The sequence below is a fragment of the Ursus americanus genome, chromosome 3 (assembly GCF_024610735.1).
Source record: "Ursus americanus isolate L20-20 chromosome 3, mUrsAme1.1.p, whole genome shotgun sequence".
Taxonomy (NCBI): Eukaryota; Metazoa; Chordata; class Mammalia; order Carnivora; family Ursidae; genus Ursus; species Ursus americanus.
Genome location: NC_142129.1, coordinates 87,018,202 through 87,162,380, shown reverse-complemented (window position 1 = coordinate 87,162,380; position 144,179 = coordinate 87,018,202). Strand labels below are relative to the sequence as shown.

The 144,179-nt window shown below is 44.5% G+C and overlaps 2 protein-coding genes, 1 long non-coding RNA gene and 1 pseudogene across 3 annotated transcripts in view; 2 read left to right on the top strand and 2 right to left on the bottom strand.

Annotated features, from left to right (window-relative positions):
- Nucleotides 1-60,232, top strand: part of LAMB1 (laminin subunit beta 1) — a 66,423-nt gene extending 6,191 nt beyond the window's left edge. The window contains 30 exon segments of the mRNA XM_045793474.2: nt 777-850; nt 6,855-7,043; nt 7,132-7,195; nt 10,757-10,959; nt 13,238-13,358; nt 14,856-15,044; nt 15,218-15,397; nt 15,532-15,644; nt 17,117-17,196; nt 24,381-24,516; nt 25,459-25,617; nt 26,443-26,570; nt 26,830-26,953; nt 27,398-27,602; nt 30,164-30,307; nt 30,518-30,749; nt 33,894-34,057; nt 34,693-34,917; nt 36,197-36,411; nt 37,068-37,164; nt 45,308-45,677; nt 48,160-48,344; nt 49,210-49,451; nt 52,081-52,284; nt 52,904-53,048; nt 54,879-55,086; nt 55,309-55,450; nt 58,119-58,295; nt 59,601-59,760; nt 59,924-60,232. Of these exon segments, the coding sequence (XP_045649430.2) occupies nt 777-850; nt 6,855-7,043; nt 7,132-7,195; nt 10,757-10,959; nt 13,238-13,358; nt 14,856-15,044; nt 15,218-15,397; nt 15,532-15,644; nt 17,117-17,196; nt 24,381-24,516; nt 25,459-25,617; nt 26,443-26,570; nt 26,830-26,953; nt 27,398-27,602; nt 30,164-30,307; nt 30,518-30,749; nt 33,894-34,057; nt 34,693-34,917; nt 36,197-36,411; nt 37,068-37,164; nt 45,308-45,677; nt 48,160-48,344; nt 49,210-49,451; nt 52,081-52,284; nt 52,904-53,048; nt 54,879-55,086; nt 55,309-55,450; nt 58,119-58,295; nt 59,601-59,760; nt 59,924-60,060 (5,012 nt within the window). The 3' untranslated portion in view covers nt 60,061-60,232.
- Nucleotides 60,233-62,733: 2,501 nt separating this feature from the next.
- On the bottom strand, nt 62,734-93,051 carry DLD (dihydrolipoamide dehydrogenase). The gene is made up of 14 exons (XM_045793475.2): nt 92,895-93,051; nt 91,132-91,210; nt 82,479-82,558; nt 81,905-81,973; nt 81,094-81,163; nt 78,743-78,843; nt 78,258-78,401; nt 77,759-77,860; nt 66,346-66,536; nt 65,605-65,775; nt 65,126-65,315; nt 64,574-64,711; nt 63,583-63,672; nt 62,734-63,495 (listed from the first exon to the last, which is right to left on the bottom strand). The coding sequence occupies exons 1-14, from the start codon at nt 92,931-92,933 to the stop codon at nt 63,430-63,432; spliced, it is 1,530 nt and encodes a 509-aa protein (XP_045649431.1). The 5' UTR covers nt 92,934-93,051; the 3' UTR covers nt 62,734-63,429.
- LOC123789728 (U6 spliceosomal RNA) lies at nt 83,966-84,065 on the top strand (annotated as a pseudogene).
- Nucleotides 93,052-103,015: 9,964 nt separating the features above from the next.
- On the bottom strand, nt 103,016-143,363 carry LOC123789408 (uncharacterized). Its single transcript, XR_006778812.2, has 14 exons — nt 142,782-143,363; nt 141,881-142,058; nt 141,498-141,599; nt 135,877-135,967; nt 130,103-130,226; nt 126,787-129,054; nt 124,035-124,168; nt 123,789-123,950; nt 120,612-120,696; nt 119,617-119,829; nt 117,242-117,447; nt 116,204-116,472; nt 110,613-110,818; nt 103,016-103,805 (listed from the first exon to the last, which is right to left on the bottom strand). It is a non-coding gene; the product is annotated as an uncharacterized LOC123789408 (long non-coding RNA).
- Nucleotides 143,364-144,179: the final 816 nt, after the last annotated feature.

Sequence of the window (144,179 nt, the reverse complement as noted above, 5' to 3'; positions counted from 1 at the left end):
CAGGCTGGAGGGCCCGAGGTAATGGAGAGGAGGAGTACTTCCATCTCTGGAATTCCGGTGGCCTTTTTAGTGTACTAACGTGGGACTGACCGACCCTCGGGGCATGCTGCAAAGGCTCGTTTGTTTGCTCAGGCTTCCCCCTGAAAGGGAAGATGTTAGTGTTTGTTCTGGGCCCGTTTATTTATTTGACCGATTCTTTCTCTGGCATTGTTTATGGGTTGTGGCAATGCGTCCAAAGGCTTCCCCATCAGGGATAGGTCTTTCTAAATGGGAGCGTAACTAACATGCGTGGTTATGTTATTTATTTTCTTTGCTGCTGCATTAAAAAAAGGAATATTTGTGTTTGGCCTGGAGGAGGATTAGGTCCCTTGCTTTAGGCAGCAGGCTGAACCCCTCCTGTGCACAGGAAGTGACCCCCTCCTTTTCCTCGGAGAGCTTCTTGGCTTAGAGGATTGGAAGATGTTTTACTTTTTCCTAAGCAAAAGCTGCTTTCTTGACAGCAACTAGAGGCATTCTGCCAGACGTCTTGTTCCGGTGAGCGGATTCAATATGGTGAACTCCGGAATGATTTGTGGAAACCTGGAGAATCCTCCTGATTTGTGCCTCACCTCCTACCCCAAGACAGGTTTCTTGACTTTAGCTTCACTTCCTGATGGAATGCAAGGAGGATTTCTATGAGGGGCATAAAGAGAATTTAAGACAACCATCCCAACTGTTCACAGAGGTCCCTGTTTACCTTACTGTTTCCTTTTTTATTTCTAAAAAATCTCCTATAGGCGTGGAAAATGTAACGATCCAACTGGATTTGGAAGCAGAATTCCATTTTACTCATCTCATAATGACTTTCAAGGTAAGGAATTCGTCACTTTCTCACAAATGACATGTTGAGAGCTCTGTGTAATTCCCTTTTCAGTATGGATGTCTGTTGTGAGTTGGCCTAAATGGGAACTTAAATATTATTGTTGCCATAAATTGGGATCATCGAGCAGCTTTTTAAGATGGGCATGAATAACTATGTTTAACAAATACTCTATCTTCATGGCAAGCAGGAGAGAGCGAGCCTCTATTCTAAGGTAATTCAACTGTAAACTTTTAATTAGATCTTTTTATTTCCCCATGGAGAGAGGCAGCTTTGACTCTCTCCCAAACCACAATAAAACATCTGGAGAGTAAATCCCTGATCCCTTGTGTTGATGTTTTAATGCTGAGCTTGGTAACTGAAAAGGAAGTGTATTATCGTTAGTTTTCAAGGGTTTGCAAATTTGTGGGAACAGTTTTGCAGTTTCCTTAAGAAATGCATATGCCTTCTTAAATGCGGATTTTCTCATCCTTTTTCTTTTAGAGATGTAAAATGACTCCAGGGCTAGGGAATTTCTCTGGACAAAGTCCCTTTGTTTCTTCATAAGCAGCTGTCTGGAAATGACAGCGTTCGCATGGCTTAAAGTACACGTCGATGCACGTAAAACCCATAATTTACCTCTTGCTTCTCAGATTAAAATCACTTTGGGTAGTTCTTGGTTGGAGTCGGGGGCCTTAGCTGCACCGTCTCAGGTTAGGAAGAGGTGTCAGGGAGAGATTGACCATGTGCGTGGGTAGCCCTGAAAGTCTCCCCGTGCCCCGAACCGAAGCCTGGGAGGCCAAGGAGCGTGGATGGGCATTGAAGCAGAACGTGACTAGGACGCATGGTAGACTGCTGGTTCCCAGTCCTGAGCCCCTGTCCCCTGCCAGTCCTCCCCATCCCCCACCCAAGAGGTGCTGTTGCTTCTGCCTCCGAGGAACGTTTCCTCTGTGACACCTGATATGGGGGGGGGGGGCGGGGGAGGCAGGGGCTCTCATTAAGCAACTCAACACTGTGCCTCCTCCCTTCATCAACTGTGGCCAAGCTCAGCTCGGCTGTTAGAAGAACTCAGCCATGCATGAGGGTGTGGCCAGCATGTTTTGGGACGCCTAAAAATATACAAATTATCATTCATGTCGATGGCCCTGTCTTTTATTTCGGAAAGGGCAGCTGTGTGCCTACATGGGTCGTTCTGAGTCTGCGTGCCCCCAGAGGCCCTCTGGGTACGTGTTCTGTAGTTACGTACTCACGCACGTGAGTGCCGCGGACCACAGAGGAAACTGCACGCAAGTGCGGAAGGGCACAGAGGCGGTGACCGAACAGAGACCTGAAGAACGGCCACAAGCGGTCGGACTGTAGTCGGTGAAAGAGAAGTCCTCCTTCCTGCGGGTTCTAGCTCCCGTGTGCACAGCGACATGCATGCGGTTGGACAGGCTTGGGTATAAGTCCCCACTCTGCCCCTTCCTGGCACGTGTGGCCAGAGCCTCGGCTTCCTCTTCGGAGGGAAGAATGGGGAGAATGAGAACACCTACGTGCTAGGGTTGGGTGACCGAGCCCTCTGCTCCGGAATAGGCGTAATCTTGCCGCCTGGCATCTGATGGGAATGCGAGCGTTTTTATATATGCTGATGCTTGCCGGTAGTGATTGCTCTATAGATATTTACTGACTGAGTAAGGGGATCCAGGAATTCAGCCATCTGTTTGTAAGAAAATGCCTTGGGACCCGAGCTGGAGATCTTAAAGATATCCTGGTTGCTTGTCTGCGGGGGGCCTTCCCATCTTGGGGGGGAGGGGGACATAGACTTGCAAATAACTTACATCCCAGAGGGTGCTAAGTGCCCCGGCAGGAGTTCGGACAGCACACACTCTGGGCGTGGAGGGCGAGATTAATCGTAGCCTGGGCTAAAGGAGAGAGCTTCACGAAGAGCGGTCTGCGTTTGACCCGGGCTGGGAAGGGTGAGCGGGATCTCAGTGGGAGGAGGGGGAAGAAAAGCCATTCTTGGCAGAGGACACCATCTGAGAGCAAAGCCTTGGTGGTGGACAGATCAGGCCGGGTTGGTTGGGCGTAGATTTGCCTTGAGCTCAGGGCCGTGAGGGGGAGAGGGAAGGAAGAGGACAGTCAGAAGGACCGGGACTCCTGGCTGAGAGGTGTGAACTGTATAGGAAATGGGGAGCCATGGACAAGAAAACAAGACTATTTCAGGAAGGTAGCCGAGAGGAGGGCCTGGGACCTTGAGAACCGAGGCCTCATGGGGAGGCCCTCGCTGAGGTCTGTGTTAATGGGGGGCTCACCTAGGAGGCTACTGGGGTTCATGCAGAGACAGGGCTGACTCTCACGTGGGAGGGAGCCGCCCCTGCCATCCCGGGAGTTGTGGAAGTATTATCAGAAAAGCTTTTTCAAGTCACACTTGCTGCCATACTCTTACCCTCCGTTACTACTGCCGCTGAGAATCATTGCCCACTTTTACGGGAGTCCTCAGTTGGCACCTTTGGAATCAAAGGTTCAGCCGTGAATCGGAGAAGGATGAGAAGAAGAGCAACAGAACGGAGGGCAGGAGCGGGATGAAGCCAAGACCTCTTGGGTGTCCAAGCTGAGTAAGCAGGAGTGTGGCAACGGGGCGACAGGAGCGAGGACGGGGGCAGGTGGCAGTGAGGAACACATGTTTGCCGTGGAGACAGCTGCGTGCTAAGTGGACCGGGTTTTTGTGGGCCAGCAACACTCCTGTGACGTATACCCGGTGTGCTTTGGTCGATAGCCAGATGTTTCCAAAATCGTAGCTCTGGTATGTAGTGGAAATTCAGAGGTAGCCGTGCTGCGGCGTGAGGCTCGAGCAGGCAGATGAGTAAGCGAAGAGTGTGGAAGGGCCTCCTTTCCGATCGCACCAGTGTGGTCCTGGGTTCCGCAGCCTCCTACCTCCACGGAAAATTGGATAACTCTGTCAGTGGTCCTTTGGGACCCAGAAGCTTCCAGGAGAGAGGGAGAAAGAAGCTCAGCCAGCACTGGCTATAAGGCGTTTCCTTTCTGGTCCCTTGTGACATGGAGACATCAGGCTGGTCTGTCCCCGGATGTCACCACCCAGGAGGCAGGTCTCATGGGGAACTTGTCTGGGCTGAGATTGTTATTAGGGTTTTCCCCCCTTACTTTAAACGTCTTTATCACGTACTCTTGAGTTGAATAAAGTACCATTTTCTTATATTCCTGAAGAGGTAAAAAAGTAAAAACCCAAGCAACTAGTAAGTGAGTAAGTCTGAGAATCTGTCAAAATGTGACCTTCCGTTTTCTTACCCTTGTCTCTGGATCCATGCAAAGCCATCAGGATTATTAAGGAAGGCAGAAGGTCGTCTGGGAATGGACTAATCTCACCATTAGTGGTCACCCAAATTTCTCCCAAGCATTGGTTTTAATTCAGAAGGGAGGGTCTCTCCAGGTTCTCTTTGCTGGGCTGGCTCAACTGTCCTCTTTTTCTCCCTGCAGTGGAATATGCCTCCCATTTCCCAAACGTCTGTACCCGCTCTTCGGGCACTGAGACCTGAGCCCCTGGCAGAGCTTGTTCTGCTTCGTCTCTTCAGTGCACCCTGCCTACCACACCCTCCCAAATCTCCGTCCTGCCTCAGTTTCCAGGAGTCTGGCCTTTGTACTCCATCCTCTGTAACATCCGTTTGTCGGTCTGCTGTGACGCCATCAGCCAGGGAGGCAGAAAGATGGGTTTGGGCCTCATTCAGCCTGGATTTGAATCTAGCTAGCAAGTCAGTGAATGTGTCTGAGCCTCAAGTTCTGATGTGTCAGAAGACTGTTGAGAGGCTGTGTTAGTTTCCTGGGGCCTCCATAACAAAGAGCCCACTGGGGGGGGGGGGCTGTGCTGTCTCACAGCTCTGGAGGCTTGACGTGCAAGATTGAAGCGTGGCCAGAGTTGGCTTCTCCTGTGGCCTCTTTATTTCCTTGGCTTGGAGGTGGTGGTCTTTCTTCTCTCTCCCCTTGGTCTTCCCTTGGACATGTCCCCTGTATCCTCATTGCTGCTTATAAAGAGCGACAGTCACACAGGATTAGGGCCCCCACTGTGAGACCTCATTCTACTTTAATTACCCATTTAAAGACCCGATCTCCAAATACAGTCACATTCCGAGGGAAGAGGGGTTAGGTCTTCAACAAGAGGGGTTAGGTCTTCAACGTAAGAATTTGGGAGGATACCATTCTGCCCTAAAAGATTAAGAAATGAGTTAAGTCAAGGGCCTGGCACCACTCTCTTCTTTGCTCGCCCTGGAGGATGCATTTTCTGGAGCAATGACTTTGGCTCTTTTATCTTGCCCTTTGCTTTTCGGGAGGATATCTACCTTTGGAGGTTTCAGATATCGTATGCCGACAGTGATTCCCAAATCCACGGTCAAGCTCCGTTGCTTTTGCCTTCTTTTCTGTGGCTTTGCTCTCAGCACAGTCGCCCCCCACTATCCAAGCTCTGGTGCTCGTGTTCCCTTCCTTCCCTCCCTTTCCACTGAAACCTGATGGATCGCCAAGTGCGATTCAGTGTATTTTACTAAATTCACTAAGTTTTCAGAGCAACTGCATCCTTTCTCTCTGACCATACTGTAAGGCTTGATTTAAGACCTTCCTCTTTTTTTTTCTCTCCGTTGGTTTCCGTCTCTTGGGGTTTTTTTTGTTTCTTGTTTTTCTGTGTCCAATAATTGTGCCCCAGGATTATTTTTCTGAAGTGTGATCTGATCATTCTGTCTGCTTAAGTCTTTCGGTGTTCCCCTTTTGTGGCATAAAAAGAAAGGAAACCCCTTTGCGTGGCCAGCAAATTCCTGCCTCCCCCGCCCTGGTCAGCCTCTTCTGCCTCCTCCAGCCACCTCCACCTGCTGCCTGGAAGACCCCTACCCTTTCAGGATCCAGTTTGAGGCCATCTTCTCTCTGAAGCATTCCCTAGCTAGTGTGTGTGTGTTGCGGGGGCGGGGGGGGGGGGGTAAAATATACGGTACACAAAATTTGCCATTTTAACCCTTTTTAAATATACAATTCAGTAGCATTGGGTCTTTACAACGTTGTGCAACCATCACTATTTCCAGAACTTTTTCATCCCCCCAAATACAAACTCAACCCATGAAGCAATAACTCCCCATTGCCCTCTCCCCCAGCCCCTGGAAACCTCTAATGTCCTTTCTGTCTCTGCGTACTTGCCTGTTCAAGACCTTTCCTATCAGTGGAATCCCACAATACCTGCCCTTTTGTGTCTGTCTTCTTTCACGGAGTAGAATGTCTTCAGGGTTTATCCATGATGTAGAAGTATCCACATTTCTTTTCTACGGCTGGGTAAGAGTCTCTCGCGTGTCTGACGTGTTGGGATTATCCATTCGTCTTTGTTGGATTCTCGAGGGGTTTCTGCCTTTTGGCCATTGTGAACTATGCCGCTGTGAACGTTAGCACCTATGAGTATCTGTCTGAGTCCCTGTTTTCGGTTCTTTGGGGAGCAGGAGAGCTAGGAGCGGAATCGTAGGATTCTGCAGCTTCTTGAGTCAGTCATTCCTTCCTCTCATTTTCCCAGAGCACACTGCAGGAGACTCTCCTGTGGTCATAAATGATTTAGAGCCATGCTTCCTGGGGCCACGTGCCACCTGCAGACCACTGTCTACCGAGCAGCAATCAGGCACACAGCTGTTGAACGACGACACGAATGAATGATAAGCAGGCAACCTAACCAGTCCTATTATGGGTGGTGACGGTCTCTACCAAAGAGTGTTTGCTATTAAGTCCCGCTTGTAATCAGCTGCCAAAGAGAAACAGCTTACTCATCTCTGTTAGGGTGGGAGAAAGGGCAGCATTTCGAGGCTAGGAGCTTGCCTGCAAGGGAGGCTCTGTGCGACAGCCTGAAGTATTTGAAATCCAGCCACAGTCCGAAGTACCAACCACATGCCGGCAGGGTTTGTGGCACGCAGTTGAGTGATATGTTCGTCTGAGATGTTTTTTAAAAGAAAATACAGATCACCAATAAACATCAAACAAGCCTTTTCTACCCCACCTTTAGACATTCCGTCCTGCCGCTATGCTGATAGAACGATCGTCTGACTTCGGGAAAACCTGGGGCGTGTACAGATACTTTGCCTATGACTGCGAGAGCTCATTTCCAGGCATTTCCACCGGCCCCATGAAGAAAGTGGACGATATAATCTGTGATTCCCGCTATTCCGACATCGAACCCTCAACGGAAGGAGAGGTTTGCTTGCTTTTCTTATTTTACATTCTACTTGCAAATCCTTTTTGATCATTGCAAAAATACCCATTATTCTTATATCTATTTTTAGGTGATATTTCGTGCTTTAGATCCTGCTTTCAGAATAGAAGATCCTTACAGTCCCAGGATACAGAGTAAGCTTGTTTTCGAATAAAAGTTTTGATGGAAAAGAGCAATCATGGAAGAACTCTTACCCAGAGCACTGCTACCTCGAATGTAAACATTCAGTGCTGAATCCACCTTCTCTTTCCTTTTATCTCCACAATACCCAATCAGAGATCCTTGAAATTGGCAGGAATCAAAGTGCTTGCTGATGGGGAACATGTTTTGATTAGAGTAAAATATTTATGTCATAAGTACTCAAACAATTATGCTGGTCGTAATACCTTATTTTAATGCTCAGTATAATATATATGTATATAAATATGTTATATAATGTATAAAATATATACTATATAATTTGGATATATTATGTAACATATGTATATATAAATTAGGGTACAGATTAAGCTGTTGTAGCAAAGTGTCCCAAAAAATACCGTGGTTCAAATAAAATAGAAGTTTCTCTTACGAAATCATCCAGAGGGCTTTCCCGAGAAGAAAGGTAGCTCAGTTGCTGCAAGTAGGCTTACCAGGTCAAATAAAGGATGAGGCCCAGTTAAATCTGCATTGGAGATAAATAGCAAGTTATTTTTTTTAGAATAACTAGATCCCACGGAGTACTTGTGACTAGTACAAGGATATCCCGTGCAACCTTTGTGGGTGGTGTGACTATGTCCCATGTAATATTTGAGACAGACTTTACTGAAAAAAATATTGTTTATCTGAAATTCAAATTTAACCGAGCAACTTGTATTTTTGTTGCTACATCTGGCAACCCTAGCTGTTAGGCCACCCAGTCCCTTCTGTCTTGTAGTCTTTATCTGCATGGTTGGAGCTGGACCAGCACTACCATGTTGTCCCAGCCTGTGGATTGGGAGGAAGAGAAGGGCAGACGACATGGAAGTTGTATGTCACTTCTGTTCACATCCCATCGACCAAACTTTGTCACGTGGCCAACCTCAAGTCACATGGGGAAACTTCTAGCTATTTGGCCATGTGCCCGCTCAAGCTCTTGCCTGGGGCTGTTCTTGTCAAAGGAAGAAACGAAAAAAGTACGGGGTGTGGGGGGGTGGGACTCAGAAGTGTCAGCCACGCTCAATATGCTCCGTCAGATGAGGGTGGTATTTCCATTTAACAGATGCGTAAACTGAGGCCCAGAGTTGGAATAATGTGCATAAGGGGACAATTAGATCCTGAACTCATATGTAATGATTCTAAATTTAGGGCTCTTTCCAGCATGTAACAACCATGCTTCTGTTATTACAGAATTACAGTTTGATCATCTTAGGAGGCAAAATATGCACTAATTAGAAGAACAGGGTTTGGTGTCCAACAGACTTGGGTTTAAATCCCACTTCCAGCAGATCGTGGCTCTGTGATCTTGGGCAAGTAATCTGCTTAAACCTGTTTTTTTTTTAGGCTCTGTTTTTTCATCTGTACGTAGAGATAGTAATATTGACCTGGGCATCATTATGGAGGGAAAATGAGTTCTAGCAACGACCTTCTGACTTGCCTGACCCACACACAGAAAGTGTTCAGTGAATTGAAGCAGCTGTTGTTCTTAATGCTGCCACGAGCCGTGGCCTGGGTCTTGCGTGGCCCTGGTCCCCGTACCTCAGTGAGGGGGTGAGACTCCCTCTCCTGCCGCGAAGGGGTAGTCAGCAGAGCAGAGGCAGGGCCGATTCATGCTGGTCGTTCCCCGCTGAGGAGGGCCCCATTTGACGCTAAGGCCCCCTAGACCCTCCCAGCGTGACGCGTGGAAGAGTAAAATGGAAGACGTCCAGGACCTATTGCCAGAAAAGTGCCGTTTCCCCACTTAAATTCATTTTACACGCGGCCCAGACTATCTCTGGTCTGCAGTTTACGCATTCATCCTGTTATAGGACAAATATTTATGGCACATCCAGGCCTGTGCTATCTCTGTGAGGCCCGCCCTCCCTGCTCTCGAAACCCAGTTGTGAGAAGCGTCCACACGGGCTCCGCGACGGACGCCCCTTGGGGGCCTGAAAGGACTCACGGTCTGCTCCTTCTTGGGTGACATTTGTGGGACTCGGGGAACGTGTCGCTATTATAATTCTCTTGTCTTTTGTTGTGAAATGGCCTCCGAAGATCTTGTGTGTGTTCGAGAGGCATCCATTTTAACTGACGATGCTTTGGTTGGACTCCGTAGTCCAGGGAACGACTAAAGTCTCTTCCGTTGTCCCTCTGTTGAGAGCTCGGGGCCGGACTTCGAGAGCGGTGCTGGCCTCACGCCCGCCGTCCGCGTGCGGGCTTGGCCGTCGTCGGCCGTGCCAGGCGGGAGGGGAAGGGGCGCGTTTGCTCTTCGGCGGGCTCCCACAAAGATCAGGCCAGGGGTCCTCGGCGCTCCGGCAGGCCGGCCGCTCGTCGGTGGGCGCTTGTGCTCGCTCTGTGCGGGAGGAAAGGTTGGCGTTCGCAGATTCCATCGGCTAAGCAGGACCACGCTTCCTCTGCTCAGTTGTGGTTTTACAAAGAGCCTCCGTTCAGTGCATGCACTCATGGACGGTCCCTTCCAACCCACAGCTGTGTCTGTAGTCTTCATTGTCCCCTGTGCATATAGTCGAAGTCGTTAAAATTGTATCTGGGCTTGGAAAGTCTCCGATGCCCTGGGCCAGCGCCCTGTTGTCCTGTGTGGTACTGATGAGAGTAAAGCTTAGGGGCCATTCCAGACTACACAGGACATGGGGGCACTGATGGACTCGTGAGACTTTCAAGGTCCACTTGAGTGAGAACAACTTAGCCATTGAGGGAAACGCTGGTGGAGCAGGATGAACGGCTCTTGGTTTATCAAGTTACCACAGAATATAAGTGGCAGCCCAACATCTGCAATAAGCATAGAACTATAGAGCCGGGAGAGGAGAAAGAGTAAGAGAAACTGATCCACAAGCAAACTTGAGGTTTAGGAAAAAACCACTTGCCCCAAGCCCTAATACTGAGCTCCTTTATGCTTATGGTTGACAAACGAGGGCGAAAAAGTGGGAGACTGTGATGTTGTGTCAAATGTGGTGGAGATCTTCTGTCCCTCAAGAGCGGTTATTCCATAGCGTTGAATCTGTTTTAGCAACTTGGATGTCATCTATGCGGTGGGAAATTTCAGACAGTGTTTTTTTTTTCCTCCAAAAATAAACACAAAAATGTTTCGTCCTAACTGTCTTGTAACAAGAGAATTGGAGTGTGTCGATAAACCCTTTCCCACCTGCATGGAATCCTCTGGTTTTGAGACCGACGCTCGTTGCTGTGGGCGTCAGATGATACCACAGTGGTTGAGATCCCTGTGTGCCAGTGGGTTCTGGCAGCCGTGCAGCTGTGTTCTTAAATTTCTCTGCTTTTGCACTTTTTCCTGAAACAGTCTGATGTTCTTTCTAAACTGCTGAGGAGGGAGCAGCCCTTCTTTCTTCCAGAGGCTGTCCCGTTAGGTCAAGCTTTACTGGTCTGGCCATCTAGACCACACAAAGGCGTAGCCTCTGGTTAAGCCATTTTTGTTTGTCATACCTTCTATAAAGAGATGTCATATAATTGCAAAAGAGGTATTGCTTGTTTGATCAGACTTCCCGTCTTCTTGGTGACCTTCACAGATCTCTTAAAAATCACCAACTTGCGAATCAAGTTTGTGAAGCTACACACTCTGGGTGATAACCTTTTGGATTCCAGAATGGAAATCAGAGAGAAGTATTACTATGCGGTGTATGACATGGTGGTTCGAGGGAATTGCTTCTGCTACGGCCATGCCAGCGAATGCGCCCCCGTGGATGGAGTCAATGAAGAAGTAGAAGGAATGGTAAGCAGGCAGTCTCGGGGGCTTGCTCCTTTATTTATTTTTTTAATATTTTATTTATTTATTTGAGAGAGAGAAACGGAGAGTACAGAGCGAGAGTGAGAAGTAGACTCTTTGCTGAGTAGGGAGCTCGATGTGGGGCTCGATCCCAGGACCCTAAGTTCATGACCCAAGCCAAAGGCAGACACTTAACCGACTGAGCCACCCAGGTGCCCCAGGCTTTCTCCTTTAGACAGATGATCCCCAAAAGCAATTTGAAGCTAGTTTTACCTTAAACCTTTTACCATTTCTTGGGGTTTTATTTTTCCAGACGGACTTTTAGCTCTTTCCACCACACTGGTGGTTGATGGCTGGTTTTCTCTTTGCTAACTTTCTGGGGCTATGAGAATCTAAGGGCTATTCATGTCAGAGACAAAGAATTAATTTTTGGAAATTGTTGCAGGAAGCTGCTGCTACGGTAGATGTTTTTTGAGTCAATAAGGATGAAGAGGTTTTCTAAATAGCCATCACATCTTCCTTCCCTTTAGGGAAGATTAGACACCACAAGCATTCCTGTCTCTATGCAACAAGGCATGAAGTGGCCCCGGCCCAGAGAACTGGGGCATTTGAACCTGGAACCGCAGGATATGATTGAGGAATCCAGTGGGCTTTGTTTCTTTACATGTTTCTTCTCGTTTTATTCTTTTTCCACTTTTATGCTGTGTTGTCAATTCATGTACTTCTAAAAATTGGGGATTTGGGTGTTTCGCCAAATGGATAAACTTAGGGTATTTTGGCCATTTCTCAGTGAACTGGTAATTCTTACAGACCCGTAGGATTTTAGAGCTAAACGGGATTTACTCCACGGGCTATCCTTATTAGAAGGGAGTGGGGATTAAATAGCTCCCCGGGGGGCCCTAAGTCAGGGGCAGATGGAAATTCATGTCTAGCTCTCCTGAGTCTGCCCCAGGGTTCCTTCCGTTATGGGACTCTGGGCCTCCCTTGATGAAGAGTGTGCCTGCCTGCCTTGGAAAGGAAAAAGCTGTTTGCTTTTCCAAGATGCTTAGTCCTCATCTGAGAAGGTCCAGGAGCGCGTGCATTCAGCCGGCTGAACTTCTCCCCATTTGCTCCACTTAGAACACTTGCCCCGTAGATAAAGTTGCATTTTTAGCAGAGCCTAAAGGGAGGACATGTCCTTGTAATCTCGTTGCTGTATCTTTCAGAGAATGCTAGGTACGTAGTGTTTACTTTTCAGCATAACAAATCTGGCGTGTAGCTCATGTCCCGTAGTCTTGTCACTATCCGCGGTCTCCGTGCAATGTGCTGTTGGCTCAGACATTGTGTAGAGTCCTGTGCTGTGTGCTTTGGAACCTTTTTTTTTTTTAATTCTGTGTAAAACTAGCTTGGAAAGGGACGATTTTACTCTTTTGCTCACTTGCACTCCTGTCAGTTTGGGCCCAGGGCGGACCTGTCCTGTTCCTGAATTCCATTCTGTAGAAACTAGTGTGTTACGGTGAGGTGCCCATGCACACATGTATTTGGTAGATGGAAAAAATTCATCTTTTATGTGCCTCGGGGGGCTTCAGCATAGCTTGCTGGAGACATCCTGGGCCCTTCATCAAGCAAAATAACTTGTATTCTTTTTCCTCTGAGGTTTTCTATTTCCTTTCTTAAAAAAAAAAAAAAAAAAGGTGAATGTGGTAAATGATTAATATTTTTGAATCTTGTTTTGGTTTGGAAAAACAATGGAGTTCTGTGCCTGAAGTCAAAAACAAAACCAAAGAAGAAAAAACCCATTCTTTTATGTGGCATAGTGGTGAAGCTTGCAGTAATGTGAGTCGGTTTCCAGGTGGTGTATGTACATTTAATTCTGCGTTATAACTTTTGTTGATTTCTCTTAAAATAGGTTTCTTTGGGGCATAGATTTTTGTCTTTTTTTTTTTTTTTTTTTACTCTTAAGTAACCAGTTGTGTGTGTGTGTGTGTGTGTGTGTGTGTGTGTGTGTGTGTTTTAATTCTTAAGTGACTGATGTTACGCATCTGGGTTCTTTTCATCGATACTTCGAGAAAACAGTACTTGAGTATCTGTTAGAGTAGGAACTGTTCCTAGAGGTGGGAGTCGGAGCCATCAGAAAGACGGAACTCACTATGGAGAGGGACAAAATAAAAACAGATCCTCATTGTGGGGAGCTGGAGATGAGGATTAGAATGAAAAGGGGTTTATATCTTCCATTGGCCGTGGAGAAAGTCTGGCCATCGGTTGCTCTCTTACTTTGCTCTTTGCTGTTTTTCTGACTTGCAAGGTTCACGGGCACTGCATGTGCAGGCACAACACCAAGGGCCTGAACTGCGAACAGTGCATGGATTTCTACCACGATTTACCTTGGAGACCCGCTGAAGGTCGAAACAGCAATGCTTGTAAAAGTAAGTCTCCAGCAGAGGGGCATTTGGAATCCCCTCAGGCTCGTATCCATTTTCTGATTAGAGCCGCTATAATGGTACCTTAGTTTGCAAAAGGAAGAAACGTTATTACCCTTTGGCCAGTTTCGCCCGGAAATTCTTAGGAGACCAATATCCACTCAGTTCAGTGAATGCACGAGCATGCCGAACAGCAGCCCGTGTGTTTGGCAGATTTCATAGAAGGTGGAGATGGTGTCCCTGACATTGTACCTGTCTTGAAGGTAAGATGACCATGAGAGAAAAACGAAAGAAAAATATGGCATGGTAGATCACTAAGGCCTAAGAGATACGGAGTAGAGTTTTTGGCCTTGTTTCTATGCCAGCCCGGCTGCAGCCCATGGCACATGGCCAGCCAGCCCACCCAGGGGTATTCTCTGGGAAGACATGTGGTTTGAAACCCTCCCCCAGCATCCCCCACAGTGGTTCTGCTATACTTTCCCCTCAAGGAGGAGCAGTGTGCCTGCCCCTTCCCCCACTGAGGACTGTTCTAGAAGTTCAGAAACCAGGGAGGGCTGGAGTGAGCGAGGTTTGTTAGTAAGTACAAGCCAGCAACCTTTGATGAGAGCCAAGATTGTCTTGGTAAGAAGAAGAAAGAGGGGTGGGGGGAAAGTAGGGAAAGAGGGTGGGGAAGGGGGAAAGAGTCCAGATAAGGAGAACACAGAGCACAAGGCCCCAAGGACATTCCTGTGACCAACACAGAGTCTACGCTGGGGAAATGATTCCAAGGTTTAATTCAACCGGTGCATGGCGGGTGCTTGTCTGCTAGGCACTGAGGACGTGTCACTGGGTATAACACAGCCCCTCCCTGCGGGAGGTTGTGTTGCAGGGGGAGACCAAGGAGGCCAGAGTGTAGAGCCCAGGGAGGACCAAGCCGAGCTAAGCTTCATTTCCAGAAGACCGGAGTCCATGTGGGTCACTGAGCAGAGAGTGAGAGGATATGAAAGCTGGGTTGGACAAGGGGACTGCCCGGTGGGCCCGCAGAGGGTCAGCGTGCGTGGAAGGCCGGCCAGATGGCTCTTCTGATGAAGAGCCTAGTCGGGTGTGCTTCTGGGAATGGGGAAGAAGGGAACCCCCTTCCTCAAAGCCGGCAGCCCAAGCGGGCTTTTCCAGAAAGTATGGCCTAGGAGATCCTCTGGGGTGAGGCGCTCCCCGGTCCGAGCCCGTCCTCCACCTGGTGGCAGCCTCCTCTTAATAAGCCACCAAGGGGACTTTCCCCAGAGGTTTTTACTTTTTAGCCCACTGTCTTCCTATGCGAGCAGATTCATATTTCAGAAAGCTCACCCTTGGAAAGCTTCCAGCATGTCAGTTGGACGTGTCCTTTGTCACGGGTGCCTCATTGTTAATTGCCATGTTGCCCGAACTTCATCCCTGGTTTCCAGAATGAGCCTCTTCCCAGCAACCCCATCCTCCATCGGTAAGTTGACTCCAAGGGCTTTTCTTGACGCGGGTCTTGTCGCGCAGAGTGTCACTGCAATGAACATTCGAGCTCCTGCCACTTTGACATGGCGGTGTACTTGGCCACTGGAAACGTCACCGGAGGGGTGTGTGATGACTGTCAGCACAACACGATGGGACGCAGCTGTGAGCAGTGCAGGCTGTTTTACTTCCAGCACCCGGGGAGAGACGTCCGGGACCCGAACGTCTGCGAACGTATGTGGGGAAACAGCTTGACGTAGGGCCTCTCAACTGGAATAGCCAGGGGGTCACCATCCTTCTCTCGGGAACCCTGGTGTGAGCAGCGGACTTGCTTTATTTTAACCGTAGTGTAGGATGCTGAAGCAGTCTTGCCGTCTTGCCTTCATTGTGTTCTTTGTTCTTCTTAGGCTGCACCTGTGACCCAGCTGGGTCTCAGAACGGGGGGATCTGTGACAGTTACACGGACTTTTCCACCGGCCTCATTGCTGGTCAGTGCCGGTGTAAGTTACACGTGGAAGGGGAGCACTGTGAAATTTGCAAAGAAGGCTTCTACGGTTTAAGTGCTGAAGATCCGTTCGGTTGCAAATGTAAGTACGTTTGTGAAAAAGGCTGGGAGTTCTCGTGTATACGGTTCCCGTTCTGCTTTGCAGTTCTAAATCCAGACTACCCCTTGGCGCTCACTGGGTGTGTGTTTCTGTACTTCGTTTTATCTCTAATAAAGCTTGTGCTTGCAATCCTCTGGGAACGATTCCTGGCGGGAGTCCTTGTGATTCTGAGACCGGTTACTGCTACTGTAAGCGTCTGGTGACAGGACAGCATTGTGACCAGTGTCTGGTAGGTGAATCCTAATTACGTGGGACGGGTGGTTTTGCATGTGACATGGTTCGCTCTTGTAGGGTCTACCGTCAGCCTTCTTTGTAAATATGAGAAGACGCAAACAATTCACAGAAGAATTACTCATGAATAATTTTGACAAGATAGTCACCATTGCTGTTAGAACTGTGAAATAAAACCCCAGTGAAATACCATTTTTATAGACAAAATTAACAAGTTTTTTAAAAATGGGGTTGCTAACTATTAGGACATAATGAGGGTCTGGTTCTCTAAGCTGTTGATGGAGATGCACATTGGTTCATAGTTGGCAAGAAAAGCATTTTGGAAGTACGTTATCAGTAGCCTCTAGAAATGCGCATACCCTTTGACCCGGTAATCCCACTTCTGGGAATCTTTCCTAATGAAATAAGCAGAAAATTGGACAGAGACGTAGTCACCAGAAAACTCATTTCGTCTCGTACTAATCATAGCCAAAAAACTTGGAAGCAACGATGGGGAAAATAGTTAAGTAAATTTGGGGGATTCTGTGCAGTGTGGTATTTGGTTGCCTTTGAAAATGACAATAACATGACGAAATGCTCTTGCTGGTATATTAAAAAAAAAAAAAAAAACCCACAGGATGTGAGTAGTATCTTGATTGTGCAGGAAAAAATTGCATCAAGAAAAACAAAATCTGGAAGGAAATCCACCAAAAAGTTCACTGTAGTGATTCTGGGTAAAGTGACTACAAGAGTAATTTTTTAAATCGCCCTGTATCTTTTATAACATTCTGGCAATTTCATTTATAATTTGTGCGAGGGGGTCCACTGACCCCAAATTATGTCCATGACCTGTAAATATGTATATTTGCGTATATCCAGATAGATTCTTAACATAAATTTCTGGAAGTCTGGTTTAAATGAGTGCGCCTGGCTTTTATCTGCTCATTAGGAAATGCCTATTTGTCGAGGTACAGAGAGATCTTCTCCTCTGGGTAGATTCTGTCTTATTTCTTTTTATTTCCATCTCCAGTGCACTCAGGATTCAGTGATCTCACCTTTTACTTGTGAAAATACTTGCTTTATGCTGTTTGGACATAGATAAGTCCTTTGAAGAGCTTTGCTTGTGGAGTTTCTGACAGGCTGAACTCAGGGAAAATGCCAAATATTTGCCAAAACTCTCTTAGTGCCAGAGCACTTGTAATGAAGAAAATTGGCAACTTAGCTGCTCGCTCTTGTTTACTCTCAGACAAAGGCTATTTGCTCAGGAGAGAAACTCCTCAGATCTGGCGTTGGGTGGTTATGACCCCAGCGACCTGTGGCCTGGGGTTTAGTTGAGAACGCTCATGCTCGTTGCCCTTAAAGGCTTTCTGCTTGCACGGCAGGAAAGAACATTTGGAGGAACAAGCAGGACACGCCATAACTTGTTTCTTGTTGAGTCTATTGTGTAATGACAGGAACCCACCTTTAGACGTTAAATCTTTTGTTGTGCAGCCAGAGCACTGGGGCTTAAGCAATGATTTGGATGGATGTCGACCTTGTGATTGTGACCTTGGAGGGGCCTTGAACAACAGGTGAGTGAAGCCACACATACACTCTTGTTTGTGCTCGGTCCCCTCAGAGAGCCCTTACGGTCTCCAGGAGCAGCATGACAGTATCTCTGAAGAAGGGGCACAAAGTATAGGCACCTTTAGTTTACCTGGGGTCTTAATGCTTTCAAAGATTTAGTCATTCTGAGGGTTAGCTTTGAAGACTCCAAGTATGTTTAGGTTTCTTAGTTTTTAATAGTGTTGTTGTACTTTATGGAAACGATGTGTGCCCATTAAAAAAAAAAAATTCCCAGGTGCCTGGGTGGCTCAGTTGGTTCGGCCTCTGCCTTTGGCTGAGGTTATGATGCTGGGGTCCTGGGATCGAGTCCTGCATTGGGCTCCTTGCTCAATGGGGAGCCTGCTTCTCCTCTTCTCGTCCCCCCCAACTCGTGCTCTCTCTTTCTCTCAAATAAGTAAATCTTAAAAAAAAAAGAAAAAATTAAAACAATGGAAAATGAACTCCCATTTGGATTTGTGTTAAGGATCTTTTCATTTTCTTCTTTCTGGTTTTATTTTTTTCTTTCCAACTTCCAAGTCTATTGGTGAAAATTGCATGTAATTGTTTTTAGTTATCGAAACACGTTGGTGTCCCTTGAAGAGGTGAGACGTGAGGCTCTGCCAGAGATGAGTCCCAGTCCGCATTTGGCAAAGATGTTAGATTCGTGGGAGTGAAATTAACCACCTCTGACTCAAAGAGAATTTCGGTCTCTGTTTGTAACTGGGTCAGATTGAGAACATCTGGCAGAGAGTGTAAGTGACTGCTGAGGGGTAGGCAGATGTTTCCTTGTGGCCTGACTCTCCCCTGAGACAGCAAGCTGAACTCATCAAGCGAGCTCCATACTAAAAACCCCCGACTCTCCCAAGATTATTTCCCAACACCATAGTAGTCTGCTGGGAGGGAATGGGATTTTAGGCAGCAAGAACATCTTCTCTTTGGCCTCCGTATCTGGGGTTATTCTGTTCCAGGTACTGCAGTAACTCGGTACAGCATGTAGCCTCTGGAACTCCAGGGTGAATTTCTGTTCTTAGAAAACCTCCAGAGGGGAGGAAGCAAGGACAATTCCATAAAAGCAGGGAAGACAAACTTCTGGAATCACTTCTCCAGCTTTCCTTTGTGACTCCCCGAATACCTGCTGCTTCCTTTAGTCATTGCTTGCTCAACGCAAAGGTGTCATCATTCCAAAAATTCTTGATTAGATGAAAGGGGCGTACACGGTTCTCCACATGTCATAAACTCAGGAATGTCCTATGTGCCTTTACCCTAAGTGGTTTCTGTTCCTCACTCCTTTCCTGTTTCTCTATTCCACATGTTTCCTGTCTTTAAATCCGCCCACACAGAGCCCCTGGCCTGTCCCTTGTTCCTCCTGTGAGAATTTCTAGAAATCTTGTGCTGATCAAGAGAGTTTGCAAAGTAAAAAAATTTAGTGAAGATCTTAAAGCAGGGAATTTGACATTCCTCGCGTGATTGATGGGGTGCCCTATCTTTTAGCATCACTGGTGGGGAAAAGAAGGAACGTTAACAGATTTCTCTCCTCGTGTGACTCTGCGGTGTTTGGTACTGGTCCTCTTCAGTTTTCCCCCCACAAGGACCTTCTCTAGGAGTCCCGTAGGGTAATAGAGGCTCTAACGAAGTCTTCCGAAGCACCGATTCTCCAAGGAGCATGCGTGGTGTGTAGCGGGCACTTAGGAGAGACTCGCTGAATGATTTGTTGCATCCATGCGTAAATATCTGATGATATTCCTTTGCTCTGCCTTGGGTACACAGTAGGTATGGAATAAATGTTGATCAAGTAAAAGAGTTCAAGAAACAAGATATTTACGATGTAAAAACAAAACATGCATTCTGTATCGCACTGGCAATTCTTAGATGTGATCGCAGACCTTCCCTAGGTACTTTGGCCAGGGACAGAATTGAGCGTAAAAACCATGTGAAGCGGAAGAGGTTTAAAAATGTTTTGTGTGATGAGCCGTGGATTTTTTTGTAGAGCAAGAGTTTATGAATCCATGTCTATTATGTTGACAGGTAATCTGGATTTTGGAATATTTTAATGAAGTAAGCCCTAATTTAAATAATATGACTTAAGGCCAGGCTAATGGTGCTTTGCCTAGTAGGTAACCTACTTTAATAAATAAATCAGAATGGTTGCTAGGTAAACGTTCCTCGTAAATGTTTGAAAACTATATACAACTTTATAGCATGCCTCAAAATTATTGCATCAATGCAGTTTAGAACTTTGGGGTCTGACTTGAAGCTCAGCACTCTGTTGAAGATTCCTGCTTTCTGGACTGAGGTCCGCAGGCCGCCCTTGGGGTTTCAACACCACATTCCTTCTGCATCTCTTTTAGGACTTACTTCATCCTGCTCTGTATTGTCGCTGCTAGTATCTTAAAAGGTCTCTGGACAGAGATTGTGTCTTACTTGTTTTTGCATCTGTCTCCATACTCAACGTTGTGGGCCTTGCAGGGGCTCAATAAATGAAATTTATTATACTTTAGAACAAGAGCAGAAGTTAATCCTAATAAAGAGATGACAGAACACATTTAAGAAAGTATCCTAATTGGTTGCATGTTGGGAGGGAAGCTACCCTGGCAGAATGGATGGCGTTGAGTGCTGATCAATGTGGAACCATTTTTATCTATAATCAGAATTATGGGAGGGATACCTGTGTTGAACAGTGTGTGGTTCTCATGAGTGATTATTTTCCTTTTTTGTGCTAATTTCTTAGTGATAGAGAAAAGTTGAAACTATACAGTATTTTCTCTGCTTATCACTATTTAAAGTTTTTATAAGTAAGTGGCTAATTTCTACATGTATGAGAAAACAGTTCTTAGTATGATCTTGGCCTTCACCCATTGAGGGAAAAATCGGGCTTGTATCAGTTTTCTGTTGCTGGCATAGTGAATTACTGCAATTCCGTGGCCTGGAACAACATAAGGTAATTATCTTACAGTTCTGAATGTCAGACATGGCCAGTCTCACTGGAATAAAATCAGTGTTGGTAGGGCTGTGTTTCTCTCTGAAGGCCCTCGGGGAGAAACTCTTTCCTGCTCATCGGAGTCGTTGGCAGAATGGGCAGAATTCCGTTTCTTTCGGTGGTAGGATGAGGTTCCTGACATCCCCCCGGCTGCCCGCTAGGGGCCATTCTCAGCTTCTAGAGGCTGCCCACATCCCTGAACTCATAGCTTCCATGTTCAAAACCAACCACAGGGGGTCAAACCCTCAAGTCACATCTCCCTGACCCACTTCTCTGCCTGCCTTTTCTACTTGTAAGAAATCATGCAATTAGACTGAGCAACCCTGGATAATCTCCCCATGTCGAGGTCCCCTCCCTCCCATCAGCAGCCACCCCCCGCTGCCAGGCGAAGTAACATAGCCACAGATCTGGGGGGTGAGGATGTGCACATCTTTGGGGGCCATTATACTGCCTGCCCCGGGGCCTGACTTATTTTGTCTTATATCATTATTCTACCTTACTGATCCCCCAAATGGAATCTGTATCTAGTCACAGAGAAATTTGGTGGGGTGTATGGGGCTGGGGAGGGGGGGACGTATAAACTTATCGAAGGTACCATTTCTATGTGACGGGATTTTTACTTGAACACAGGAAGGGTAATTCCATGTCATCTTCTGTCTCACTATGCAGGAGGTAGGATTCGAGCTTCGTCTTTGGAAGCTGAGAGAGGTTTGGGAGGTGTGATGGGGGGCAGGAGGGCCTTCTAGTGGGGATGAGGGAGACGGGTGAAGGCACAGAGATGGGGTGCGTGTGGCACGTGATCAAGACCTGGTCTGACCATGACGGGCTCCGCTCACGTTCCTCCATAACCCTTCTTTGCACCTGTCATTCCTGCCCTCTCTCTGTGTGTCATGGTTCTTGGCCACCTTCGGAGCATGGCCTCCGCGACCCCTCCCCAGTCCCCCAACCAGGTGAACGGTGGTTCCTCTGCAGCCTGAAAGCTTCGCTTGTGGCTGTTGGGGCACTTGCTGCATTTTGCTCTGTTGTTGTGGTCGCTTGCTCGACTATTTATCTCCCCAGTTAGACGGTAAGCTCTTTAGGGCAGGGACTATTCTCCCTCCATTTGTCTTCTTCCGTATCCTTTCAAAATAATGGAGTTACCAAAGAAGTAAGGATTGATTCCGAAGACAATTGACAATGGACTAAAATGTGAGCGTACTGACAGCAGGAAGCACGGCTCCCAGGGCCAGTGTTTGCTTGGTCAATATTTGCGAAAGACAGTGAGCGGTGTGGCTCATCGGAAAGCAAAGGGCAGGCTCTAGAAAGCGCAGCCGCGGTTTTCGGAGGCTGGGTCGTCGAGGCTGCTGGCCACCAGACAGAGGCATCACGACTTGAGAAAAGCAGAGAAAAAACAGTTGTGGGTTTTGATGAAGGCAGTGCTGGGGGAAGATTGGGTTGGCGGTGGCTGGTGGGATGGTATGGTGACATGCTGGACCATGGGAGTGACAGGTGTGGCTTGATGGCATGCTGGACCGTGGCAGTGGCAATGAGAGGACCCTGCTGAGTGGAGAGACACTGTGAAATAAGACTTGGGTATCGAGGATGGAGGACAGGGAAGGTCATGTCTCAGCCCAAATCAGAAGAATTTTAAATCTGACAGAAATAGCAGAGCTGAAGGAATGTCCACGTGAGAGGTGACAAGCAGTTGGGGACGAAGCAGAGGCAGAGAGGACAAGCGGGCCAGCGAGGGGAGTGTCCCCTTCGTGGCTGGAAACGCACAGGCAGGGCCCAGCAGAGTCAGGGCCAGAGGAAGCCGCAAGAACGCGTTCATTAAAGGACTGGGTGTCCAAGTGGAGCCGGGCCTGTGGGAGACAACCCTTGGCCACCGTGGACACAGAGGCGCGTGATCGCAGGGCAGGTGTACGGGACCTCCTTTCACGTGTTGGGTTCTCGTGAGTTGTTCCATGTTCAGAAGTAGGAGTAGGGTGTCTGCTTGTCGTCTGTACCCTCCCCTTCATTTGCTTGCTCTCCAGTGATGGTACGTGAAAAATCTAGTCATTTTCTTTGGGGGTTCGTGTTTTTACACACGTGTTCCCTCAGGAAGTGTCTGTCTGCTGGGGAGGAAAGAAGGATTTTCTCTTGTCCATGGGACGTGATGTCTGATGCCTGCATTTTTGCAGATGGCTGTTGTGCGTGGACTGTGCCAGAAGAGGCCTAGGTCCCACTCGCAACGAGGGTTCCTCCTCTGGGAATCGGCTGCGGGATGTTAGCGCTTGTATTCCCGTGTGGCAGGAGCCATTCACATGATCTGCGGGAAGAAGACTTGGGTGGGACCGGGGGAGGGCTGTGGGGACACTGGTGACAAACCTCGGAGCGTTCCATCTTCCTGGGAGTTGTGACTTGCCTTGGATACTTGGTTCAAACTGAACTTTGGGATTTGAACTTTGGGAATGGGTTTCAAGTAACGATTCCAAACCCCATCTTGACTTGAACGAAGTAAGAATGGGTGCCTATAATTTGGCTTTACCTTGTACCCAAGGAAAGAGAGACATAGCCTGAGAACAAAATGAGTACATGACAGTCTATCCAGAGGCCTTTATTACCTGAAACCGTATGTTTAATTAAAAAAAAAAGTTTTATCTTTTACACGAAATCCCCTATTTTTCTTTTTTTAACATTTTTTATTCAGAATGCGTGTCCTTCACGCATCTATTTGTCCCCCCGTGTTGGAGCGTGCTGTGTGTGCAGGGCGCGGGGCCCGGCCCCGTGACGGGGAAACGGGCATGACTGAGGTGACGGCGGCACAGGCCGAGCTTTTAAGCAGTTGCCCGTCTAGCAGGGGGTCCGATGGGTCTGTCAGTAGATGCGCTACGAGAGAGGAAGCGATACACGTCTGAACCACACAGAGAACAGCAGGGACCTCCGAAGGCAGCACTCGAGAACAGCAGGAACCAAAGACGACGCCACGAGAGGGACGAATGTTGGGCTGGGCTTTCAGAGACCAGGAGGTTTGAAAACACAGCGCCTCCGCTTTCACGAGCAGCTACTACGTGACAAGCTGTGTCGTACGTGTTGTGACCGCGTGGTTTCTCCTGCAGGGACGTGGTGGCAGGAGAGAGAAGGTGGTTCGTTCTGTGGGGTGGAGAGTGTTAGGTGATGCCACAGTAAGAGTCCTTTGTGAGCTGAATCGCGAAAGCACCGGTGGCTCTTTGCTGGGTGACTAGGGGACGAGGGTATTCAAGGCTGCAGGAGCGACGTAAGCCAAGGGAAGGGGTCTGCATCACCCTGCGCATGGGAGAAACTGTAACGGCTCCATACGGTTGGAGAAGTGAGGGGAGAGGTAGAGAAGGGCCAGACTGTGGAAGCCTGGTGCACCTGCTTAAGGCCCGGAAGTGATACGGTCGATGCGTCTCAGGAAGGTCATTTGGGCAGCGAGCTGTGTGGGCGGTGGTAGTCTAGGCTGGGAGGCTGGAAGATTGGCCACAAGGACACCGATGAGAAGGCTGGAACCGACTTTACTGCGAGTGAGGGAGTGAAGAAAGGCATGGCACAGCCAGTGGAAAGAGGGAGGAGACGTGCCAGAGGCTAGGCTGTGAAGTCACAGAATTGGGTTCCTGATTAGATGTGAAAGACTTAAGAGAGTAACTTGTAGGTTTCTGACTCGGTCGACTTAGCGGCTGGCAGTGTCCTCTGCCCAGCAGAGAACAGGGGAGGGGTGGAGTGTTGCTCTTTGGGATCTGTCCTTAACCTTGGGGACTGCCGAGTCCGAGCCGACCTTCTAGAAGTTGCATCTTCAGGTCTGAGGTGCAGGAAAGAGATTGCAGTTGGAAATCAGGCACAGAAGATATAAAAGATCGAAGCAGGAACGTGGTGGTACCCACAGAAGAACGTGGTGGTACCCCCAGAAGAACGTGGTGGTATCCACAGAAAACCTCAGCATGGTGTGGGTGGGGCGGGCTGAAGAAAGACAAGCAAGATGGAACCGGAAAGACCAGGTCATGGGGAGCTTTCAGCTCCAGAGTTTGCGATTAATTCATAGGCAGGATTTTTCCCCCCACATACTTATTTTCTGAAAGAAATAAGAAAACCCTACCTGAATATTTCAGCCATTTGATGTTTAGTAGAAAATGTAGAAGTGTGTCAGGTGGGTTCATTTACAAGCGCAGTGACCCAGCTGACTTGGCTTTGCCGCCGCCCCCCCCCCCCCCCCCCCAGCTGCTCGGCGGAGTCAGGCCAGTGCGGGTGCCGCCCCCACGTGATCGGGCGTCAGTGCAACGAGGTGGAATCCGGGTACTACTTTACCACCTTGGATCACTACATCTACGAAGCAGAAGATGCCAACTTTGGGCCTGTAAGTAGGGGGTACTGGGCAAATGGGAAAAGCCGGGTTTGGGGGGCAGTAATGGCATTTTTACAGCTCTTGTCGGTGATGGGATGGGGACCGTGCCTTCTTGAGAGCAGTCCTATTTAAAGCTAAGTAGATCTGTAACTCACAAAGAGACTTTGGAAGGTTCACTAATGAGGCTTTTAGTGGGTTTTTTGGGGGTGTTTGTTTTCGTTCTCCCACTCCTCTACTCAGGCTCCAAAGTTACTGTTGATCTAACACGGTAAATAGGACCTTGTTTCAGCATCCGTTCCCAAAACGCAGTGGCTTCAAAGGTACATCTGCATTGTCAGCTGGAGGCTGCTGGGCGTTCTTCTCCGCCCCCCCCCCCCCCCCCCCCCCAGCAGCTGCCCTGAACTTCCTCACAGCGCAGTGGAGTCAGGACAGTGAGACTTCTCCACGGCGCGGCGTCTGGCTTCCAAGAAGCAGGAGAGAGAAACTGCCGGGTCCCTTAGAGCCGGGTCTCAGAAGGTTCAGAAGGTCCTTTTCTCACGTTCTGTTGGTCAGAAGTCTCAGGGCCAGACCAGATCTGAGGGCAGGTAATGCAGGTTCCACCTCCGTACGTATAGAGAAGGAAGGACTTGGTCTTCGGAGGTGACCAATCACGGTGGTTATCTGTGATCCTGTGAACAAACTCACACGCGGGCTTGAGTGAACTGAAATTGATCGCTCTTCGGTCTCCCTGACAACCAGAATCAGCTCCTCAGCAGTGAGCACTCGTGACTGTAGGACGTTTCTTCACTTGTACTTGGAGTTTGAAACGCATGCCAGTGAGAAAGGCACGTCCCCTACGTCCTGGACAAGCCTTGTAGAAAATCTGGGCAATAGCTCGTGATTCCTAGGCTTGCTGTTACATTTCCTTGAAATCCATTTTGAGTAAAGCCTAGCTACTGTCCCCCTTGTTCTCAGGGGGTCAGCATAGCGGAGCGGCAGTATATCCAGGACCGGATTCCTTCCTGGACCGGAGCGGGCTTCGTCCGAGTGCCCGAAGGGGCTTACTTGGAGTTTTTCATTGACAACATACCGTATTCCATGGAGTATGACATCTTGATTCGCTACGAACCACAGGTAAACCTTCCATGGACTACCGGGGGCGGTAGAAGTATCTTCTAACAATGGATACAGTTTTTGTGAAATTTGGAGGTTGCATTAGAATAGGGGAGCCTCTCTGACTTTCTATCCCCTGTGGAATCGACAATGAACATTTTTCTTGAATTTAGTTTTGCAAGACTTTAGTGATCCCTCATGAGGCTCTTGGCCTTGCTGAGGCCTGAGGTGGTGGTAGGCTTGACCTCACAGCCTGCACGGCCCAGGCTCGGACGCACACCCCACCTTTAATACAAGGCCGAAGGTGGAAAGGGCAAGGGCAGACGTACAGACTGTCCTGCATCTTACACCAGCCCAGCTGCACCAGCCAAAATGTCCCATAAAGAGTGAGTTCTAGGCCTTACAACAGAGATGGAATTTTGACACGAAGGGAAGTGAGGAACGGTGTGAGCAGAGGGAGAGTGTTTTGAGAGAGCTTCCTCGTAGCTAGATAAGGGCATCGTTGGAGATGCTGTTGGCAAGAATGCTGGGATCAGCCCATGAGCCTGGACGTTGTATTTCAGGGTTTTGGGCAGGGGATGGTCCTGATTGGAGCTGTGTGGCCCGATAGCCAGAGAGGGCACTGGGAGAGGCAAGGAGAGCAGGGAGGCTATTCCGTGTCTAGGTGCGATGAGATTAGGGCTGGAGTTGGGGCCAGAGCAGAGAGAATGGGAAAGAGGGAAGGGAAATGCAAGTGAGTGTTTTTTTCATTTAAACTTGGCAAATGACCGATTGGGAGAGGTCTCTGTAAACAGGCAGCAGTGGGCCAGTACGGATGCTGCTTTGATGGTTTGTTTCTTACCGTAGCTCCCTGACCGCTGGGAAAAAGCTGTCATCACAGTGCAGCGACCTGGAAAGATCCCAACCAGCAGCCGATGTGGTAACACTATTCCCGATGATGACAACCAGGTGGTGTCCTTATCGCCTGGCTCGAGGTCAGTGTGACACTGGTTTGCTGCTCATAGAACGGATAGGCAGATTATTATATTTTTTCTGGTACCTTGCCTCGCAAGTCGTCCAGTTACCATTTCAGAGCCGGAGCCAATCATAGACCATTGCCTTTCTTCCTTCGCCGTGATTTATGTAGAGCTTGGATGGATGGAAGGATGGATGGATGGATGGATGGATGGAAGGACTGACTGGATATGTCACGCTGACTTTGTGTTGGTATTTTCCCCTCTCATCTGGGGGCAGGTATGTCGTCCTTCCACGCCCCGTGTGCTTTGAGAAGGGTGTGAACTACACAGTGAGGCTGGAGCTGCCCCAGTACACGTCCTCCGATAGCGACGTGGAGAGTCCCTACACGCTCATCGATTCTGTAAGTGGAAGGTCATTTCCAGAGTGAAGGTTACGGGAGAAAAGCTGGGCGGAGAGTGTCCCTCTGCTTCCCCAGAGGGTTTTATGGAGGGGGTAGCGTGGAGAGGTTAGGCACAATCATTTTCTCTTGCTTCCAAAGCCATTTGGCTTATGGATTTTAATAAAAACTCTACCCTGGGAAAAGGATTTACTCAAGTGGATTGTTTGTGAAAATAAAAAGCATCTTAAAAACGGCATTCCAAAAGCCATCAGACGATGTAAGGTGTATCTGAACTTTTTCTGGCAAGAATATTTAAGAATGGGAAGGTTTTCACTGTGTCGAGTGAGTCTGATTTTTCCTTTGCTGGAGTCAGAGTAGCATCTGGGGCTTTGATGTGTTGACTTGCTTTGGTAGATGACACAGACCCCACCGTAAGAGCTCTTCACTGTTCTTGATTCTTCCCAGCTTGTTCTCATGCCGTTCTGTAAATCACTGGACATCTTCACCGTGGGAGGGTCAGGGGATGGATTGGTCACCAACAGCGCCTGGGAAACCTTTCAGAGATACAGATGTCTGGAGAACAGCAGGAGCGTTGTGAAAACACCAATGACCGACGTATGCAGAAACATAATCTTCAGTATTTCTGCCTTGTTACACCAGACAGGCCTGGGTAGGTATCCCGGCCCTTCTTGCTTGGGGCCAAGCGTGCGTGGCTTCACGAGCGACATGGGACATGGGAAGGCATGCCCTATAAGTTCGGTGTGAGGCAGGCAGTGACCACAGTTTGTCTTTTTTGTTTTTAAGGAGTATTTTAGTGATAGAGCACCATTAAAAATGCAATCCCATAGGGGAAGGGGAGGAAAAATAAGATGGAACCAGAGAGGGAGACGAACCAGAAGAGACTCTTCACTGTAGGAAACAAACTGAGGGCTGCTGGAGGGGTGGGGGGGGGGGGGGATGGGGCAACTGGGTGATGGGCATGAAGGAGGGCACTTGTGATGAGCACTGGGTGTTACATGCAACTGACGAATCACTAAATTCTACCTCTGAAACTAATAATACAGTATTATGTTAACTAACTTGAATTTAAATTAAAAAAAAACGCAATCACGACTGGGACTGGGGCAAAGCCGTAAGGATGCAGCATTTCTGTAGGCAGGTGGGGAGTTGGGATGGAATCAGGGAGCATCCTATACAATCGAAATGTGCTTTTCTCCTTGAAAGGTCAGACCACTTCCAAAGGTCACTGGGCTTTAGTCTAAAGTCTGTGCTAGTTGAGCTTTGAAGGCAAGGGTAGAAAACCTTAATGACCCCCCTTCGGAGAAAACTGCTTTACTCTGCCAACCCCATCTCCTCTTGCTTCCCTCCCATCCATCATAGGGGTGACATTGTTTTTTTTATTTTTTTTAATTTCAGTTAATTAATATATAATGTATTATTAGTTTCAGGGGTACAGGTCTGTGGTTCATCAGTGCTCATTACATCACACGCCCTCCTTAATGTCCATCACCCGGTTACCCCATCCCCCCACTCCCCTCTCCTGCAGCACCCCTCAGTTTGTTTCCTATGGTTAAGAGTCTCTTATGATTTATCTCCCTCTCTGGTTTTGTCTTATTTTTTTCCTCTCTTTCTCTAGGATCCTGTTTTGTTTCTTAAATTCCACATATCAGTGAGATCATATGATAATTGTCTTTCTTTGATTGACTTATTTCGCTTAGCATAATATCCCCTAGTTCTATCCACATCATTGCAAATGGCAATATTTCATTTTTTTGATGGCTGTGTAATATTTCATTGCGTATATACACCACATCGTCTTTATCCATTCATCTGTCGATGGACATCTGGGCTCTTTCCGTAGTTTGGCTATTGTGGACGTTGCTGCTGTAAACATTGGGGTGCACGTGCCCCTTCGAATCACTACATTTGTATTTTGGGAGTAAATACCCAGGAGTGCAATTGCTGGTTGTAGGGTAGCTCCATTTTCTAATTTTTGAGGAGCCTCCATACTGTTTCCCAGAGTGGCTGTACCAGTTTGCATTCCCACCAACAGTGTAGGAGGGCTCCCCTTTCTCTGCATCCTCGCCAACATCTGTCGTTTCCAGACTTGTTAATTTTAGCCCTTCTGACTGGTGTGAGGTGGTATCTCATTGTGGTTCTGATTTGTATTTCCCTGATGCCGAGTGATGTGGAGCAGTTTTTCATGTGTCTGTTGGACATTTGGATGTCGTCTTTGCAGAAGTGTCTGTTCATGTCTTCTGCGCATTTCTTGATGGGATTATTCTTTGGGTGTTGAGTTTGATAAGTTCTTTATAGATTTTGGGATACTAGCCCTTTGATATGTCATTTGCAAATATCTTCTCCCATTCTGTCGGTTGTCTTCTGGTTTTGTCATCTGTTTCCTTTGCCATGCAAAAGCTTTTTATCTCGACGAAGTCTCAAAACTTCATTTGTGCCTTTGTTTCCCTTGCCTTTGGAGATGTGTCTAGCAGCCAAGGTCACAGAGGTTGCCGTCTGTGTTCTCCTCTAGGATCTGTCTCACTTGCATCCATTTTGAGTCTATTTTTGTGTGTGGTGTAAGGAAATGGTCCAGTTTCGTTCTTCTGCATGCGGCTGTCCAGTTTTCCCAACACCATTTCTTGAAGAGACTGTCCTTTTTTCCATTGGATATTCTTTCCTGCCTTGTTAAAGATTAGTTGACCATAGAGTTAAGGGTCCATTTTTGGGCTCTCTGTTCTGTTCCATAGATCTGTGCGTCTGTTTTTGTGTCAGGACCATCCTGTCTTGATGATTACAGCTTTGTCATAGAGCTTGAAGTCCTGAATTATGATGCCACCAGTTCTGGTTTTCTTTTTCAACCTTCCTTTGGCTATATGGGGTCTTTTCTGGTTCCATACGAATTTTAGGATTGTTTGTTCCAGCTCTGTGAAAAATGTCAATGGTATTTTGATAGGGATTGCATTGAATGTGTCGATTGCTCTGGCAGCATAGACATTATAACAATACTTGTTCTTCTAATCCATGAGCATGGAACATTTTTTCCATTTCTTTGTGGGGATGACGTTTGAAATGGGAATTCTGAATGAGCCAAGGTAGTAAAGAGGAAGGATCAGAGCGACCCGGAGGAAAGGGGTGGTCCGGTTCAGAGCCCGTGTGACTTGCTGTGTTCCTTTCTCTCCTGGGATTGTCTGCTCCGCGTCACCGGGTTCTGACCTTTCTCTCTCCCTGCAGCTTGTGAATGCGACCCCCAGGGCTCACTAAGTTCCGTCTGCGACCCCAACGGAGGCCAGTGCCAGTGCCGGCCGAACGTGGTTGGAAGAACCTGCGACAGATGTGCCCCTGGCACCTTCGGCTTTGGCCCCAGCGGATGCAGACGTAGGTTAATCAGAACCGTACCCTGTTCATTGAGATGAATCTGAGACATAGCGGTGTGGGTTCCCTGCCTCCGGAAGGCGGGGCATTGCTCTGCAAACCGATCACTGAGCCCTGAGCCTTCTGAACCGGGTGCCGGGGTGCTTCTCTTTGGGGGCGTGTTTGCATTGAAGGAGTTTCTTAAGGCAGTCCCACCGTTGCCTCTTTCTTCAGCTTGTGAGTGCCACCTGCAAGGATCCGTCAATGCCTTCTGCCACCCCGTCACCGGCCAGTGCCAGTGTTTCCAGGGCGTGTACGCTCGGCAGTGTGACCGGTGCTTACCCGGGTACTGGGGCTTCCCAAGCTGCCAGCCCTGCCAGTGTAACGGCCACGCCGAGGACTGCGACTCAGGGACGGGGGCGTGCCTGGGCTGCCAGGACTACACCACGGGGCACAACTGTGAAAGGTACGTGCTCACGGCCTCTCGAAAGTTATGAGGAGGAGATGGTTTTGGGCTGAGTGGACAGCGTCTTAGACAAGCACGAGGCACAATCTCGACCGGATTCCAGAAGGCTCGTTCATTTCTGACCACCTCCGTATTTCCTAGGGACTCGTTCCTTTATCCAATGCGCCTGTAGTGGATGCCTTCTGTGTGCTGGGTGCCGTGTTGGTGCTGGGGTACGGCAGAGAACACACATGAGCTGCCCCCCTTGGAGCGCTTTTTTTTTTTTTTTTTAAGATTTTTATTTATTTATTTGACAGAATGACAGCAGGCGAGAGAGGGAACACAAGCAGGGGGAGTGGGAGGGGAAGAAGCAGGCTCCCAACAGGGAGCCTGATGTGGGGCTCGATGCCAGGACCCTGGGATCACACCCTGAGCTGAAGGCAGATGCGTAACGACTGAGCCACCCAGCTCATCCTGAAGGTCAGCCTAGATCTGGACGGAAATCCTCGGTCTCAGCGGATTCTCGCCCAGGACGAGCCTTCTGAAATGTGAACGGCTCCTCTGGGTCAAAGCAGAAACCAGATCCAAATAGAATTAGGCATTTCAGACAGCTTTGGGTTTTGAAACACTTCCATGCAGTTCCAGCTTCCAGGAGGCCACATAAAATGTGCAAAAGTAGACCTGTTTTCCAGTTAGCAAATTAATTGAATAATTATTAAGGATGTAAAGCACACTGCACTGGATACAGCAAAAGAGGACCTAGAATGTGCCCCTAATAACATTACGGCCAAGCTCAGTAGATAATAACCCACACGATGAAATTACATGCTGACTTACACTGTTCATTACTGATGACAGGCAGATCTGCAACCAGAACTGCCTTTTTTTTGGAGTAACGGTCTTATCTTTCACCTCAATTAACATCCATCCACTCTATCTGGGACTTTTGTTTTTAAAATGTCAGCAAATGCCTCAGTGCAAAAAATGTTCATCAGATGAACGAGAAATTGAATATATGATTAACTTATGTTGGGAAGATATGCGTGGAAGCAAATATGGGGTTTTCGGCTCTGTGCTAGACTGCTGTTCAAGAATTTGGAGGCTCCAGGGGCGCCTGGGTGGCTCAGTCGGTTAGGCATCTGCCTTTGGCTCAGGTCATGGTCTCAGGGTCCTGGGAGCGTTGGGCTCCCAGATCAGCGGGGAGTCTGCTTCTCCCTCTTCGTCTCCCTTTGTGGGCTTTCTCTCTCTCTCTCTCTCTTTCTCAAGTAAATAAATAAATCTTAAAAGAAAATTTGGCAGTTCCAGTAACTATTGAATAAAAGTTATTCCTTCCAACTACAAAATTGCCTTGTAAGAAAGTAATAAGGAAATAGTTATACAAGACTTGAAGAAATTAATAATGTCATCTCTTGTTTTCTGCATTAAGATTTTCATTATTGTTCTTTGGGAGACAGAATAAGCTCGAAAGAGACAGACAGATGAGAAAATCAGATTAAAAAGAACAAGAGGGTGAGAGGGGGAACATAGGTGGTCGTGGATCAGGCAGGTATGAAATCCAGCACGGGGCTGTGGGGAGGCGGGGGGCAATGTGGTGGGACCAGCATCCCGTGAGAAGAACTGGCTCGATATTTGTGACTGTGTTTGGATTTTATTTGTAAAGCATTTTGTTTCTTGTAGGAAAATGTGAAGGGGTGTGGGAGGGACAAAAATGTTTAGCCCTACATTTGGATGACAAAGCTTTCTTAAAGTCTCTGGGATTCTGTGAGCCAACTTCTCATCCTTCCCTTCTTCGTTCCAAGACGAGCAGAGTTTCAGTCCTGTGAATTTAAACAGCAGCTCTAGGCTCGGCTCATTCCCAAGGGGGGAAGTGGAGGGAGAGGCAGGAAATGAACACTCAGTTTCTATCATGAGGTATTTGGATTTATTTCACCTAGAAAAGCCGCCTAGAAAACTTTCTCAGAACCCGTTGAACAAAACTGCTTCATCTCCACTGACTTTCCGGCACAGAATTGGAGAACACGTGCTTGTATCCTGTGTCTAATTAAATAGAAGGTTAATTTCCTCCGAACAGCTTTCCCTTCTATTTCTTCATTTCCCTTCCCCCGCCTCATTTAAAAAAATATTACCTCTGCTTCAAAAGAAAAAAAGCAAAAATGACCCAAAAAACACACAAAAACAAAACAACAGAAACCATGAAAAGCAAAATGAACTGGAAGTCCTCAGACCTCAGGTTCAGTTCTGCGTCTGGCCTGTTCCGTAGCCCTGGGTGAGTTAGCTCACCTCTGAGTGTCCAGCCGTCTGCTGATGGAAGAACTAGGTTGGATTAGAGGATCTCCAAAGTCTCGTCCCCCTTTTATGTTACAGGAAGTAAAATAACCGAAGCAATCCCTCATGTTGAAAAGCAGCATCACAGAGTAAAAGAATTCCTTGCTACAAGTCAGGAGGCTGCATTCAAATCCTGCCTCATTACTAACTGGCTGTGTAAGCCTTGCAAGTCAGGAACCCACCGTGGATCCCTGATCTGTAAGGAGAGGAGGTGGGAGTGGATATATGACATTTGTCATGCCCGTCCTAGTTTGAAACCACCTGACAGACACAGGAGTCCTGCAGCTGGAAAGGGTCCTTATCAGCTGGATTACTGGTAAAGGCTGGAATGCACAACGGGCCACCTGTGGGCTCGCTAACTCCTCACCCCTCCCGGGCACAGGCAGACAGACAGACAACCACACGCTGGCTTCCCACACCCCCCGCCACACCCACCTCCTTCCCTGGATTCTTTAATGCAAGACAGAACGCTCAGGGCAGGCAGCTGATAGGACAGCAGGGTGCACGTGAGCTGTACCTCTTCTGGGGAGGAGTGAGTGGGTCCCCATGCGGCGCCCTGGCCCGTGTGATCCCCAGACGAGCGGCATCAGCATCACACGGGACCGAGTAAGTCGGGGATGAAGGGATGAGCCTGGCAACCTGTTTTAACAAGCCCTCCAAGGGTCTCTGATTGGAGCTAACATGGGAGAACCGCTGCCCCAGTGGAAAACCTTCCAAGGGGGAATCTTGAGGAATGGGGACTGAATGTTCCCAAGCAGAGAACATGGTTTCTAAGATTCTTTCTTGTGACGGGTTTCTTACCATGGTGGTTTATGGCTCTCTCTCCGGGGACTGGTGCAGGTGCCTGGCCGGTTACTATGGCGATCCCATCATCGGGTCAGGAGATCACTGCCGCCCTTGTCCTTGCCCAGACGGTCCCGACAGCGGCCGCCAGTTCGCCAGTAGCTGCTATCAGGACCCCGTGACTTTACAGCTGGCTTGTGTCTGTCACCCGGGATACATTGGTAAGTAAGGTCCAGACTTCGGAGGAAAGGACGTGTCTTTCTGAGTTGTTCACGAAGGAAAAAGATCAAGAGTGAGAAAGTGTGGTGTCCTGTTCACAAGCCTTAATTAAAACTGACGGGAACGTGACATACCAAAGATGCTCTTTTCCCGGTTTGGCATGTGGCGTTGAGTAAGTTCTTGGGTCTCCGCAACGACACTCTAAGACCGAGCCGGAGAGCAAGGGCATTTGAACCATGAGTAAATCCCCTCACCTGCTCCTGGCGGAAGAGGCGCCACGTGGTGAAGTGGCCGCGTCACGGGCAGAGGGAAGACCGGAACCTCATGCCCAGACAGCTGAATTGGCCAAACTCGATACGTTCTCTGTTGTCGGTTATACTCCCGTGACCCGTCCACACTCCAGGAGCGCCCTTACTTGTCAACACCCTTTAACTCCCCCCTTGATGCCACGGTTTCAGATATCCGTGGCGCTCACCGCGGTTCAGAGATCCTGGCACTGATTGCAAGCTCTCTTTCCCTGCTAGTGACGCGGTCACCCCGGCTCGGCCAGGGGCCCAGCACCGCCCGGGCCGGTGCTAATGTCGGGGGGCCCGGACGTGTCGGGCTGCGAGCTGAACGGGTTGTGCTTGGTCCCTAGGCTCCAGGTGTGACGACTGCGCCCCCGGCTTCTTTGGCAATCCCTCGGATGTGGGGGGCTCCTGTCAGCCTTGCCGCTGTCACCACAACATCGACACGACAGACCCGGAAGCCTGCGACAAGGAGACGGGGCGGTGCCTCAGGTGCCTCTACCACACGGAGGGGGAGCACTGCCAGCTGTGCCGGGCCGGGTACTACGGGGACGCCCTGCGGCAGGACTGTCGAAGTAAGCCGCGGCTTCCCGTTGCCCGCGTTTCGAGCGATTTCCACCGCCTTCTCCTCTATCGGGGGGATGTTGTTCTTCGGGGGTCTGCTTTATCTGGGCAAACACCTGTCACGTGTACTCTTTGACAAAAGAAAGATGAGATTGACCCCCCCACACTTTTTTTTGGTTACATCCTTACTTTCTGGCAGGACTGTAGTCTCGAGATGTGGTTCGGGGCCTGAGGGAGGCAACCGGAAGGGAAGCTGTGTAGCCGTGTCAGAGTGATCAGTGCCACCCAACAGAGTATGGACTGTAGGTCCTGTCCGTGCACTTGCCGCCGGGCCGGGACGTAGAGTCCAAGTACCCGCTCCGGTCGGCGCCTGTCCTCCTGCCGTTGGTGGATAGAGCCTTCCCGCCCGAGGGGAGGAAGGAAGGAACGTCTCTCCAGTGTCTCTCTCAGCACTCCTACTTTCTGTCCTACCGAGAGATCAGCCGGAGCTCCTCCTGCACCCCCTGCACCCCCTGCACCCCCAGGCCCCGCTGTTTATACAGCACGTGTGGAATGTGGAGGACCAGCCGGACTGGATTCCCTCACCCGCTCACAGGGCCTCTACCTGCCCGGTCTGATATATTCGTGACTGCTGCTCCCTGCCGAGTGTTGGAAGTCATGATGTCTCAAGTCCCACAGCATCTAATTTTTGTTGTTGTTGTTATTTCCAGTTAAATCCTCGATTTTAACATGATTTGCCGGCAGCTGATTAACTCTGAGTATGTCAGAAATGCTGGTCGGCAAAATGTGTCCTGGTGCCCACCAGCCTGGGAAATGTCAGAACTGTCTATGTCGTAAGAATTTCTGAAAAACAGCAGTTTTAGTGGGGGTGTTTTTTTTTGTTTGTTTTGTTGTTTTTTTGTGTGTTTTGGGGTTTTTTTTTAATCACCTCCATTCCTTTCCCTCTTTTTTTAAGATTTTATTTATTTATTTGACAGAAAGAGGGAGAGCACAAGCAGGGGAGCAGCAGAGGGAGAGGGAGAAGCAGGCTCCCCGCCGAGCAGGGACTGTGACACGGGGCTCAATCCCAAGACCCCGCGATCATGACCTGAGCCGAAGGCAGATACTTAACCAACTGAGCCACCCAGGCGCCCCCATTCCTTTTCCTCTTGTTTGTGTTTCCAGGCCAAAACCTGGGGGGGGATGATCTAAGCCATTAGAACGAAGCTAACTTTTGTATCGTCTGTGTATTTCACGGATTTTGTGAACTTGTTGAGTGTAAGTAATTCGGATCGCACCGTTCCTTTTCAGAGTGTGTCTGCAATTACCTGGGCACGGTGCCAGAGCACTGCAACGGCTCCGACTGCCAGTGCGACAAAACCACGGGCCAGTGCTCGTGTCTTCCCAACGTGGTCGGGCAGAACTGTGACCGCTGCGCGCCCGACACCTGGCAGCTGGCCAGCGGGACCGGCTGTGACCCGTGCAGCTGCGATCCTGCTCATTCCTTCGGGCCGTCCTGCAACGAGGTGAGGCACTGCGGCTGGGGGCGAGGCCATCGCGCATAAGGAGAGGACGCCCCTTTAGGAGTCCAGGGGGTGGCTAGCCCATTCGGTGGCTTTGCCCCGCTTAGGAAAGGGCCCCCCCACCTCCTTGTGGTCAGAGCCTTGCTGTCAGGGTGCGCAGCTCAGCAAACAGCACAGACTGGCGACCGTTTCTCCCGTTGGGGGCTCATCCGGGCTGCCCCCACTGTTGTGGGTCCCCCCCACCCCATCAGGATGGACAGGCTGTCACTACCTGGCTGCCGAACCAGACTCTGCTTAGCGATACAGCTTGAAATGAGGCACGGGGCCACAACGGGCACTGTAAGCCGTACTGTTGTTCCCTGACACACCCTGAGCGACCTGCTCCCCACAGCAGGTGGGTCGCAGGTGGCCTAGGCTCACTAGCAGCGTGTAAAGAAACCCGTAAATAAAGCGTAATGTGCTCTGGGCCTTTCCAACCCTCGTTGCCACAGAACAGTCAGGAGAGGCCGGCAGGCCCCTGGGCACCCAGGGGGGGATGCCAGAGTCGGGGAAGGGGGCAGACGGCTGCATCCCACCTGTCCTAGCCAGCCCCTGGGACTGCAAACGCGGACTGCCCTGCGCCCGCCGGCCCGCCTGACGCGCTGTGTTTTCGGCCGCAGTTCACGGGGCAGTGTCAGTGCATGCCCGGTTTCGGGGGCCGCACCTGCAGCGAGTGCCAGGAGCTCTTCTGGGGAGACCCCAACGTGGAGTGCCGAGGTGAGGCCGCGGGTGTTCTCGGGGGGCGCTGATCGCACCGGGGGCAATAGACGTGTGCTGCCGCTTTTCGTAAACTCAAGGACGGTACCGGGGAATTGATTTGTAGGTTTCGTGACGGAAGCAATTCGTGCTCATTAAACGGTCTAACAAATCCCACCCCATGGAAGGGCAGGTAGTAAAGGGGGAGCTGCTGACTTCCAGCTCCATCCCTGGGGGGGATCTGTGCCTCTGCACCAAGGCGTGTACTACCGTGAGGACTCACAGAAGGGCTTTTTTACACGCTTTTAACCAACACGGGCTCATCTTCACGACCTAGTTCTGCGAACTGATCCTTTTCCGCCCCTGCGAATGGTATCTTGTGGCCGCTTCCTTGTCAGCACACGGGGGTTAAACGGTGGTTCTGGTCGCTCGTTTGGTTCCAGTGTGTCCGTAGATTCTGCTGACAGTTCAGGCCCTCGGCGCATTAGCGTGCTGTCCCCACCGATGGCAACCGAAGGGCCATATCCGAGCATCGCGCTGCCCAGCAAAGGAGTGGGTGACCGGAGCTCCAAGTCTGTTAAGTGTGAACAAAAGCCAGATTTCCACTCAGGCTTATGATGAAACAGGAGTATGAGGGGAAAACTTGACGTCGTCTTCAGAACAAAAACTTGTTAAAATCATGTGAATCATAAGGATTGCTTAATTTTTACGCTGTTGCAATTTTGGTTTTGACCTGCCAGATAACTTTTTCAAATCTTAAAGCAAAAGCATTTGTGGGAAGGATTGATAGACTGCTTCCGTTCCGGTTTCCTAGTCTTTGTTTCCTGCTTGGCTTTTCTTCCCTACGTTTCAAGCTTATAAGTACGGATAACCATCTTTGTAGTTTTTAAACTGTTCTTCGATATCGTTTCCTTGTGGCACATCTGAAACTCTAGGTCCCTGTCGGACTCTAAATAAAAAGTGACCTTTTTCTTGTTTGGATACAGCTGTGGCAAGAGATAATACAGATCTTCAAGTTAGTGGCTCACTGAGTATCTCCCATCAAAGATGAGAAACAGCGATACCGTGTATTCCTTTAAGTCCACCCGTCTGTTCCTTAACAGTGGGGAAACCTCAGTGGACAAGACCCGAATACACAGCACAGGATCTCTTGTTTCAGTGGAGGCTTAGCCAGAAGGGTCTGTACCCACATCTCAGGTTCAGGTTTGTTCCACAGAAGTGATGACTGCAGTGTGTGTGGGTGCTTCTCCCTTCATCGGTCATCAGTCCAGGTGTTGGTTCTTCACGGGATCTGATTTTCTCATTTCCACAAGATCTGTGACATTCAGTGGGACGCCTGCTCCAGATTGGCTCCCACTAGTCACATCCTGTTGAAAACAGGGTTTCTCCAGGGTCTAATCACTCTTCTCGCAGATCCCGCCATCTTATAATGCCCCAAGGGCTTGCCTTGCTTCAGATAAAGGTTCTATCATCCTTTACAGCCCGGTTCCACCAGCATGTGTCATTGGCAAAATAGCTTTGGCCTCCAAGACTTGCTGACCTTTTGCCCCATCTCAGCTTTGTGTGCATGAAAAGCCTGTTCGCCGGAGTTAGTCAATCAGAGACTTGTTCATTGAATGCTCAGAACTTTACCCCTCCCCTTTCATCTTCCAGCTTTCAGCTGTGAGTCTGTCAGAGCAACTGTGGCTTATAGGAACAGTATCAACTTGTTCTGCTGAAAAGTTAGGTCATGTTTTAGAAACTGCAAAGAGGGAAATCCATGGCATCCATGTCTACCAAATACTTTGTTGTATCCAGAAGAAAGGTCATCTTGTTATGTAAGAAACTGTTGGGACCCAAATGTTTTTGACAACCTGGTGGACTGGAGAAAGTTCCTAACCTGCAAAGTTTCCAGAGAGAGAGAGAGAGAGTTGGGACTTAACCATGGGGAGGTCACTGCCGCCACTGGGCCTTGGTGTGAACGGGATGACAGCGGGACCGGACTAGTATGACTGGATGAGACGGGCCAAAATGAAGCAGCACATGGAGATCAGGGCTCTGGATGGGCTGGAATGTGGTCACAAATGGAAATGGGGGGACAGGGTCCGACAATGAGCAGGGACGAGAATAGGTGTTATCCGAAATGAGATGCAACCCTGAGGAGAGAATGGGACTACTTTTCTCAAAATAGGTAATCAATTGCCAAGTGGTCTTCAGCGTCAAATCTTCCAGGGCACAGATTGAGACTTTCTGGTGCCGCATCGTAAACAGCATGCTTCTAGGAGGACTTAAGGTCATAGTGAAGTTTTCTCCTTATGGAAAAAAATGTAGTTGTGTGAGAGACAAATGAGTGGAGCCTCAAACTTATAACTTGTTGAATGTTCCTATTGTCCAGGCGGGTTGGGGCTCTTGGCCAGTCATCCAAGTCTGAACAAGCCCACCACTGTGCCGGGGGTGGAGAGAATCCCATCCACCCACCAGCGAACGTGCTGGAGAAAACCTCAGCTCCGAGCTCTGCATTGTGCCCCTCAGGAGTCAAAGGGTCACATGGGGAATCTTTCTGTTGATTCATAGATAGCAAAGGGAGGGCCTCCGGCTGTTGGAAAAGGCCAGTGTCTCTTAAACCAGCGCAAATGGGAAATGTGGGGCATAGGTGAGAAGCCTTTCGTGCTTGTTTCTCATTTCAGATTGTTTCTAATAGAAAAATGAAGTGCGTTCCTTTGCTTAGACATGAATTTTTAGGACGTTTGTGTTCTTTTCTCAGGCCGGGTTTAACAACCACCCGCCTTAGTCTTTATTTGCAGCGTGACTTGGGAAATCAGCTTTAATTTCTCCAGAGGGCCACAGCTACTCTGTTAGTAGAGGGAAGGCTTATCTCGTATGATCCTAATCACAGCATGTGTGTCCCCTGCAGGGCGGGCCAGGCCACGGGCAGGCAAACTACAGCCACTGGGGCAGATCCAGCCCACCGCCTGTCCCCGTGCGTTTGTGTCTCATCTGTGGCTGCCTTCACACTACGCCGCCAGAGTTGGGTGGTCGTGACCGAGACCTGTGGCCTGCAAAACCTAACTATTTCCTATCCAGGCCCTTATAGACAAAGCTTGATGAGCCAGGTGGCTCATTTCTGCAAGTGAAATCACTACTTCCCACCTTTCGTCCCCAAACCTTTTTAGCAAGGCCAAAAAAATTGGTGGGGCTGAGGAGGTAGAGAATTTAAAGCAAAATCATTAAAGATTTTATTTATTTGAGAGAGAGGGAGCACGAGCAGGGGGAGGTACAGAGGGTGAAGCAGGCTCCCCTCTGAGTGGGGAGCCTGATGCAGGACTCGATCCCAGGACCCTGGATCATGACCTGAGCCAAAGGCAGATGCTTAACCAGCTGAGCCACCCAGGCGCCCCAGATGACAGGTTTTTAGAGAGGAATTCTTGTCCTGGCTAGAGGACAACAAGGACAATATGCAGCAGCAAGGCTGTGGGGGGCGGGGCGCCCCCAGGAAACCACATCCTGGGGACCCACTGGGGGGAGATTCGGTTTCACCAGACTGTGAAAGCCTTGACTGCCAGGCCATGGAGGATGGACTTTCCTCAGTTGCTGGAGGGGCCTGGAGTTGGAGAGGGATGGATGTAAAGGAAGGAGGAAGTTAAACCTACTGAATAAGAGGCACACAGGCTAACGTTTCCTCTTCTGGGGTTGACTTGCTAGTGTTTTTTTTTTTTTTTAAGATTTTATTTATTTATTCGACAGAGATAGAGACAGCCAGCGAGAGAGGGAACACAAGCAGGGGGAGTGGGAGAGGAAGAAGCAGGCTCCCAGCAGAGGAGCCCGATGTGGGGCTCGATCCCATAACGCCAGGATCATGCCCCGAGCCGAAGGCAGATGCCCAACGACTGAGCCACCCAGGCGCCCCGACTTGCTAGTGTTTTTTTCTAGGCCTCAATATCTGTAAACTGGGTGCATTCTTCATGTACCTAGCTCTTAGAGATCACCTTTTTAAATGATGAGAAAATTTAGTAGAAACAAAGGAAACTGACCACATAACTGAGAATGTATTTATAGATGAAAGTGGAATTCTTAATGGCTCGTTCCAATGATTACGGGCTCATTTTTCAAACGCTAGCCTTCATCTTCCTGACTTGTTCATCTTAAAGATCAGGCCACAACTTTTGCTAAATACTTTCTTTTTTCCAAGAGAAAGTTTTCCATCCTCTGCCAGAGAATCCATTTCTTAAAGCAGGACTGAGCTGCTGGTCCACTTAGACCCCTAGCCCTTCCTTTGAAGAGAGAACAACCATCGGCCTTGTCAGAGACCGTGGGCATAGTTTGTGTCTGAGTTTTAGATCCCAGCGAATGTGAGTTAGGATTGGAGGGTCTCCTTCGTAATTCCAGTGACCGTGAAGTTTTCAGTTGTCAGGTGAAAACCAACCTTTCTGCTTCAGTGGGAAGTACTGTTGGGGGGGGGGGGGATCCTTGTATGAGGTGGTGCACGTGGGCCTTCCCGTGCTCGCCTCCCAGGTGTCCCCAGGAGAGGAGCAGTTCTGAAAGCGCAGCAGAGACGGAAGCGCATGTCCACGGGAGCTTAGCGGTCTCCCCAGTGCAGTTTGAAAGCCTGATACAGTGTAGTCCTTTGGTGACCTTCCAGAGAAAGTTCGGGCTGGAAGTGTTCAGTGACAAAAGTGCAGTCCGGCTATCTGTGAAATGTGACTCTTTATTTTTCAGTTAGAGGAAAGGGATGTTGGTCAGTTTAGCTAACGTGGTCCTGGTTTTTGGACAGAGCCGGAGTCCTGCCTGCCCTTGTGCGGCCTGGACTGCAGCCCTATCCCCAGAGAAGGACAAAGCCTTCACGGGAGTGCACCTGCCTTTTAAATCCTACAGTTTGGGGCCCATGTTCGCCCCCCTCGAAGATGCCTATGGCAAAAATGAGAGCAAGAAAATGAAAAATTATTAGAGAAATTAAAAAATATATGCACCCATCCCTTGACCCAAGTATGAATTCAGTAAGAACCTCTTTAGGGCTGAATTAACGTGTGCCTTTGCATTATCCATGGGGAAAATTTTTTCTAAACTAAAAGCACGTGCACCATCTGCCTCCGTTGTCCCAAGCCTCAGAGAGAGGGTAAAGTAGGCACAGGTCTCCTGGGCCACTTAGGCCCGCATGGCTCCGCTCACTGGGACCAGCGGGGGTCGAAGCATTTCTTTACAAATGGCGTCACGCATTCCTCTTCTTACAAAGGTCATTAGGGTTGTGCACCAGCCGGCGTTGGTCAGCTTCCAAAGTCCTGCCTCTGCTCCGGCTCCACCCTTTGAAGGATGAATACACACACGTTCTCTCACCTCTACCTGCCTGCCCCCTCCTTCCCTCTCCCGTTCTCACTGTCCTCTCCCCTACTTTCCCCCCCTACAAGCATGCATTAACATACAAGAGGAAGGCTAGGACAGGTGTGTCCGCAGCACCTGGCAACCATTAGAAATACAAACTCTCAGGTCCCACCCCAGACCTAGGGATTCGAATCTGGGGGAGAGGATCGGGGGGGAGCAGCCTGTGTTTCATGAACCCTCCAGGTGATTCTCCTGTACGCCCAAGTTTGACAGGCTCTAGGACCTGGATGGCCCGTGTAAATTCTGGCTGTCTGAAAGATGTCTGAATTTACCAAACGTTTGGTAAAATGTTCAAATCGTCTAAATTTAAACAATGTTAATTCTTCATTATCAAATTTCTTCCTGTTCTTCTGATCCTCAGAAACTGATGAAGGCAGTGGTATTTCTCGGGGGGGGGGTCTCCCACTCTTCCACTAGGAAAAGATTCTGTGGTCAGATGAGTTTGGGATACAGCTGGGTAAAAACGACCTGAAACGAGGTTTCTCCTGCAGAACTCCTGAGCCTTCAGTGTGCTGAGGTTTGTTTGAGGTTGGTTTGTATGGATTTCCTGAACTTACTGATCATGGAACCCTTCTCTCCGGGAACATCTCCTAGAAATAAGGGTGCAGGGAACACCCTTGACGCTACTCACAGCTCGCTCAAGCTGCTCCCTGACTCGTAAGAGTGTCCCTCCAAAATACAGGAAAAATAAAATGCCAGCAGTGCCTGGAAAGAAACAATATGCTTAAGGGGAAAAAAAGTTTAGTTTTGAAAACCGAAGGCACTAAGGGAATGCTATGTTTTCAACCCAAAGGTTGGATACTGGACTATTCTGTAGTTTAAATCTTTGAAAAAAATCATGATGTTATTGGCAAGTATACAAAGATAAACATGAGGCCGTGACAGCTTTTTTTTTCCCCAATGGAAATGTGGTCAAGCAACACTCTGATCAGGAAGCTACCAGACATTTGCATGACAGAAAGTGAGGATAATAAAAATGTTCACTGAGTGCTCACAGTGAGTTGGACATTCCTCTAAGCACTTTGGAATTAAGCTCTTCCATATCTTGAAAGCGAGCCTGTGGGGTCGGTATCATTATTACCCCATTTTACAGATGTGAGGTCGGTGACTCAGTTTCCTCAGTTGCATAGCTGGGGTGTGGGGAAGGCAGGATTCGCAGCCGCCGGACAGCTGGAGCCTTCTAGCCCCACTGCGGCACTCCTCAGACTTGCTCAGTGGCGTTGGCCAACAAAGGCAGTGAGAGAGAAACTAGTAATAAGAGGCAGGACGTGGCGAGGGTCCCATGAATGGGCGACCAACGCATCTCTCTGGGTTTAGAGGGTAGAGACTAGTGAGCAAATCTCAGGACCCTCTGGGAAACTGCTTCTGGAAGATGTTTCATTAGTGAGTCTTTCAGGGACCAAGAGTGGCTGTTGACCCAGGAAGATTTTCCAACACTGAGACTATGAATGTGTTGTTTTGCCACAGTCGAACTTGCGTTTTTAGGAGGAGGACTTTGTTTTATAGGGGTGTGTAAATGTCCCTTGCGTGCCTGTACCGAAAATGAAGTTAGAACCTCAGTTGGCAAAGACCGTTGAACGCTAGTTGGAGGTTACCCAGTGCTCGGTACAGAGAATGGGAGCGATGGTGTCAGATGGACTCCTGCCCTTGGAGTCCTCAGGGAAATAATATATTTGTTTTGGGGAGGTGGGTTTTTTGTATATTTTTGTATCCACCACCTTTTCCCAGAAAGGATTTAAGGCCAGAGATGTTCGTATGGGCCTTTTGTTTTTCAGACACTGTACAAATACTGTGAAATACCAAGTTAATCCCGGGGCGCCTGGGTGGCTCAGTGGGTTAAGCGTCCGACTCTTGACTTTGGCCCAGATCAGGATCTCAAGGTCATGAGATTCACCCCCGTGACTTGAGATTCTCCCTTTCCCTCTGCCCCTCCCCTCTAAAATAAATCTTTAAAAAAAAAAAGTTAGTCTCTTGAGATTTGGGGCTCTAAGGCAAGATTCAATGGCACAGGCATTGTGATAAGTAACGTGAGCCGAGGTCCATTGGCCAAGGACGCTGATTTTACCCTCTACTGGTTGGTTGTGGCTAAGGTGCCGGCCCTGTCAGACCAGTGAGAAGTGGGGGCCGATTGGCTCCCGGTCCCTTCTCTCGCTTCTGACATCCCGTGCGCCCGTGCTCTTAGCGCTGGGCCTGGCTATCACGGTGGTGGATATCCACACACCCTACCTAATTGAAAGCCTTTAAACTAGATACTTAGAATGCCTGCGACTTCTTTCTCATAGAGTGTTCTCTTTGTCACGGTCATCGCAGTTCATCAGGTAGTCACCATTCTGTCTGGTGACCAGGTCGGGCGGGGGGTGTCAGGAGTGGTCCGTGAGTGTGGTCAGGATGTCACCTGAGTTGTCTGCCCTGATAGCGTCTGTGGGGAAGACCAAAGCAAAGGGAGGCAGAGGTGGGCGGGAGCTTAAGAGGACAGACTGGACGCTGCAGCAGGCTGAACATTCTTGAATCCTGGCCTGGCCATTTCCTGGCTGTAAGACTTGGGGCAAGTCACCTGTCCTGTAGGGTTCAGTGACACGGCGCGTGTAAACCATTTCCACAATGCCAGGCATGCTACGTGTTACCTTAAAGAAATTATTACTGTTAGTAAGTGGTTAGCACGTGTCTAGGTAATGCTTGTGCTGGGGAACGACGCTGCTCCAGTCTCTCCCGAAGCCTTTGGGGAAAACAGGACTGCGGCTTCTGAATGCCGGTCTTTGTCGCGGAAGTTTGTGATCTAGTGGATTATCCAGTGCTGTTTCCCTTCCAGCCTGTGACTGTGACCCCAGGGGCATTGAGACACCGCAGTGTGACCAGTCCACTGGCCAGTGCGTCTGCGTCGAGGGGGTCGAGGGTCCACGCTGCGACAAGTGCACGCGCGGGTACTCAGGGGTCTTCCCCGACTGCGCTCCCTGCCACCAGTGCTTCGCTCTCTGGGATGTGATCATCGCCGAGTTGACCAATCGGACCCAGAAGTTCCTGGAGAAAGCCAAGGCCTTGAAGATCAGTGGTGTGATCGGGCCATACCGGGACACAGTGGACTCGGTGGAGAAAAAAGTCCACGAGATCAGAGACATCCTGGCCCAGAGCCCCGCCGCGGAGCCGCTGAAAAACATTGGGGATCTCTTTGAGGAAGCAGAGTGAGTAGTCCCTGGGCCAGGGAGCGCGCTCAGTCTCGTTTCCACCTGATGAGAGACGCCAGGCTCGGTGCCTCCATCAGAAAGCGTGGCTTGCGCTGTGCGCGAACACAGATGCCGGGTCAGTGGCTCTCCAGCAGCCTTTACTCCAGGCATTTGGGCGAGTGAACTTTGACCAAATTCCGGAGGCTGCACCGTGGAATGTGCGCGGGTTCCATTCAGCGCGCCTCTTTGCAGACGGTGCTCCGAGCTGGCAGCGTGGCAAGGACGGCGGCTTCCGAGCGCGAGGATCCGTAAACGCATTGTGGCTTGGGTAGTGGCTAGGCCAGAGAATCTGAATGACTCAGGCTGCGTCTCTCTTCCCTCCTACGGAGGGGAAGGCAGGATTTACGTTTACCTTACAGAGCAGCAGAAGGGTTGATCTAGGAGACGATAGTGTAATTGCCAAGAACACGATGAATGCAAGTCGTTGTTACTGTGTGTTGCTCCTAGCCAGGAACTCATACCCACAGCAAGACCCCTATTTCCAAGTTCTTTCTGCGGCTCTGCCGCTGGCTCGCTAGAGCAGTGCTCCATTCTCTGATTATATCAAATTCACCACAGTGGAAAATTCCCCTCATAGCCCTTCTCTGGGTAATCCTCTCTGCATAGGGTCTGTTTTGCCAGTGAAAGCAGAGAGAACTGAGCTCTGAGTGATGCTCAACTTCCCGGGGATCATTTTTCGACCATTTCTCCTGCTCCTGGAAATTCCCTTTCCACATTTTCCATGTGATGGGACCAGAATCAGCCTCTCTAGGAAGCCAGATGGACTCTTCATTTCAGCACTGTAAGCCGCAGCAAGGGAATAGCTGACGTGCGCTTAGGCACCTCGTGGGAGATCCTTCCTGGACCTTCTAGATTTCAAGTAGCTGGTCCCTTGGTTCCAAGCCGGACGTTTTGTGTCCAAGAGCATGTGGTCGACCAGAGCGTTAGGAAACATCTGATACAGGGTGATAATGCATTTAATGAGGAAGTTTAGCTCATTAAAAAGACGGTGCACAGCTCAGTCTCCTAACACAGCAATAACAAGTTCTGGAAGGCTGTGTTCGAGCACAAGCCTATTTAAGACCTGATTTTTGGCCTTGGTCTCATGCACCCAAGGGAGAACAAAACAAGCTGGGTGTCCTTTGAGAGCCTGCCAGAGGAGAGATTACATTCCTGAAATGGCACTGTTACTACCCTCGCTAGTCATCTCATCGCAGGGACAGTAATCATCTCAGGGAAACTGGTTTTATTAATCTTTATTCAACACAACATCCAAAGATGGGTGTCTTAGGCTCCAAAGTGGCATTGTTAAAAAATACAGTGTTAGATTTGATTTCTTTAAAAATCGTAGCATTGTAGGAGAGCTGAGAAGAAAGGAAAGCCTTCTGTGAATCAGCAGGTGAACAGAAGGCACTGAAAAAAGAAACTATCTTATGATTGCCTCAGGAAAAAGTGGCTGGGTTTATAAAATGTAATTTAACATGCAAATCCTTTTAAGTACTTTTTGAGTTGGGTTGTGATTTTACCTCGGCCTGACATGGCATTTTTCAAATGGTCCCCAGCCTTTCAGCCCCCCCTACATTTTCCCAGTGTTTTATACTGACTAGTATTTCCCTGAGGAGACATTGAATTAGGTGACCCAGTAAAGCCCAGAACTGAGGTCTTCTTAAATATTACTTTCGCTGTGATTACACACACACACACACACACACACACACACACACACAGTATTTATAAGTAATATACAAATAGATGCTTAAAATACAGCTTTGGAGATGTGAAATACAGAAGAAAATGCAGTTGGGTTTAGATTACAAATGAAATATTGTGAAAGCTGAATGTGTATCAAAGTCCATCCTGGTAGATACTAACTTCTTTCTTTTGAGAAATAAAAGGGTTGCTTGTTGGTAGAAGTAGGAGGGTCCTTTGATGGGACCTCACCACCGGGGAAGTATATGAAAAACTCCTGTTGGTGACTCCCGTGGTTCCTGGTGGCTGTGAGACTTCCTTTCTGCATGTCCCATCTTGAAGGTGATCCCTGAGATTCAGATAAGAGCATTTTTTTGGCAGGTGGCTGGGAGGCATGATTCTACACTGGAGTCACTTATGTCTTTTGAGTTTGTGGGACTGTATGGGCTTAACACTGTTACATTCAAAACCGGAGCTCCATGCCCTGGACCTTTGCTCAGGTGCTCAGAATCCCTTCAGGATTCTTCCACCACCACACAGCTGATGGGCACGTCTGTGTTTTTCTTCAAAGTCTTTGAAGAAAGAAAAATTGTTAGATTTGATACAGTCTCTTAATGATCAAGAGAATAAAACCCAGGACTTGGAAATAGAAAGTTTGGAATGGGTTTAAAATTAGAGTAAGGGGCACGGTATTTGTAGCAAATATAAAAACAAGACTTCAAAACTCCCCTTTGGTTTATTTTACTTGGCAAATGTCTCCTCCTCTTTACAGGAAATTAACCAAAGATGTTTCAGAAAAGATGGCTCAAGTAGAAGTGAAATTGTCCGACACAGCTTCACAAAGCAACAGCACAGCCAGAGAACTAGATTCTCTGCAGACAGAAGCAGAAAACCTGGACAACACAGTGAAAGAGCTTGCTGAGCAATTGGAATTCATCAAAAACTCAGATATTCGGGGTGAGCATTTTTTGTGCAAATACGCAGTCCCGGACAATGGATGTAACCCACTGTCTGCCCCCCTAGTACGGCACTTTCAGAATAAAACGCAGTGCTTTCTAATAATCGTAGAGCTTTTTCTCCCCGCGTCTCTGGCACAAATAAGGATTATAGTCCACGCCTACAAACGTGGGACCTGGGACTCGGAGAGCTTAAGACACGGCAGAGGTTCCCCGGAGCGAGCGGCAGAATGGGATCTGGTTCCTGATTTGTTTTCAGTGGATGGTTTAACCACCTTGGCGTTTCTTGGAAATGGGCTCTTTCAAATAGTTCAGAAATCACGATATTTCAGCAAATTCTTTTATATTCAAGAATGTTGCCTGATGAGGAAAGAATTTTTGCAGCGTCAGATCCCACTAACCATCCTATTCTATGCACGATCCTTTATCTTTCTGGCTAGGTCCTCAAAGCCAAAATATGCCATGCTGTTTTATATATGTCATACTAGCCATTTGAGTGCATCTAAATAGTTAAATGACTAGGAAAAGAGAAAAAAATATCTGGATATGTAATCTGCAGGCTGCCTGGCTCTGTTGGCTATTGAGAAAGAACTGGAAGATTGCCTGTATGTAGAAACATCTGCATGACTGAGTTAATTCTGCGGCCAGATGTTTGGCATCCCCCAGAGCCAGGATAGCTGCTAATGGGACAAAGGATAGCCATTGCTCAAGGGGGGAAAGTTCTGTTTCTTCACAAAGATTTTAGTCCCTGAATTTTAGAGCAGAACCATACAGTAAATTGAGGGCAGCAGACACCAGATCCGGGCGTCATTCCTGAGACCGAGCACAAGAGGTTTCACTGCGGGAAATTTCATTTCGTGCCCTAGGTGCCTTGGATAGCATTACCAAGTACTTCCAGATGTCTCTAGAGGCAGAGGAGAGGGTGAACGCCTCCACCACAGATCCCAACAGCACCGTGGAGCAGTCGGCGCTCACCCGGGACAGAGTAGAAGACTTGATGATGGATCGAGAAGCCCAGTTCAGGGAGAAACAAGAGGAACAGGCCAGGCTTCTGGATGAACTGGCAGGCAAACTACAAAGTCTAGACCTTTCAGCGGCTGCCGAAATGGTAAGGTTTTTGAGGGTTTGGCCCCAAGGCTATGATGCAATAGGAAGAAAAACCACCCTGTTGTGTCTGTAATCCTGTTCACTTTGCAAATGAACCCACAGAAGTGAAACTGGCCTCCGTTCTGGACCACCTATGGGTGTCCACCACCAAGCCAGATCAGAACAGCATCCGCCTTCCCGACCCCCGCACCTGCCCCACACACCAGCTTCCAGAGGTTTCTCTGTGATACAAAGAATCAGGACTACTTTCCCAGACTGTTACATTGAATTGCTGACTTCTTATTCAAATGCGAACCCTTCCAAGGGTGCACGTCTCTTTTTTCACGTAGTTCTGATTCGAAGTGCGACCTCCCTTCTCTGTGGAGCAATTCGGGAACCATTCTGGGAGAGACTGTTAAAAATTAAAGGAGCACAAGAATTTTTTCCCTGGGTGTAAATCAAAATGTTCCTTTGTTCCAGTAACTTTACCTGGTGAAGATTAACCCTGAGACCAACCGCGAAACTAGATTCATTTCCCAGAAGCTTTTAGAGAGTAACTCCATTCATTTCCCAGAAGCTTTTAGAGAGTAACTCCAGAGCCCATGAAATGGAGACCCGGCAGAAGGCCAGCAAATGCCACACTCTGCCTGTTTCGTCCTCGTTTCCTTATTGTTTTTCAGGGAAGGACACCTACTGAGAGAATCTGGAGGGTACTGTTCACAGACTAGGGCTTGTGTTCTTACGTTAGGAACACAGAGGACAACAGAAGCAGGAGGCAGATGGATGCAGAGAAGCTGGGGGACAGTTGAGGCTTCCTTAGGATGTTGTCTTGAGTGAAGAGCCCCCTCCCTCCCTGCCTCCTTACCTGCCCCACCTGTTCGCTTTCTCTGCAGTTGGCAAACACTACTGACCGCCACTACTGTACGGTGCCAAATGTCATCGATGCCTACAGGGTTATGTGTTATCACACTTTATAGCATGTAGTGGGAATCGAAGTCAGGTAGATCTCCTGTCATGGTTGAGTAGAAACATGGAGGCCCAGAGCAGTGTGTCCACTGTGCTTCCTAGGGGACAAATTCAGTATATACAGCGTGAGGTGACAGTTCTCTCAATCTTCTTTCCTTCCAGGATTGATTCCTTCCTTAGAAATTCTAATAAAAACCAGTAATCACAAATAAAATGCACACACTGAAGTGAAAGCAGCTGGGCGTGCTGAAGGACGTTTGCTTTGGATCAGAGGGTAGCGAGGGAGTGGGGCCCGTAAGAACGGGTGCCCTTTTCCCGTGATTGCTTTTCCATTGGGTGAGCTAACCTAGGGTTTGGCCAGCTTCTGGTTGCTCATTGGATGTATGGAGTTTTCCTGACCTCTCCCTTTACAGGTTGCATACTGACGTTTCTTGGGTAGAGAGGTTTTTGTCCCTTTGTGTTTTTCAAGGACCTTCCGTTCTTTGTGTGTACTCAGCTAGACCCATGTTGGTTTTTTTCATGCCTGTCAGCTGATACAAAACAGATCTCCTCGTGTGTTGTCAGATTGTTTTTAGAAAGCGTCCCTGAGGCCTTGTGCTTTTCTTAAGGTCCATGTTCTTCTAGAGCACAAAGAATAAACTTTCTTTTCTGAAGCTTTTTATGTGCTATAAACCAGATACACGAGAGACTATTAGAGATATAATGGGATTATAATCATCATAAAATTAGGCTAAGGAGTTGAGTATTGAAAAACTTTTTTCTTTCTTAAAAAGAGTACCTTCCTTGCGGGGAAGCACTATCTGCTTTTCACTGCCTCTGTTCAGTGTGAGGGGACAGCTGCACAGTTCTCCCCCTGCTCAGCCTTTTCCATCATGTAGCAAACTTATCATTTATCCATTTGCGTGTGTATGCCATGGTCAGGCTCTGATCTTTGGAAGTTTCTGGTAGGTAAGGAAGAGGAATCTGGGGAAGGAGAACTGTGGGGGGGGGGGCGGGGGTTGCTTATTTGTAAAAGTTAAATCTACCTTTGTTCCTACTGTTTTCTGTTTCCCTCTCATATCTGGAATGTTCTCCCACTTCCCCTGCTCAAATTTCACCAGTCAGCTCATCCTTCCCCGATGACTACAACCCTCCATGGTCTCCCCTTGTCTGCTTTCCTTTCCACTTACAGCATCTGACCTCCTCTTGGCTGTTTTATGGAGAGTGAGCCTGTCTTCCTCACTAGATCTGAAGGTCTAAAAAAAGGCCAGATAAGGAGCCTTCTAGGTCACTCTATGGACCAGAACAGTTGACCATGGTGCTAGGTCTAAAAAAGTTTCTCAGTACCTATTTTTTTTTTTTTTAATCCAATGCTTTAGGATAAAGGGGAAGCATTCTTTGGCTCTCCTCTTGGCAGATTTCAGCCTCGCAGCAGATAATGTTTGCACCCCACACAGCGCCCAGATGGCATTCCAGTTCATCGGGGCAGAAGGCACTGGTGAAGCGTTGTAAACTGTTTCCTTGGCAGTGAGTAGGTCAGCTTATTCCTAAGCTCCGGGCTCCTCTCTCCCCCTTGAACACTGTGTTCCCAAGCGCCCCTGCTGAGGACCACCTACACGCTCTCTGGGGCCACCCAGGCCCTGCACAGCTGTGCTGAGCGGCAGACTCCCTCTCTGAAGGCCAGGGCCTGCTCCCCCTCGTTGCAGACCTGCGGGACGCCCCCAGGGGCCTCGTGTTCCGAGACGGAGTGCGGCGGCCCTGGCTGCAGAACGGATGAAGGCGAGAAGAAGTGTGGGGGACCTGGCTGCGGGGGCCTGGTCACGGTGGCACACGGAGCCTGGCAGAAAGCCATGGACTTCGACCGAGACGTCCTGAGCGCGCTGGCCGAGGTGGAGCAGCTCTCCAAGATGGTAATTCAGTGCACAGCCTCGCTCTGTGGTGTTGGCTCTCACTGACAGGCTGGAGGATCTGGAAGGGAGAGATCGGTTCTCCAGGGTGAAATGAAAGGGGCAGGGCAAGGACATGTCAAGTCTGAAAGTTCCGGCTTTTGTGAGGTCAGGGAAAGAAAGTACACGGGGAGGTTTTCTTCATAGAACATTTAAGAATTTGCTCTCTTCTCATGACAATGATTTGAGATCATTATATTACTTATCATGCGTCCAGGGTTATGAATAACAGATTGAGCTGTACTATAAAAAAATTCATGTTGAGCAATGCAGTGTTTTTCTAAAGCGACCATGTTAACATCGTATTTCATAGGCCACCAAATGTTCTGGAGGAGTTAGAAACAACTGGAGAAAATGTTTATGCCCCAGCCTGATCTGTATGAGAACACTGTGTGGCCAGCTGTAGACGGAGGACTTCCGTCTACAGAGGAACACAGGACAGCTGAGCGAGAGACATTTGTTTCTAAAACCCATGGTTCCAAATGCATAGCTTTTCAGCATCATTTTGTAGGCCATTTAGAGTATTCTGGTCTGCCGTAGAAAGAGTGAGTCGTTCCCTGGGTCATTTATTCCTCATATTTAGGTCTCTGAAGCAAAACTGAGGGCAGATGAGGCAAAATTGAACGCTCAGAACGTCCTGCTGAAAACCAACGCTACCAAAGAAAAAGTGGACAAGAGCAACGAGGACCTGAGGAATCTGATCAAGCAAATCAGAAACTTTCTGACCCGTAAGGAGTTGGTTTTTGACTTTCAGACATTTCTTCCTCTCATTGAATATAAAAAACGTTTAAAAGTCTGTTTGAGAGACCAGAATTCAAGGCTACACTTTAGAGAAAATCAATTCTGGCTGGGAATAAAGTCACATTTCAAAAAAAAAAAAAAAAAAATCCATGTTAAGAAATGTTGGCATTTCTTAAGCTTGTGTGTGTGTAAGTCGTCTCCTCTGATGCTACGCAGACACAGATGGGATACCCACCCAAGTAGGAAATCAAGTCAAGCACACGTGGAGAGAACTGAATTCGGAATCTGTTTGAGGATCTAATGACATTCTGTGTAATCTCATTAGATCCTCAAAGTAGTGGCTTATTTTGATGTTGCCTGCAGAGCTTTGCAATCCTATTATTTGCAGGACATCATACTTCTGGTTAGCTCTATTGCTTCGTGTTCTATAGAGAAAAAGAAAATCTCTAGTTTGTGGTCGAGCTCTTAAGTGTTTCTGGTCACAGTCCGAGTGTTACCAGTAAAGGATGGTTTTGGCCTCAGGTTACACAAAACTTTTAACTGAAGTAGACTTAGTCAAAAAAGATGCACACTGTATCACATAGCATGAAGTTCTGGGGCTCACGTAGAAGGATATCTGCTTTGTTCTCATGCCACTTCCTCCTGGTTACAAGGTGGCTGCCCAAAGTTTCAAATTTGCCACAAAGCCTCAATAATACCTAATGGAAGAAGAGACCACCTGTTGTATATCTTTTAAAGGAAGGAAATCTTCCCCAGAAGCCTAGAGCAGTCATCTCCATAAATCTCACCAGCCAGAAAAGCATCCCATCCCACGCATAATGTCAAATGGAATGGGATTGCCATCATTGGCAGACTAATCAGCATTTAACTCTAAGTTTACCTTCCCTTAGAGGTGGGTGCCTGAACAAAATAGTATTCTGTTAGCAAGGAAAATGGGCAATAAGAAAGGAGCCAATGGTACTCCTTTGGATAGCTTACAAAATATCCTGTGGCAGCCACATGTGATCAAATATTTTCCTGTGCTTAAACCCTGAGGGGTGCATTTTTACGTTTTTTAATAGTTAGAAAAAAAAAACCCTTAAATCAATGGCATGTTCGTAGCTTAACCTCTTGGGCATTTTTCTGACCACTTTTCACAGTAGACATTTGAAATTCCTTGGCTTCTGTGATAATATGCTATCAGATTCTCTTCTCTGACTGGATCTTCTCCCTTCCTGTAACTAGCAGAATCCAGTTAATTTATATAAGGAATATCAGCTCTTTACCTCTGCATTTACAGTACTCTCCTAGCTGTTCTTCCAACCTCACTTCAAAGTTGGTGCTACTCGGGGCGCCTGGGTGGCTGTCAGTTAAGCCTCCGAGTCCTGGTTTGGGCTCAGGTCATGATCTCAGGGTCGTGGGACTGAGCCCCGTGTCAGGCTCTGCGCACAACGCAGAGTCTGCTGGAGATTCTCTCCCCTTCCCCCATCTGCATGTGAGTGCTCGCTCTAAAATTTTACTCTTCTGTAATCTGAACCATTTGCTCTGCTTGACTTTCACAGGACATGCGTGGCCCATACAGTCTCTCCTTCCAGAGATGTCCATCTTCTTTCAAATCCTATTATCCTTCAAAACCTGATCAGTTCCTCGACCTTCCCAGTCTACAGCAAATTCCAGTAGTTACTTTTTCCACATGTAACTACTCAGACTATAAATAGTTACACAGGAAGTGCCTACATCTTGGCGTCACCCCGGAATGTGGGTCACCTGGTGTGCCCCGAAGTGAGTTACGCATCCGTGACTGTGACACTTCATGCGGACCTCTTTGCTTTCCACAGAGGACAGTGCGGATCTGGACAGCATTGAAGCAGTGGCTAACGAAGTGCTGAAGATGGAAATGCCCAGCACCCCGCAGCAGTTACAGAACCTGACCGAAGATATTCGGGAACGAGTTGAAAGCCTGTCTCAGGTCGAGCTTATTCTACAGCAAAGCGCTGCGGACGTGGCCAGAGCGGAGATGCTGCTGCAAGAAGCTAAAAGAGCCAGGTATGTGAAGACGGTGGGGCATTTAGGGGGCTTATGCTGTGTGTCCAGCAGGGAGTAAAAAAATCTTTCTTTAACCACAGAAATTTCTAAGAATGACCTCCGTGAGTCTCTCTGGGTCATTCCAAGAAGGCTGTTCTTTAAAAGAAATGCTTCCTCTCAGAACTTTAAAAAAAAAAAAAAAATTTTTCATGTTTACATAGATCATCTCCTTCTTTCACTCAGCAAAAACGCAACCGATGTCAAAGTCACAGCTGACACGGTGAAGGAGGCGCTGGAGGAGGCAGAGAAGGCCCAGATCGCCGCCGAGAAAGCCATTAAGCTAGCGGTTGAAGACATCCAAGGAACCCAGAACCTGCTAACTTCGGTAAGAGTATAATCCTTCCTGTGGGGGCAGAACACTCACAGACTCTACCTGGAGAGTAAGCGTGTTTGATGGTGATGTGGAAACTCCTACAGCAGTGCATGAAAGGACGGCTCTGATTTCACTAAAGCCGAATGACTCTCTTAGCACGGGGGCTAAAAGCATTATGTTTTCAGGGAAAAAAGGACCCTGAAGGCACTGGAACATTCAGCCCCCTTCACTTTCATAGTGTGTATGTTTTTATCTCCTGTTCCTTCAAGGACTCACATAGACTACTGAATAGTATCGGAGGATAGTATTAATTTCAAAATTTAGTTTTAGGAAACTCCTGCTGTTATAAAGCAGCCCAAAAGCAACCCACGTCGTGAAGACCAGTATCTCAAAATTTATGAGGTGAGCATTCACAAAATTTTACTGTTTTTAAAACTGCTGGAAAGCCATGAAGGTCAAAATGCTTTTAGTCCCCAGTTCTAGATGAACCTAATAGGGATCTTATAGTTGAACCATCTGTTTTGTTCAGAATGCATGGAAGATTTAAAGTAAACTCTAAGCCCAGTGTGGGGCTTGAATTCATAGCCCCGAGATCAAGGGCCACATGCTCTACTGACTGAGCCAGCCAGGTGTCCCAGAAACTTATCATATGCAGAATTCTCTTGACTAGTAAAAGCATACACGAAGAATTTTTCACATGCACTTAATGCTTTATTCTAAAAATCCTATCACTTAAAAGAAATGAAAATATAATTTTCATTTTTCAAAAAGCAGTCCTACAAGCAAATCTTTCCATCCAATTTTAGGAAGTTCATTTGTTTTATAAAAATGGACTCCTCTGATCCCTACCCACCTTCTCAGGATATGCTCTGAAATTAGATGCCATTAGTCTGCATTGTCACACTTACCAGACCAACAACCCCTAATGTTTAAAACCTGGGAGGTGGTCTTTCAACCTGCTTTTCCTACCATTGGTTGTTACAAACCTGTCCTCCCCAGTTCTATCGTCATTGGCCACTTTCCCTTCTTAAATTTTGAGTATACATAAGGCCCCTTCTTGTTCAAGTGTAGAAAAATTACATGTTTCCACCAGACTATGTTCTAAGCCCTTTGATTATTCTGTTTTTTCTATCTCTAGGGTTTTGCAAATTTCTTTGTGTGCTGTTAACATTTTAATGAACTTTAGGTGACTTTATAAATTTTGGGGCACCTGGGTGATGCAGTTGGTTAAGCCTCCAACTCTTGGGTTTTGGGTCAGGTCCTGTTCTCAGTGTTGAGACTGAGCTCTGAGCCGGGCTCCATGCTCTGCTTGACATTCTCTCTCCCTCCCCCCTCTTTGCAGGCACACACGCTCTCTAAAATAAATAAATCTTTTTAAGTTCCGACTCTGAGAAACAAACTGAGGGCTTCAGAGGGGAGGGGGGTGGGGGAATGGGATAGACTGGTGATGGGTAGTAAGGAGGGCACGTATTGCATGGTGCACTGAGTGTTATATGCAACTAATGAATCATCGAACTTTGCATCAGAAAGCAGGGATGTACTGTATGTTGACTAACATAATAAAGAAACATTAAAAAAAAATTAAGTTCCGAAAAGCAAAATGGAAAATACAGGGTTTAATCAAATTATAGGTGGGATATTTGGCTTAACAATGCAAGTGAATAATGATAGTTTTCAGGGACCCTGGGGGACAGGAAGTGTTTTAGGTTAAGAAGCAAAAAGAATCTCTAAACTAGACTATGCTATTAATGAAAGCTTGTCGAAACCGATTCACTCATTTATAAATAAAACTATAAAGCTTATCTTCTAAGAATTATAACAACTACTCCCTAAGAATATTTTTCTATGTTAAATTAATGGGTAAACTTTTAGGTTAACAAATTTTGCCATGTCTATATTGATTAGTTTCAGACTTAATTCTATGGACTAGACCCATCCTTGAAGGTAATTAGAAAAAAAAAAAACACAACAAAAAACTAGGTGCTCAGTGAAACTGGTTCTTCTGTCTTGGGTCAGACTGCTTACCTGAGCTAGCTTTTAAAAATCAACTGTTGACTGATTATTCTTTGAAAAGAGATATGTGGATCCTCTCCAATTACCCAGCTATTTTTTCCCTAAAAGACTATTTATGGATTCCAGATGACATGCCATCTCACGGTCCTAGAGTGACTTTTCAAGAACGTTCCTGGTCTGCCTGTAGTAACACTCAACTTTCCAGGTAGTTTCTGAAGACCCATAGCCTCCCCTCGAGTTTAACATTTAGAGTTGACAAGAAAAATGAAAGGTGACTTGGGAGGTATTATTTTCCCCCCCACATGAATTTGGAAATTTCTGTGGAAATCCTTCCATCTGCTTATTTGTGACCATTGTTTAGCCAAAGCTTGCAGGTGTCCTTAACATGCTTTCTCAACATATCAAGCTGTCTAAGGGCTGGTTCAGTAAGAAGCTTACATGAACTACCAGCCTAGACAGATCATCAGAATTATGAAAAGAATAAAGTTGCTTACTTTATAGAAGATTTCCTGAAATTTTATTTTCCTTTTAGTGATTTTTTTTCTTTGGGTCCAGAGTAAACCAGCATAGCCGTCTTTTACTCTTCCTCTGAACTTGTATTCCTAGCACGCCCTACCACTTGTTGTGAAATTAAGGGCTTGCTGGGTGACTGACCTTATCCTCGTAGATTGAGTCTGAAGCCACTGCTTCTGAGGAGACCTTGCTCAACGCCTCCCAGCGCATCAGCGAGCTCGAGAGGAACATGGAAGAACTGAAGCGGAAGGCGGCCCAGAACTCTGGGGAGGCAGAGTATATCGAGAAAGTGGTGTACACTGTGAAGCAGAGCGCAGATGATGTTAAAGAGGTAGGTTCAGCTTTGTAATTTCACAGCTGTGTTCGTACAGGAGCCACACATCTCCTGGTTGCCTTCCTTGGAACCAGGAAGGGACGCAGACCCAACAGTTACTCATCAGAAATCTCCCCAGTGACCTGTTTTGAAATAGCAGTCGTTAGAGACCCAGATGGAGAAGAGTGGGAGTGGATATGAAGGTGGCCAAGAAGCCTGACCTAAACCCTCATATCCGAACTTGGATAAGGAGACAGAAAAATAAAATTAACTTAGGGGCGGAAGTCTTAAAACAAGCACCCAGAGCTTATTACTTCGGTAATTCGATCAGGAAGGCCTTTATGGCATATGGTAATTACTGGGCCCCTGGAGCAATCTTGAAAAGCAGGGTAGAAAAAGCTGAAGGAGTCCGTCAGAACCACTAGCAGGGAGCTAAATCTCATGTCTTCTACACTCATTCTGACTTAACCACCCCTTGCTTCTTACTGAAAGGTGCTACACTTTGCAGAGAAAATCTCATACAACCCAAATTTTTCATTGGAAGCCAAGTAATGATTAAAACACATGTTCAGTGGGCAAATGTTTATCTCCAAAGAAACCTTTTTACACTTTTAAGGGGAATGTGCCAACTGTTAAATGAATAGTAGGGAGTTATAAACTGAAATTTACAGTAACCTCAAGGAAAAATCTTGACTAAAGTTTTTAGGCATTACAGAAGGGTGACCACCTTCCACCTCTGAAGAGAACCAAACAGTAAGAAAAGTGTACTACCCTGTCCGTTTTTTCTATCATGGTTTGTACTTTCTCACAGTTCTGAGAGTATACGTCTCCCTAGTAGTCTTTTTACAGAGCATTTTTCCAAAAATGGCAAAGACCTCCTGACACTGAAATCCCTCCGTCAATGGCTATTGTTTGAACAGCGTTTCTCAAAAGAAGCACCTGCAACCACCTTGTCAAACCCTCACCAATTTCTCATCTCCCCCTTCCTTACTTCCCTTAAATCTCTACACACCCTACACCAGTCACGATCCAGATGGTCCTATCAGCTCTTCAAATGGATTTTCTGATATCACAGCAAACCACCTTCTTTACCGCCACGTAATTGTCTTGCAACGTCTCTAGAGAAAAATATTAACTGACAGGAGGCTTAGCCCTGGAGACCTGCCACCACTCCAAAATGTCTTTCATTTTAAACACAGTTTCAGAATATTTAATTATTTACACCCATAGCTTAAAGCCTGAGTCCCTTCCGAGCTTGCCACAAGGATACTCAATGTCAAGTGATTACATGTATCCCCTCTGTGTGTCTAAATGGAACTGCAGGATCTGGACAGTGAAGTTGATGAAAAGTATAAGAAGGTAGAGAAATTAATTGCTCAAAAAACCGAAGAATCTGCAGATGCCAGAAGGAAAGCTGAAATGCTACAAAATGAAGCGAAAGCACTTCTGGCTCAAGCCAACAGCAAGCTGCAGCTCCTGAAAGGTGGGTCTCAGGCTCGCGCTGTCACCACGTATTGTAAAATCAAGACCTGCACAGCATTTATTTAAAAGGTTGCAAATCTGTTGTCTTAGGCCTTACGGGCTGAAAGGGTAAGCTGATCATCTGAATATAATTTGCTCAGACCTTTTCTTTTTATGTCCCACAGATTTAGAAAGAAAATATGAGGACAATCAAAAATATTTAGAAGATAAGGCTCAAGAATTAGTAAGACTGGAAGGAGAAGTCCGTTCGCTCCTAAAGGATATAAGCCAGAAAGTTGCTGTTTATAGCACCTGCTTGTAAAGGAGGAGGAGGAAGGGCTCAAAGGGGGCCGAGGTGACCAGAGGAAAAGAGCTTCATTTAAAAAACTGACTTCATGATCTTTAAAATACAACTCATTACCTATACCTATTTAATGTTTTTAATCACATTTTGTACGGAGTTAAATAAAGTACAGTGCTTTTGTATAAATATATATTTGGGATAATTCTTAAATTTTACTGACTTCGTGTTAGTGAATCCCTTGAAGCAAGGATATTTTCAATGTAAGGTGGTTTTATAAACAGACTGCCTCCACGGGACCCTAATTTGTCTATAAACAAGCTATTACCTGTTTGCTATCCTCCCCACATCTGTCTCTCAAACATCACCTCCCGGGGGGGGGGGGTGCCCAGGCGGAGGGGAAGGCTACAGCCTGAGCCCCCATCACCATTTCAGTGGCTGCTCAGTCGCTCCAATCTCCAGAACTCCTCTAAATACTCCTTGCTCTGGGAAAGAGAACAAAAAGCATTTTTTAGAAAATCAGGAAAGTGTGGCTTTTAAGTGTCAGCAATCCTGGCCTTATTCTAGGTGGTGAGGGGAAGGCTGAAATGAAGTCCAGCCGGAGCTGATGAACGTTGGCCCTGCTCCGTTGGCAGAAGCAATCGAAGTGATGCTACAACTTTACTAGATTTCACAAACTAAAGACTCTGCTACAGTCTGTGTGAGGCCAAACCAATCACGAAACACTGATTCCACAGGACAAAGAAAACAGTTGTATTCCAACTGCCAAACCCATGTCAACTTCAGCGCTGAGCTGGCTGGAGGAGGGGCCAAGCCCTAAGTGGTCCTTTTTCCAAATTCTTATTAGAGCAAGACGGTTTCTGTGTACCCCTGACCACCCCCCCACATGCAACACAGCTGCAGCTGGGCCTCAACAAGAGTTACGGAAACAGATGTAATTTAAACAATAAGGCGACCTTCGCTCTCCTTCAAGGTAATTATTTGTCCCTTCATTTTAGGTACAGATCCTACCACCTGGCAACGTGCTTCTACCCCACCCACTACAGCCACTGATTTTTTCCCCTTAATTTTACATATTTTACTTAAAATAGAGATCTTTACTACTACCCCTTCCTTTTCAGCTAAACTAAAGATGTCACTTTGAAGTCACTCATTTGAATCAGCTCAGGGAACTGCACAACTAATTCCCACCTTCACAAGCCAAGAAAATAGTAAATAATGGTAAATGAGTATTTAAAACCTGTTTTATACCCACAACTTCATTCCTGCCTAGATATAACTATTTTGTGTGTTTCTATAGCTAGGACTTAATATTAAATTCTATTCCCCACCACCCCAGAGTAGACATGTTTGAAGTTTGAATGAACTAGCACTTCACATAATATTGTGAATTCAGATTTTAAAAGAGGTCATTTCCAATAATGGCAAAGTAGCACGTATCAAGCCAGCCCTCCTATAATAACTACAGCAAACTCTGAACAAAATATGTATTTTTTAAACTAAAGGTCCTGGAGACCAACCAGAAGCAGGCAGAAGGTAGAGAGAAGTTTTGACAGAGACCAGGACTGGGTGAAACTCCCCAATTTTAATGGCTTTTCAACTGAAGGTAGGTCCTAGCAAGTATCACACTGGGCAGAAGCCAAGTTTTACCGGTTAAGGAATTGGAGGACTGAGTCAGGAGCAACTAGAATAACTACTATATGGGGGGGGGGGGGGGGAGGGAGCCCCAGAAGAGTGTGGCATGGTGGGGAGGGCCTCCGAACTCTACACATCATTTGCCCAGTGTCTCACTGACCTATGAACTACACAAGCATGGGATAGACGTAATGTAGCCGAGGTAAAGCTGAAACAACAGAGCAGACATTTCAGCTGCCGCCCCCAGCGAAGATGATGGAACTGGGGTTCAGCCAAGTTAACTGCCTCCTGAAACAGAAATTCCCTATTTTTCAGAGGTAGGTAAGAGCATCCAGAGTCTTTACAATGGATCATTCATAATGACCGTAATACAATCCAAGACTACTGGACATAGAAGAAAAAGGCAAATGTGACCCATTGATGATGCAATTAAAACCTGAAGACGACTCAACATTTTCCTTCTAACTGAGCTACTGACAGTATCGTACCCCACATAGCTTTCTGCTGACACAGGGACATTCTCTAAACTTTTTCTTAGGCTGTGATCTTTAAGTTGCAATCAAGTGAGTACCTAGTTTGCATATTTCTACTACTTTAAGATAGCTTTTCAAGAATATGCTATCCTAAATTTGAGAACTACTTAATCTGATTCTTAAATTTAAAATATGCAAAAGCCTATTTTAACATTTAATACTTTGTTACTGAAGTGTTTCAAGAGCTGGCCATTTTAAACATTAATCAGCAAATACGATTTTATAGCACTCTTTTAAAGAAACAGTCATTTACCCAGCCATGGATACACTGGAAATCCACAGAAGACAGCAGGTTAAATTTTCCTGTATGCTGTGTCTCCAAAAAGTGTATGCTCCACAGTTAGTCGGTATCACTAAAACAGATGAAAGGTAAGGACCTTTGAAATGCCTTAACGTTGTCCCCCAGTGTGGTAAAAAGATACATCCAGGCCTAGAAGAGGAATAATAAACAGAAATAAGAATATATACTACAGGTAGTTATAAAGAACTAGGACCATCTTGACATTCACTCAAAACAACCAGTAAGTGAATATTTAAGACTGTTTATTTCTGTATTTTCATTCCCTGCTGTAATACATTTACGTCTTCATTTAATATTTGAATCCCACGGACCTCCTAATTTTGGTTAACTGGGTAACTACAGACTACAGACCTCAACGGGTCCTTAAAAATTTAAACATAAAGTCTACCTCTAAACTGCAAGAATTTGGGGATTAAATAAAACAAGTGAGAGATCATCTCACTTTATTTACATCAGTTTGGCTTATACATATCTTAATATTATTCTAATGACTGTTTCCAATATGAAAACCAAGTTTAAAATAACTTGATCACCTTGCTTCAAACACAGCTGGTTCACATACCCTACGCCAGCTCCATCCATGTAAGTAAATCCAATTTTACAACAGCAGAGATAAAAGCTATGTAACATAAATTGAGTGAAGTCGAATCTTTCAGAAACTGCGTGAAAATATGGGTTGAAGAAAAATTTCCAGGATGCTACTATAAGTAGCTTTTTTTCTGCAATATTAATGCACTGAAACAAAATATTAAATTTATTTAAAATAGATGAGATTATTCCATTCTGTCCGAACCTATTAAAACCATCCAAAAGTTTCATAATTCAGTCCTAAAAATTCTTGGAGCTGTGAGCATTTCCTGTTCAAAAATGTGACCTCCACAAAAGCTCCCAGGAAATTTCAGAAAAATATAATCTTCTAGTTTAAAAGTTGATTGATTTGCCGAATGATGCAGCCAGGTTTGCTTCTCTAAAAGCTTCTGATAAAGTCTGCAAGGGAAAAAATTTAGAATTAGAAACCAAATATTTGTGGTGGAGAAGAAACCTGAGGTACCACTAACTCTGTACGATAATTACCGGATGCGCATGGCAGACTCTGGCTATATCTTCACAGGAGGCTCCGTACTCCAGCGCGAGGGCGGCTTCATTCACCATTTCACCAGCACCCTTTAAAATCACAGACCAAGAAGTCATTTTCTTCCCATGGGAAAAACTACAAGCTAACAGGATTCGCTGTTAGAGCATAACTATCTGCCTCCGGTCAAGAAAAGCTTAACAGAAAAGGTGGCACAGAAATGAAGAGCTTGGACTCCGGAGCCAGCTGGCCTGGATTTGAATCCTACCACTGAGCCCCTTCAAGCACTCACTGTGTGTGCTTCATTCCATTTATTTCCTTCAAAAATGGGCAGAGCGACTCCTGCCCCCCAGAATTGTGAATATTAAAGTTACTGCATGTATACAGAAAAATGTATTCCAGACTAAGGACTCCACTGCTTTATCATCACGATTACAGCAGATCCCAAGGGGAAGTGCCTACTTCAGGGTCAGTGCTAGGAAGGGCTTCTTTTAGGAGGTAACATCTGAGCTGAGACCTCCTAGAAGCCAGTCATGCCAAGACCTGGGGTACAGCAATCCAAGCCATGGTTGCACAAGCACAAAGCCTCTAAAATGGGAACATACTGGCCTGTTAGGAAACTGAGGGAAGGCCCATGAGGCAGGGAAATAATGAGTGAAAGGGAAGAGCGGAAAGGCAAGAGGTCAGGAAGGCAGACAGGACAGATGGAGTGGGGCCTCGTATGCAACAGCCCGAAGCGGGAAAAGGGCCACTGGAGAGTTTTCGGCAGGCAAGGGGCCCGGTGTAGTAAGTTTTAAGAGGATAACGTCAGTTGCAGTATGGAAAGCAGACGATGTGATGGCCCAGCCTGTAAGAGTGCTACCGGTCGCCTTGTCAGAAACAACACACGACTTCTGGTATATAACCTCAGGATGTAAACAGCAGCTGGCTTTAAATCTAAACAGCAACAGTTTCCAGAAATCATAATGGGATCTGGGGTCTTAGGATACTCACTGGTCCTAGAATATGTGCTCCCAACACCCGGTCCGTTGACTTCTGTCCCAGAATCTTCACCATGCCATCTGTGTCGGCATTTGTCTTAGCTCTGCTGTTAGCAGCAAAGGGGAATTTCCCAACCTTGTACTCAATACCCTGTGAGAGACAGAAAGTAAGAACCTACATAAACTCTGAAAAAATGCACTCCTGTTGGTGCAATCATCTACTATTTGTTCAGAAAATAAATCCCAAGAAGGCAATTCTTCTGAGTATACTGAGGGCAAGACCAGAACTGCCTGCTAATGAAATACATTTTGGGTATGAACACCAGCAAATGCACATGTCAGTCTATCTGGGTAGATTTCAAAGGAAACTGTAAGCACTCTGAAATTATTAGTTTGAAGGCAGGCAAGTGAATGGTTTCCTCTATGCTACCAACAAAGGAAAAAACACAGAAACTATAATGCTCTACATAATTTCAAAATGTATTAATAATAAAATGAGTCTCAGCCACCTGTCATTAACTCAATTCATAGGATGGCATTAAAACTACCCCGCATTCAGAATTACCTCTTCTTTCAACTGCTCTTCCGATTTGCCGACCCAAGCAACTTCAGGGTGTGTGTAAATCACGGACGGTACACAGTTGTAGTCGATGTGCACAGCGCCTCCAGCCATTCCTTCCACACAGATAATGCCTTCATCCTCTGCTTTGTGAGCCAGCATTGGCCCGGCAACCACATCGCCGATAGCGTAGATGCTGCCACAGAGATGGAAAGAAACGCAGTCAACTTCTGCCATCACAGCCACTCATCTGCATTATGCCATGGTAACAGAAGTTTCTAGTTACCACGTAACCAAAAAATATGTAAGATACACATCTGTGAGTGCAGGTTCTCATCTTTGGGTAACGAAAACATTCAATTATTTTTGTTTCCACATAGAAGTTTACTGTTCTTCCCCAAAGCCAGAGCTTAAGTCTTATTTTCAAAATAGTATTTAAAATTAATTTTTAAATTTTTGAAAATGCAAATAATTATCCAACTTACTTTGGAATTTTAGTTTGGAATCTGGTATTGACTGGAATTCTACCTCTAGGATCTAGTTCAATTCCAAGCTCTTCCAGTCCCAGGTTCTGAGTAAAGGGTCGTCGGCCAATGCAAACCAAGAGAACGTCACACGTGATAACTTCGGCTTTCCCACCAGAAGCACCTTCGATACTAGACGACAAATAATGTGACTGTTAAACACGCATCGACAGAAACCACTGACAGACTGAGAAAGGTAGCCAGACGTTTCTCAAGCGCTGCTGACACTTCTAGCAAACAGGAGTCAGGCAATGAAAACATGTACAAATCTTCTAGAAGTCATCCAAACCTCTCAAAAAAGGTAGTAGAACATAGGTCTTAGAGTCAGAAAGATGAAGTAATGGCTCTGTCCCTCACTTGCTGCGTGACCTTAGGCAAGTACTTTCATTATGTTATAGAAGTATTCGATAAGAGCGCCAGGCACACAGTATACCTAAAAATACTGAGTTTTACTGAACGTTGAGAGTTTAAATATTTCTGAATGTATACGATGAGAAAGTACATTACAGTGAGAACACTGGATCAAGTTTTCTAGCATCAACTTCTTCATGAATTTCAATGGACTGATTTAATATGCAATATGGAGTTATATATTAAGCAATAAAATGGTCCTAAGTCATAAAAAATCTGATTCTGAAGAAAGGAGTGTTTTCCTTAAGCACACAGATAAAGATATATCAAAACCAAATGGAGCATACTTACGAAACATCAATTTTTCCATCTGACTTCTTGGTAGCACCAGTAACTTTTGTATTCAATTTAAATTTAAATCCTTGTTTTTGAAGGATGCGTTGGAAGTTCTTCGATATCTCCATATCAATTCCAACTCCACCAACATGACCTAAAAACTCAACTGCTGTCACATCTGCACCAAGTCTTTGCCAAACCGAACCCTGTAGACAGTAATTTTTAAAAATCACAAAAATAAAAATAAAGGTTTCTAGAGCAAATATTTACTGAAGCACCATAAATAATCTGTTGTCGGATATTCTCTTTTGTTGACATGTCCCTATCAGAAGCTCTGAAGTTCAAAACGAACACCGTGGCAAATAAATAAATTTCATCTATTTCATGTATTAGTTTGTTCATGCCTTCAACATTTATTGAGCACCTACTGTATGCCAGGCACACATCAGTAAACAAAATGCTGCCGCAGGGAACTTATATTCTGGAAAGGGAGGCAGATTAAGTAAAATTCACACAGAGGATAGTAAAGTGCTCTGAGCAATCAGGAAGCGGAACCAGAACTGCTGGAAGGAGTAAGGCTGCAATTTTAAAGAGCACTGTCATGGGGAAAGCTTCACTGGGACTGACATGTGCACAAAGAGAGGGAATGAGCTACACAGGGAACTGGTCCAGGCAGAGGGAAACAAGTGGGAAAGAAGATTCTCTACTAGTTCCTGGTATTTGTAAAATATCAAACTGGATTCATATTTTATTTTCTCAACAGAAACATGTTTTTCATTCAAATTATAATTTAAACTGAATGCTGGTTTTTGACAACATTTTAACAAAACATCTGGATGCCTACTTACAAAATACGCAAGATGAATGTAATTTTACAGCCTTATATAAAATACGAAGAACAATGAACATATCCTTTTCAAGAATTTGTATTAAAACCGTCTGGTAATTTAAAATAAGAGGTTTACCTTTTCAGTTAGGTTTATGTATTCGTTTAAAACATTTCCCAAGGTTTTGGAAAGAGCGCTAACTAAAGGCAGTACCGTGACACTAAAAACCCACAGCATATACAAAACTCAGAATGGATCATGGACCTTAGTGTAAAACCCAAGACTATAAAACTTACAGACAAAAACATAGAAAAGAATCTTTGTGACCCTTAGTTAGGGTCATACGACACTATAAACACAACCACAAAAGGAAAAAAAAAAAAAAGAGAGACTACATCAAAATTAAAAACATCTTTTTTTTTTTTTTTTTTTAAAGATTTTATTTATCTATTTGACAGAGATAGAGACAGCCAGCGAGAGAGGGAACACAAGCAGGAGGAGTGGGAGAGGAAGAAGCAGGCTCATAGCGGAGGAGCCTGATGTGGGGCTCGATCCCAGAACGCCGGGATCACGCCCTGAGCCGAAGGCAGACGCTTAAGGACTGAGCCACCCAGGCGCCCCAAAACATCTCCTCTTCTAAAGCTAATATCAAGAACAGAGACATACAAGCCACAGACGGAGAAAAAAATATTTGCAAAACATCTTTATGATAAAGAATTTAGATCCTTTGCACAACGATCTCTCAAAATTAAATAGCAAATCCAAAAAAACCCAGACAAAATCGTTAAAGAGGTAGGTCACAAAAGACAACGCAGAGATGGAAAATAAGCACATAAAAAGATGCTTCACATTACAAGCCACTAGAGAAACGCAATTAAACCGCCCAGGAGCTACCACTACACGCCTACGAGAATGGTTCAAATCGAAAAAAGCACCACTGCTACTCCTGGGAGGACGTGGAACCACCAAACTCACTCCGCTGGTGGATGATCGTGCAGCGCTCTGCAAACAGAGCCCCTTGAAAGGCCAAACGCAGAACTATCATTTGACCCAACAATTCCACTCCCAGGTTTACACACAAGAGAAATGAAAACAGATGTCCAGACAGAAACCTGTACACCGTTCACTGCAGTATTATTCGTAATAGTCCCAAAGTGGGAAGCAGCCAAGTGTCCATCAAGGGATGAATGGATAAACAAAATGTCTTGAGACACAGAACAGAGGATTTGGCTCTGAAGAGTTACGGAGAACCCTGAGCACGTGATGCCTAGTGAAGAAGCCACAGACATAGGGCCACATACTGCATGAATTCCATTTACATGAAAAGTCCAAAATAGGCAGTTCCACAATCCCAGAAAGTAGGTTAGTGGTTTCCAGGGCCCCGGAGAAGGAAGGAATGTGGAGTCGCTGCCAGTGGACGTGGGGTTTCTGAGGTGACGAAAATGCTCTGGAATTAACATTGTGCTGACTACTGCACAACTGTGTGAACGTACTTAAAAAACCCCAAAAAACCACTGAACTGTACACTTTAAATGGGTGAAAGATATAGACCTGTATCTCAAAGACGGTGTTAAAAATACACTCCTCTGAACCTAAATTAGAAAGTAAGAACTAGTAAGAGTACATCAAGTCAATATTGTACACCTGAAACTAATAATACGTTCAATTATACTTCAACAAAAAAATAAAAATAAAAAAGAACATGTGGTATACATACATAGGAGTATTATTCAGCCATAAAAAAGAACAAAATCATGACATTTTCAACAACAACAAAAAGAAACAGTAAAGTAGGAAACAGTAAGAAGCATCATTTTGAATTCAAAGTAAGGAATAATGAACACAGAGAGCTGGACAAATGCCTTACTTTTCAGGAAAACAGATTTCAAAATCCTAAGAAATAGGAAAACTCTAATAGTATCTACCAGATATTAGACATCAGGCACTATGGTAGAGCTTATTAGCTGCCAGACACTGGGTTAAGTGTTTTATACAAATGACCTTACTAAATCCCAACAATAATCCTACAAGGCAGTTACTCTTATTAAAGTGGGGATTTTTGTGATGAATCAACTAGTTCAGAGAAGCTCATTTAACAAGGACTTAGTCACGGAGAAGCAGAGCTGAAATTCAAATTTAAATCTGATTCTAAAACATTCTTAAGCACTATATTAAAATGGAACGGAAAAAAGTAACCTATGAAAAAATAAAAAGACAGTCACATGAATAATCTTTATAAGAAATTAAAGAGAGAAGTATGACTACACAGTGAATTATCTCTAATAAGTTTAAATTTTTAAAAAGACATTTGTAAAAACATTCAATATAGGAAGAGACACCTAAAATATTGAGATGTTTAAAATAACCCAACACTTATAAAAATACCCTAAGGCCAAAGTGCTGAAATGAAAGAAAGAGAATTACTGCTTCAGGGTATTATTATACTTACCAACAAAAGAAAGTCAATCTATGTTATTCCTTTTTCTTGCTCATTTTATTCACCCATGAGAACAATTTTCAAAGTGGAATGAATAGAGGAAATATTAAGATAAGAAAACTAGTCATTTTTGATAAGTTAACTCTCCAATCAAATCCGATCATGATCTGAGGACAGGGACACTGTCAGTGAACTCTGGGAACTTAATCGGCATAAAGGAACCGTCAAATGAAGCCAGACAGGCAACATATGGCCTAAAATTTTCAAAAGTGAAAAGAAGATTCTGGGAAATAGATTTTGAAATGTGGAACATCTCTGTTAAATACGAGAAGACATGTTTAAACAGCTGGTTTGATAATCACTAGATACCACGACGAGTGTTCCAAAGAGGTCATGTAAACTATCTTCCGAAGGCTTTTCTGAACTGGATAATAAATAACGTAGGATGTTTTTATTACCAGCAAAGTCTTCCAAAAGAAAAGACAAGACAAGACAAGACAAGACAAGAAAAGAAAGAAAGAAAAAGAAAACTTCACATCCCTTAGATATGACGATCAGTGGAGATTCAAATACATTTATAAACAGGCTAAAGACGGCAGAGTCAGGTGGCTTTCAGTACTTCCTCCTGATGTGAAGGACACCAGAGACAGTTTCACTCATCAATTTAGATGATCAGATGACAGGCCACATGCCTTAGTTCACATGCTTCCCAGACTGATGAATTACACAAGGCAAGATAAAGCAGAGTATCACACTTAGTTCTGAACACTATTTCCAAGTGATCCTGACAGAAGAGATGGGATCAGAAAGATGACAAAATAACCGATCTGGGATCTACAGGCCCTGGGTAAGCAGCATCAAGGAAAGCAACAGAGATTCAAATATGAGTGACACTCAGTCCTTGCCTTCAAGGAGCTTATGGTCCTGTAGGAAAGGCAGACATAAACAAACAAATGCAATATACTGTCACCTAGCAGGCGATACAAAGATGCAGACGTACCATACTCAAGACTCAAAGACAGAAAGACTTGCACACTTTCTTAGAAAAAAGGAAGTCTGGGCTAAAAAAGTAACTTCTAAGCTGACTTCTGAAAGGTATTTATTAACAAATGTGTACTCGGCAACAATAATAATAATAAAAGCTAACCCGAGACTAACAGCCACTGTGCCCCGCACTAAAGATGCATGGTTGGTGAAACAGCCATGACCTCTGCCCCCAGGCAGTGGACGAGTTACTGAGAGACAAGTGAGCAAGTAGGATCAGTAAAGTGATAAATACTGTAGCAAGGACAGGTGCAATGCAACACTCAGCAAGAGCACCTAAGGGCATGGGGGGGATAGTCGGGGAGGCGCTGAGAGCAGAGACCTGTAGAGGGAGGCACGTTCCAAACAGAAGGCCTACAGAACAAAGAAAAAGCGCAGCTTGTTCAGAAACTGGTATTTCGCTGTACGTGGAACATAGTTTGAGAGGGAAAGGCACTAGAAATGAGGCTGGAGATTTGAGCCAGGGCCACATCATGCTGGCCTTTCCACATTAAAGATTTCTGGGTTTATCCTAATGACTCTCACTAGTTACTGAAGGATTTTTAGCAGGGAAGGGACAGGAATACATTCGTGTTACAGGAGAAGCCTTCAGCCACTCTGAGGAAATTAGGTTAGAAAAAGATGAAAGAAGTCAGAGACTTAGGGTAAGAAAGACATTGGCCTGACCTGGGATCTAAGTAGATGCGTGTAAAAAGGAGGCTCTATTCGTGAGGTATATGTCCATAGCATCATGTTAGGACCCACTGACTGACTCAGCAGGAGACACGACGGCATGACAGAAGTCACGTATAATTCCCAAACCTCTGCTTCAGCTTCCAGATATAAGGTGGTACGACTCATTGAGATGAGAAATATTAAGAAAGAAACGGGTTTGGTTTTGTTTATTCAAGGGTGAAAGAGGGAGGAGGGAGAGGGAAAGGTTATGTCATAAATGCACCGAGTTCAGCGTCTGTGAGATCTATAAGTAGAGATGCTGAAAGGCACTTAGATACAAAAGTCCAGACGTGTCCAAGAGGGCAGCACGGAAGACCGTGAATTCCCCTCCCACGGCGAGCCGGAAGCTGCACTCGGCGGTGCGCCAGCTCCCCCTGAAGAACCGAGGAGCGACTGAACGGCTTCCGTATGTCACACGACGGAGGGAGCACGCAGAGAACAGGAGGAGAGCCTGAGACATGGTAATGATGGGAACCCGACCCCAACATTACTGACTGCAGGACGGAGGGACAGCTCTGAGGAGCCACATTCAGATTTGCCCACCCTGGGGTACAGCAAAAAAGCACGATCCTTTAAAGAGCCAAAAGACTATATAAGTGAAGAAAACTCATTTACTAACCCTATAGCACGGGCCAAATGGAGGGGAAACTGCTAGAATTCTCTCCAGAGCTGGAGAGGCTGACAAGTGCCATTGTTTACGTTCCCCCTCCACCCTGACAGCACATACAGGAACGGGGTCCAGGGGCCCCAAATGGCCTACTGCCTCAGTGAGCCCTGGGCCCCTAGCCCACACCGGCTCCAGCCATCCCCCTCCAGGCCAAGGCACCCCCAGCTCCAGCCCACTTCAATGAGTACAATTATAAATTTAAAAAAAAAATTAGTTAAGGGGACTCAAAAAATGTAAAATATAGTAACATACATAAAACATGGAAGGCGGGGGAATAAAAATGAAATCCTTTTAGAAGATGTTCAAACTTAAGTGACCATCAACTTAATGCAGACTGCTATGTATTTAAGATGTTATATATGAACCACATGGTAACCACAAACCAAAAACCTGTAACAGATACACAAAAAATAAAGAGAAAAAGCCAAGCACAACACTAAAGCCATCAATCACAAAGAAAAAGAACAGAGAAAAACTACAAAAACAATGAGGAAACAGTGAACAAAATGGCAATAAATACAAACTTACCAATAATTTCTTTAAATGTAAATAGTCTAAATACTCCAACAAAAGATATAGGCTGACGGCATGGATAAAAAAACAAGATCCATCTATATGCTGCCTACAAGAGACTCATTTCAGACCTAAAGAAACTTACAGAATGAAAGGGAAGGGATGGAAAAAGACATTCCATGAGATTAGAAGCAAAAAAAAAAAAAAAAAGAGAAAAGAAAAGAAAAAAGGAAAGCCAGGGTATCAATACATACATTAAACAAAACAGACTTTGAAATAAAGACTGTAACAAGAGACAATAGCACTGCATTATGATAAAAGGATCAATCCAACAAAAGGACATAACAATTGTAAATATCTATGCACCCAATATTGGAGCACCTAAATGCATAAAATAAATATGCATAAAATGCATAAAGGGAGAAAGTAACAGTAACAGGAGGGGACAGCCAGCTTGCATCAATGGAGAAGATCAGTAAGGAAAGTGTCTTTGAACAAGACATAAGACTAGATGAGCCTAACAGATATATATAGAACATATGATCCAAAAACAACAAAATACATTCAAGTGCACATGGAACATTCTCCAAGACAGATCACATGGTAGGCCACAAAACAGGTTTCACCAAATTTAAAATTAAAAGCATTTCGGGGTGCCGGGGTGGCTCAGTCAGTGAAGTGTCTGCCTTTGGCTCAGGTCATAATCAGAGGGTCCCGGGATCAAGCCCAACGTTGGACTCCCTGCTCAGAGGGGAATCTGCTTCTTGGTCTCTTTCTGCCCCAAACCCCTGCTCATGCTCTTTCTCTCAAATAAATCTTAAAAAAAAAAAACAACCAACCAACCAATGGGTCAACAAAGACAGCATAAAGAAAAAAAAAATACATGGAGACAAGTGAACACTAAAACACAACGGTCCAAAATTTTTGGCACACAGAGAAAGCAGTTCTAAGATGGAAACTGATAGCGATACAGCCATGAAACAAGAAAAATCTCAAACAATCCAACCTTACAAAAGAAACTAGAAAAAAAAAAAGAGCAAAGCCCAAAGTTAGTAAAAGGAAGGAAAAAATCAGCAGAAATAAATGAAAGAGACTAAAAAATAATAAAAATCAATGAAACTGAGAGCTCTTTCTTTGAAAAGATAAATGAAACTGATAGACCTTTAGCCAGACTCATGAAAAAAAAGAAAGGGCCCAAATAAAGGAAATAAAAAAATTAAAGAGGAGAAATAAAAACCAACAGCACAGAATTACAAAGGATTATAAGAGACTACAACAAAAAATTACATGCCAACAAATTGGACAACACAGAAGAAACCATTAAATTCCCAGAAACATACAATCTTCCAAAACTAAATCAGAAAGAAACAACACTTGAGCAGACCAATTATTAGTAACAAAATTGAATCCGTAACCAAAAAGAAGCTTCAGAAGCTAGGCATTATACTCTCAAGTTGAGGTATGAAAAAAAGTGTTCTTCCTCCCAAAAACAAAAACAAAACCCTTCCAACAAACAAAAGCCCAGGACCAGATGGAGTTACAGGTAAATTCTACCAAACGTTTAAAAAGGAGTTAAAACCTATCTTCCTTAAACAGTTCCAAAAAAGCGAATAGGAGGAAGGCTTCCAAATACATTCTACAAGACCAGCATTACTCTGATAACCAAAACCAAAGACACTTAAAAAAAAAAAAAAAAAAACACTACAGGACAACATCCCCATGAACACAGATGCAAAAATCCAAAACAAATGCTTGGCAACCAGATTCAACAATACATTAGAAGGATGATTCACCACGATGAGATCAGATTTATTCTGGGGATGGTTCGATATCCTCAAATCAATGTGACATACCATATTAACAAAATGAAGGATAAAAATCATATGATCATCTCAATAGATGCAGAAAAAACATCTGACAAAATTCAACATCTGTTCATGATAAAAAAAAAAACTCAATAAAGTAAGTTTAGAGGGAACATACCTAATAAAGGGCATATATGACAAACCCACAGATAACATCATACTCAAGGGTAAAAACTGAGAGCTTTTCCACTAAGACTGGAACAAGACAAGTATGTCTAATCTCACCACCTTCATTCAACATAGCACTGGAAATCCTAGCCACAGAAATCATACAAGAAATAAAAGGCATCCAAATTGGTAAGAAAGAAGTAAAACTGTCACTATTTGCAGATGACATGACGCTATTAAAAAAAACTCTAGACTCCACAAAAAAAATATCAGAATATATGGATTCAGTGAAGTTGCAGCATACAAAAATCAATATATACAAACTGGTTGCATTTCTATACACTAATAACATAGTGGCAGAAGAGAAATTAAGAAAATTTCATTTACAATTGCACCAAAAAGAATAAAATACCTAGGAATAAATTTAACCAAGGAGGTAAAAGACCTATACTCTGAAAATTTTAAAACACTGATGAAGATATACCATGCTCATGGACCAGAAGAATCAATATTGTTAAAATGTCCATACTCTCCAAAGCAATCCACACTGAATGCAATCCCTAACAAAATACCAACAGTAGTTTTCACAGAACTAAAACAAATAATCCTAAAATTTGTGTGGAACCACAAAAGACCTATAATAGCCAAAACAATCTTGAGAAATAGAAACAAAACTTGAGTTAACGTAATTCTCAATATATACTTCAGATTTCAAGACATACTACAAAACTATTAATCAAAAAAGTTTATTAATGGCACAAAAGAGACAGATCAATGGGACAAACTAGAAAGCCCAGAAATAAACCTATGTTTATATGCTTAATTAATCTATGATAAAGGAAGCAAGAATATGTAATGGGGAAAAGGGAGTCTCCTCAAGAAATGGTGGGGGAAAAACTGGACAGGCACACACCAAAGAATGAAACTGGGTCACTTTTTGACACCGCACACAAAAAAAACCTCAAAATGGATTAAAGAACTAATGTAAGCCCCAAAATCATAAAATTCCTAGTAGAAAACATAGCTAGTAATCTAAGTCTTAGCAACATTTTTCTAGATCTGTCTCCTTAGACAAGGGAAACAAACAAACAAACAAAAACAAACAACTGGGACTGTACCAAGATAAAAAGCTTTTGCACAGCAAAGGAAACCATGAACAAAACAAAAAGGCAACCTACTGAATGGGAGAAGAAATTTATAAATGCTATATCCCATAAGGAGTTAATATCCAAAATATATAAAGAACTTATACAACTCAACACCAAAAATATAAATAATCCAATTAAAAACCAGGCAGAGGACTGAATAGACACCTTTCCAAAGACATAAAGATGGCCAACAGACATGAAAAGATGTTCAACATTACTAGCCATCAGGAAAATGCAAATCAAAACCACAATGAGGTATCACCTTCTACCTGTCAGAATGGGTATTGAAAAGTGAGAAATAAAAAGTGTTAGCAAAATGTGGAGAAAAAGGAACCCTCATGCACTGTTGATGGGAATGTAAATTGGTGCAGCCACTGTGGAAGACGTATGGAGGTCCTCAAAAACTTAAAAATAGAAATACCATACAATCCAGTAATCTGCTACTGAGTATTTACCCAAAGATGAAAACACTAATTCAAAAAGATATATGTACCTCTATCTTTAATGCAGCATATTTACAATAGCCTAGATATGGAAGCAACCCAATTGTCCACTGATAGATAAATAAAGATGTTCTTATATACACAATGGAATACTAGTGAGCCATAAAAAAGAATGGATTTTTCCAATCTGTAACGACATGGATGGACATAAAGGGTATTATGCTAACTGAAATAAATAAGAGAGACAAAGACAAATACCATATGATTTCACTTATATATAGAATCTAAAAAAAACAAAACAAACAACTGAACAGAAAAACCAGAAACAGACATGTAAATATACAGAATAAACTAGGGGTTGCCAGAGGGGAGAGGGGTGGGAGAATTGGCAAAATGGGTCAAAGGGAGTGGCAGGTAGAGGCTACCAGTTACAAAATGAGTAAGTCACGGGGATAAATGGTACACAGCATAGAAAATAATATAGCCAATAGTGCTGTAACAGCGTTGCATAGTGACAGATGGCAGCTACATTTGTGGTGAGCACAGCATAACATACAAAGCTGTGGAATCACTATGCTGTATACCTGAAACTAATGTAACACTATGTCAACTATACTTCAATTAAAAAAAAAAAAAGAGTAGACAGCTGAATTTAATCAGGACTCCAGTTTTACCCAGCAGGTATGATGATGGAACAAGGAGGCAAGGGACTCAAGAACAGCAGCTACAGTGAAGAGCTACGGAACCTAAGCAGATCAGGAACGTAGTCAAGACAGGAAATGCAGGGAGCAAAAAACAGAGGGACCTAAGGACTAGAGCAGCTGATAAAGTTGAACTGCCTGTTTGTTGAGAATAACTGAGGAAGAAAGGAAACGAGGTGATGGTTAGAGAATAAAATGTCTGAATCTGTGATCTCAGTAGAGCAGTTCTTTGTGATATCAACAGCCTGAAAAAGGATACCTTAAAATGGAGAGAAGAGGGGCACTGGGTGGCTTAGCTGGTTGTGCATCCGACTCCTGATTTCAGCTCAGGTCATGATCTCAGGGTCCTGAGATCGAGCCCTGCATCGGGCTCCGTGCTCAGTGCAGAGTTTGCCTCTCCCTTTCTGTCCCCTCAATTGCTCTCTCACACGTGCACGCTCTCTCTCAAATAGTAAAAAAAAAATTTTTGGAAAAAAAAAAAATGGAGAGAAGAGGTCACTGGTAAGACAGGAAAGTCGCCAGATGGATAGGAAGGGAGAACAAGGCAGGTAGAGAACATGAAATGGCAAGGTAGTCAGAGAGTTGCGAGTAGTCTGACAGAATGTAAGAGGGATCAAGATGAGGATGGAGAGGGAGGGAAGAGCCACGTAAGTCACATCTGAAATGCAACTGGCTCAGATGAGAACTATCTTCCGAAGGGCTGTCGGACTTTTAAAAAATCAATTCAGTTCTAGGGAACTGGAAGGCCGGCAGATACAGGGAAGCAGAGTTCAACATAACAGTGAATGTCCTCCTGAGTAATGATCACACAAATAAGTTGTCCTGAAAACTCTTTATGACTCACGTGTTTAAGCAAAACTCAGTGTTGATCTGCTTATAATGCTGTACAAAGAACCAAACGGGACCATCAAGTCCCTTCCCGCTCCGTGAAGGCAGTAAGAGAAGAAAAAGCATTACTTACCAATTCTACACCTATTACTCCTGCACCAATGACAACCATCTTTTCTGGAACTTTTTTTAACGATAAAGCACCCGTAGATGACACTATTGTATCTTCATCAATCTATAAGAAAATATATACAATCAAAATTATTTGGAAAAACCTACTGATTTACAAACTGACCTCACAAAAAATACTAAGGCTTTTGTTCTGAAGCATCTATGACTTCTATCCATACACTCAATTTTATCAAATCCCATTAAAAATGCTCACTTCATCATTTGGTATTTCAAAACAAAACAGTTTTAACTTCATAATGAATTCAAATCCATCTTAATATGAAGTGTTCTATTTCTAGTCCAAATCACCACAGAATAAAGACTGTCAGCTTCCCAAAGCTGAATGACTGTCAACATGTAGTATTTCAATTAGAAATTTCTCAAAGTTCATAAATAGCATGAATAAGTAGTTTATAAAATGTCTTTCTGAAGGGAAGTTGTACCAGTTGTAAAAAGCATACCGTGATTCCAGGAAAAGGAGTAACTTCTGAGCCTGTAGCTATAAGAATGTTCTTTGTATCAATAACTTGAGTGCTGCCATCAGCTTTCGTAGCGGTGACCTGGTTTTTGCCAGTTATCTTTCCATATCCATTTACGTGGACAACCTTTATAAAATAATGTTTATAGATTTACAAAGTTTAAAATAATTTTCGTGATTAAAAAAACATGATTAATAGAAAAAAGGACTCTATTAAATAACACATCCAATACAAAATGCTTCCTTACTTAGTAAGGCTATGCATGTGCAGCAAAAATCTGTTCTATATGTCAGGGAAATCTATTTCAGGTTAGTGTGCAATTTTAAATTAAATAGATATACCCCCAGCAAAAACCCCTCCACAAAACAAAAGAACAGCCCAGACAAGTTCTAACAGAAACACTCTATCAGCATAATGTTTAATGTGTACGTAAAATAAAGCAGACGTCTACACGTTAAACCACTGACCTTATTCTGTTTGAATAAGTGGGCAATTCCACCAGTTAAAGCTTTTACTGCTGTACTCTTCTGTTCCATCATCTTCTCCAAATTCAAGCGAACTTCAGACACTGTAGTTTGTTAAACAAATCTTTAGTCCTTAGCTAAATTCTTAAACCAATAGGATATTTTTCACTAATCAAGATCTGGAAAATTTCAGCCTAATGCTTACTGAATTGTGTAAAAGGCAGTACTAATCTTAGCTGATACAATAATCGTAGCTGGCAAAAAGGCCAACAGCATATCTTAATAAACAGAACCTCTCAAATGTTGTAAAAAGTCCATCTTTGGATAAAGAGCTTCTGCACAGCCACGGAAACAGTCAAAAAAACTAAGAGGCAGCCCACGGAATGGGAGAAGATATTTGCAAATGACACTACAGATAAAAGACTGGTATCCAAGATCTACAAAGAACTTCTCAAACTCAATACACGTGAAACAATCAAATCAAAAAATGGGCAGAAGATATGAACATTTTTCCAATGAAGACATACAAATGGCTAACAGACACATGAAAAAATGTTCAAAATCATTAGCCATCAGGGAAATTCAAATCAAAACCACACTGAGATACCACCTTACACCAGTTAGAATGGCAAAAATTGACAAGGCAGGAAACAACAAAATGTTGGAGAGGATGTGGAGAAAGGGGATCCCTCTTACACTGTTGGTGGGAATGCAAGTTGGTACAGCCACTTTGGAAAACAGTGTGGAGGTCCCTTAAAAAGTTAAAAATTGAGCTACCCTATGATCCAGCAATTGCACTACTGGGTATTTACCCCAAAGATACAGATGTAGTGAAGAGAAGGGCCATATGCACCCCAATGTTCATAGCAGCATTGTCCACAATAGCTAAATTGTGGAAGGAGCCGAGATGCCTTCAACAGATGACTGGATTAAGAAGATGTGGTCCATATATGCAATGGAATATTACACAGCCATCAAAAAGAACAATTTCACAACATTTGCAGCAACATGGACAGGACTGGAGGAGATAATGCTAAGCAACAGAAGTCAAGCAGAGAAAGACAATTATCATATGGTTTCATTCATTTATGGAACATAAGAAGTAGGAAGATCGGTAGAAGAAAGGGAAGAAGGAATGGGGGGTAAAAGAAGGGGGAATGAACCATGAAAGACTATGGACTCTGGGAAACAAACTGAGGGCTTTACAGGGGAGAGGGTGGGGGATCGGGATAGGCCGGTGATGGGTATTAAGAAGGGCACGTATTGCATGGTGCACTGGGTGTTATACGCAAGTAATGAATCATGGAACTTTACATCAAAAACTTGGGATGTACTGTATGGTGACTAACATAACATAGTAAAAAATTATTAAAAAAAAAAAAAGTCCAGCTTTGGGAAAAATTCAGTCCAAAATAAACGTTATATCCCACTGTGGCAGCAGATTCTCCAAACACCCTATGATGATAGGTCTGGATGAGATTTAAATAGAAATGGTAAAACATCACCTGAAATTCTAAGTGAAAAGAAACAATTTCATGAAACAAAAGCTAACAAAAATACTCATCTGAAAACTTTAAATACAAAAACTTAATATAAAAGACTTTAATAAACTGGATTTAACCACTCATTTAACTCAGAACTCTGAAGCAACAATATAAGAAGATAAAGCTGCTCAACTCAACACAACTTCAGAAGAGGGATATCTCAGCAGTCAGCACGTTCAACCAACACGTATCTCAGAGATGAGGAGACAGAGACCCTGAGAGATTGGACTGACCTGAGGCCAAAGGGCTACAACAGGAAGCTCTGTCAACAACAGGTGAGAAAGGATGAAATGAAAACAGCCCAAAAAGAATGGGAGGAGACAAGATAAACAAAATGGAATGGAATGTAACACACACACACATAAAACATGTAAAATGGAATGTCCTCCTTTTACACTGTGCTGCACCCCACCCCTCCTTTGTTCTTCCCACTACCAACAACTTAGGTAAACCAACCTACCTACCTACCTTCCTTCTTTCCTTCTCTGTCCATAGCAATGAGGAATCCAGTGCCAGTTCCCCACCCTGAGATCTCCAGGTTTCATGGAAATTAAAACTAATTCTTCATACACACACACACACACACACGGACACAGCAGACTTCACACCAAAGTTGTCAGACGAAGATGTCATAGTAAAAATATGGATTTAAGCCCTCTTAAGTAAATCTCTCTACATTTTTAAGATCTTCTTTATTCTTTCCTCAACAAAACATATGTTACACACTCATTAGACATACATAAGGCCTTAGCCGAAAGAGTTAACTCAAATATGGCTGGTAAAATTGTTAAATATGAAAGGTATACTTACTTTCAATTCCTCTAGATGCAAAATCTTTTCCATGGGCCATATGGTAATAATGAGAATTATTTAATAAAGCCTAAATAGATAAAATGATCAAATGTTGATAATAAGACTATATACACACTCAAAAAGCACTTACGAAATGACATTCTCTACATGGAATAATACAAAGGACTACAACAATTCAGTTTCTGTTTTTATGTTATTAATCTAAGCCAAATAATAATGACGTAAAAAACATTCAACAAGCAGGAATGAAAAACAAAACATCTTTACTTTCTTTAAAAATCAAAGGAGTAAGTACACTCTTCAGGGTGGCAGGTGAAAAAGGCAGTCATGTCTACATACATAAAACACCTAAGAGAAGAATTTACTACCTATTATCTGTTTCACTGGTAAAGGAAAGTTGAAGAGAAAAAATGGAAGATCAGAGCCTGTCTGAATGGAAAGGCTGAGTATTCTAAGACAGAGAAGCAATTTTAGGAATGTATGGCAGACTGATGAAAGCACTATTTAAGCTTCACAAAAGAAAACAGGTTTTTTATCAACCATGGTTGCTTATCTTTTTTTATTTTTATTTTTTTTATATAACACTTTTCTAATGATTTTTTATTATATTATGTTAGTCACCATACAGTACATCCCCGGTTTCTGATGTAAGGCTCGATGATTCATTAGTTGCATATAACACCCAGTGCACCAACCATGGTTGTTTATTTTTTATTAACTCTATTAGCCTAATGTTCTAGTCCTAATACATCCTTCTAATCAATGGCTAATGAAAAACACCTCGGCACTGTACAAAACACATGCTCACCTTAGAAGGAATGCAACCAACATTCAAGCACGTTCCGCCAAGCGTTTCATTTTTCTCAACGCAGACTGTCTACAACCAAAGAAAACATTTAACTGGATATAACCTGCCGTGTCTCAGTACACTAAAATTCCCACACATCAGTCTTAATTCTTCTACAGAACAAGTTACTGAAGCTGGTTTGTGAGAACAAAATACGGAATCCTTTAAAATGTATCATTTCAGAAATAATGCTAAATGCAGGCTAACCCAAAAGTGAATTATGCTCAGAGATGTTTTTGTTTGTTTAACGTTAATTAACACATGCTCTTAGTTCTATTACCATAGCTTGCAAAGTGGAATTAGAAGCCAAATGTACAAAGTACTGGGGGAAGGAGGGAATAATGGACTTCACTATTTCATGAGAGCACCGCAATGGAATAACAAACACTCTTCATTCGGCCTAAATATAATTTACAGAACAAAAATTTACCATTACTATTTATGTGCAAAGAATTTTGTATTCGAATATGATGTGAATACGATCAACTCTTCCCAAATAAAAATGTATCAACATTTCATTTAGTCTAAACCTTACCGTGAAGCCCAACTGGGCAGCTTTGATAGCAGCGACATATCCTCCGGGACCAGAACCTATCACTGTTACATCAGCATCGACTATAATAAAAGTAAATCAATATAAACAGTAAATTGCTTAATATCGGCCATAAACAATGCATTAAAAAAAGAAACAAAAAATCTGATATTTTAAACCTCCAAGAAAGTACAAAATAACCAGCATTTTCTACACAGTCCTATCTCATTCCTAGGCACGTGACGTTCTTTGATGTAACTGAAAATGGCACAGATTTTTAAATTTCATTTTCTATTTGTTCATTATGACATATGGAAATACAACTGAGTTTTTTGTGTTTTTTTTTTTTTTTTTTTTTTTAAGATTTGAGAGAGTGCACATGTGCATGCGAGTGGGGGCAGGGGCAGAGGGAGAGAGACTCTCCAGCAGACTCACCGCTGAGCCCAGAGCCTGACACGGGATTGATTCCACACATGACCGGAGCCAAAACCAAGAGTCAGACCCTCAACAGACTAAGCCACCAGGCACCCCACATCTGAGTTCTATATCCACTGTATCCACTGACCTTCCTAAATTCCACAGTTTTATGTAAAAATAACAAGACAGGTTTTTAGTAACACTGAAAGACATTATCTGTATGAGGGAAAGAGCTTTGTTTGTTTTTTTTTTAAAGATTTTATTTATTTGAGAGAGAGCGAGAGCGAGAGAGAGAGAGGCCACAAGCAGGGAGAGCAGGAAAGGGAAAAGCAGGTTCCAAGCTGAGCAGGGAGCCCGATGTGGGGCTCAATCCCAGGACCCTAAGATCATGACTGGAGCCAAAGGCAAACACTTAACCAACTGAGCCACCCAGGTGCCCCAGGAAAGCTTTGGAATCCGACATACTTTGCTTCAAATCTCAGCCCTGCCATTTATTAGTTGCGTGACCAAGGGACTTGATTTTTCTGTCATAAAGGAACAATAACATTGCCTTAAATGACTTATTGTTAGGATTAAATAAGACAATTATTTGTATAATACCTTATTACTACCAATAAACGTAAAACTGATCACACCCTTTTCAGGTACTTCTGAGATACAGAGACAAAGATCAGCTTCCCTGTAACGGATGGCAAACATGTTTTGAACTTTATTTGAATGCTGATAAATTTTGTACAGTTTATGGTAACAGGCTAACCAGAACATTAAATGAACACTTCTGGATATTTACCATAAAAAGATATAAAATTTAAACTTTGTATCAGCAACCTTAGGAATGTAATAAGTATAACACTAATGGAAAAGTCCAATTATTCCCATTGTTCTCAAGCCAAGTTCAAATAAAGCTATAATCACTTTTAATTGTTAGGAGACAGTCACCCTTCTTTCTCCTCCCCCTCCACTGTCCTTACAACCCCAAACATTTAGCAGTTTATAACCCATTTTCACATCTATTATCCTGTTTGATTCTTGGCACTTCCTGGGAGGAGGAATGCCTTATAACTGCCATTTCAGTGCTTGCTTCAGCAGCACATATACTAAAATTGGAACGATACAGAGAAGATGGCCCCGCACAAGGATGACACACACGTTCGTGAGGCGCTCCATAAAAATAAATAAATAAAAATAGCTGACATTTCACAGATAAGAAACGCTAGGTTCAGAGAGGTCAATTAACTTGCCCAAAGTCACCTAGCAAGTGAGCGGAAGAGACAAAATTAAGCTTTCTGTATTTACTTCCAGTGGTCATTCCATTATTCAACAGTATTCTATTCTCAAATTTAAAATATCATAAACTAAAACCCCGAGAGCAATAATCAAGTGTTATAATTACTAGCTATCTGACCTGAGAATAGTTTAACCTGCTTTACCTTCAGTTGCCCTATCTGCAAAATAAAGAGCACAAAAAAAACTCCTTCATAGGGTCATAATACAGAATAAAATAGCATATATAAATAGCTTAGCATAGTATCTGGAACATACATAGTATTTGCTATATGGTAGCTACATTCTGACCTACGAAGATGGCAATTTTGATCTCTGGTCACCCTTTGCCCAACAAAACACCTATCCCCCAGGGGATGGGAGTGCTAGTATCAAAAAACCTTTGCTGGCTTGAAAAGAATCATGGAGGGGCGCCTGGGTGGCTCGGTCGTTGAGCGTCTGCCTTTGGCTCACGGCGTGATCCCGGCATTGTGGGATGGAGCCCCGCATCGGACTCCTCCGCTGGGAGCCTGCTTCTTCCTCTCCCACTCCCCCTGCTTGTGTTCCCTCTCTCACTGGCTGTCCCTCTCTGTCAAATAAATAAATAAAATCTTAAAAAAAAAAAAAATCATGGAACCTCAGTGTTGGAAGATAACTAAGAAGTTATCCAACTGACAAAATCTAAGAATGTTTCCTACTGAATAAATACAAGGACTGATTCTCCTTGGTTATATCAGATGATAATTAGGATTACTCAGTACACAAAAAAAATATAGCTAGTCGAACACATGAAAAAAGTATTGTTTCAATTTTCACTGATCCATTTGTGCTGTTTGGCTACACTGCTTGGTTCCCGGATTCATATTCAGAATTAAGTATACGATAAAATGCATATCTATTTTCAAGTTTTGAACCAAACAATGGCCTCAACAATATCCCTTAATTTGGGTTCTAATTTTTAAAGCACAGTAATGAAACAAAAGCTACAAAAGCAGGGTTTTGAATTTTTAACATCTTTTCTGATTAAAATATGTTTATTAAGTAAATTTAAATACAGAAAAGCCAAAAAAAGTTGAATTTCATGTGATCCCAATGTGATCTTCGTTTTTTTCTCTTAACTACACAAAATACCAGAAATTCAGAACTATTCACCTCTCACTGAAGATATTAGATGTACCATTCCATTATGTGCTACGGAGCACAGAAAAAGGAGGGGAAAAATAAAGTATTTATCTAAAGATCAGTCAGCTGAGAATATAGGAGGGTGTGATTCAGTGACAAACATTCAAAAACAAGCCAGTATTTAGGGGATATCTGCAATATACGTGGAAATGTACCAAAAAAGGTGGATTGATAAATGGATGAACAGACCTGTGATAATTTAAGTACAGTAAAATGTTAGTGGAACAATCTATGAGTGTTCACTGTAAAATTCTTACAACTTTTCTAAATGTTTGCAATTTTGCACAATAAAATGTTGGAAAAACCAACAGTTGGCTCTCACCTATACCAAAAGCTGCATGCAGGTCAAAGCTTACAACACATTACCATCCCCTTGTCAAAAAACATTTGTCAGTTTGTTTCACAGTTTTAAAAATCAGGATACAGACAAATAGTTCAATGAAACAGATGGAAAATTTTAGCCTTTTGGAGTGAAAAACTGAATAGGATATACAAATTGGTATCATGAGAAAGAGGACTAAGTTAGAAATACGGCAGAAGACAGTTGGATAGCAATCCGCATTTTAGGAGGCAGTGAACTACCCGGAAAAAAACAATCAGCTCGATACTTTAAAAAATAGTGAGGTACAATCAGGCGTGATTGACTTCAACAGACATGGCAGTTAATGCCATGAAACAAACTGGAGAAAAGGCAGGAAAAAGTATTCTACAAATGTTACTTATTATAACATGGTGAGGAAAATAAGCACACCATGTTATTAAGGCTACCACTGAAATCAAGGTGTCAAGTTACAAATCAATTATAGTCATCAACAAATTGCAAGATGTATACTAAGAAGTCAGTCCGAGAGATCTACCATATGGGTAATTTACTCTGTACCAGGCAGTGAGCTAAATGTTTCATGTTGTCTTATTCATGTTGTCAACGTGTCTTCATGTTGACATAAGCCTCCTGATGTCTCTATGACACAATTATTATACTTCCGTTTCACAAGGAGAAAATAAGGCTAAGAGTAACTAAATAACCTGCATTAGGCCGCCCAACTAGTAGCTGATGTAGCCAGGTTTCAGAGCAGGTTCTTTCTATTTAGAAGCCCTTGTTCCTACACCTTTCGTTCTAAGGCCACTCAAAACACTCAGATGATCCCATCATCTCCAGGGAAATCAGGAACGCCAACTAAAACGACAAGAAGCTCCTCCATTATCATAATGAAACTAACAAATATTTATGAATATCCACCTTTTGTGGAAATCACTGCCTTCAGTAACCTAACATATAGTTAGGGAAAACAGGCACATATCAAAATGTAGATAAATCAAGCTTATTTTTAAAAATAAGAAAAGGAATAAGAAAAGATATCATAAGGCAGTAATCACTAATGACCAAATTCACAACATGAGTATAAGAGCTACTTGGTAAGGTTTATTTATTGTTGGGAGCGAGGGAGCTGTTTTTAAATTATCAATGGCCTTAATCTCCAATCTATTTTAGTGACCCTTCCATAGTTACACCCTATATTTGTCATCACCCAAAACTGCTCAGCTTCTAAAATCTTGAATTCTAATACTTTACTTTCTGATGATAACCCTACAACCTCCCTAATCCATAAAGGAGAAATATACTAAAAGAAAAAAGGATTTGAAGTTTCAAAAAAAAAGAAAAACTGGAGTTCAAATATGGACTCTACCTCTTCCTAAATTCTTGGGCAAATAATTTAATCTCTCTGGCTTTAATGTAACAGAGGAATAACAGTGACAGTAATACCTACCTCCCAAGGTTGTGAGGTCAGAGATAATGTCAGTCAAGACCCTGGGAAGAGGCAGGTGCATATGAGGCACTCAATAAATGTTTCCTCCTTCCCAGATCCACCTCCCAATCTCGCAACCTCCAATCTCATTCCCAACCTACACACTGCTACCCCAGTGTTATCTCTTACTAAAATCCAACTCAGACGTTACTCTCCCCTCCTTCATTGGTTTCCCTCTTCTTTTTTTTTTTTTAATTCAACAAATATTTATTGAGCACCAGAAACTGTGCCAGGTGCTAAGGAAGGTCTCCCTGTCTCTTGTTGGATAAAATCCAAGTTCCCAAATACAGCATCCAAATCTCTTCTCTAGCCTCATCATCCACCACATTCTGCTTTTGTGCCAATACCATGCAGTTTAAGCTTCCACAACAGTGAATTACAGTTAGCTTACACCCACAGAATTATGCTGGTCTACCTAGGTACATTCTGTTCCATATACCTAGAAATAAATGCTGACAGCATGCATTTCACATTAGATACTACTCTAAGGTCTAGGGATATCTATAAACGACACAGCCCTGGTTCTTATATTCTAATGAGAGAAGAAGAAAAAGCATTCCAATAAAAACTCCAATCTGCAACCAGAATGCCCTTTAAAAACAAATCATTATCATGCCTCTGCTTAAACCATTCCAATGGCTTCCAACTGCCCTTAAAATAAAGAGTTAGGGTCTTCCATTATCTGCAGAGGTCATCAACTCCATCTTCAACACACATCAGCCACACCAGCCCTTTTCAAGCTCCTCAAAAGCACTATGCTCCTTCTCACACCAAAATATTCCCACATGCTGTTCCTTCTACCTGGAACACCTCCTCCCAGGCCCACTCCCACCCCAACCCTTTTCAGATATCAACATCATCTCCTTAGGAGAGAACTCTGTGACCATTCACAATCCATATACAGATTTCAGATGCTTAGCCTGTGAAGTCGTTATCACAATCATTTATTGGATGTTTGTCTTCCCCAAATGGACTATAAACTATTAAAGCTGCATCTTGTCTGACTTGTTCACTGCTCTATCCCAGCAACCAGCCCAATAACCAGCACATAGTGCATAGTCCATATTTGCTGAATGAATGAATGAATGAATGAAGCAAATGTGAGAGATTAAGTGGCAGGAGTCCATTCCTGTTATGAAATGGAAGGTCCAGGTCCTACCAATGATAATACACACTACTCTTCAAATTTTGATGAACTTCGTTCATATAGATATTCAAACATCTTCCAGATTTTTTTTTAAGATTTTATTTATTTATTCAAGAGAGAGAGCGCGCAAGCAAGAGTGCACCAAGAGCGAGCACGTGGGGGAAGGGGAGCACAAGAAACCCAATACTGGACTCAATTCCCGGACCCTGGGATCACGACCTGCACCAAAGGCAGATAATTAACAGACTGAGCCACCCAGGTGCCCCCATCCAGATGTTTTAACAGGGACTGTATTATATATAATAAGCTTTGAACTTCTCAAGCTGGTCTGATCAACCAATACTCACTGGAAGCAGACCAAACAGAACAGAGATTAAGACTGTAGGTTCTAGAATCAGAATAATTTTCCGAATTCTGTCACTTCCTAGCTGGACCTCTCCTGACTCAGCACCTCTACTTACAAAATGGGGAAAAGAGCAGCACATATCTTGTAAGATGGCAACAAGGATTAAAGACTGCCTGAGACAGAAGCTCTCAGGGAATCAGTTAATATTATTATTGTTGTTGCTGGGGACTTACTTTGTACCAGGCACCATACTGGATGCTTGTGATAAAGCAGTCACTAAACCAGACATAGTCCCATTTTTCATATTTATTCAATAAATACGTACTGAGTACCTACTGTACCATTACAGGCATTAAACAATCACAGGGACCTGCCCTAATGACTGTAAATCCTTCAGGAATAGACAGCCATTAAATAAATGCCTCAGGGGCGCATGAAGTTAAGTGTCCAACTCCTGGTTTCAGCTCAAGTCATGATCTCAGCGTCGTGAGTTCAAGCCCTGCATATGGCTCCACGCTGAGCACGAAGTCTGCTTGTCCCTCTCCCACCCCCCCGCTTGAGCACATGTGCTCACTCGCGCTCACTCTCTCTCTCAACTCTCCAAAATACATAAAATCTTTCAAAAAAATAATAAATACCTCAGATAAATATAAATATGAACATGCAATGCTTGTTACTTCACCCAAAGACTTTACACACTGTATTAATGTGGGTGCTAAGGGATTTATAACTTATTCAAGGTCAAGGAATCACTAAACAATTTGATTCATGAGCACTCAGTTACCCTCATTCCATTAAAATCTAAGATCCTGCTCAAAGACTACCTGGCAAATAGAAGGCACTGAATAAATCTTTGTTAATTCCAAAGGTGAAGAATTAGCCACAACATCTTTAATTGTCTGCTCTGGAAATGAAAAGCCAACATTTCTCCTGTTGCTTGAGTTAAGAACAAGTACTATTCCCATTTAACAAAGACAACTGATGTATAACAAGTATATCCCAATAAAACTGAAAGGAAAAAAAAAGGAACAAAGGGTATAACGGGGAAGCTGGATGGCTCAGTCAGTTAGGCCTTGAGACTCTTGGTTTCAACTCAGGTCACGATCTCGCAGTTGTGGGATCGAGCCCCATGTCAGGCTCTGTGCTCAGTGCAGAGTCTGCTTCAGATTCTCTCTCCTTCTCCCTCCTGCTCCCTTGCTCTCAAATAAATAGATCTTTAAAAAAAATATTCCTTTGTAAACAAATATGAAACATTAAAAAAAAAAAAAGGTTATCATGGGTCCAACTCTTCTCCCCACCATCAAATTAGTATTTTTTAAAGGATTTCTTGCCCTTTTCAAAGCTAGGTAAATCATTCACTGTTGGTCACTGGTGACGGAAATCCTCCCACTACTCTTTCTTCCAACAATAAAATATCTCAGATGATACTAGTTTGGCAGCAGTTAAGGTACAGGATAAAATTATTTCAGAGAATGCAGGGACACTAATGGTCACCAGCTAATGGTTTCTACAATGAAGTTTTAATGCAACTTTACTTATATGGGCGATTCCAGTAAATGTCAAAACAGATGATTTCAAATAATACCCTTGGTATTGGGAGGCTAAAATACCTTACCACAAACCCATTAACTTCCAGTTTTAAAAACAAACATCCTTTACAGAAACTTCAAAAATACTGGAAAAAAAAAAAAAAAAAGAACAAGAAGAAAATAACCATATTCCATAGCTTCCTTTCAGGGTATATCCTTCCAGCCTTTAAAATGTTTTGACAAGCCCATCAGAATTTTCAACCAGAATGTCAAAAAAGTCATCTCAACATCCTACACAGTGTCAAACCACCAACACACTTAATCTTACTCAGTGGACAGAATTAACTTTTGAAATGTAAACATTAAAAAAAAAAATCACTCCCCTGCTCAAAACCTTTCAGTGGTTTTCCATGACACCTGGAGTAAAATCCAAAGTCCTTCACCTGACTTCCACGGTCCTCCATGATCTGATCCCTGCCTACCACTCCAATTTCACATCCTATGGGTCTCTGCTCCAGCCACACCAGCCTTCCTGCAATGCCTTAAACCTTACAAGCTAATTCTCACCTTAGACCCTTTCTCACTGCTGTTTCCCTGTGCCTGAAATAACCTCAGTCACTCTCTTCACTCAGACGTCATCTCCTTAGAAAAGCCCTGACATCCTATCTAAAATAGTCTTTTCACTCCCAATTACCTGCTTTAATTTTCAATCACTAACCAAAATATTTTCCTGTTACTTGAGTATTGTTTTTTACCATCACACTGTCAGTTCCAAAAGAGCAAGGCTTTGCCTAGTTCACCACCTAGACATCCTAGGTGCTCAATAAACACTTAAATGAACAAATACATGGACAAATTAATTCTATGACCGATTATTATTACTCTAACATTCACTTGCTTTTACATTTTAACACAAAGGATCTGTGAGCTTATTTGAGGAAAAACTGTATTACTAAGTACTTACTTGGTTGATCTGCGTAAGTTCTCAAAGGCACTGCAGAAACTCCCTGTAAGCCATGAGATATTCGACTGAAATGGCCTCTCTGGAAAAAAGAAAGAAAATGTTGTATTATGTAAAATATGAATTCAAAATAGAACTACTGAAGGTCAGTGAAAACATAAATGACTTGGAGCACATGTGTCAAGCACTTACTTATATAAGAGGTTTTATTTATGTAACAGAGGTTACATATCAATTTCTCTTCTTTCGTAACAATTACTTAAACTTTACAACCTCAGCTCACCACATTATCTTTTCATTATGAATATTCAATAAACCACCTCATATAAATACGGCCTAAAGCCTACCCAAAACGTGTTATTCAGAGGTGTTAAGTGTTACTTAATTTTCAGAAAGCATGGCTAATTTTTGGTGCCAGAGATCATTATAATGTCACAATTAAGGCTTTTAAAGTTTCTAGGGGCACCTGGGTGGCTCAGGCAGTTAAGTATCTGCCTTCAGCTCAGGTCAGGAGGCAGGGGTCCTAGGATAGAGTCCTATGTCAGGTTCCCTGCTCAGTGGGGAGACCGCTTCTCCCTCTGCCTCTTCCCCTACCCCGGCTTGTGCTCTCTCTCACTCAGTCTGTCTCTCAAATAAATATCTTTTTTAAAAAGGGCTCTTAAAGTTCTAACTTAAGTACCCAATAATCTTTATTATTACAATCATCTACTTGTAATGATTGTTTCCTATCTCAAATTACCACCTACAACCTATGAAGAGGCTCCTGAACAGTTAACTGGGGAACAGAAAATTAGGCCAGATTAACTTAGGAAAATGCACTACTACTGACATTCAAGAGCTACTACAATTTCCCAAAGTCCATCATGATCCCCAGAACAATCTCTATGAACAGTGAAGCACAAAGAAACAATGCAAATAGCTCTTATCACACCAGGTAAATGAGAGGCAGATGATGAAACCCACACTCATGCAGCAATGTACTCTACTGCAAGGCAATTCAAGGCACCTGAGATCAGGACAGCAGGCCAAAGAGGAGCGGACCAAACGTCAGTCCTAACTTCTAGTCCCAGTTCTGCCTCTGCCTAGAAGTATGACTCCTAGCATATTACATTAACTCTCAGAACACAGACTACTCATCTTAGAAACAAAGGAATCTTATTACTATCTTTAAGGTATCCATCAATATAGTACCCAGCCACAATCCCACATACATACAATCTGGCTGTATTCGGTACGTGGATGAAAAGGGAAAGCTGTCTTAACGATAAACTGCTGCAATTAAAAATGCAAGCCTCTAGGAGACAAGGCAGTGAACGCTAGCTTACAGCTGCAAACAATGAAGAGGCCTTTGAGGAATCCCTAGGGCAACCTCTCGGGGCTGACTGCTTCTGGATGTTTCAAGGAGCGGCCCCAAGGTTACCTGCCCATTGCCACTCAGGGACTGGGGTTAGGATCAGTACAAGGTAGAGGGTATGAAAAGACCAGACGGGTCAAGTGCGATTTGTACTTCCTCTGCCAAGGTGGAGAGGCCTGTGTGTGACCTGCATGTCCCAGAGCCCAGGCTTGCAAGCGGACTGCTGGCCGTCACACAACAGTAGGGGCCTCTCCACCGCCCCAGTCCCAGCTCCGGTAGGGGCGGGGCCGCGGGTGGTCCTGGCTAGACAGCCGGCCTCTCTCTCCCCCTCAAGTTAGGCCGCGTCCCGGACCCCGTCAGCTGGCCGTTCTGCGCCTCTGGCTCGGCACGAACCCACCCTGTCGGCCCTCACCTTGGCCAAGGAGCAGTACACACGACTCCAGCTCTGCATGTTGCTGCTCAACTTTCCTTTCCGCCAATGCTTTCGCGTCCGCTAAGCTCCTCCGCCGCCGCCTCGCCAAGGTCTCCCCGCCCTGCGCATGCACAGGCACAGCCTACGTCATGGGTCGGGAGCAGCGCGATTGGCCCGCGCCGTCAGGGGCCACGGGACTAGGCGTTCCTGTCAGGCGCGGAGTCGCGCACTGTCGTAAGAAGCGTAGTGCTTTCTGGCAGCGAGGGATTGCGGTACCATTTTACCGGTCGTATGAAACTGTGAGGAGTTGTAATGTGATCTTATACTTGGAGGACGAAATAAACAAGACTATCGTTTGCTTCGTGCACGCTGCAGAAAACGAGGCTTTACAGGTTCTTGACTGTGCTAAGCTGAGGAATCTCAGCTCTTTCCAGGCACCGTCTCCACAGCAACCATATGAAGGGTTAGGAGCATTACCAGTTAATTGGATGAGGCCCTGAGAGGTTAATACCCCCGAGGTCGCGCAGAGGAAAGATGACTGCTTCATAACCTCTCCTCTCAAAGCAAATACTGTATAAGGGACGGGGCTACAGACTTGGGCATCACCAACATCCTACTCTAAGCTAACTGGCAAAACACAGAAAACACACTATCTTCTCTGTTCAAGCAAATTAGTATCGGTGGGGTAGTGGATGAGACTTTAGGCTTTCATAAGAGACCGAGAAAAACATTGTCTTCAAGATTGAGCGTAGATGTTTAAGGTCTGATTCTTGTTTTGTGAAAACTATATAGTGTGAATAAAACGTAATTGTACATTTCTTGAAGTTTACTGCCCAGGCACTGTGCTGGGCCCTGTGGGTTTAGACACTAGTTAGAAATGACTCTTTACCTAGCTGTGCTCAGTCTTAGGGAAGAAGGTAGCCATGATGTTTATTTAGTGTTTATTATAGAGGCTGCTAGTTGTCACCCAAATTCCATTCTCCCTGTCCCTTCTATACACAGCATTTTAGCCATCTTAACCATTTTCATGGCTTTAGCACCTGCCTACAAACACTGATAACTCCTAGATCCTTTTCTCTAGCCCGTACTTTTCTCCCAATCTCTAATTCTATATTTTCAATTGTCTACTGAACGCATCCGACTGGGTGATCCTACCAGCACCTAGTTTCAATTATCCAATATCTTATTTAAAAATACATATTTTCTCACTTATGATTAATGATACCTCCAAATAGCCAATGATCCCTAGTAAAAATTGTGTAGCCATTCTCAGCTCCTGCCTTTAGTCCATTATCTAATGGGTCACTGTTTTAGTTGACTACCCCTAGAAGGAGGCCCAGAGATAAGCATTTGAGCACAATGAGTTTGTTTGAGAGGTGATCCAAACAAGCATTGATAGGGGCTGAAAAAGGGACGGTAACTATTTCAGATATGTTAATGAGTAGATTACCACTGTGAACAATTGGTGCTCAGACTCACTGGAGACCTCTGGGAGATAGCAGAGAACATGCTTCAGAGTTGTCCTACTCAAAATACATCCATCAACTCCCATCAGTCATTAGCTGAGGACTCCTCCCAGGGACTTTAACTCCCTGGCACTCTGGCTTGCCCCATACGTGGGCAGAGTGAGCACCAGCAGCCAGAGAAGGCCCTCAGGCAGCATCTCTGATGCTTGCAATAAGAAGGCTTGTGGGTGAGCAAGGAGAGGAAAAGTGAGGGCTAAAAAGGTACAGGTGAGCCATCAATAAGGTTGGCTATAATCACCAAGTTCTATCAACTCTGAATATGAGAATGAGAGCGAGAGAAACTTTGAAGATGGATCCCAAATTTCTAGCTTAGACGGCTGGGTGGGTAGTGAAACCGATACAGAGATAGGAAACATGGAAAACAGAATGGCTTTGGGGAGAAGATAATGAGTCAAGTTCTTTGAATTTGAGATGCCAGCTAGACAACCCATTTTGAGATCTTCAATAGTTACTGGAAACACAAGTCTAGAACTTAGAAACTCTAGGCATGGATTTTCAAGTTTGCTGGCATATGGGTAGTGATTGACACTTTCAGGAATAAATGCATTCTCAAAGGATAACGCTCCTTTAAGGGAGTGTCTGAGGATAGTGAGAAGGAGCTGTCATAGTGATGATACACTTAATACAGTGCCCAGCATGAAGCAAGGCCCAATTACTATTTGTTAAATTACTTTTATTTGCCCCATATACTGCCACTCTCCTCCAAACTGCCTCAGACAAAGGCAGAACTGGTGATGACTACACAGTGGGATTTAAGGGATCCTTAACTGCCCTTCCCTTAGAATATTTCTGTGCCACCCAACCACTACCCTAATTCCTGGCCTGAAAGCTTCCCATTGAGGGATGCGTTCCTATTGTTCTTTTTCCAAACATTCTCTATTAGAATAAGCTATCAGTTGCTGGCTACAACTTTCCCCTTAGGGAAAAAAGAGTAAAGGAATCAACATCTGTTGAGATGTCCTAAAACCCTGCGCTAGAGGCTTTCCAACATTTTTCCTCTTAATTTTCACCCAGCCCTGTAAACTGGTTTATCAGTGGATTTTCTGAAAGGCTGGCAAAAGAAATAAGATCCTCAAGTGGGTAGAGGGATTATTCTGGAAACTTCCCCTACCGGGAAGACCTGGGATGGGGGGGTTGGGGAGGGATAGAGCAGAGTCAATGACGAGTGAACATCAGGTGAAGGGCATAAGCAGGAAGAAAAGAGGAGCCCAAATGGATGAGGAGTCAAAGACTTGCACCTGACATTTGTAGTATAAATAGTAACTACTGCAATAAGAAGTAACAACTCTAATAATAATCTGAATTGTCCTTATGGTCCACAGGCTCTCTTTATCCATTCACTTCTTCACTGATCCAATCATCACTGAGGGTCTGCTGTGTGCTGGGTGCTAAAAGCTAAAAGGGTGCTGTGCTAAAAGCTGGGAAAGCAGCCCAGAACAAAAACCAGAACCAGCCCTTGCCCTCCTGTGGTTTACATCTTAATGGGGCTATAGCAACCACTAAACACCCTCATTATAAAACAGAGCAGTGTAATCATGAGAAGTGCTGTGGTGATCTAGGAGGGCATTTGTACTAGTTGGACAAGTTAGAGACAGAAGTCTCCCCTAATAAAGTGACGCTTGAGCTAAGATCCAAACAGTGAGGAAGTGTTCCCCGAAGTAAGCTCATTTGACATATGGGAAAGAATGTTGTGAGGGCAACTGGACTATTAGGAGACCTAAGTTCTAGATGTAACTGCTCTTTGCTGTGTAATTTAGCATAAGTCATCTCTTGGGACCTTAGTTTCCCATACTTTAAAATGGGGGCTACAAGATCCCTTCCAGTGGTAAAGCTGTTCCACTGAGTTGCTAAGAGTTGGCTTATAGAAAACCATGTAATAGTCACAGTAGCAATCTATAGTAGATGTTTCTTACTTTGGGGCTGTTGTTTATTGGAATTCCCTTTTTATGTTTGAAGGATCACCACCGTGTGATGACAATCTGGGATTCACTCTGCTGGCAGCTGCAGTGACCCCAGTGTTGGTTGTCGGTAGTGGCAATGACAGGGTCCAATTCAGACCCTTCCTGTGGAAAATCTCATCTGGAGCTGTCTAGCTCCCTGCCTCCTTCTCAAAACTCTACCTTGGTTCTGTGGCTCTCAGCCTGCCAACAAATTCCTTTTTGCAAAAATGAACCAGAGATTATTTCGAGATTACTTGCAACCCAGAATCATGGGTGGTACACTACCATATATTGAAAAACTACTGTGTGCCAGACACTTTAAATGAACCTTTTTTTTTTTTTTTAAATCTCGTAACACTGCAAGACAGGTATTAACCTTAGTTTCCAGGGAAGGTAACAGAAGCTATGAGCATTTATATAACGAAGCTAAGGTCCTGCAGTCACTAAGTGACAAACTCCAGTGCGCTCTTGCTCACCCCACAATTCTACGCTACAGCCATTCACGCCGGACACCGTATTAATTGGTACGGCACCGAGTTCCTTGGCACTTTCTTTCCCCATCGATTGTGAAACTCAGCAGCTCAAATGGTCCCAGAGTTACTGCCATACAGCCCTCTCTTTTGGAGATTTTGTGGTTTTACTGAGGAAATAACTGCCCCTCATTTCTTAATCATCTCCTTTTTTTCCTGGGTAATTTTATTTATTTAGATGATGCTTAAACAGCAACAACAAAATTATATCAAACTGCTAATCTAGGCACTCGTGGGTGACTGAGTAGGAAATAACGAGTTAAACAGTGTAGTTCACAGCGGGTAGGTAACCGGAAAATCATTCAGAGTCAAAGCGCCAATACCACCTGCCCAGAAGGGGGCAGTGTTCTCCCATTATGTCCTTCACTCCGGCCTCTGCAGGAAACTCCTAAAAGGAAATGTATGTGGAGGGGTGGGAATGGAGGGATTGGCTGTTAATGCTCCAAAATGATCCTAAATACGAAGATATTAGGCCACTGATGTGCGAAATCAATAAACCAACAAGCGCCAAGCGTTGTTTATTGTTTGCCTAACAAGGTACAGAATTTTGTGTGGGATACTGAAAGGAAGGCAGACACGTTATCACAAATCTCCCTAATCTCAGAAAACTCCCAATCCAGTTGAGACCAGGCAATGTCTTTACTCAAAACTTGCACTTTCTCAGCAAGGTCTGTCCTGACGCCCTGACAAACACCAGCTCTGCCTTTCACCCTCCTTCTCCTCCCTGCTCCCACTTCATTCTGTTCCATGGCACTGACCGTCTTCTAGCCCACTGTGCAATTATTTTCTGTTTATTTGGTAAAGTTTTCTGCTCCCGCAAGGATCTAAGCTCCCTAAGGGCTAAGATTCCTGTCTGTTTTGTTCGCTGATAGATCCCCAAAGCCTAGTACAGTGACTTGCACAGAACAGGCACTCTGAAAGCATTACTGAATGCACGGAAGTAAGCAGAAAAGATAAGAGCTACAGGAATTTGGAGGTGGAAAGATCACAACAGGCTAGAATCCGAGGGAAGTCTTTGTGCAGGATCTATCACTTCAATTGGCCGTTGAGGGTGGGTAGGATATTGACAGGAAAACCAAGTAGAATATGACTTCTCAGGCATGGAGGAATAAGGGGCAAAAAAAGCTAGTAATTTACGGTGTGGTAGAGGGAAAGGGCAGAAGCTCTCGGGTCATGAATCCTTCTATAATTCACTTTGCTTGTGCCCTTGGACAAATTTGCTAATCTCTCTAAATTGTTTCTTCATCTGTGAAATAGAATAATGTTTACACTGAAGATGGTTAAAAGGATTTTTTAAAACTTAAATAATGCACCTGGCACATAGTAGGTCCTTAGAATGGGAAATTATTATCACACTGCTTTCACATGCTGGGATATGTATCAAGCAAGTTCATCGATTTCACGTTCAAAATACATTTGGAGTCACTTGACTTGAGTTTCTGCAGGTCCATTTTCCATGAGAGGGATTAAGGTGGTCACGAAGCGTGAATCTTTAAGGATCTCTGAGAGTGGCTGTGTGACTGGCATTATGAGAATGTGTCACACAAACACTGGCTCTGGTCTACAGAGAGACCCCGACACCGGTAGCATTAGGGTCATCATTTCAGAAGGAGAAGGAGGAGAAGGAGAAGGAGGAGAAGAATGAGGAGAAGAAGGAGGAGGAGGAGGAGAAACCCCGGCTTTAGAGTGATGAAACTACTCATCTAAGCCCAGACATCTACAAAGTGATTAAGGCAGGACTCATATCCAGGATGCCCGATTCCAGGCCCATGACTCTTTTTATTAAGTGACTCTCTACTCCTAACCGTTTTTATGGATTTGAGCCACACAATTACATTGTTGATGTGTTCAACCAACTGAAAAATTCCTGATGCTTCCCTGTAGCCGCCTACACATCATCCTCTCTCCCTCTTCCTCTCTCTGTGGCTCTGTCTCTTTCCCTGTTTCTCTTTCACTGAGATTAAGGTAAGAGCAATTGGGGAACTGGAGTGTGTCTCTCAAGGCCACTTTCTGCCAGCTTATGGAAGACTTCCTCTCCACAGACTTTGTCCTCACAGAATTTAAACCCCTTCAAGCGGAAATGGTACTCGAAGGGAGATGAATCGGAAATACCCTTTGCTCTATCTCATTCAACATATTTCATCATATGTTTCCACTTAAGGAGGTCATCCTAGCCATTAAGAAATTGAAAGAAAGAATCCAAATAGGATATGGAGTAAATACATGTTGAGGTGAGGTTTTGCTATATCCAAGGATTAACAGAGCTAGAAATAATGTAGAAGAAAATTGTGGTGGTGAGTTAGAAAATGTATTGAGCAGGGGGCGCCTGGGTGGCACAGCGGTTAAGCGTCTGCCTTCGGCTCAGGGCATGATCCCGGCGTTCTGGGATCGAGCCCCACATCAGGCTCCTCCGCTATGAGCCTGCTTCTTCCTCTCCCACTCCCCCTGCTTGTGTTCCCTCTCTCGCTGGCTGTCTCTATCTCTGTCAAATAAATAAATAAAATCTTTAAAAAAAATGTATTGAGCAGGGAGGAACTGGACCTTGTTTTTGACATGACGGGGTGTGAGGAGGGAGGGAGTGGCAGATCAGTGAATGAACTTGATGTAATGAGATTAGATGAGCAGTGTCTGTGGGATGTAACTACTGTGGGAATATAGCTATCCCTGTGATTAAGCAGGATTTCTGATACACCGTACTAAAGAACGTAATCATCACCTGCACAAATTAGGTATTTTTTTTTATTACTGTCCACAGGCCAAGTAGGTATTTTCTTCATTTGTTTACTAGACCCCAGAAGAAAGATGCTCAGAGTCATCTGCCATTCATTCTTTCTGCATCTCTTAATGAATTGCAAAATTTCCCTGTGCTGATGGTGTTATACTTTATCATTATTTTTCTGACAAAACGAGTCTTACTTGTTAAGCCAAAACATGCTCCCATCTAACATTTTGCTGGAAAAATGTGCAGCCAATTCTTTTAAGCTCATCTTTTAAAAAGACAATAACTTTCTCCTAACAAATGCCAAAATTCTATCTCATGGTAGCAATTAATTGACAAATCAGGTAGTAGCCACAGGATGTCTGATCCTGTGTACTGTGCTGAGAGACAGAAAATCTTGTAATTCTTTTTTATTTAATTTCCATGAACCATTTCAAACACATACAAAATAGACAAAATCATATAATGATACTCATATATCCATCACCAGCTTCAACAATTATGAGCTCAATGCCAATATTTTTTCACGTATATCACCACACATTTCCCTTCTGTTTCATTTTATTTATGTGAGAGAGAGAGAGAGTGTATGAGCAGGGGGAGGGGCAGTGGGAGAAGGAGAGAGAGAATCTCAAGCGGACTCCACGCTCAGCCCGGAGCCGGACACGGGGCTCGATCTCATGACCCCAAGAGCATGACCTGAGCCGAAATCAAGAGTCCCATGCTTAACCAACTGAGCCCAGGCGCCCCTCTCCTGTTTCATTTTAAAGCAAAACCCAGTAGTCACATCATTTCATTCTGAAACTATTTCAAAATGTATCTCTAAAAAAATATGGATAACAAGGGCTTTAAGGGTGGGGGGGAGAAATCTGTGTGCCTCAGTAGACCGAAAAAAAATCATCCTGGTAAATATAAGTCTGAGAATTCATAATACAAACTATTAAGACTTTCCATGCTCTGGCATGAATGGAAATTCCAAAGGAAAGTCATCTCAAGATACAGTCGAGGAGGAGTGTTGCCAGAAATGCCAAGGGCTCACAAAACACCAAAACCCGTCCTGTTGTTTATGTGGCTGCAATATGTCTTATAACCAACAGGTGGCAGCAACATGCAATAGTATTAAAGCATCAAGTCTAACCTTGATCTAACAAGTAACAACACTGCCTTCTATTTTCAATTGCTAAAATATATTTCAGGTGATCACTCAACACTCCCACCACTACAAATGTGATTTGGGGAACACAGAAGAAAGAAAAGGGCCTATAGGACAGTGTTTCTCAAAGTTCGTTTCAGAGCTATTTCCCCCCTACACTTGTGCACGCACACACACATACACACACACACACACACAATCATCACTTGGAAGCCTTGCTAAAATGCTAATTTTAAGTGTAAGAGAAGTATGCAAAATATTTCATTAGTAATATTTTATATTGATTAAATGATAATAGTTTGCATACACTAGGTTAAATAAAATAAATTAAGTTTCATTTCTTCCGTTTCTTTCGACTGCAACTGTCTGGCTCCCATGCATGGCCCTAAGATGAAGCCAACACCAGGTCTTACAGCCAATAAAAGGAGAAAAATGGTATCTTGGTGGTTTGTTTTGTTTATTTGTTTATTTGTTTTGAGTGTTTGATGACGCCGTGCCTGCCCTTAGTTCAAGGGCCACCTCAGTTGCAGGAGTTAACAGACTCCCTTTCTCGCTCACACCAGTTTAGGTTGGAAGTCGGATCACTTGCAACAGAAAAGATTCCTAATTGTTACACCTTTGTATTTGACACTGATCATCTTAATAGCAAATTTCAGCCAAAAAGTTGGAAAGGATAATTCAAAAATTGAAAACTGAGTGGTAAGGAAATGTAGGCAAAAAATGTAAACATTTTTTGTAAAAAATGTAGAAAAATATAAATATGTTTCTACAAAAAGAAAGAAAGGTCAGGGTCTACTCAAAGAGCAATGGGTGAAGGAGAGCAGGTTTTCTGTTTGCTTGGGGTCTATTTTATTTGTTTTGGTTTGAGAACTGGAATATGCTCACTTTTCTTTGTTTTCCTGGCTTTGGGGTCAACAAGAACAAGGACTTCTCCCATCCCTCTCTCGGGGATGTCGCCTTAAAATCTGGGCTTCCCTCACCCTAGGAGACTTCTTAAAGTAACCCAAGCAACAATGGGTGCATGCCCGAGGTGGAGAGAAAAAAAGAGAGATTGAGGAAATTGTAAGAATACACAGCCATAAAGCTAGCTAGCAGTTGACTAGAGGTAAGGGGTAAAAGAGAGGAAGATGACAATGACCTTCAGTTTCCTGACTTGGAACAGTTGGCGGTTTGTGGTGATGGTTTTCATCTACTAGGAAGCGTAGGAGAAGGAGCAGATATGATGGAAGAGTGAGGGGCTAGACGTGCTCATTTTTCTGAGCGCTCTCCAAGAACCACAGAAAATGGGGGTAAGATTGCCACCCAACCTTTTTTTCCCCAGTCACACTATACCACAGTCCCTTCCGGCCCTGCTCAAAGGACTAGTGCAAAGAGCCCTCTGTCTTTGGAGATCTCTAGACAAGAATTAGACACCAGTCTCCGTGACACAGAAAATCCCTTACCCTCAGGGGACACTCATCAAGCTCTCCTTGGAACGCTCAGCGGACTGGACTCTCCGCCCACAGCAGACTGCGTGTGTGGCTGACTGCCCAGCTAGTATCCGACCACGGATGGAGGGGTGGGTCTCCCCTTCTCACGGGTGATTCTCCTTGGGGATGAGGTGGGGAAGAATCTTCCCAATAGATAGAAGGATAAACTCACTACCAAAAGGCCAGGAACTCTTGACTTCTACTCCTCCATGAATTCCCTTCTCCAGCCCTTTCCTTATTTAGAGGGCAGGTAGTACAGGGGTGGTAGTTGATGCCGAGAGGGGCTATTTAGTTTGCCTCTGATCACACTTATATAAAATTATATGCATATATCTATAAATACGTATTTATGTATTAAAAAATATTTACCAAAGTGCTAACAGTGATAATACCCCTATATCACTCCTTTTTTTTTTTTTTTTTTTGAGAGACAGAGGTAGACAGTGCGAGAGGGGAGATGCAAAGGGAGAGAAAGAATCTTGAGCAGACTCCACGCTCAGTGCCCTGAGCCCAACTCAGGGCTCGATCTCACAGCCCTGAGATCATGACCTCAGCCAAAATCAAGAGTCAGATGCTTAACCAACTGAGCCACCCAGGCACCCCCTTATATCACTCTTTTTTAAAAAAATCCTTTAGAACAAAGATTTAGATATAAGAATGTAAAATGTATTAGAAGAAATATAGCTACAATATGCGAAAGTATTCTTATGCCTTGTATGATTAAGAAACTAAAATAGTACAAGAATAGATTGACTATAAGAACCTTTGAAATTTCGAAATGGGCTACATGCCATAAAGACCATTGAAAGGCAAATTAAAAGCTAGGAAAAATATTTGCAATGCCCATGACAAAGTTTTAATATTCATAATATTCAAAGGGAAGTCAGAAAACGATTAAAAAAACAGAACATCCCAGTGGAAAAATTGGTGAATAACAACAGTAACAAAAAAGGTAATTCACAAAGGACAGAACACCCGTGGTAAGAAGACACATGAACCTCCTAGCAAACTATAAACGTTATGAAACATGCCACCTATTCACAATTATTGACTGGGACCTTTTGAGCTCATTTTAAAATAAACTCACTTTATCTTCAAAACAAGCTGATTGTTTTGTTATTATTTATTGTTATTTATATTATCATTATCTGTATTGTTATTTTTCCCATTTTATACACAAGGAGACTGAGGCTCAGAGGGGTTGACTCACTCACCCGAGGTCCCACAGGTAGTAAGTGATGGTTCAGGGATTTGAATCCAGAACCTTGTTCCAGATTTCATCCCTGAATGGCACAGTGCACTTAGTACAGATCACCAAGCAACATCTGATAATACTGCTTACCTTGCCAGGCTCATCTCGTTCCACTAGTCCCCAGTTCTGTGTTCTCCAGACACACTGGCTTTCTTTCTGATCCACAGCGGGCTAAGACCTTTCCCATGGTGGGATCTTTGCATTGTTGGTCCTTCTATCTGGAAGACTCTTTTCCCAGCTCTGCTTAGATTGCTTGCTTCTGTCATTGATTCAGTCTTATCTTCATTCATAATAACATTTAAACCTTCTGCCAGGCACTGTTCTAGGGAGTGGGAATACAACAGCAAACAAATCAGAAGGAAATCCTGGTTCTCTCTCATCCTCTAGGTCTCAATCCAAATGCTATCTTTTAGAGAAGCCTTCTGTGATCACCACTCTAGAGAGGTGCTATGGATGAGCCTTCCAGATGGGATTAGTGCCCTTATAAGAAGATACACTAGAGAGCTCACTCTAGAGAGAAGGTGGCCATCTACAAGTCAGGAAGAGAGCTCTCACCAGGACCCAACCACACTGGAAACTTGATCTTGGACTTCTAGCCATGAGAACTATGAAAAAATAAATTTCTGTTGTTTAAGCCACCCAGTCTATGGTATTCTGTTATGGCAGCCCAAGCTGACTAATACAGATTTTGGTACCAAGAGTAGGGCGCTATTGTAACAAATACCTAAATATATGGAAGCAGGTTTGGAATTGGGCAATGGGTAGAGGCTGCTAAAACATGTGGGCATTAAGAACATTTCTGGAGAGGTCTCGGACAGAAATGAGGAGCATGTTATTAGAACTTGGAGGACAGGCAGTCTTATCAAATGGCAAAGACCTTGGCTGAAACGTGCCCTAGTGTTTTGTGGAGGGAGATATTGGTGAGTGATGAAATTGGATAGTTAGCTGCGGAGATTTCTAAGCAAAGTGTTAAAGGTGCAGCTTGGCTCCTCCTGACTGCTCATAGTGAGATGAAGGAGAAAGATGAATTGAAGGATGTTGTGATTTCGTTTAATTAACATTTGGTAAGTAGAGCCCTTGGCTTTCAGAAGGTGAGCTACAATTCAACTAAATACTGTAAGAGAAAGCAAAATAGGGAAGTTTATTGCTCACAGGGCCTGGCGGAGTTACACAGAACCCCCTGAGGGGCCACATGGGGAGGTCAAGGCAGTGTACAGGTAGAAAGAACGCAGCAGGACTTGAGACGCATGCCTTTATTACAGTCCTCAGGTGGAGTGCTTTGAAGTTCCTGGGCTAAGACCAGATTGGTCAACTCATACCAAAAATAGCTAGGTTTTGTTAAGCTTGGGGGGCAGGGTCTTACTAAGGTGTGCATAAGGGTAAGGCCCTAGCATGAGAGGAGAGGGCTTACCACAAGGACATTGAGGGAGTCCTATCAGGAACCTACATTTACTTGCGACTCTGCAGGCTGTTATCTAGGACATGTGCTCAAGGGAGGGGCTCCGTGTCAGTAAAAGCCCCCGCAGGGGGCTTGGCCTCGCAAAATGGATGCCAAAGAGCAATATTATGGAATGGTTTAGATAAATTTTGAACAACGCAATTGTCAAGTGAAAAGGAGCGAGAACTTGAAGATTTGGAAGATTCTCAGCCTAGCCAAGTAGCAAAAAATGACAAAGCTTGCTCTTTAAAAAAGTGCTAGGGATGTGGCCGAAGAACCATTTGATAAGAAGATTAGCATGAACATGAACGATGAATCTAATTATCTGTTTCAGCAGAAGCTAGGAATAGAGATGGAACTGTTCCAGTGGAAACTCTGCCAGGTGAGACTAAAGGACACAGAGAAAACTGGATGGAGCAAGGGAGGGCTGCAAATTTGTGTCATTCTTCAAGAAAAGAGAGGAATAAAACCAAAGGTGATTCAGAGATCATCTGAGCTGCCGCTCCCACCATGGGCCCAGGGATGAGGCTGCTTCCTTCTTTCAGAGGGTGAGGCCCTGGCAGAGAGCCCAGCAGAGATCCCTGCTGGGCTGAAGGGATAGAGCAGCTCTACAGAGCCATGGGGGTGACAGGAGGGCAGAGCATTGAACCAAAGAGGATTGTTTTTAAGCCTTAGGATCTAAGGAATTTGCCTTGTTAAGTTTTGGACTCGCTTGAGATCCATCACCCCTTCCTTCTTTCCTATTTCTCCCTTTGGAAATGGGAATGTCTACCCTATGCCTGTCCCACCATTGTATTTTGGAAGCACATAACTGGTTTGGTTTCACAGGCTCACAGCCAGAGAGGATGAATTGTACCTGGAGTCTCACCCGTACCGATCTAGATGCTATTAAGATGAGACTTTGAACTTTAGACTTTAGAGTTAATGCTGGAACAAGTTAAGACTCTAGGGGCTGTTTGGATGGAATGAATGTATTTTGCATGCGAGACAGACATGAATTTTGGGAAGCCAAGGGTGGAATACTAAGTATTGAGTTGTGTGTGCCCCCCCCCCCCCATAATCACATGTTGAAGCTTAAATCCCAGTGTGATGGTGTTTGGAGATGGTGCCTTTGGGAGATAATTAGGTTTAGATGAGGTCATGAGGGTGGGGCCCTCATGATGGGATTGGTGCTCTTATAAGAAGAGACACTAAAGTGTACCCTCTCATTCTCTTTCCACCATGTGTGGACACAGTGAGAAGGTAGCCACCTTCAAGTCAGGAAGAAAGCTCTCACCAGAACCAAACCATGCTGGCACCCTGATCTTGGACCTCCAGCCTCCAGGACTCTGAGGAAATAAACATATCTGTAGTTTAAGCAACCCGGTCTATGGTATTTTGTGATGGTAGCCTGAGCTCACAAAGACAAAGGGCCTCCTCACTTTCTCCTTGACACATCACCCTTGTTTCTCAAGGCATTAATCACTTTCTGCAATTATGTCACTTATTTCTTTTTACTTTGTCATTATCAACTCCACTAGGATGGAAGCTGTATGAGAGCAGGGACGTTGTCTGCGCTATTGCCAGAGGCTAGAACCGTGCCTGATATATAATAGACACTCAATAGATATTTATTCAATAAATAAGAAATGAGAGATAAGAGCTAAATCTCTTGCGTCTTTAGTTTTTCAGAAATACCCTTTTTGCTTTCATTATGTTGTAGACCCCCCCCATCCTTACTGTTTCCATTTATTCTCCTTCTTTCCCCCATCCCTTACTCTTCTGCTTTAAAGAAAATAATTGAAATTGGACTAATCTGGAGTGGTTCCAACTGGGAGGCAAGAGGAGACAGAGGTGACATCCAGAATCACTTCTACCCCTTTACATTTATGTTTGATTTTATTTAATGGGGGGGGGGGAATCCAGTTCTGCAAAAAGGGTACAAAAGCCAAGAGTCAGGAAAAGGCCAAAGATTGTAAGTTACATAAGGTATAACACAATGCAGTTTTGTGTTTACTATAAAGTTCATGTTTCCTTAAAACAGGACCAATAAACATTCACCCAGCAGTGTAATTCTCCTATTATTCTCCTCGTATACACCTAAATAAACAAAGGCTTATTATAGAAAATACAATGATATTTTTCAAAGAAACAAGAGTCCTAAACTTTTCTTTCTTCTGAGTCAATCCTGGCCAAAGAGTATTCAAAACAAATGAGAAACTTTTGTACTTTTTCCAGTGAAAGCTCAGGAATGGGTTTAGAACACAGATGAGCCACCTGGCAGCCCTTGATCCACCCCCAGCCCATAATCCCAAAATCCAGATTTTGAAATTCCTTTCCATCTGCATTTCTAATGGCAACAATTGGCTGAAGCTAAGTAGTTACTGTCCTCTGTGGGTTAACTGTTGAGCTTTCAAGTCTGACCAGATCTCACCAGTTTGTATTTGCCTTACACTCAGCCCCCTTCCCTTACATACATCATTTTCTTGGTTCTTATAAGTTTTCAAGTTTGAAATCCCCGCCTTAAAATAGAAATCAACAAGTTCTTGTTTAACGCTATGCTAAAGGCCAGTATCCAGCCAGGACACAATGGCAATGTTGTAATCGTTGTGTATGCCCAGTGATCTTCCCGATTGGTTAGGACCCACATAGTACTGATTGTTAAATATTTTGAAGATAAATATTTCGCCCAAAATTCTTCTGGAGAAAACATTTTTAAGTTGGAAATACATATTTTTTAAGTTTACAGTTGTTTGAGATGGTATTATGAATTTTCAAGTCAATGAAATATTTTATTATATATTGGAAGCAAAGAAATTAGATGTACACGAAAGAGTTTAAACCTTGTTAGATTTGGCCTAAAGGAAAAAAAAAATCAAACTGTGGATGAGTAAAAAATATTAAGTGGAAGGAAATCTGATAACATACTAAAGTAATCCTTTAGGGTAATCCTGTTCCTGCTTATCAAGGCAATAAAAACATTACTGTTTAGGTGCAACTGATAACTCAATACTGAAACTGAATCTCATAAACACAAAATCTTTGCAGTGATACCCAGTAGTCACACCTATTTGGCCAAGTTTTATTATTGTGACAAATCCTTAATAATCAATCAACTTGGGCATAAGGAAATTTTACCATGGTAAATAGACTCTATTGCAGAAAAGGTCTATATTTCACTCGAAGATTTCATGTCACTCCCCTGCCAACTCACTTGAAGGCAATTACAGGATCCTCTGCTTCAACACTGAGAGTGAAGACTTTTGGGGAGATTTAGGAGGACTCTCCACATTTGTACACTGTGGCATGTGTAGTATGATAGGAGGAGAAAAGGGGGGGTGGTTGGCTGTGGTTGGCATGAATGACGCAGAGGTGCAGGTGACAAATCACTTGTTTCCTTTTCTTGAATTCTTCACCAGTCTGACCTCATCTGTTATCTAGAATTCTTTTTTTTTTTAAAGATTTTATTTATTTATTCGACAGAGATAGAGACAGCCAGCGAGAGAGGGAACACAAGCAGGGGGAGTGGGAGAGGAAGAAGCAGGCTCATAGCAGAGGAGCCTGATGTGGGGCTCGATCCCATAACGCCGGGATCACGCCCTGAGCTGAAGGCAGATGCTTAACTGCTGTGCCACCCAGGTGCCCCTGTTATCTAGAATTCTTGCCTTGGCCTCTCTCCCAAGCTCCAGATTTGGGTCATTTATCATCTGCTGGACATTTCTACTTGCACAAGCATATTAAGAGACCAAAGTGCCCAGCAGTTCTCAAACCATGATCTACCGTCATCCCCATCAAAGTATATCATCCTACCTATTTAACCCCTCCAGTGGGATGTCCCCAAGACACATCATAAGGAACTTCCACTTCTACTCCCTCTCTGCCCTCCCCTCCACCTTGGTCTGCTGTTCCTCCTGTAAATCTCAGCTGTCTCACTGATACCAGCCCTCCGATTTCTTGAACCCCACACCAGAGATCGTCTTGATCCCTTATTTTCCCTCCTACCTTCATTCCTTTAGAAAGCTTTGATGAATGTGGCTTCAACTCTAACTCCAATTCACTCACCCACCGGCCCCATCACAAACCACGCCACCTCACCTCTTACCTGGAATACTGGAAAAGCTTTCTACATGTTTTCTCTGCTCCCATTCTTGCCCCCCTCCCCTCTTCAATTCATTCACAAACCAGTACCAAGAGTGACTTTTCTCAAACACAAATTAGATCGGGATTCCTTGGCATAAAAATCCTGCCCTGGCTTCCCATTGTGCTTAGTACAAAATCAGGGTCAAGCCGTTTACCATGGCCCTGAATGACACCACCTTGAACTTCCCAAACTTCATTCAAGCCTCTCTTCCATTCACTCACAACTCTCTGACTCTGGCTTCTTCTGATTTCTTCAACATGCCAGCCTCATGCCTGCCCAGGGCCTTTGCATAGGCTGTGGCCTCTGCCTGGAACTCTCTTTCCCTCCACTAATCCCAGGGCTGGCTCCTTCTCCTCTTTGAGTCTTGGCTTAAACGACACTTTCTCAAAAAAACTTTCTCTGACTCACCCTTTTTAAAGGATGACCCTCTCTTGCCCTCTGTCTCAACACCAGTTTTCTTTATAGAATCTGTGACAATTTATAATTCTCTTATTTGTGGGGTTTGTTTTTTCTCTATCTTACTCACTAAAGTATAAGTTCCAAGAAGTCTGGAGCCTTGACCATCTTATTCATCTTTTTATCTTTACCTCCTTAGCATGGCGCCTGGCCCAGAGGAATCACTTATTAAGTGTGTTTTAAATGGGTGAATGAATGAAAGCCTGTTTACTTCTCTGCATCCCCTCCCTTCCCAGGAGATTGTAAACTCTATGAGGGTGGAGACTCTACCTGGTTATCAGCACTTCTTTCCCCAGAGCCTAGGACTGTGTCTGGCACACAGTGAACACCCAGTAGATATTTGCTGAATTAAAATGAAATGTAGCAGACTTTGGAAGGCATGTGCACTGGAGGCACTGGAGGCACTGGAGAATGAATTAGAAAGGTGGAAGGGGAAGTGGAAGGCCACCACTTACGACTAGGAAGACACTTCTATTGGCTTTGTCTTTCCTAGGAACTATTAGGTACTACCTTGTAAGCATTCCCAGACCCACACACAATAGCAGAATAACAGAACTCAGGGCGACTCCATGGACATTAATTACAGGTAAACTATTCTTCTTTCTTCTTTTTTTTAGAGGGGCTGGGAAAGTGGAGACGGAGAGGAAGAGAGAGAATCTGAAGCAGGTTCCATGCCCAGCACAGAGCCCGATGCAGGGCTCGATCGGCTCGATCTCACGACCCTGAGATCATGCCCGAGCCGAAATCAAGAGTCCGGCATTTAACTGACTAAGCCACATAGGTGCCCTGGCAGGTAACCTATTCTAGAATTTTCCTTTTTAAAAAAAATTTTTTAATAAAAATCTCAGTAAAGGGATGATCCTGTAAAACTAAAACTGGTGCAGATTCCAGAATCCAGATGCCTACAGCACTATATTGAATGGAATAGTGGGAGCACAGATTTTTCTTGGTAACTGTGACAATTATTTCTTTCAGCTTTATGGCCCTGTGATGTTTGCCTTCACTTTGTAGACCTGGGAACCTCGCCTAGGCAGGAGCAAGTTACAACATCCCACTCCTCCCACCCGCATGCAATTCATCTCCTTAGAACGGGACAGGTCCCTGGATATCTTTACCTGTTTCAAGTGTTGAAGTATCCAGTTCAATATATTTCCACAAGTGCACACAGATGAATGTTCAAGGCTATTCTCTGCGGTGTTGCATATAATAGCAACCCTCCAAATGTCCACCGCGGGCTGATGTGTCCTTAGTATTCGAGGCTAAGCTGAGGTGGTAAATCTTCGTTGAAGACGCCTGCTGATTTGAAGGCTGCCGGGATATACTAGTAAGAACAGCGAGAGGAAGAACGATGTTCTTATTTCTATAGAAATAGAGTTCAATCCTACTTCTACAATTTAAAGTATATGTCTTTCTACACGTACGTATAGAAAATTTCAAGATACTCAAGACGCAATTAATTTCCTTCAGGGAAGAAGACAGGGGTTGAAAGATATAAGGAAGATAAATCTACATTTTACTAGATACTCTCATATTATTCAAGTGTTTTTTACCATTTGCCATGTATTACAGTTTTTTCAACAAAAACCAGTAGTTACTTTTCTTAACTGATAAATATTGTCTTATGAATGGTTAGAAGGCAATTCTTGATGAAGCCAGAGTAATCAACTCATCAGCTATTGTTCCCTCATGGTTAATAATAATAACAATAACGATGTAATACTTTTCAATTTCCAGAGCACCTCCACATACATATCTCATAACAACTCACTGAAGAATACGTTAGCAGTAGTGGTATTAACCACGTTGTATAAATGAAAAAACACATTCAAAGTAAGCAGTAAGTTATGGACTCAGGGCCTGAGTGAGGCCTTTGAACATCAAATACTGTGATCTTTCCTCTAAACCACTTCTCCTCTGATCACCGAATCATTTCCCAAAGGACAACTTTTTACCTCAACTTCAAATTATAACAAGTTACAATTATGGGAGGTGTGGGCTATCTCTTTAGAATGCTATTAATAGTTTCGGGTTTCTTGTTATCCGTTGAACAGCCCGAGTATGAATTATCCTACTGCTGATTGATGCTGTTCTTTGTTTTATGTGAGAAAAATACATGAGTAAATTCAGATTTTTTTGCCCCCTAGTATGTATCGATCTCTTAACAGCATTTTATTCCACAGGCAGGAATTAAGTGCTATGGTGCACGATCCTGACGTTGATCCCAGAAAATTGCTACTTCTTACGAGCCTTTGTCACAGCCCCACCAGGACCGCAGTTCCAAGAATGGACATTTGATAGAATTCTGATCCTGATGACAAATTTTAGGAAGATAATCCTGGAAGTAGCAAGGGGGTAGATTTATTTAAGAAGCACGCATGGTAGGGGCACTTGGGTGGTTCAGTCAGTGAAGTGGCTAACTCTTGGTTTCAGCTCGGGTCATGATCTCAGGGTCCTGGGATCGAGACCTGCGTGGGGCTCTGCGCCCAGGGCAGAGTCCGCCTCAGGATTCTTTCTCCCCTCTTCCCCTCCCCCCACTCACTCATGCGCTCTCTCTCTCTCTCCCTCTCTCTTTAAAGTAAATAAATATTTTTCAAAAGAAGAAGAAGAAGCATGTATTGTAAAGCACTCCCCACGACCCGAGCACTTCCTAAGTGCTCACATAGAGTGATTTAATCCCTATGACAACTTTCGGAGGTAGGAACTATTATTGTCCCCAATTTACACATGAGGAAACAGGCACACAGAGATTATGCAACTCAACTGAGGCTGTATGACTACTAAGGAACAAAGCCAAGACTTAGACCCAGACAGTTTGGCTCCAGAGCGCATGCATGGTACCATCATGCTGGATTGCCTCGGGGAGGCGGGGAGGGAGGCAAGTGTACCAGCTGGAAGGGTGACGTGATAGCCCAGAGGAAACGGATGGCCTGTATTTAGGAGGTGAAACCAACAGAAAAACAGACTGAAGCTCACTCCCTTATTTCGAGCTTGAGAACCTCAGGAAATTATTAAGCTTTCTAACTGAGTTTAGGAATACTAGAGTTACAAGTTGCAGATATATAGGCGAAAAGGGAAAGAGAAAACTTACAAAACAACATTTATATTCTCAGCGCCCTAAATGTTCATTAGATGAGCTGTTTTGTTTAATTCTTAAAACTCTGAGAGGTAGGTATTAAATAGGAGGAAACGGAAGTTCGGGGGGCTTAGTAAGGTGGCACAAGGTGCTGGACACGCCTCAGTGTTGCCTGGAATCCTAAGAGCACCCTGGTTCTCTTTGGGGGGAATCGCATCTCCCCCACTGCATGGAGTCCTGGTGGGAGCCTACTTCCAGGCACCTGCCTTCCAACAAGAGCTGAGAAGCTATGTCATTCCTCTTTCTGGCAGCTGGTGTAGTCAGGGGTGGACAGTTTTGGTTTCTTGCAACTAAGAAATCCTAATGGAAACACACAGTAAGTATTGTGTTGTTTGGGCAAAGACAAAACTCAAGCTGAAGTTCATCTGATGCATAGCACACGTCCATCTAAGGCTTTTCCATCACACCCTGCAGCTCCCAAGGGTTTTGTAGGCAGGACGTACGTACACGGTGATGGTTCACCACACGTTCAGAAGGAGAGCCTTTCTGCAAACCATTAAATGCTTATTCCATGTAAACTGGCACAGCCACTATGGAAAACAGTATGGAGGTGCCCCCCAAAATTAAAAACAAGGGTGCCTGGGTGGGTCAGTCGGTTAAGTGTGTGACTCTTGGTTTTGGCTCAGGTCATGGTCTCAGGGTCCTGAGATCAAGCCCCACATGGGGCTCCGTGCTCAGGGTGGAGTCTGCTTGTCCCTCTCTCTCTGCTACACTCCCCAAGTGAGCTTTCTAAAAAAAAATTAAAAATAGAACTCTCATAGATCCAGCAATTCCACTTTTGGACCTGAAGAACATGAAAACGCTGATTGGAAGAGATATCTGCACTTCCATGTTCATTACAGCATTATTTACAATAGCCAAGATATGGAACCAACCAGATGTCCATCAGTGGATGAATGGATAAAGAAGATGTGGTTGTACACACACATACTCTCTCTCTCACACACACACACACACATACACACACACACTGAAATATTACTCAGCCATAAAAGAATGAAATCTTGCCATTTGCAACAACATGGATGGACCCCAAGGGCATTATGCTAAATGAAATAAGTCAGAGAAATACAAATACCGTATGATCTCATTTATATACGAAATCCGAAAACAAAAAACAAAGCTCATAGATAACAGAGCATGTTTGGTGTTTGCCGGAGCGTGGAGGTGAGCAAAATGGGTGAGGGAAGGAAAAAGGTAGAAACTTCCAGTTATAAGATGAGTAAGTCATGTACGTGTAATGTACATATATGTAACATATAGCATGGGGACTCTAATGCATACTGTACTGCGTATTTGAAAGCTGCGAAGAGAGTAAATCTTAAAAGTTCTTGTCACAAGAAAAAGAATTTTTGTACCTATGTGTGGTGAACAGATGTTAACTACTCTTATTGTGCTGATCCTTTTACAATATATACAAACATGGAATAATTATGCTGTATACCTGAAACTAATATAATGTGATATGTCAATTATAGCTCAATAAAAAGTAATAAAAAACTAAAAATAAAGGATGCTTATTTAAGGTAAGTGAAGAATTTTGCTAGGCAATTAAATCAAATTTTCTGAGGTATAATTTACATATTAAAAAATTAATCCTGTTTCGTGATTTTAATATGGTTTTCATAACATGCAGCTGTGTAACCATCATCAACATCAAGATACAGAGCTCCCTTGTGCCCTTTGTGGTCAACCCCTGTCCCCTCAACCCAACCCTTCGTAAACACTGATCTTTTTTTTTAATCCCTATCACTTTCCCTGTTCTAGAATGCCATGTAAATGGAATTTTACAGTATGTAGGCTTTTGAGCCTGCATGACGCATTTGAAAGTCATTTGTGCTGTTCCGTGACCATTAGTTCACTTATCAGATAAATTTTATTAAATGCTAAATTTGTTGTTGGACAGTTAATAATTATTGATTAGGCTAGGCGCTGTTCCAGGTACTGGGAGTACTGTGGTGACTAAGAGAATGTGAGTCCCTGCCTCCCATGAGCTGACACTCTAGTATTGGGTACGGAGGCAGATCAGCAATAAACACGTAAACTCTACTTTTGAAATAATTTAACTTCAAGTCCCTGTAACTGCCGCAGTAGGACATGGGAGACATGGGAGAGAGTGGCAGAGGTGGGCAGGGGGTGCTGATTTATCTAGAGCGGTCTTTCAGTCTCCCTCGGGGATGTGACTTGAGGTCGTCATGATGAGATGGGGCAGCCATGCAAAGATCTGGGGAAATTGCAAATGGCAGAAAGGGAAGCAAGTGCAAAGGCCCGGAGAGGGGCCAAGCTTGGCGGGCTTGGGGACAGAAAGAAGGCCGCAGGGACTGGAGAGTGGGGAGGTGGGGGTGAGCTGGGGGTTAGCTGGTAGAGCCGGGTGGGAGCCTAGTCAGGTGGCTCTTGTAGGCCCACTGGAGCGTGGGTTTTGTTCTAGTTGTAAGGGAGTTTTAAACCAGAGAGGGATGTGATACAATTTATACTTGTTTACCTCTCACTGCGGGGTGGGGGACAGGGTCAAGATAGAGGTGGAGAGCTGGGTCTGTAGACTTTCAATGTGTTTGAGGAACAGCTGGCAGTGACTTGAACCAGGACTGGAGCAGGGCAGATAGTGAGAAGTACTGGAATCTTCTTCTACCCTGGGGGCAGGGCAGGAAAAAAAAAATCCTCAAAGCACTTAAATTTTAATATTTATTTTAAAGGCTTTGAGCGTAAAAATCTCCTTAGTACACATCTGGAGAAACACACAAAAGTTTTAAATCCCTCCATGTAACATAAAATAGGGTTAATGATGGTCTGTCCAGTGCAGGTAAACTAGTCTTGATAACAGAGGTCGATTTATCCCAGAATGGGGGGATTAATTTAGATTCACTGCAGGCACTGACCAAATTAAGCCAGGAGCTCACAGCGCTCCACTCGGCTTGTGTTGTGAGAACAACAGGCAGTGAGCTCACGAGCACCATAGTTTAGGTGCATGTGACCCCCGCTTCAAAGGGCTCTCTGTGTGGATTGGATTCCAAAGTAAAGAGCAGGAAGAGACTCATGGCTGAGGCTGTACCCAGTCAGGTCTCACCACAACCACACTTGTGAAGCTTTTGGCTCAGACAGGAAACATAAAGTGGAGTCAAAAACATGGTGAGCCACTCACCACAGTAAACTATTTCAAAAATTCATGCTTTCCTATGGCCTCGGGACGTGAAGGCCCACACAGAAGACACTTGGCGCAGTGATCAATATCTGACCTCCATTTTGCCAGCCAACCGCCATTTTGCCAGCCCGCACTAGCCTCCCTTGTAAACAAGAATCTCGGTTCGGAGGACACAAGAGAATACAGTTTCACGCAGTGTTTAGTTCCTTTAGCTGTTCAAAGGATTGGAGGCCTTGTTTGTTTTGAAACAAGGAACCAGCCTCCTCCAACCACATCTTCCTACCCTCACAGGACAGCCTGGCAGGCAGTCAGACCTGAGTTAGAGGCAGACCCGGTGACTCTCTGTCACTGTCCCGCCGCATCTGTGCCCTGCTTTCTGTGTCCTTGTTTGGTTTTGTTTTTAGGGTGGGTTTACCTGAGGGCCCCCTGCTCACCTGAATTTCCGTTAAGGTAAAATAGACTGCGAGTGTTAGACAGAGAGGCAGTCCAGCACACGGCCAGCAGCTTTTCAGAGATGGCGTGTCAGTCCTGTGTTCACTCAGCCAGGAGGCAGGAAAGTGGGGATGGGAACAGCAGAGTCAACAGGCCTGTCTACAGGTTTCTCTCCTCCTCCTCACTGTGAACCTGCCCCAGGGGAGATGGGATGGCCAAGGCGCTGGCAGAATCTCTGTGGGGCTTAGGAAGATCCCAGAAGAGGACTTCCCTGAGAAGAGAAAAAAATGGAGGGCAGAGTCAACCTAAATAAAGAGGTAAACTGAGGCAAGCTCAAAGAGATGAGATGATTCAGGAATAGCAGAAGAATTGCAGTTGAGGACCCACAAGCCGTAGCAAGCTGCTGGCAGACCCGCTGAGGGCTCGGGGTGGTCTCTATTTAGGGGCAGAAAATGTGAAGAGGAAGGAATTCAGTCAGTCTGTGAAAGTCACAACATGTGGACACCAGCTTTGAAATTCCCCAAGCAGACGGAACCAGTCCATACAAACAAAACTCAGGTTAGTTCCTTTCTGTAAGACCAGCCTGACCTGGGTCATTTCTTGTTCGTGTCTCTGGAAAACCATCAGGGAAATCGTTCCAAGGTCAATATGAGGCAATCCTTGATTAACACCCTATCATTTAAGAAAAATTCCAATATTTTCCAATTCCAATACACCAGGCATTTACAGGAAATCAATCTCTCAGACCTTAAGGCCTGCTTTTCTGAGGGCATAGGCATGAGCCTCTCCATTCTCTATCCTCTGGTTCCATTTCAGATTGAACTTCTCTGCCAGGATGGGAGCCGATCCCCTGGGGCCTCTGCACAGGTACCCAAGCCTTCTCTCTCCATCCCCAGCTCCTGTGCCCACGCCATGAAAACTAGTACCGTTTACTATAAGGCATTGCAAATAAAGACTTTCTTTCTCCCCTTTTCACAGCATAACAAGCTTCTCTAAAGGACAAAGGCACTGGCAATGACACTGTAACCACGGCTGCTTACCTTTCTAGATATTAAAGAACATCTAGCCGAGGACGCGAGTGGAACACGGGAGATACATCCGGAGGAGAAGAGAAGAGAGCGCAGAGGGGTCCTCACTGATGGAATAGTACCGATGCTTCCTCTGGGTCGCCCGAGCCACACTGTCCAGACGTAGCTTGTGAGCATCTCTTGGTAGTGGTTCATTCATTAAAATCTTTGTCTTGTACCTGACAAGAAAGTGTACGTCTTAAGGCAAGAAACAACAATTGTTGGAGAGGATGTGGAGAAAGGGGATCCCTCCTACATTGTTGGTGGGAATGCAAGTTGGTACAGCCACTCTGGAAAACAGTGTGGAGGTCCCTTAAAAAGTTAAAAATTGAGCTACCCTATGATCCAGCCATTGCACTACTGGGTGTTTACCCCAAAGATACAGACGTAGTGAAGAGAAGGGCCATATGCACCCCAATGTTCATAGCAGCATTGTCCACAATAGCTAAATCGTGGAAGGAGCCGAGATGCCCTTCAACAGATGACTGGATTAAGAAGTTGTGGTCCATATATACAATGGAATATTACTCAGCTATCAGAAAGAACGAGTTCTCAACATTTGCTACAACATGGACGGCACTGGAGGAGATAATGCTAAGTGAAATAAGTCAAGCAGAGAAAGACAACTATCATATGGTTTCTCTCATCTATGGAACATAGGAACTAGGAAGATCTGTAGGGGAAGAAAGGGATAAAGAAAGGGGGGGTAATCAGAAGGGGGAATGAAGCCTGAGAGACTATGGACTCTGAGAAACAAACTGAGGGCTTCGGGGGGGGGGGGATGGGATAGACCGGTGATGGGTAGTAAGGAGGGCACGTATTGCATGGTGCACTGGGTGTTATACACAAGTAATGAATCATCAAGCCTTACATCGGAAACCGGGGATGTACTGTATGGTGACTAACATAATATAATAAAAAATCATTAAAAAAAAAGAGAGAGTGTACGTCTTGGCAGAAAGCAGACGCTCAATAAATGTTAGGTACGAATGTTATGATTGCTGTTACTTCTAGTAAGAGCACAGCTTCCGCTATTGTAGGTCATATTAGACACGGGACTGAAGAGGGGGCACATAGGTGAGCAGCCAGCCATGACAGTGTCACCAGGGCTGAGCCCCCGTAGACCAGACTTCTATGGGACCCCAGGGAGGAGAAGCCTGGCTAGGGGTGGGAAGGGATGGGTGCTGCTTCTAGACAAAGTTGGAACCGAGAGGGGTCTTGAGGGACACATAGAGGCTGGTCAGGTGGAACAGTCAGAGTCTTCATTGCAAGGAACAGAAACAGACTCCAGCAGGAACCTACGGAGACATCGGCCGGCCACACAGTTTCTGGGAAGACTATGGAGGCATTTAGAAAAGCAGCGCTGGTGTGAGAGGATGCTGTGGGTGTGTAACGTCGCAGACAGCCCTGGGAAAGGGCCTGCTGCTGCCCCCGCCCCCACGATGGCCAGGAGGGCCACCTCCCTGCCCCGCTTCTTGGTGGCATTACTTCCAGATTGCGCATTCCAAACAGCTATAGCTGATGAGCCAAGACTTGGCTCCCTGCCCACAGATTAGGTGCCAGGGTTGTTGGCAAATTGAGTAATGGGGTCTTTTCGACTTCTGTAAAAGAAGGCGGGTGCTATTTCCCACCAGGATTTGAGGTGCGGAATGTTCTCACACATGGAAGAAGGTTCAGAGGCTGAGTCAAAGCGGGCTGAATGTTTTCCCCAGCAGGTGAAGCAGGGAGGAAAGGGCATTGGGGCAGAGAAGCCAACATCTGCAGAAGACTGACAGCGCGGTGCTTTCGGAGGACTAAGAACTTCGGTGTGCCTGGAGCATGGGGTCGGGGAGGGAGATAGCCAAGGCTGGAGCTGGGAAGGTAGACAGAGTCTAGATCAAGGGAAAGCCTGTTCTGTTTTATGTCTGCTAAGGAGTTGGGTCTTTACTTTGCAAAGGAGGGCATGATAGGTTTTAAGTTTGGGGGTGGAGGTCGGGGTATAGAGGTGGGAAGGGGACTGTCAGGGAAGATCAGATTTTTAAGTCTCATCTGTGCACTCAAGGGTCTTGCCAGAGCATATCTTCTCTATGGTTTAGATCAGGGATGCTTTCTTAGCTTCTGTGGCCATCGTGCCGTAGGGTGAGACCCACTTTCCCAGATCGCAACGATCACAGGTTGTTCCTGGATTGTAAGTCCCTCTTACATTTGAGGCAAATGCAGACACAGGGAGGCGGAAGCTGGCCAGGGCTGCCGGGAACTAATTTGTTTAAGTGCCACGCAGGTAAACTCTGTTGCAGCTCATTTTCCAAACAGTATAAGCACCACGGAAGCAAAACACAAAAACAGACATCCTTCGGGTCTCCTCGTACCTATGTGTCTGCAGATTTCACAGCTTAAACCTGAGGTGTGCTGACAATCTGGTTAATTCGGGGCTGGAGTGCTGCTGGCATTTTAGAAACCCTGAGAAGGGATAACATCGGGGGAGAGAATGCTCTTGGTGAGGTGCCAGGGTTTGCTGCTGCCACAGATACTGCTGTCTGCGGCACTGGTGGGAAAAGGCAAGGGGAAAACCCATTTCCATCCTTACAGGGAAAAAAAAAGAAGGAAACAGTAAGTCAAACTTAGTGCAACTGGCCATTCCCGCTCACCACCTGTTCCCTACATTCCCCACCACACCTGCCCATAGAACCAATGGCAGCAATCTTTGCAAGATGATACCTTTTTAGCGAGCCCCCCCACCCCCACCGGCTACCCCACTGGCAGGTCCTTCAACACTGAGGACAGTCCCACTTGTTAATGCCTGGAAAGCCTTGGGGGTGTGGATCATAGGATCACAGCAGCTGAGGGGGATTCTACACAGTCCTTGACAGCAAAGGATGCCAGGAGTACAGTGATTTTGGATCTAGAAAACCCGGTGATCCACTTGTGGGGTCTCACAACAGCTGACAGTGAAAATACTTTGGGAGCTGCATGGCTCTGTCTTTCTATATGACAGTGTATACATTTTTTAAAAAACTAAACCAGGATTTTAAAATAGTGAGGAGACGTTTCTCTGGATGAATGTTTTCGGCTCTAACGGAATTATCTGACTAATGCATCCAGCTGAGATCTCAGAATGTGTTTTTGGGGGGAAGGCAGTGAATCACTTGGTTCCTTCTTAGACCACCTTGACTAGATAAACGTCAGATGTGTGCTTAATTTGTGGAGAAGCACCTAACACACCACCATCAGCGTGGAAAGGGGCAGGATCATCACTGCTCCCCATCGTTGTGGGTGGAGTGGGGCTTAGGGGAATTTCAGTGCCGCTGTTCGAAGACATTACAGTGACCTTGGAGGAGACATATCTGACGGCTTATTTACTCACGGTTTTGTAGACACAGGCACAGAGCTGTTCTTTCTGTTGTTGCTTCAACAGAGTAAGAGGCATCCTTTCCTCTGGAACATTCTGGCTGAGTTTGGGGGCAATTCAGAGACCAAGTCAACTCTGAGTGCTCTTACCCATTATGCAATTTTTAAAAAATGTGTCTTATTATATACTTTACATTGAACTCTTCAAAAAAGAAAATAAATACAATTATTTCAAAATGCAGTCCCCAGACTCAATAGATAACCCTTCGTAATTACTCCCAATTGATATCTAGAAATGTATAATGCTAAGTCAATTAATACCTAAAAATAAGTAAAATAACTATATAAGTCTTAGGGTTGGGGAACATACACTACCAATTAACTCACTTCCCCACTTTGGCTTTTTTTTTTTTTTTAACATGATTCAAACGTGTTTCAATCACATATCCAGCCATCACAAGAGTTTAATTAGACCATTGGTGCTTCACCTTAAGCTGAGTCTCAGGACGTCTGGGTGACTCAGTTGGTTAAGCATCTGCCTTCAGCTCAGGTCATGATTTCCAGGTCCTGGGATCGAGACCTGTGCTGGGCTCCCTGCTCAGCAAGGAGTCTGCTTCTCCCTCTGCCTGCTACTCCCTCCACCCCAGTTCGTGCTCTCTCTCTCTCTCAAATAAATAAAATCTTAAAAAAAAAAAAAGTCGAGTCCCAATACCAGTTTCCACACCGTTATTCACCACAGCCAAAAGGTGGGAGCAACCCACGTGTCCACCACCAGATGAGTGGACAGACGAAATGTGGAATATCTATGCAATGGAATATTACACAGCATTAAAAAGGAAATTGTGACACAAGGTACAACATGGATGCACCCCGGAAACATTATGTGGACTGAAATAGGCCAGACACGAAAGGAAAAATGTGTGTAATTCCACTTATGTGGGGTACCTAGAGAAGTCAAATCCATAGAGACCGAAACTAGAACAGTGGTTACGAGGGTCTGGGGGACAGGGGAACAGGAGTTAGTGTTTAATGGGTAGTTTCCATCTGGAGTGATGAGAGAGTGCTGAAAATGGTTGGTGACGGTGGCCTCATAATGATGGGAACGTACTTGAGGCCGCTGGATCGTACACTTAAAAGGTGGGGCGGGGGGGCACCTGGCTGGACCCGTCAGTAGAACGTGTGACTCTTGATCTCAGGATTGTGAGTTCGAGCCCCATACTGGTGTAGAGATTACTTAAAAAATAAATAAATAAAATCTTTTAAAAACTGGTTAAAGTGTTAAATCTTGTTATGTATATTTTACCATAATTTAAAAAATGAAACAAAACAAAACCCGAGTCTCAGGAGAAAAGATTTTCAGCCCAGGGCCCATTTTTTGTCACTCAAGACCATCTGGATTTTTCTTTTCTTTCTTTCTTTCTTTTTTGAAGACTTTATTTATTTATTTGAGAGAGAGAGAGAGGGGACAGAGGCACAGGGAGAGAATCTCAAGCAGACTCTGTGCTGAGCACGGAGCCTGACTCAGGGCTTGATCTCACGACCCTGAGATCATGACCTGAGCCAAAATCAAGAGGTGGCCACTTAACGGACTGAGCCACCCAGGCTGCCCAAGACCACCTAGATTTTTCTTAATTCAGGGTCTCTCTACTCGTCTCTCTTCCTGGAGTCCTCTTTACCAGCATTTGCATAATCAGTTCCTTCCCAACATTCAGATGTCAGGTCAAGTTCCTCCTTCTGCAGCCTCTCACTTGATGCTGTTATTTGTTTCCTTCTTTGTGGTCTGTCTCCCTTCACTAGCCTATAAGCTTCCCCCCAAATTTCATCTGTTGTTTTCTGGTACTTAGAACAGAGTCCATCCCTAAGTTGGTGCTCAATAAATATTTGTTGAATGACCGACCTGGTGACTCTGGCCCTTAAAGAGCATATTTGAAGTCAAGTGCGGACTCAGGGCTGTGCCTCTGTTTTCTGGAGTCTGCATTCTTCTCCTCTCCCTCCCTTCCCAACCTCCCCCTCAACTTTCCAAACCCTAATTCCAGTTTAATATCATTTAAGTGAGTAATACCGAACCTCTGGACAAGGACCTCACCCATGTTAAAGTCCAATTGGTCCACACCCGCCAAGCTGCCCTGCCCATGCTGGAGAGGCTGGAGCTTTGGGGCAGGGAAGTGATTTGAAAGTTGGCAAAATCAAACATCCTGGTACCTGGGGCCTCAAGGCATGATTCTGGAGTGAAATGGAGGAACAGCCAGCCTTGCTCCCATGGTCACATTAGATGACCGTCATCTGCTTTACTGCAAGGTTCACTGCTAGCTGTGATAGGCTGAGGAAGCCATTAGGTAAGAGAACCCAGGAGGCCCCTGAACTGGTCTCCATTCCAGCTTCTGTTCTCATACGATGATGCCCTCGACACTGCCATTCTCGAATCTCTGGAGCAGTGCATTACCAAGCATGGCCTGAGAGCTGGGGGCTGGCTACGGCTTCAAAGAGCTCTGTGTTATTGGGAAATATTTTTGTCTAGTGAGCTCATTTCAACCCTTCAGGTTTTACCGGCAGAAAGTTGCATTTATCTACAACGGCTATTAATCCGCGTGATCACAATCCCCAGGGACCCTACGCAAGGTCAAGGACAGAGATCTGACCTGCCATCAGTGATCTCTGGTGGGCGACGTGAGTGGAAAATAATCTTTATTTCTTATAGTAAACCTTTTTCTAGCATAGGGGTTTTACTTACCCTCAGTAAAGGTACCTATAATCTTTACTTAGTGCTTTAACCACAGACTACAAATCATCTCTAGAGAGCCATGCTGGAAATACAGGTTCTTTGTCCCAGGGGGTATTGGAGAAAATACGAATTCAAACACATGGCTCTTGGAAAAACAATTCAAGGTATAGACTGGTGGAAGGAATGGACAGTAACATCCATATATTTTTCTTACAGTGGTAAAGAATGCTACGTGAGGAAAATAATATGTGTTTCTGGATGATTTTGCCCTTAAATATGGGATTATTAATGAGTTTCCTCACATTGGCTTCTTTCCATAACCGCCACCCCACCTCCCTGCCTCTTCTTTGTTTTCTCTATGATTCGTGTTGCTGTCAAAAGAAGTAGGAGCTTCTCCAAAGTTTTGCTAAAGCAGTTGAGAAAAGAAAAACAATCTAATCTGCTGGAAAGAAAAGCAAGCGTTACTCATACCTCATGCACTATGCCAGCTGAGTCCTCTCCGCGTCTGTCAGCTGGGGGATCATGCTCTCCAACTGGGTCCAGCGCGTTGCATTCAAGCGCAAGGCCAATGGGAACAGCTCACTGCTCCTTTCTGGTTTTAAAAAACAGCACAAGCATGTGTGGAGGGGATGTCTGTGTGCAGAAATTACACGAGTGAGTAGTTATGTCTACACATCTATGATGATGGGATATTGTAGGATGAGTGTTTCCACCTACCTCTGCGGAGACATATTGAAAACAAGACAACGCATCTTCGAGTTTCATATAGTTTGACATGGGTGGCCAATGAGTTTATCTTTGAAGCATTGTTTCGAGTGGATACATTTTAAGTATTTCAATGATTGGGTTATCTGAATAGGAAATATAACAAAATTACTCTTGCTGGAAATTTCTCTAACAAGAGCTATTGAGTTAAAGATAATTAATTATGGGCATTTGGGTATTATTCTGATTTTGGGGTTAATATTATAGGCTATAGAAACATCCTATGTATATCTCCTCTCTCCCCATATTTAGTTTTCCATCTGAATTTATTTTGAATTTGCTAGTGTGATAGGCAGAATAATGCTCCCCTCCAAAGATGTTTACATCTTAATCCCTAGAACCTGTAAATGTGTGACCTTCCGTGGCAGAGGGACTTGACTGATGTGATTAAGGTCAAGGAGCTTGAGAGGAGATGATCCTGGATTACCCAAGTGGGCCCAGTTTAATTGCATGTGTCCTTAAAAGTGGACGTAGAAGGCAGAAAAGTGGGTCAGAGAGATAGGACATGAGAAGGACTCAACCCACCATTGCTGGTTTTCAAGATGGAGAAGGGAGCCATGAGCCAAGGAATGTCGGTGGCTGTGAGAAGCTGAAACAGGCAAGAAAACAGCTACTCATTTAGAACCTCCATAAAAAGGGGCACCTGGTGGCTCAGGACTCGATCTCAGCCCAGGTCTTGATCTCAGGATCGTGAGTTCAAGCCCCACATTGGGCTCCACGTGGAACCCACTTAAGAAAAAATAAAACCTCCAGAAAAAAACAGAGCCCTGCCAACACTTTGATTTTTGCCCGGTGAGAACAAATAGGACTTTTGACCTACAGAACTGCAAGATAAAAAATTAATGTTGTTGGGGCACCTGGGTAGCGCAGTCGTTAAGCGTCTGCCTTCGGCTCAGGGCATGATCCTGGCGTTCCGGGATCGAGTCCCACATCGGGCTCCTCGGCTGGGAGCCTGCTTCTTCCTCTCCCTGTCCCCTGCTGTGTTCCCTCTCTCACTGGCTGTCTCTCTGTCACATAAATAAATAAAATCTTAAAAAAAAATTAATGTTGTTGTAAGCCACTAAGTTTGTGGTCATTTGCACAGCAAAAATAGAAAGATAATATAGCTGGCAATTTCCGGATATCTTTAGCTGTTGAATTAGGGAAACAAGTAGAAAATATGGAAGCTGCCATGGTACAAAAGAATTCCTCTGCACCACAATGTCCACAGTAGCCAAACTATGAAAAGAGCCCAGATGTCCATCGACAGATGAATGGATAACAGAAGATGTGGTGTGCGTGTGTGTGTATACACACACACACACACATACGCGCAACAGAATATTACTCAGCCATCAAAAATGAAATCTTGCCATTTGCAACGACACAGATGGAACTAGAGGGCATTATGCTAAGCTAAATAAGTCAATCAGAGAAGGACAATTATATGATTTCACTCATATGTGGAATTTAAGAAACAAAACAGAGGAGCATAGGGGAAGCGAGGGAAAAATAAAACAAGACGAAATCAGAGAGGGAGACAAACCATAAGAGACTCTTAATCATAGGAAACAAACTGAGGGTTGCTGGAGGGGAGGTGGCTGGAGGGATAGGGTAACTGGGTGATGGGCATTAAGGAGGGCATGTGATGTAATGAGCACTGGGTGTTATATAAGACAGATGAATCACGGAACTCTACCTCTGAAACTAATAATACTCCGTATATTAATTAATTGAATTTAAATAAAATTTAAAAAAAAAGAATTCCTCTGCACCTTCGGTTTCAAAATCAGCCAGTCTTAAATTTCACCTTCCCTTGTCCCTATCGTTACAAAAGGAAGAAAATAATCATAATAAGCACTATCATTAACTGAGGTCTTGCTTGTATCATACAGCACACTGAGCATCGCAAACACGATCTCACTTAATGACCACATTAACTCCCATGAAGAAACGGAGGCTTTAAAAGATGAAGAAATGTACCCAATATCGCCCTGTTAGAGGAGGCAGAACCAGACTGGGACCCAAGCTCCTTTGATTCCAAGCCTGTAAGCACACAGCCCTAACTCTGCAGCTCTATCCCTCTCCTCTAGCCCCACCTTTGTTACAAAGGTAGCAGGACAAGTGCCTCTAGCCTTGGTCAGCAGGGCAAGCTTACATCTTGGATTTTCCGGGACCATCCTGCTCATTTAAATATTCCGTCTCATTGTCCTCAGAAGTTACCAAAATTTCCCCCAAATTCCAATTTTTCTTCAAATAGTAAATATTATAATATATAATATTTTGGAGTCCCCCAAAACCACTGATCGAATCATTTTTCCTTATTTTTTATTCAGAAAACATGGCCCAGGTACCACTTAGGTCACTTAGTCCCTTAGTGATGGTGATTTGGTACCTATTGCATCCACTAAATTCCACTCTGCCCAGCTCAGCTGGTTTATACAGCACTAAGTGAAAGGTAAGTTGGGCTACAATCTTGGCCGTTTGACATTTAGGGCACCTTCAACTGGATGGCAACCCCGGATACACAAATTAGGACCTAGGGTAGGACAGTCCAATGCACAGCATCCCAGATGCGTGTCTACAGCCATGTGATTGTCATTCTAGACTCCTGAACGGCACAGCTGAGCTCTGAAGCTGCCAGGATCTACTCCCCAATTTCAGGTACCTATCAGGGTCCATGCTGTCAATTCCAGTCTCCTGGGGCTGCGCTGCGAGTACGCACCAGGCCAGGACTTGAGGATCCTTCAAGGCAGAAGCAGGAGACCAGAGGCTCCTATCACTTGCTCTCGGTTTGTGATCCAGTTACAATTTCTTCTGCTGTTACTCACAAAACATGTGACGTTCTCTGTTCATATGCAAACAACATAGAATCCAATCTAGAAGTGAATACTGCAGATTCAGTAAGAAGATAGAAAAGAAAGGGAGTCATAATTACCTTTAAAACAAAACAAATGAAAAAAGATTTGTGCTAACTGGATTTGCTCCAGAGCTAACTAGAACTTCCTACACGGGTCTTGAGAATAGAAGTGATACAGTCACTTTGGAAAACAGTTTGACACTTTCTTATAAAGCTAAACAATTCTGTCATAGGACCCAGCGATCCCAGTCCTAACTATTTCGTCTAGAGAAATAAAAATGTCTGTTTGCACACATAAAAAAAGACCAGCTGTAAATATCGATACTGGCTGCATTTATCATTGTCCAAATGCAGAAACACCCTAACGACCTTCCATTAGGGAATGGTATAAACCGCGGTACATCCACACTAAGGAATATGAGTCAACAAGGCAAAGGAACCATCTACTCATACACACGACAACCTAGATGAATCTTGAATGCATTCTGTTAAGAAGTCAGACTCAGAAAGCATGATGTGATGTATGACTTCATTTAGACAAAAACTATGGGAACAGAAAACAGATCAGTGGTTGCCAGGAGCCAGCAGGTGGAGGAGGGAATTTTTCTGGGTGATGGTGAGTTTAGTGGCAGCTACATAGCTGCATGTGCTTGTCAAAACTCATAAAAATGTGTATTAAAACACATGCATTTTATTCTATGTCAGTTACATCCCAATGAACCTGAATATAAAAAGAAATGACATCTCTTCTTCATCATCAGATAAAGGCAAACCCCATTCTTGGCTCCTGCAAGATAAGTTTGCATCTAGGCGATCCCTGTACTGAGGGAACACTGCTGGTCTGGGTGTCTCATGAAAGAATTGACGTTGTTCCTCACAGCCTCGCCACGCCCCGCACATGCTGGCCCTGCGTGGACACGGCTGCCCTCCCAGCCCCGCCCCTCTGTGCATACTGTGCCCTCAGCTGGGGCTGTTCTCTCCCAGCTGCTGCCCAGAGTGGCTCCTGCCGATGCTACGATGCTACGGATCTCTGCTTAAACATCACCTCCTCTGAGAGGCTCTCCTGGATTCTCTGCTGTTATGCTGCCACCATGCCCTGTTTGCTTCACTGATCTTTCACTTTTTATTCTGTTTATTGATCGACTTGTTTATCACCTAATTTCCCCGGAGGTGGAGGCTCCGTGAAAGCATTTTTGCTTTGTTTCCTGTCGTATCCCCAACACCTCATGTAGTTCCCAGCGCAAGGTGAGCGCCCCTAAAATTCATATGTTGAAATCTAATCCCCCAATGTGATGGTAATTGGAGGTGGGGCCTTTGGGAGGTGGTTGGGTCGGGAGAGTGGAAAGTCTCTTGGGAAGGAGCCCTCAGAAAGCTCCCTCCCCCTGGGCGGTGCGAGGGCACCTGCTGAACTATCCTGAAACCCAAGCTGAACCCCAATACCTTTGCCCTGTGCGATCCCGAAGCGTGAACTCAGACACCTCTAAAATACGAAAGAATCGGGTTTGATCAATACATTATGCAAGAGCTTCTCGCAGGCAGTCAATTATTAATTAATAAGTTAAAGCTTTTCCTAATGAAGAGGTCATTTTAAGAGGTAAGTTCCAACTTAAACCACAGTCCAAGATTCAGATATCGATTTCTTCTCTGGTAATTATAGGCCAAATGTTTAAATTGTAGGCTTCTATATTAATTAACTAAATATTTATCCCCATTAATCAAACACTATGTCCGCTGGAACCACCAAACAACATTTCTCACTCAGGGTTTTTGTTACACACGTGATTCAGTTTCTGGCGCGGACCCTTTGTACCCGCTCTTCTCTCTGTCTGGGACACTCCTCGCCCATGACCTCCTGGCTCACTCCTGCACCGCCCTGGACACTGGGCTCAAAGGTCAGCATATCAAGAGGTTCATCCCCGACCACCCAGTGTAGTCACACACTCATCATCCTCCCCACCCTGCGCTCTGCGCTCCCCTTCCCTCCTCAGCACCGGTGTTCACCTGCCCCTCTGAATAGCTGGTTTATTTGTGCCTCCTCGGCATGTCCCTCCTCACGAGGATAGAAGCTCAAGGGCAGTAGAGATTTTTTTCACTCTTTTACTTACTGTTATTCCCCAGGGCCTAGAACAGTGCCTGGAACACAATAGATAATCGATTAACATGTGTCGGATCGGATGACTATTGGATAGTTCGATGTCATTTACAATTTCAACCGCCTCCTGTTTCCCCTCTAGACCAAAGACATTTGCCTTCTCAGCGGGTGTCTCTAGCATGTGAGAGGTCAGAACTCAGAACCCTCCCCTCCCTCCTCCGGGTCCCCCCTGCCCCCCCCGGCCACGCCCCCACTTCTCCCTGCCTTGCTGCTTACCTTACCCTCTGGGTCCTACTCAGGTGCAGAAAAATAATAAACTAACCAGAACTAATGGGTATTAATGGTATAAAAAAATTTTTTTTAATGGAGACTTTAGAAAGCCCTTTGCCTTAATCAGGAAGAACAATTTCAGATTAAATCAAGAAGGGACGCATGTCAGCCAGAGCGTGGGCATGGTGGTTAATGGTTTCAGGACCAATGTTCCCTTTGGCGTGCCCCAAATCAGACTTCAGAATGATCCAGGGAGCAATAGCTGCGGGCTGTGGAGGATTATTTATTGGCTTCTGTGATTTGGTAAATGTCCTGAGCATGTGAGTAACATGTGTCCCTGGTGCTGCAGGAACAGCAGGCTTCGCCCATATAAGGTACACGCCTTAGCTGTATAGACGCGCTTGCTAATGGGTCATGCCCTCGGGTTTGTAATCCAGTATTTTCCTGCAGCAAAGTAGCAAATCGCAGGATCTAGTGAGAGGAACCCTTCCCTGCCCTCAATAAACTCCGTGTCATTGCTAGATTAATAGGTGTTCTGTCTCCAACCCTCCTTGCCTCATACGTTGGAAGGTACAGTGGTTAAAATTTATTGAGTAGCTTCTCCATTCCTGTCCTTTGTATCATGTCAACATCCCCGTTTCCTTCTGGGTGTTTTCTCCTGCTCCTGAGTCTAGGTTGGTGGTTGATTTATGCTGGAAGGAGTCTGGCAGGGACAGCATTTGGCGGTGGAGGGGGGCACTTAAAATTGCATACTGCCTCGCTGTGTGTGTGTTACAATCCCACGGAGTCTCCGTGGGGCCGGTTCAGGGTGTGGCTTACCGCATTCTTGGCCAGTTCGGTCTGTGCTTTACAGGGAATGCACCTGATGTGAGTCTGTGATATGTATCTTTGCCCTTTATGAATTCTCTACAGACCAGTTAGAGCCAAATCTTCTAAGACCTCCCTGAAAGAAAGGTTTAGAAAAAAAATAAATTAAGTGGCGCCTGGATGGCTCAGTCGGTTGAGCGTCTAACTCTTCTTGATTTTGGCTCATGGCATGATCTCAGGGTTGTGAGATCGAGCCCCGTGTCAGGCTCTGAGCTCAGCACAGAGTCTGCTTGAGATTCTTCTTCTCCCTCTCCCCTTTCTCCACTCCTGCTCATGCTCTCTCTCTCTAAGAAATAAAGAAACAGAAAAAGATTCATTAACTCTTCTCTGATCCTCTAAGACTTTCCTGATGAGGACAGGGGGAACATATTTTTAGCAATAAGCCTCACTCTTTCCAGGCTTTCTGGCTAGCACACACACACGAAATGTACTTTTAATATACAGAGTCTCAAAACCCAAGTTCTTTCATCATTCAACAAAAATTAATTGAGGTCTTTCTATGCACCTGCAAGTGAGAGTGACTCAGACAGACTGAAGGCCAGGGGGCTGGGCAGAGTAGGCAGATTGTTACTGTAAGGGGCCAGAGCAGGGACAGGGGAGGCTCTCCAAAGTGCCCCTCCCCAAGCCACCATCACCACCAGCTTCCTCCCAGGGCCCTTAGGAGAGCGTGCTGGGACACAGAGGTGTCCCCCACCTTCATTTTTTAAGGCAATATCGATCCCTTCCCTGCAAATAAATTTCCCATGCTGACTCATTAATTTGATGAGAACAAAAAAGGAGTATAGCCTATAGATGTTTGGGAGACGTGCAAGAAACGTGTTTGACGGTGAATCATTAGTTCAATTCCAATTTAACCTGGTTCGAACCAAAAATACACTGCTGGCTCCAGGTAAGAAGCAATCTATACCTTGTGCCACGACACGTCACCTGAATTTCCCCTCTGCTTCCCCCACACCTCAACAAATATCTTTTTCCTTTATTTACCCTCTCATTATATCCTATCTCTCAATGTGGTGCTAGGAGTATGGACACGAGGAAGACAGCGCGCCCTGCTGAGGTCAAGCCCTAAAGACAAGACAATCCTTGCCTCTCTCCCCCCAGCCACCTTCCCCAGGTGACCTTGGGATATGACCAGAAGAGAAGCAGAAGCTAACTTTAAGAGATAGGAGAGATGTTCCCCTGGCTAACGTCTTCACAAGACCAGCTGGGTGGTAAAAATACAGGAGTGACTGCATAACTCCCCACCGTCTCCCACACCCGAGTTTGGACTTGGCAAGTGTTAGCACTCTTCTCTGGATGATCTCTGGAAAATGTTTTCAGGAGACTTCACCCTCCTTGGGCAGCTCTGGCTTCCACATATAAGGTAGAAGCGGTAGGTATTTAGTAATAACATTTATTCAGTAATTCCAAGCCAATTGACATGTGACCTTGACAGCAGTCCATGAAGGATAACCTAGCACAGTAAACACTTAAAAAAGATAGCCATACTCTGATAAAGGCAGTGTGATGAACACATTGCTGCAGTTCTGACAAACTTGATTTCTCCTGTGCATTGGAAAAAGTGTTCATCCACTCCAGGGTGGACAAAAAATCTTCCCCACCGGGGTTCTGGTATTTGGCCTTACCCTTGAGCTACTGAAAACAATAGCAGCTGGGTGGCTCAGGCGGTTAAGCATCTGTCTTCAGCTCAGGTCATGATCCTGGGATCCTGGGATCAAGCCCCACATCAGGCTCCTTGCTCAGTGGGGAGCTTGCTTCTCCCTCTGCTTCTGCCTCTCTCTCTCTCTGTCTCTCGTGAATAAATAAATAAAATCTTTAAAAAAAAGAAAACAATAGCAACTATGTATGTATTGACTGCTAAGCTTGAGTAAGAGTCTGGGCTGAACACTTGAGCTCGTTTCATTATCTCGTTCCACCCCCACAACAAGCCTGTGCAGTAGGTCCTATCACCATCATTATTTTTTTTTAAAAGATTTTATTTATTTACTTAACACAGATACAGACAGCCAGCGAGAGAGGGAAGCAGCAGGAGTGGGAGAGGAAAAAGCAGGCTCATAGCGGAAGAGCCTGATGTGGGGCTCGATCCCATAACGCCAGGATCACGCCCTGAGCCGAAGGCAGACGCTTAACCGCTGTGCCACCCAGGCGCCCCACCATCATTATTTCTGATAAGAAAAATGAAGCAAGGAGAAGGTATGAAAGTTGTTAGGCTTGGACCCCTGCTAACTGTGAATGTGGCCAACTCAGGTAGTTGGATGCCAGCTCCATGTGCTAATTCCCCCCACCTAACTCTTTACATGGTGTCATCTACACTGGCTGGCACCCCCATTGGGGATCTCTCTTGGCTTCTTTTTTTTTTTTTATAATAATTTTTTATTGTGTTATGTTAGTCACCATACAGGACATCCTTAGTTTTGGATGTAGTGTTCCATGATTCATTGTTTGCGTATAACACCCAGTGCTCCATGCAATACGTGCCCTCCTTAACTCTCCTGGCTTCTTACAGTCCCCTGAGCAGGGCAGGAGAGGCAAGTGGGAAATCACAGGAAGGTAGAGGTGATTCAGGGGCTGCAAGAAGTGGAAGGAAGTGTCTTTTGTGCTCCCCTCATTGCAGGAATGATATCACCAGGCAGAGCATTCCACATTCATTCGCAGATCCCTCCCCATTCAGGATTAATGGCTGCCTGATGTTTGACTTGGGGTTGCAAGAATTGTGCTAAATATGGAAAGGATGGCTTTTTTGTTTTTTGTTTTTTTTTCCTGCAGCTAATGAATTGTGTGAAATGGAAGAGTGTGTAGGTATGTGTGTGTGGGGGGGTATATACCCCCCATTCATTAGGAGGAAAGGAGCTAAAATACTTGCTTTGATCTCTCACGCCATGCTCTGTACTTGAATCACACTCAAAAGTGTGAACACTGCAGTGATCTTCCAGTTCTTGGGCTTTACCAGTTCTGACTTTGGTTTCTATCCTTAGAGCTCTCTTCTGGGTTGTTTTCATCAGCGTACTATGCAGAGACCACCTCTAAATTCCAAAAGTCTTGAGGTTTAGAAGCCATTACAAAGTTAACCATGAAGATATTAGACATTTGCAATTACTCTTCAGATTGCTTTGGGAAAAAACAGCCCATTAAAGATCTCTTTCCACCAGTGCTCCCCTCCGTTTGGCCCAGGGCTAAATGAGACCAGGCTATGGATGGGGGATCCGAAGAGCCTGGTCCAAGTGGGTTTGGATGTGCCCTGATGGGGAAAGAGAAGTTAAGGAGCCGTCATTCTTCCCCCAACTGGGACATCCGAGGAATCGAAACAGGGGAAGATGATTCACAGTTTCTGATCGCTTCCATAAGCCAAGCACTGGGCTAGGAGCTTTTACAAACATGTTTCAATCTAACTGATACAACTTTATAGCTAATGGCTAACATTATCAAGCACACTCTTGTGCGTGCTTTCCAAGTATTAACTCGCTTAAGAGTCACAACAACTAGATAAAACAGATTCTGTTATTATCCCCACTTTAGAACATGAGGACACTGAGTCATGGAGAGGTAGGTAACTTGCCCAAGGTCATGCAGCTGGTACCAGGCAGAACCAGGATTTAAACCCAGCTCGAGAAACATGGCTCTTCACTCTGCGCCACGCCACCTCTCAGGATGAGGGAAACAAAGCTCTGAGAGGTTACCTGGCTCAAGGTCACACAACGAGAATGGCAGTGCCAGGGCTCAGAGCCCAGGTTTGTCTGGCATCAAACTGCATGCTTCCTGCTACACCTCACTGCTGCCTGGATCCTGTAATCACTAGGAATATTTCTTCCTAGGGGCGCCTGGGTGGCTCAGTTGGTTAAGCCTCTGACCTTGGTTTTCAGCTTGGTTCATGATCTCAGGGTCATGGGGTCGAGCCCTGCATCAGGCTCCATGCTCAGTGGGGAGTCTGCCTAAGCTTGTCTCTCTCCCTTTCTCTCTGCCCCTTCCCGTGCATCTCTCTCTAAAAAATAAGCAAGTCTTTCTTTTTTCTTAAAGAAATATTTCATCCTAACCTTTAGCAGCAAATTCAGATAAACGTCTTCCTTTACAGTTTCTCTGTTCTTTTCCTGTCTCCTTGCTCTCCTCTCTGCTTTTCTCTTCTCTCCTCTTTCCCTGCCTTGTTTTTCCTCCTTCTTCACCCCTCCCTTGTTCATGCCTCAGGTCTGCCAGTAACGCTCAGAAAAGGCAATGAAGGTGCAAGAGGTTACTGAGGCCTGACCTCATTAATTATATAATGACTTAGCTTAAGAGCAACTGCCAATATGACCGGAAGTTTGTTAATAACTGAAAAATTAAATACTTATCTCAAGAAATGTCTACATGATGGATTGGTCCAATTGTTGTGACAGAAGGGGATTTTGATTTTCGTTATGGTCAGCCTATTGGCCAATTAGGATCAGATCATTAAGTGCTCACTGGATTAATTGCTTAATGATTTGGTCAAAAGTTTGGTTATTGTTATCGGTGTTCAGATTAACCAAATGACACAGCCTTATCCCTAAGCCAGATCCTAGGAAGCCAGCAGGCAGAGACATATGGGCTACCAACCAAGTCCCCAGTTTGTTATCCTGGGGACAACTCAAGTTTCTAAGACACCCAAAGTCTTTTTTAAAAAAGGCATTTACAGACATCGTCAACACCTTCAGGACTCCAGAACACTCGTTTGTGTCTACAACCCTTTTCGTACATCACACAGTTTGTATTTCTTCTCCCATTCAAGGACTAGTACTGTACAGGGCTCTGAAAATGATCCTATTCTCTTGTCCCTGCCTGTTCATTCCCTTTCATGCTTCAAGTCCCGTCCCTTGTTGAGGACCTCCAGATCCGTGTCTCTAGACTGAACCCGTGCTCCTAACCATCCCCCTGAAGTCTCTATTGGAGGTCCCTCGGGCATCTTAAATTCAACCAGACCTAAATTCCTAGACCTTTCCCCATACAATCTATAAATGATATTTCTCTGCTGCTCAAGCTAAGCTCCTCAAAGCATCCCGAGTCCTCCCTCTCCTGTGCTCCGTAGTCAGTAGGACCTCCGGGGTCTGCTAGCTTAGAAACCAAGGAGCTATCTCCCAAATATCCCCATTTCTCTATCCCTATTGTTACTGCCTTAGTGTCTCATCTCTCATAAGGTATTGTCACAGCCTTACAACGAGGATCTGGGAGAGAGGACATGTTTGCTCCCTTGTTTGTCTTCACTCTGAGCTAGTGAAGGGCAAGAACTGTGTCTTATTCATCTTTCGACACAGTTGTCAGCAGGACTGAGCTAGTCGCGCCTCACCGGAGTCCACTGTTCATATTGCCATGGAATCTCACTTGCCACAAATCAGTCATCCGCATATTTTCCTTGGTTTTCTATCACTTACAGAATAAAGGTTAAGCATATTAACGTGGCGTGCAAGGCGGTTCAAAGTCTGGTCACAGCTTGGTACTCCATCTTCCCAATTCCCACCTTTCCTCTCCATCTAGCTGACACTCCAGCTCAACCCAGACGCTCTGGTTCCCCGAACATGCCGTGCTCCGTGTGGCCTCATGCCTTTACACATACTGCCGCTCCCGCCAGTGAGACCTCCCCAGCACCAGCCCTAGCCCTGCCTGGAAAGCAGTTGCTTATCTTTTCAACCCGAGCTCAACGTCTCTGTGTCTGTGACACCTTCCCAGACATGTCCCAGACAGCTCTTTCTTCTGCAAACAGACACCCCCTTGGTTCTTACCTCCATGTGTGATGTTGTTTCCCAAGGATTTGTTTATTTGTATCATTGTCTGTATTGGTGTCTTGTGGCCGCTGTAACAAGTTACCGCAACCTGCGCAAAACAACAGAAATGTGTTGTCTCACAGTTCTGGGGGCCAGAAGTCCAAAGTCAGTACCACTAGATAAAGTCAAGGTGTTGGCAGGGCCACACTCCCACCAGAGGCTCTAGGGGAGAATGCATTCCTTGCCCCTTCCAGCTTCTGGGGGCTCCTGGCCTTCCCTGGTTTGCAGCCACATCACTCCCATCTCTGCTCCCTCCTCCACATCACCTTCCCCTCCCTGTGTGTTGTACAATCTTCCTCTGTCTCCCTCTTATAAGGATAGATGTAATGGCAGTTAGGTCCCTCCCAGATAATCCATGATAGTCTCCCCATCTCAAAATCCTTAATCATACCTCTAAAGACCCTCTCTCCAAATAAGTTAATATTTACAGGTTCCAGGGATTTGGATCTGATACTCTGGGAGGGCCAAGATTCAGCCTACTTCCCTGTCCCCATAGACTGGGACCTCCAAAAGGGCAGGGGATGTGGTTTAGTCATTTTTTATTCCCAGCACTTAGCACTAATAGGCATTCAATGGATGTTGAATGAAAGGTTGGGGAATAAATGGAATTGAACACTGTCATTTGCAGATGTTGGCTGTTTATTTATTCAACAAAGCATGTGTATCATGATCCCTACACACCACGTGCTGCACTAGGGACAAGAAGTACAGTACCAACATGAACCAAACATGGCTTCACCCTCATGGAGCAGACACTCTGGGAGGGAGTCAATCCTCAAGAAAGGACACATATAAATAAATATATGACACAGTATTATAAGGGTTAGAAAAGACAAGAGCAAGGATCAACAAGAAAGCACAAACACCAGCAAAAGCTTCTCATGGAAGCAATGTTGTAAGCGGAGATCTGTAGGATGAATAATGGGTAAGTGGGGACCTAGGGGGACAATTATTCCAGGCAAGGGGACAATAGATTCACAGGCCATAATGCAGCAAACAGCTTGGTGAGTTCAAGGAACAGAAAGAAGTCCAAGAGGCTGGACTGTAGGACGGGGCTGGGGCACAGGGAAGAGCTAGGTTTTACGGTTAGCAGAAGGACCTTCCTCAAATGTTTTATGTTGCAGACCCCAAATTTCTAGTTATCCTGAGAACCAGTGGCATCATCAAATGACATGTGAGTGATCCTAGGAGAGAATAAAAGGCTTGAATACGAAAGGCTGGTGTGTATAAGTACTTGTTGACTGACCAGAGGCATGAGAGCATGATATTCCAAGTTGGCAGGAGATGGGGTGACAGTACGGCTGGCTCTGTTAACAAATACACCCAAGTTTTATTGCTTACGGGGTTGAGGGAGCCACAGGGACGGGGGATTGTTATAGAGGGGGTAAGACATTTAAGGTAATGCTTGCTTGTTTCTAATTCCCTAATTTTACCAACTGCTCAAAGTCAGAGCTATTTCAGAAAATTTGAAGAACAATTCCTTGTTGGGTAAAGATTTAATTAATTAATTAATTTAGAGCACTAATGGGAGGAGGGGCAGAGGAGAGGGGAAAAGAATCCGAAGCAGACTCCGTGCTGAATGCAGAGCCCAACCCGGGGCTCGATCCCATGATCCTGAGATCATGACCTGAGCCAAAATCAAGAGTCAGATGCTGAGCCACTCAGGAGACCCTAAAGGATAAATTTTGGGACAAATTCTGAGTTTGGTATTTACTGAGTATGTAAAGGAAGAAAGCAAAGCCTAAGCAAGATGTGGGACCAATCTAAGATATGATTTCCAGTAATCCCTTAGTTCACTCTTCCTGGTTTAGTCATGACGCACCGGGGTTAATCATGCCTTCAATTTTTTATTCTTAGCCATGCGAACTAACATTTATTGAGCACTTACTGTATACTCAGGCACTACCCTAAACATTCTACATGCATGGCTTTGTTTTACCTCCTTTGAGGTAGATATTGCTTCCATCCTTATTTTATAGGTGAGGAAGATAAAGCAGAGAGGAGAAGTAACTGGGCAGTGTGATTCCAGAAGCCTTGTTCTTAAAACCATCTCACTAGTCTGTCTACTCCTTACTTACATTTCTGAGATTTAGATTTTACCTTGGCTCCTTTCAAGGAAATTAAGGTATGTAATAAAACATGAGGAAACCAAAGTGCTTTCTCACTCAAAGATTAGTTAAAATCCTCCATCCAAATTGTAATAGAACTAAAAAGAATAATCAGTGTATAACCCAAGGATAAAATACAAGCATCCGAGTCTATATGGGTAAAAACAAACAACTGGATAAATAAGTAAGTGGAGGAGAAAGACCAACTCTTCCTTACAGAATATTCCAATGAGTAATATAGAAGGAACGAGGCGGGGGGAATCACCATTTGAACACCGGAATCATAATGCTGTAGGCAAGATCCACCAGTGGAAGCTAAATTAGTGTGTCAAAAGTTAAAAAAAAAATCAGGACATTTGCATCTTCTCAAAAGATCTCCTCCCCAGCAAAATAAATTATTAACTAAAAAAAGGCAAAAATAGTAACTGGACAGTTGGAGAAACCTGGCAGACACCATCTTAACCGAGAGATCAAGGTTAACGTCACCGCTAAGAAGACGTAGCTATATCATGTAGCCTGATATGATACCCTCAGAAGGAGCATCACTTCTGTGGTGTTGTTTTCAGTAAGACATGATCTCAATCTAAGCATAATATCCCAGAACCATCGGAAAATATCAGACAAGCCAAACGAAGGGGCATTCTACAAAATCACCAACCAGAACTCTTCAAAAGTCTCAAGGTCATGAAAGACTCAAGGTCAAGGAAAGACTAAGAAACTGTCACAGATGGAATAAAACTGAGAGGACATGACAACAAATTGTGTGTCATCCTGACTGCATCCTGGAGCAGTAAAAGGATAGTAGTAGAAAAACTGGTAAAATCTGAATCAAGTTTATGGTTTAGTGGATAGTATTGTACTAATGTCAATTTCTTCATTGGGCTGATTATACTATGGCCATGGGCAATGTTCACTTTAGAGGAAGCTCAGTAAAGCATCTACAGGAATTCCTATACTGGTTTTACAACTCTTTATAATGCTAATAATAGTGCATTTTTTTAGTTTAAATAATAATAATAGTCAGAAGGTCAAGTTGAATATTCCAGCAGAATACAAAGAGTAGACCACAGCAGGAATATATTGTATATTCCAGAGCCAGGGCCAACATTATATTTCTGAGAAACCTATTTCCAAACAATCCGGCCATAGTCACCCCTTAGTCCATTGACCCATAAAATCTAGTTCACCCAAAAATACATAACCCCACTCTAATTGTGAGAAAACATCAGTCAAATCCCAATCAAGGAACACTGTACAAAATCTGATGAGTACCCCCCAAAACTGGAAAGGTCATTTTGATGCTTGGTTTTCTGTCAGTTTGGCTAGACTATAGTATCCATTTATTTAATCAAACACTAATATGGGTGTTGCTGTAGCTTGTTGTGGTCAACATCTGTAATCAGTTGACCCTTCTTAAATAAAGGAGATTATAATGTGAGCAGGCCTCATCCAATCAGTTGAGGGCCTTAAGGTTTCTCAGAGGGGCGCCTGGGTGGCTCAGTCGGTTAAGCGTCTGCCTTCGGCTCAGGTCATGATCCCGGAGTCCTGGGTTTGAGCCCATTGGTCTCCCTGCTCAGCAGGGAGTCTGCTTCTCCCTCTGCCCCTCACCCCACTCATGTTCTCTCTCACTCTCTCTGTCTCTCTCTCAAATAAATAAATAAAATCGTAAAAAAAAAAAAAGAGGTTTTCCAGAAAATAAATTCTGCCTCAAGACTGCGCCACCAATTCCTGCCTGAGTCTTTAGCTTGCCAGCCTGCGGTACAGATTTTGGACTTTCGACTTGCCATGCTCCCCAGTCACATCAGCCAACTCCTTAAAATAAATCTCTGTGTGTGTGTGTGTGTGTGTGTGTGTGTGTGTGTGTCTGTATAGTACGTATGCTCTCTTGGTCAGTTTGTCTAGAGTACCCTAACTCATACAGTCATCAGTATAACATTGTATGTTAATTATAGTTCAATTTAAAGAGACAGAGAGAGGGGCGCCTGGCTCACCCAGTCGGTGGAGCGTGCAACTCTTGATCTCAGGGTTGTGGATTTGAGCCCCCTGTTGGGTGTAAAGATTACTTAAAAATAAAATCTTTAGGGGACGCCTGGGTGGCTCAGTCAGTTAAGCGTCTGCCTTTGGCTCAGGTCATGGTCCCAGGGTCCTGCAATCGAGCCCCGCATCAGGCTCCCTGCTCATCCAGGAAACTGCTTCTCCCTCTCCCTCTGCCTACTGCTCCACCTGCCTGTGTGCGCTCTCGCTCCATGTCAAATGAATAAATAAAACCTTTTTTAAAAATTTTAAAAATAAAACAGAGAGAGAGAGAGAGAGAACCCCAAAGATTCAGTAAACAAACAGACACATAAATAAATGGAAAGCCTGAGAAACCACACCCAAGAGAAGAACTTAAGGAAACCTGACAACCGACTGTAAGGTGGCGTCCTGGGTGCGACGGTGGAACAGAAGGACGTAGGTGAAACTGAAGAAATCCGTACAGAGTATGGACTCTAAGTATGTACTAATATTATGTATTAATAGAAACAAATGTATCATACTAACTTAAGACGTTAATCCTAGGGGAGGGGCACCTGGGTGGCACAGCGGTTAAGCGTCTGCCTTCGGCTCAGGGCGTGATCCCGGCGTTATGGGATCGAGCCCCACATCAGGCTCCTCCGCTATGAGCCTGCTTCTTCCTCTCCCACTCCCCCTGCTTGTGTTCCCTCTCTCGCTGGCTGTCTCTGTCAAATAAATAAATAAAATCTTCAAAAAAAAAAAAAAAAAGACGTTAATCCTAGGGGAAACTGGGTGTCAGGTATATGGGAACTCTCTATATTATTTTGTAATTCTTCCATAAATCTGAACCTATTTGAAAATAAAAAACTGATTTTGAAAAATATATATGAAGTCTACCGTTTCCAAGGAAACAAAGTTTGAATTCAGACACACCTTCCATAGGGCTATAGTTACCGTGTATCCAACAAAAATGAATAAATAGGAAAATATGTAACATACAGATAAATATGACTATTAACATAATAAACAAAAATCATGGGTTACAGTAATATTTAGACCTATTTGCAAGACCACTGAATCAAAGAAAAATTGTTTTGGAGTTTCGGACCCAAAGAATCCTTTCATTAACTGTTTCTGAGTTCTATCCCTAGAGAAGGATCTCTCCTCTTTATCTCTATTTCTTCAAAGACTCATAATTCTGACACAGGGTGTGTGACTAAATGCATCCAAAGAATGTTCTGCCCAGGTGAAAGAAAACCAGAGATTTCAAGCCAGTGGTAACAGGGAGATCTGGAACTTGCTAGACGCTATCGCTGGATAAAGCTTTGGCAATGAATCTGACACCAACCTCTCAGCCAAGTCTCTGCCTGTTTGAGGAGAAGGGAGAGGTGACAGGATGTGGCAGACTCCAGAGAGTCTCAGGCAAATTTATTATAGTTACACCGACACTTTAATGATCAAACGGCATCTTCTTACCTTTTCTTTGGAATGGTAAGTGATGCATTTTATAACTGGCTCATAGTTTTATTTTCAAGGCCCTTGGAGATACGTATAGGAAGAATGTTAGCTTGCCATGATCTGAAATAATAAAAATAATACATATATAATAGAGAAATGATAAGAATACTTATAGCCTGGGGGTATCTGGATGGCTCAGTTGGTTGAGCATCTGACTCTTGATCGCAGGGTTGTGAGTTCAAGCCCTAGGTTGGGCTCCATGCTGGGCAAGGAGCTTGCTTAAAAAAAAAAAAAAAAAGGAATACTCTTAGCCTGAATAATTTTTTTTTCCCATCTGGATGAGGCCTCAGAGATCATATAGTTCCATGCTCAGATTTTGAAGATTAAAATAGGTGACTTACCCAAAAGTCCTAAAACGAGTAAGAAACAGAGGTAAGAGTAAGACCCAGGCCTCTGACTTCCTGTCCAGGACTTTCTCATGGGCCTCTGCTATATATCAGCTCAGAGTCTGGTTCAGCACTGTCCAACAGAAACACGATGCAAGCTGCAGGTGAAATTTTCTATTTTCTAATCGCCATACTTTAGAAAGTAAAAAGAAACAAGTGACATTAATTTGCATACGTTTTATTTAACCCAATGTATTTAAAGTAGAGTCATTTCGGGGTGCCTAGGTGGCTTGGTTGGTTAAGCATCTGCCTTTGGCTCAGGTCATCGAGTCCCATGTCGGGCTCCCTGCTCAGCGGGGAATCTGTGTCTCCCTCTCCCTCTGCCACTCTCCCGGCTTGAGCTCCCCACCTCTCTCAAATAAATAAATAAAATCTTTAAAAATAAATAGAGTCATTTCAACACAAAATCCATATTTTACAGTTATTAGTGAGATATTTCACATATTTTTTATATTCAGTCTTTAAAATCCAGTGTGTCTTTTATACCTGACAGCCGTTGTCAATTAGGACAAGCCACATTTTAAATGCCCAGTATTCTCCCGTGGCTGGTCGGTCCCATGCTGGCCAGAAGGGGTCTAGGGAATAGGGTGTGGGTGAGTGCATCAGAGACCGGCCCTGAGTGCAGGCCCTTCATCTGACCAACTGAGGAAGATAACGCTATTCTCTTTTACACCCGCGGCTTCTTAAACGGAGTTTTCTTATATCGAAATACAATGTCCACACAGTGAAAGTCAAATGGGAAGTCAGGGTTGGCAGATGTTTCCAACATGGCTTTAGACTGGCTTCCTCAAAACCCTGGTGGGCATTGATGCTTACAGCCTAGATTTTCTCTTCGAACGATTATTATTGACTTCACCTTTCGGCTGTCCATACTCGATCAATTCCTTTTCTAAAGTCTGTTCAAGCCTCCACCACGCTAGGCCAGATTTTGAAAAAGAGGAGCTTTCATGCCATCAGAAGTGTTCCATGAATCCAGCTTTTCCTCTTATCCACACTCCCAGAGCTTCTCTTTCCTCCCAAGGACATTTACTGTCTTCCCAGTTTCCGCCTGTCAAAATCCACTGAAAGTCAGAATGTTATCAAGTGCAACGTAAAGGCTGGTACGTGGAAACATTGCCTCCCCCAAGGGAATTTGTAGCTACTTAAAAACAAAACCAAAACCAAAAACCCTAAGCTAAAGGACTCAAGTATCCACTGTGGAATCATAGGTTTTTGGTAGAAGCAAGTAGAAAGATTCCTCGGTGTTTCCGAAATGACATTTTATAGATCAGGGGTCAGCAAATGACAGCCCCAGGGGCTAACTTCTGACCCACTGCCTTTGCGCTTAACGCATGGTTTTAAACGGTTGAGAAAAAAATCAGAGAAGAATCATATTGCATGACAAGTGAAAATGACTTGAAATTCAAATGTTAGGATTCATAAGTAGTTTTTTGGGGACACAGTCATGCTCATTCGTTTGCATATGATCTAGGGTTGTTTTCAGCTACAACAGCAGGACTGAGCATTTGCAGTAAAGACAGTATTGCCCACAAAGCCTAAAACATTTCCCATCTATCTTTTTTTACAGAAAAAGTGTGCCAAACCCTGACACAGGTGATTACCTGTAGCGCCTCCTTGTAGCTGTACTTCGTGCATCTAAAACCCTTTTCTTCAAGCTACAAAACAGGTCTATATTAGTCACAGAATCAGAATTCCATGTCTGATTACAGAAGCTCAGGAAATCTGTTAATTGAATAAATTATGTAAAAATCAGAATCATCCATCCAAGACTCCCACAATAACCAGCCTTCACATTACGTGTCAAAGGATGTTTCTATCCCAGAATGACAGCAGCCTTTATCCTGGTCAGCCAAACCATCAAAGATTATTATAGAGGGCCCGGCTTGGCACTCCCTCCTTTGCTTCCTCCCCTTCTCTCCCTCCCTCCCCCTCTCTCCTTTCCTTCCTTCCTCTCTTTCCAGTCTGGCTTTCACAGCTCAAAAAGGGGAGCAACCCCTTCTACTTGGTGACAAACTATGTCCCTGTAGATTCAGCGATCTTAGTGTGACAGTCTACGAATCGGGAGAAACTGACAGAGCAGCGAAGGGCTGATGAAGCGGTTCAAGAGGTCGCTGAGTAATACTTTCTCACAGTGTCAACTCCGTACAACCCATTCCTGAGCCCAGACGACAATTCAAGAACAGTATGTGAATATGCATGTTCGCAGGGCCAGTGCCACGCCAGGTGAGCACGGAAATGCGGTCTGCAGGCATCA

What these genes read in the sequence shown, in the direction of transcription:
- DLD (XM_045793475.2), bottom strand. Translation starts at nt 92,933, where the DNA reads ATGCAGAGCTGGAGTCGTGTGTACTGCTCCTTGGCCAAG. An exon ending in CTCCTTTTCCTGGAATCACG is followed by an intron (nt 77,861 to 78,257) that starts GTATGCTTTTTA and finishes ATTTTCTTATAG; the next exon opens with ATTGATGAAGATACAATAGT. An exon ending in GAGTCTGCCATGCGCATCCG is followed by an intron (nt 63,496 to 63,582) that starts GTAATTATCGTA and finishes TTTCCCTTGCAG; the next exon opens with ACTTTATCAGAAGCTTTTAG.